The sequence below is a fragment of the Schistocerca americana genome, chromosome 8, assembly GCF_021461395.2.
Source record: "Schistocerca americana isolate TAMUIC-IGC-003095 chromosome 8, iqSchAmer2.1, whole genome shotgun sequence".
In the NCBI taxonomy this organism is placed as follows: Eukaryota; Metazoa; Arthropoda; class Insecta; order Orthoptera; family Acrididae; genus Schistocerca; species Schistocerca americana.
The window spans coordinates 231,331,532-231,453,510 of record NC_060126.1 but is presented as its reverse complement, the minus strand read 5'-3'; the positions used below and the strand labels follow the sequence as shown (position 1 = coordinate 231,453,510).

At 40.8% G+C, this 121,979-nt stretch overlaps 1 protein-coding gene and 1 pseudogene across 1 annotated transcript; both read right to left on the bottom strand.

Annotated features, from left to right (window-relative positions):
* Positions 1-37,967: 37,967 nt before the first annotated feature.
* Positions 37,968-91,087, bottom strand: LOC124545706 (annotated as a pseudogene).
* A 3,996-nt stretch (positions 91,088-95,083) lies between these two features.
* Positions 95,084-109,898, bottom strand: LOC124544920 (selenoprotein S-like). The gene is made up of 6 exons (XM_047123660.1): positions 109,731-109,898; positions 109,404-109,547; positions 109,072-109,178; positions 106,932-107,082; positions 105,217-105,305; positions 95,084-95,247 (listed from the first exon to the last, which is right to left on the bottom strand). The coding sequence occupies exons 1-5, from the start codon at positions 109,801-109,803 to the stop codon at positions 105,223-105,225; spliced, it is 558 nt and encodes a 185-aa protein (XP_046979616.1). The 5' UTR covers positions 109,804-109,898; the 3' UTR covers positions 95,084-95,247; positions 105,217-105,222.
* Between the last annotated feature and the right edge of the window lie 12,081 nt (positions 109,899-121,979).

Here is a 121,979-nt window from a genome sequence, read left to right as displayed (position 1 = left end):
GTATATTACAATACACCTTAACATTGTAAGGAGCATTAACTTCACTAGCAACATTCCTTGCCTGCCTCTCTGAACACCACGTGACCACTGACATAGATACGTTAAGTCTTACAGTATTAAGATGCTGTGCCATTTATTTTGGTGCAGTTGTCATAGCGTCTTACTTCTCTAGAGCTGGCATGGAGAAAAGCTGTCATATTCATCAGAAATTGCCATACATTACAGTACTGATATTAATAAAGTTTATTTACAGCGTCAACTGAAATAACATAGCACAGAAACAGACTTTCAGTACATCAGTCACCAGCAGGAAATAATCTATTCATAAATCGCCTTTAAACTCTATTGGCTCACATAACAGAAAAAAACCAAAGAAATAATGGTGGCTACCGATTTTAATATACATTGCTGCCCATCAGAATTGTGACACCATGGAGACGGCATGCAACAAACACCATATTAGCATGAAGTGCACCACTTGCTAGCATATACAAATGATTCGCATTTCAGCTTGGCCACCTACTTTCTGTATGTAAGGCAACATTAAGAGGCTCGTTTCTCATTCAGAAATCAGATCTGAATGACGGTCATTGATAAGACAGTTGCGTCATGCCTCGTGTAGCAAGGAGAAACGTCTACTATTACAGTCCCACAATACTGATGCTTCTGTTGGTCAGGATCCCATGATTGTCATGGAGATACGAAATCAATTCATTCAGGAGGGCGTACTCATTGTCATGCATGTACTCAATGGCCCTAAACGAGAGGACAGACAAAGTTAGTTAGTTACATGTCCAATAGATCATGTGAACGATTTTTTTAACGATACGATGTGGAACGAAACAATTTACAGCAGCCATTGACGACCTTTGGTGTTCCACGGGTCTGATTCAGATACTTACATATGCTCGCAGACTGCAAAATCACGAAGCGACAGCAACAGAGTCCGCTGCTTTAATGTTTATAGGATAACGCACCAATATAGCTGGCACTTTTTCCCGACATGGCACACCATGCAAAAAAATTATGCCTCAAAACTCGTGTTTTTGAGAAAACGTTCATTTTAGGTTCACTCGGAATTTCCTCTGTGGGCTGGATTGAAACCAATCGTGGGCTGGATGTGACCCACAGACTGATGATTGCTCACCAGTGGTTTGTGGATATGTACCCACTGATCAGCCAGAACATTATGACCACCTACCTAATAGCTGGGCCGGCCAAAGTGGCCGTGCGGTTCTAGGCGCTGCAGTTTGGAACCGCGAGACCACTACGGTCGCAGGTTCGAATCCTGCCTCGGGCATGGCTGTGTGTGATGTCTTTAGGTTAGTTAGGTTTAACTAGTTCTAAGTTCTAGGGGACTAATGACCTCAGTAGTTGAGTCCCATAGTGCTCTAGCCAGTCTAATAGCTGGTATGTTCACCTTTGGCACGGATAACTGCGGCAACGCAACGTGGCGTGGAAGCAATGAAGCCTTGGTAGGTCTCTAAAGAGAATTGGCACCACATCTGCACACAAGTCACCTAATTCCCGTAAATTCCGGGGAGGTGGGCGACGAGCTCAGATGTGTTCGACCGTGTCGAGATCTGGAGAGCTTGGGGGCCAGCACATCAACTGGAATCGCCACTGTGTTCCTCGAACCACTCTATCACACTCCTGGTCTTGTGACGTGGCGCTCTATCTTGTTGACAAATACCACTGCCGTTGGGAAACACGGTGGTCATAGAGGGGTTAAGCATAATGGAGCCACCGCTAGCTTGTCTCCATCCAGCAGTAAAAGTGTCAAGCAGCTGTTCCCCTGGAAGACGACGGATTCGAGCCCCTCTCATCGTTATAACGAAGAAGATATCGGGATTCGTCGGCCCTTGCAATGCTCTGCCTCTGCACCGACGTCGAGTACCGATGGTCGTGGTGTTAACATTGACACATTCATGGGTCGTCGGCTTTGGAGGTGTTCAGACACACTTGTAATCTGCCCAGCATTAAAGTCTGATGTTAGTTCCTCCACAGTTCGCTGCTTCTCAGCCTACAAGTCCGACGTCTGTAATGAGGGGTGGTTGCCCAAGCCCACGGCGTCTGGACGTAGTTTTTTCACCTTGCTTTCGCCACACGTTGAAGCCACTCACTACGGCATTCCTCGAACACCCGACAAGTCGTGCAGTTTTCAAAATACTCGGCCCATCACAGTCTGCCCTCAGTCAAACTCAGATACATCGCGCGCCTTTCCCATTCTACACACGGAGAGCACACTCGCTGATACCACATGCACCGTGTGTGTGCCTGACAGTCATTCCTCGCCAGGTGACTTTGCTTTCGCCAGGGTGGCTTTATGTCGATGGTGGGTCGATGGTTATAATGTTCTGGCTGGTCAGTGTACATTTCTGGTGTTAACATTAATGCACGCGTTATTTTTTAGACCTACTCGTGCAACTACAACAAAAAATAATGTTTTAGGCTTACAGTTTTTAAACACAAATTCGTCGATGGAATACAAAAAGTTGCCGCGAGAAAATATTTTTGGTTAGATTTAAAACTTGATTTTCTACCTGTCAGACACTTTATGGGCAAATGATCAAAAATTTTCGTTTCTGCGTACAGAACTCTTTTTTTGAGCCACTTACTGCTTTAATAACGGATGATAAGGTAATTTTTTCCTCTAGTGTTGTACATGTGGACGTAGCTATTCTTCTTAAATTGTGAAGTATTATTTATGACGAATTTCATTGACGATGCAGTTAAAATGCCAAACTCCTGGAAGAGATACCCAAATGGCGGCCACAGGTGAACACCACATACAATATTATTCTTACTGCTCGCTTTTGTGTAATCAGTACTTAGTGATGAGCTACACCTGAAAATGATTGCGTAAGTCATTATTCAATGGAAATACGCAAAATATGTCAGAAGCTCAATTCGTTTGTTTGGAAAATTAGCAGTTACATGAAGAGCAAAAGTGCCTGAACTTAATTGTCTGGGTATCTTAGTTATATGCTTCTTCTAGTTCAGCCTTTCGTCAATATGAAACCCAAAAATATGGAGAGCTCCACACTATTTAGGGACTCCTGTTCATGCGCTGTATCAGTCACTGATATGACTCTGTTTGTTGCACAGAACTGAAAATAGCATGTTTTTCCAAAATTAATGAAGACTCCATTTTCAGAGAACCAATCTCTTATGTTGTTTTCTCTCTAATGGGATCCACTGTAACACTAGTATCGTCCGCAAAAAGTGCCTATTATGCTTGTTGAATGTTAAGAGCAAGGTCATTCACATATACACGGTGGATTACCTAAAACTTGCACCATAAATATTACCGGAAATGGAAAGTACTATTGAAGTCCGGTTTTCAAGAATAGATTGGTAGTCAGGGGTCATATTGTTAGCCAATCAACAAATTGTAATAATACTTATAAAGTGTATTTTTTATGCTCTTAAATGGAACAATGCCTATTGACATTAACAGATCAAAAGTAGGGCAAATTAGAATGTCAGTGGTCTTTATTGCAGGATTATAGTGCAATTCTTTTATGAGATATCATCTTTTGATACGTTAGTTATGTTGATGCTGACCAATAATGGGATAGCTGACCATCACAGATTTGAGTTCAAAATGACCACCAGTAGCAGCAATACAAGCTTCCAGTCTGCTATGCAACAACTACTGCACATGTGCTGGTATTTCAGCGAATATGTCTGAGCAGGGTGCAGTAATACATCGTTGGATATAATTGGGTGTAGTTCTTATGTCCTTGTAGACGGCGTCTCTCAGCTTTTACCACAGAAAAAGTTTACAGGCGTCAAATCCAGGAAACGAACCCCCTGCATCAAATCCAATGATATGGAAACAATTCGTGAAGGCATGCTGTAGTACCTCATGTACTATGTGCTATACAGCCATCATGTTGGTACTATAGGTTCCTCCTAGTCTGGAGAGGAACGTCTTCCAGCACAGACAGGGCAGTGGCAAATCCAAAGAGTTCAAGGTGTACTATAAAAATTACAAAAACACATACAGGAGAGTTATCAAATGGGCTAAAAAAGCTCGTAATGATAAAACAATTAGGTGCTCTTCCAAAAATGTAAGACCATCTGGGGTATAGTAAATGAACGGACTGGTAGAAAGTTAAGGATAGAGGATAAAATCACACTAAATATAGAAGGACAAAAGACTGAAAATGCACATAAAACTGCCAATAAATTCAACAGATATTTTTCAGAAATTTACACAAATCTCCTAACCAACTCTTCGAATACTGTTCACTCTCCTCCCACAAATATCCTGACTAACTCTTCAAACACTGCACACTCTTGTCTCAAAAATAATACTCCTCTGAACTCCTACAACACCGTATGAAATTGAAGATATTATTAAAAAAAGAGTCAAAAAGATTTATTCTGCAGGGTATGATCTGATACCCTGCTTCTTACTTCATAAGTGTTCAAATTACATCAGTGGACCCCCGTCAAATATCATAAATACCTCATTTCTAGAGGGAACATTTCCAAACCAACTAAAACTTCCTAAAATTATACCTCTCTACAAGAAGGGAGAGAAAACGGACATGACAAACTATAGGCCAATTGCTATACTATCTGCCTTCTCAAAAATATTCGAATACTGTATGTTAAATAGATTAGAAACACGTTTAAATTCTAACAACATAATCACATCTTCCCAATACAGATTTAGGAAAAATAGGTCCACTATACATGCTCTGTATGCATTTCTAGAAAAGTGCTCAAGTTTCGTTGACCATAAACAACCTGCTGTGGGTATATTTCTTGATCAGTCCAAGGGCTTTGACATGGTCGGCCACAAGCTGCTGCTTATGAAACTCCGTAAGTATGAGTTTAGAGGTGTAGCCCACAATTGGTTCCATAGCCACCTTAGTCAAAGAAAGCAATATGTAGAAATAAGAAAATCAGAGACATTCAGGCACTGCAGGTCACATATACTACATACAACAAATGGCGTCCCTCAGGGATCTGTCCTTGGCCCTGTTCTTTTCATGTTGTTCATAAATGATCTCCCAGAACACATACCAAATGCCAGCTCCTTTCTGTATGCGGACGACACAAATACCTTGATAACCAGTAGAGGTGACACATTGCAAGATTCAGTTAATAAAACTACTTGTCATTTACAATTGTAGTTTGAAGCAGATAGACTACTCATAAATACTCAATAAACTGTAAGTATGAACTTCCATACTAGACAAAATCTAACCCCCTTCAATGCAGTTATAGTTATCAGCAAAGATGACATTACGAACAGGCAGAACACCAAATGTCTTGGACTTACCATCAGCAACACACTAAATTGGAAACCATATATTGAGGCATTGTCACAAAAGCTTAGTAAAACCTGCTATCTATTATGATCATTAAAAGACACAGCCAGTGTAGATACCTTGAAGCTGGTGTACCATGCCCTGTTTGAGTCTGTCTTGAACTATAGCCTAATCTTCTGGGGAAAGAGCTCTGATTCTCTCACAATTTTCAAGTTACAAAAACAAGTAGTAAGAATAATGAAATGTAAAAAAAGAACTGAACACTGTAAACCACTATTTCAGCAACTAAAAATCCTGCCACTGCCATGGCTCTATATATTGGAACTAGCTTGTTTTACAGTACAGCACTTGGACGCCCTCGACAGAAATTCAGACCGCCACACACATGACACCAGAAGCAAAACACAGTTACAAATTATAGCCCACAACACAAAATTATATGTGAATGGGATTAAATGTATGGGCATTAAAATATACAACCACCTCCCAACAGACATAAAAACAAGCAAAAACCCAAAAATAATGAGAATTATATTAAAGGAATTGCTACTAAATCAATGTTTCTACTCTGTACATGAATTTCTTGAAACAAAATTTTAAATACTTGCAATAAGCTGTGTATTTGTAGATGTTACTACTTAGTTTTTTTTTTTTTAAGTCCTCAGTCTACTGACTGGTTTGTTCATCTCAGAGTAGCACTTGCAACCTACGTCCTCAATTATTTGCTTGACGTGTTCCAATCTCTGTCTTCCTCTACAGTTTTTGCCCTCTACAGCTCCCTCTAGTACCATGGAAGTCATTCCCTCATGTCTTAGCAGATGTCCTATCATCCTCTCCCTTCTCCTTATCAGTGTTTTCAACATATTCCTTTCCTCTCCGATTCTGCGTAGAACCTCCTCATTCCTTACCTTATCAGTCTACCTAATTTTCAACATTCGTCTATAGCACCACATCTCAAATGCTTCGATTCTCTTCTGTTCCGGTTTTCCCACAGTCCATGTTTCACTACCATACAATGCTGTACTCCAGACGTACATCCTCAGGAATTTCTTCCTCAAATTAAGGCCGGTATTTGATATTAGTAGACTTCTCTTGGCCAGAAATGGCTTTTTTGCCGTAGCGAGTCTGCTTTTGATGTCCTCCTTGCTGCTCCATCCGTCATTGGTTATTTTACTGCCTAGGTAGCAGAATTCCTTAACTTCATTGACTTCGTGACCATCAATCCTGATGTTAAGTTTCTCGCTGTTCTCATTTCTACTACTTCTCATTACCTTCGTCTTTCTCCGATTTACTCTCAAACCATACTGTGTACTCATTAGACTGTTCATTCCGTTCAGCAGATCATTTAATTCTTCTTCACTTTCACTCAGGATAGCAATGTCATCAACGAATCGTATCATTGATATGCTTTCACCTTGTATTTTAATTCCACTCCTGAACCTTTCTTTTATTTCCATCATTGCTTCCTCGATGTACAGATTGCAGAGTAGGGGCCTTGTCTTACACCCTTCTTAATACGAGCACGTCGTTCTTGATCGTCCACTCTTATTATTCCCTCTTGGTTGTTGTACATGTTGTATATGACCCGTCTCTCCCTATAGCTTACCCCTACTTTTTTCAAAATCTCAAACAGCTTGCACCATTTTATATTGTCGAACGTTTTTTCCAGGTCGACAAATCCTATGAAAGTGCCTTGATTTTTCTTTAGCCTTGCTTCCATTACTAGCCGTAACGTCAGAATTGCCTCTCTCGTCACTTTACTTTTCCTAAAGCCAAACTGATCGTCACCTAGCGCATTTTCAATTTTCTTTTCCATTCTTCTGTATATTATTCTTGTAAGCAGCTTCGATGCATGAGCTGTTAAGCTGATTGTGCGATAATTCTCGCACTTGTCAGCTCTTGCCGTCTTCGGAATTGTGTGGATGATGCTTTTCCGAAAGTCAGATGGTATGTCGCCAGACTCATATATTCTACACACCAACGTGAATAGTCATTTTGTTGCCACTTCCCCCAATGATTTTAGAAATTCTGATGGAAAGTTATCTATCCCTTCTGCCTTATTTGGCCGCAAGTCCTCCAAAGCTCTTTTAAATTCTGATTCTAATACTGGATCCCCTATCTCTTCTAAATCGACTCCTCTTCACCCTCATAGAGGCTTTCAATGTATTCTTTCCGATACTTTCCACCTATCTGCTCTCTCCTCTGCATTTAACAGTGGAATTCCCGTTGCACTCTTAATGTTACCACCGTTGCTTTTAATGTCACCAAAGGTTGTTTTGACTTTCCTGTATGCTGAGTCTGTCCTTCCGACAATCCTATCTTTTTCGATGTCTTCACATTTTTCCTGCAGCCATTTCGTCTTAGCTTCCCTGCACTTCCTATTTATTTCATTCCTCAGCAACTTGTATTTCTGTATTCCTGATTTTCCTGGAACATGTTTGTACTTTCTCCTTTCATCAATCAACTGAAGTATTTCTTCTGTTACCCATGGTTTCTTGGCAGCTACCTTCTTTGTATCTATGTTTTCCTTCCCAACTTCTGTGATGGCCCTTTTTAGAGATGTCCATTCCTCTTCAACTGTACTGCCTACTGCACTATTCCTTATTGCAATATCTATAGCGTTAGAGAACTTCAAACGTATCTCGTCATTCCTTAGTACTTCCGTATCCCACTTCTTTGCGTATTGATTCTTCCTGACTAATGTCTTGAATTTCAGCCTACTCTTCATCACTACTATATTGTGATCAGAGTCTATATCTGCTCCTGGGTACGTCTTACAATCCAGTATCTGATTTTGGAATCCCTGTCTGACCATGATGTAATTTAATTGAAATCTTCCCGTATCTCCTGGCCTTTTCCAAGTATACCTCCTCCTCTTCTGATTCTTGAACTGGGTATTCGCTATTACTAGCTGAAACTTGTTACAGAACTCAATTAGTCTTTCTCCTCTTTCATTCCTTGTCCCAAGGTCATATTCTCCTGTAACCTTTTCTTCTACTCCTTCCCCTACAACTGCATTCCAGTCGCCCATGACTATTAGATTTTTGGCCCCTTTACATACTGCATTACCCTTTCAATATCCTCATACACTTTCTCTATCTGTTCATCTTCAGCTTGCGACGTTGGCATGTATACCTGAACTATCGTTGTCGGTGTTGGTCTGCTTTCGATTCTGATTAGAACAACCCGGTCACTGAACTGTTCACAGTAACACACCCTCTGCCCTACCTTCCAATTCATAACGAATCCTACACCTGTAATACCATTTTCTGCTGCTGTTGATATTACCCGATACTCATCTGACCAGAAATCCTTGTCTTCCTTCCACTTCACTTCACTGACCCCTACTATATCTAGATTGAGCCTTTGCATTTCCCTTTTCAGATTTTCTAGTTTCCCTACCACGTTCAAGCTTCTGACATTCCACGCCCCGACTCATAGAACGTTATTCTTTCATTGATTATTCAATCTTTTTCTGATGGTAACCTCCCCCTTGGCAGTCCCTTCCCAGAGATCCAAATGGGGGACTATTCCAGAATCTTTTGCCAATGGAGAGATCTGTCTGTATCTCATATATGTATTCTGCTATGTGAACTATGTACCACAATATTTTAATTACTTGTAATAAGCTGTATATTCACTTGTAGATATTACTACTTAGTAAGATAATTTAATTATTGTTTGTTACTCATATTCTGTCTGTATCTCTTATATGTATTCTGCTATGTGCAGTATGCACCACCGACATCTCTCATCACACACCACCTTTTTTATATTTTGTCTATATACCCTATATGTATTCTGCTATGTGAGTTATGTGCCATTACTGTCATCTCTCGTCATATACCATCTTACCACAATTTTTCAAATTGACTTGTCCTATATCATCATGTGCTTTGCTGTACAAATTGTATGATCTACAGGACCAATAATAAATCAAATCAAATCAAATCCATGGAAGATGGTCTGCTAATAGGCTGCGATACTTGTGCATTAGAACCTATTTTGATGGAGAACGCTTAAGACACTTTCCTGACTCATGCCACTGTGCAATTGCACAGGAGTTAATGTATCGATCAACTGCACCAGCAGCATGAACGTTAATCTACCCCTCTGCCACTTGTTTCGTTCTGTTACGTTGTCAGGGTGTTACAGTACCATTTTCATGTAACTGGTTGAAGAAAATGATAAAAAAACTGTGAGGTGGTTGATGTCTATTGGGATATGTCACTGCATACACTGTACAAGAGTGAACTACATTCTTCCGATACTCTCTCCATACACTATGTCGACTTTTACTGTATTGGTAAATCTCATTGTCCACTCATGACCTACTGCTTAGACTGTCACAAACTAACTGACTAGCAAGTCGCTATGCACTCAGGGAACACACACACACACACACACACACACACACACACACACACACACACACACTGTAAGCAAACAAAAAAGATCATACCTAAGAACTATGCAGGTTGAGTTGCACAAACAAGTGTCAGTGTGGGAATGTTTCAAAATACGATATATCATAACTGACTCATGCTAGAGTCATGTAACAAACATCACTGACATTCTAATTTATCATACTTTTAATTTCTTAGTATGAATATCAAGAGCTCAGATGAAAACCCTGTTCTAAGCAAAGAAGGGAAAGCAAAAAGGTGGAAGGAGTATATAGAGAGTCTATAGAAGGGCGATGTACTTGAGGACAATATTATGGAAATGGGAGAGGATGTAGATGAAGATGAAATGGGAGATATGATACTTCGTGAAGAGTTTGACAGAGCACTGAAAGACCTAAGTCGAAACAAGGCCCCGAGAGTAGACAACATTCCTTTAGAACTACTGACGGCCTTGGGAGAGCCAGTCCTGACAAAACTCTACCGTCTGGTGAGCAAGATGTATGAGACAGGCGAAATAACATCAGACTTCAAGAAGAATATAATAATTCCAATCCCAAATAAAGCAGGTGTTGACAGGTGTGAAAATTACTGAACTATCAGTTTAATAAGTCATGGCTGCAAAATACTAACGTGAATGGGAAACTGGTAGAAGCCAACCTTGGGGAAGATCAGTTTGGATTCCATAGAAACGTTGGAACATGTGAGGCAATACTGACCCTACGACTTATCTTAGAAAACAGATTAAGAAAAGGCAAACCTACGTTTATAGCATTTGTAGACGTAGAGAAAGCTTTTGACAATGTTGACTGAAATACTCTCTTTCAAATTCTGAAGATGGCAGGGGTAAAATACAGGGAGCGAAAGGCTATTTATAATTTGTACAGAAACCAGGTGGCAGTTATAAGAGTCGAGGAACATGAAAGGGAAGCAGTGGTTGGGAAAGGAGTGAGACAAGGTTGTAGCCTCTCCCCAATGTTATTCAATCTGTATACTGAGCAAGCAGTAAAGGAAACAAAAGAAAAATTTGGAGTAGGTATTAAAATCCATGGAGGAGAAACAAAAACTTTGAGATTCCCCGATGACATTATAATTCTGTCAGAGACAGCAAAGGACTAGGAAGAGCAGTTGAACGGAATGGACAGTGTCTTGAAAGGAGGATATAAGATGAACATCAACAAAAGCAAAATGATGATAATGGAATGTAGTCGAATTAAGTCAGATGATGCTGAAGGAATTAGATTAGGAAATGAGACACTTAAAGTAGTGAAGGAGGTTTGCTATTTGGGGAGCAAAATAACTGAGGATGGTCGAAGTAGAGAGGATATAAAATGTAGACTGCAATCACAAGGAAAGAGTTTCTCAAGAAGAGAAATTTGTTAACATCGAGCATAGATTTAAGTGTCAAGAAGTCATTTCTGAAAGTATTTGTATGGAGTGTAGCCATGTATGGAAGTGAAATGTGGACGATAAATAGTTTGGACAAGAAGAGAATAGAAGGTTTTGAAATGTGGAGCTGCAGAAGAATGTTGAAGATTGGATGGGTAGATCACATAACTAATGAGGTGTTGAATAGAATTGGGGAGAAGAGGAGTTTGTGGTACAACGTGACTAGAAGGGATCAGTTGGTAGGAAATGCTCTGAGGCATCAAGGGATCACCAATTTAGAATTGGAGGGCAGTGTGGAGGTAAAAATCGTAGAGGGAGACCAAGAGATGAATATACTAAGCAGATTCAGGAGGATGAAAGTTGCAGTAGGTAATGGGAGATGAAGAAGCTTGCACAGGATAGAGTAGCATGGAGAGCTGCATCAAACCAGTCTCAGGACTGAAGACCACAACAACAACAACAGTATCAACATCAATGTTCCATTAGAAAAGTTTATGTTTGAAAAAAAAGTACACTTCTTAAGCATTATTACAATCTGTTTATGTCTAATGGTACGAGCCCCTGACAACCAATCATTCTGTGGAAGCAGTACATTTATAGCACTTTCCATTTCCATTATTTCTGTGTTGCAAGTTTTAGTTGATTCACCTCACTTAAGGAATAGGAGTGGAACCATAACTCAACCCTGTAATTTCTTTTTATCTTTCCAACATTATTTGAATTATTCATCACAGCTTTCTGCATTATGTTTGTTAAGTTGTGTGTAAATCCATCAGTTCCATAGAACTTAAGTTTTCTAAGAGTGTTGTTTGCTAGACCATGCAGGATCATGCAGCCATATCACATACCTTGAGTCATGTAATGGGCTTATTTGCAGCAAGCCAAATATCAGTGAGGGCAATGCAATAACTTCTGAAGCACATGGACTGTCAGTGCTGCCACCAATGTGGTGGCTTCTCTTGACACAGCAGTAGAGGCAGGATTACAAACAGTGGTCCACCAGTCATAACAATGGATACAGCATTGGCAGCATGTCAGACGAGAGTTGGTTCTGTATACAGCATCATGACAGACATATCTGCATATGGAAGCTACAAGGAGAACAAAAATTGTCAGACTGCATTCACCTTAGTCAGACAGGCCCAGCATCTGGTATAATGTATGGGGTGCCACTGAGTAGCTACATGATCACCACTAGTTCGCACAGCCAGTAATCTGGACTGCAGTATTATGCATCTCACCTGTCAAGGCCAATGGTTGTGCCTTACATGTGAGGTCTTCATGACATTTTTCAACAAGATAACCCAATACCACATATTTCCATGCTGTCCTTGTCTACCTTGATACAGATGGTGCTCAACTGATGACCTGGCCAGCATTTTCTCCAGACCTCTTGCCCAGTAAAAACATCCAGGCATGTTTTACCAAGAGATTAGCATGCCACCATCCAATGGCCACTACGACTGAACAGTCCTTGCACAGAGCTGAAGCAGCACAGAATGATACACCTACATCTGTCATCCAAACTCAGTTTGATTCATCCAACTGCATTAGAGCCATTGTTCCTGCCAGAGGTGGCAGTTCTATGTACCGAATTTAACATCAGGCATGCCCCAAACCACATTCAAATCTAATGATGTATACTATGCTGTATATGCACAGTAAGTAAAATTTTATTATTTTTTATCTTTCCTGATATTGCACCTTTAAATGCCAGTAGTGTAGATTTTCTTAGAAGTTCTTTCAGCAAGCATTTTTTACAGTCTTTAATATCATCATTCAATTTAATTCATGTGGTAAATTTACCAACTAGTGCAGCTACATGTGTCAAAATAGCTATTGATGTTATCATTCCAAACAAATTTAATGCACATAACCATGTCATAAAACCAGTAGTCAATAGCCTCTCAAATTATTACATAAAGTTTAGTTTTCAATACTGAACAGGATAAAAAATCTACTAAATCTGGGATCAGAAGGGAGGAATGGGTCAAAAGTTGAATATTTTAGGAAACTACTCAATGAAATAAAATGAAAAGAAGTTTGTAGTGCTTATGATATGAATGTGCACTACTTCCCATTTATTGTCTATGTTTTCCTCTTATTTGAAAACCAGTTTTCCCCAAAGGTAATTCAGGTCAGATCAAAGTTTACAAAAAATGGACAAAGGTATCTGAGAAATAAAGATATGTTCTACAACAATAATGCAACTGTTCTGTAGGTCCGGAACAGCTCTGGTGTTCATACTGACCTCATAACAAGAACTACTGAAGACTGTCAAAGGAAGTAATCCATATATCAAAGTAAATGCACTATAAAAAAAGAGGCAACAAAATAAAGCCAATACAATATACGATGAAGGAAGGAACTGGATGAGATGGAGATGAAAAGGAACCTATAGCATTATAGCTTTATTTTGGAACAATAATAGGTATGATAGGTATGAAGTGTTGCCAAGCTCTTTAAGGAGGACACTATAATAATATCTGTAAAGTGGGTTTGTCATTGTATGTAAATTCTACCTCTGAATACCTGAGACCAACCTTTACAAATAAACTCCAGAACATTATTATGACACTAAACCAGAAGAAGTAATCACTAGCACAAACCTTTAAAACCAAAAAATGTAGTGTTGGTGAACAACGAAGTTAACTGACAGGGCTCTTATGACTTTAGTGACATCTTAAGTTATTCATGTAACCAACCATTTATCAGTGGAGTTTCTCCTGATTGGCTGAGATATACTTGAGTAAAAGTTATTGTGTAAGAAAGGAGACAAAAAAATATCATAAAACTCCTGACCATTATCACTTTTTTCCAGTATTTTCTGATATAAAAGGAAATTTACACATATATTGACTATGTGTTTACTTCATCTGACAATAAAATATAGGCTATAGTATGAATACATCATGTGATCAATCAGAGGCATTTGACTGTATGAATCACATAATTTCAGTTCTATTCCTCTCCCTGGAAAGGCAACATACATATATGTCCTTATGGTCATGATGACCTGGCTGGTATTTAGTGGCATAATACTAAAAAATTATTGAAAGTTATTATAATTTTAAATTTAGGTTATATTTGTCCCTATACAGTAACATTTGTGCCAGGGTTTTATAATTTTGAAACGTTTCCCCTCATTTTGCCCGCAGAATGCCTGTGGGTGCTGACATGTTATTTATTATTTGTGCTCTTTCCTTAGACTTGTCATGAAAGTGGAACACACATGAGATGCAGTGGAATTGTTTCTATGATTTTATGGCAGGAACAATGACTCTACCTGTTTCTGGAAGCAACAAATTCCTTGTTGATTCATCATACAATATCTACAGACCAGTCAGTGATAACAAACCAATATTAGCTCCAAGTGTAATTTGATCTCATTCTGTCCAGCTGTCACTGAAATGGGCCAGGCATTTCAGTATTTAGCTGATGATTTGCCACACAAATGTTCATTGGTGTGACTCAGGGTGATATACAATAATTTCTACTGTAAATCATATCTGTTACTCAATTTGCATTATTAGTACATCTGTTCAGCATATTAACAACAAATAAACATAGACAAACCACTGTAGATAGATCTTAACAATTTATTACAGCATCAAGATTCTGAAAACAACATACAGAGAGTTGATATGACTAAAATTGAACCAGGACTGAGCTAACTCTGCTATGGCTTTAAGCACATGCCTTATAGAAACTTGTAGTGCTACACTATGTGGAATGTACAAAGATGTGACCAGAGTTCAATATACCATACTCTTTATTTTCACTACAGCTGTACAAGTGAGATACAACTGCACACTCTGAAGCCATTAAGTGAACTGCCATTCAAAGATAGTGCACATGATCTGGGCTGATCACCAGCAGTGTTCTTTATTGTCATAGCGTTCCCACAGAAACGCCCACCCATAGTATGGAGTAATGTGAGGAGTGCATGGAGTGTGGGGCCTTGAGGCAATGTGGAGATGGAGTGGTCATCCAGGTGCCATGTGGATGCAGCAGGTGTCTTGTCATCAGCTGCAGAGTCGACACAGGGAGATGATGTGTGCCACAAGGCATACAGCTGATAATCATGGAGGCAGGCCAGCACATGGTGGGAGCGGCCAAAGCATGAGTGCACGGTAGGGTCAGAGAGGGAAGTTGGGACCATTGCCAGAGCCAGTTGGTGCCTGTGACGATGCGTCAACCAGAGGGAGCAGGTGTGAGGCTATAATGGTGAGGATACTGTCAGTGGAAAGTGGGAGGTAAGAAAGGTGCTATAAATGCTGTGTGGTAACTTAGCTGTTTTGTATAAGTGATAGGGAATGGAGCTGTCTGCAATCTGATGATCTGAGTGCTGTGCCTTGACAAAGAGGTTGTTGTCAATAAACTTCATGTTGAGGTTTTCAGGGAGGAAGTCATGGACATCAGTTTGCATCTCAAGAACTGGAGGTAAGTCACCAGCCATGAGAGTGTCATTGGAAGAAGAAGATGGAAGAGCTTGGCAGGAATTATTGTCCAACAAACCTTCTTGCAGAGTACATGCTGGCTTCAGACAGTCAAAAGACACTGTTGTAGGTTTCCCGTTTAACAATATATCAAAGGTACAGCCCTCCCTTCTAAGTACGTTGTGGGGAGCCAAGAATGGGGGATGTAAAGCTGGTTGTACTGTGACATCATGTAACATCATGAATTCACAAGCTCTTAGTGACTTGTGGAGGGAAACTTCAGATGACAAGCTCTGAGGAGGGTTAAGTACATGGAGGTGTCAAAGTAGTGGCTTGGATGCTTAATGCATTCAAAAGCAGATTGCACCTCTGATATCCATGTGAGTTTGCATTTTCTGGTTGTGTTCTTGTCAGTGAGGGGTTGAGGTGAGCAATGTGTCAGTTAACTTATAAAACCAGATCAAGCAAGTGTGGAAGTGTAACTGAAGGTTCTTGGAGCACAAAGTTTGCCATCTAGGATAGCACTTTACCATACAGAATTTTAGAGAATAAGACTCCAAGATCATGTTTATGGGGTGTATGGCCTCCCAGAAGTACCGACAGTAATGTCCCTATCCAGAGTCTGGCATGGTACATGAGAGGTGCAGTACCATTGCTCAGTGATGTACTGTCATTATGAATCACTGGGTCCAACCATATGGCACAGATCGAATAAGACAGTGCATCTGGACTGCCAACCCTGCACAATATGAAATAACAGAAGTGTGAAAACCAGATGTCAGTAAAGGCTTTGGCAGTAGACTCAGTCATTACATCCTTATGCTGTACAGCTTCTACCCATCAAGTGATGCAGTTGATTACCAAAAGCATGTACCAATAGCCATCAGAGTTGGGTAGTTGTCCCATGAGGTCAACATGTACATGCTGAATGCATCTTTTTACAATTTCAAAGAGACCCATGGATGGCTGAGCATAGAGTGAAACTTTGCTCTTTAGGCATGGGATGTAGTATGAGTCCGTAGTATACAATTCTCTTCACATTGGACCATATGAATCAGTTCATCACTAGGCATGTAGTTGAACATATGGCAGGATGTGGCAATTCACGTAACTGGTCAAAGAAGACAGAGCAGAATGGACAGGGAACAAGAGGGCATCATGGTTTTTGTGAAACATCACAGAGGACTCGACAGACCATCAATAAAGTGCTGCCATGTTTTAGCAGCATTCTTAAGTCAGTATGGCAGAAACATAAATTCAAACAAGCTGAAAGGTGAGATGATCACCATTTTGTGAATAACATCTGGGCAAGCAGGGATTTGCAGGTATGCTATCTTGCAGTCAGTGACACTATACAGTAAATCTGTTGGTAGTCTACATGGTCTGTATGCACCTGAGACTGAGTATAGTGATAATCTTATGAACTGTTCCATTTTTAATGGTGCACTACACAAACCAGTCTTGTGGAGAAGGGCCTAGAGACACAGTATGTGGTGAGTGGGGAAAGGCACAATATTGTTGGAAATGGTGCCATGGGTGTATCTATAGATGACGGAGAGGCTGCAAGGTTGACTTGGCGTGGAGAGACTGATGGGATAGCAGAATTCGATGATCTTCATATATGGTCAAGGTGCCATGGTGCTGCATGGAGTTCCTTATTGATGTCATGAATTCTGTGCTGGATAACATCATTGTCATGTTGCAGATGGTGGTTCATCACACCTGTGTCAAAGTAGAACTGTAGCACTTGCTAAATACAATCATTGGTGTGGAGGTAGTCCAAAAAGAACTGAAGGGTGTTAGGAATTTCCATGAGTGGCAGGAGTTGCTGCATAAAGTGGGCCATGCACTTGTGCTGGAGCACCATAACTATAGCCACTGGGTCCAGTTGTAAAGTGGCCACTAGCCATGTGGGTCAACATGCCACCATACAGTTCAAGAACTGAACAGAAGTGGTGGACGAAATATAGTATTGGTTCTCACACTTCCTTGATTATAAATGTCCATGTGAAAACATTGTGAAAACCCAAGTCCAGCATTCTGGTCTGAGATCTGTAGACTCTAATTATTGAGTTGTCAGTTACACAAATCTGGACGACTGAGCAGTCTGGCAGGGGGAATGATGGTAATGGTGGCAAAGTAGTGACTGTGGAGGCTGAGTTGACCAAGCAGTGTGGGCTGCTGGTGTGGCTTGTCAAGAGAGCAATGCAGGTAAGGGTTGACATTGTGGGTGGTGGTAGCTTAAGTTATGTTCTCTCTCCAGTTGGTTGCTAGGGTGACATTCATACAGCAAGAACAGCAGTGCAATTAGAATCTCCATAAGGCATGACCTGACACACAGTGGGTGGGATAGAAGACAATGTAGCCAGTTGTGTGAGGCCTGGAGTAATGATTTCATGTGCAGTGTGGAGGGTGCCCAATCAAAAGCAAACAAAAGCAAATTCGACTGACTGGACCGATGTGGCTTGGAAATAGCAAGTTTGTAAGCATAGCAGAGTTCATTGCAAAAAATCACAGAGTAGAATGTGTAATGCTCGCCATTATTCAGCACCATTGTTCACTATCACAGTACTTTCATGCAGAGTGTCATCAATTTTCATAACTTGAAATGCATAGCTGGCCGCTATGGCTGAGCGGTTCTAGGTGCTTCAGTCCGGAACCGCGCTGCTGCTACGGTCACAGGTTCGAATCCTGCCTTGGGCATGGATGTGTGTGATGTCCTTAGGTTAGTCAGGTTTAAGTAGTTCTAAGTCTAGGGGACTGATGACCTCAGATGTTAAGTCCCATAGTGCTTCGAGCTATTTGAACCATTTTGAGATGCATAGTGGGTGTCGTCCACAGGACCTCGTACTGTGCTCCCAGAACTGTTGTCTGAATGCATGACTTTCACAGCACCATGGGGTACAACCACACCTTTGTAGTTGTGCAATGAGTGTAAATGTGCAAATTAAGAGGAAACACAGTTGTTATAGTCACCAGTATAATCCTACACTGTGTGGACAATATGTGGGATGTATAGTAATATGACCTGAGTCTGATGTAGCACACTATTCGTTTTCACTAGAGCTGTGGTCTGAAACCCTTAAGTGAACTGCCAGTCAAAGATCATGCACGTTGTCTCAGTCAACCACCAGCAATGTTCTTTGTTGTTGGAGAGTTGCCACAAGCTTCTAAGACAGGAAGTTCAAGACATGCATTGTTGATTATCTAAATCTTATGGATTACAATTAATGTTTCACATATCTGGCAGTTTAGTGGGGAATTAAGTTTGCTTCTGATTCAAATTTCCACACAAATTCATAGTTTTACCAATTTACAAAGATTATCTCCTGCAAATGTAAAATTCCAATTGAGCAAACAATGTACTACATAAAAGTGTTAACTAGTTTTAAATTAAGCAGATTGAGGAGTTACTGACATATTTTTGACAATATTCTACATATACATCTTCATCTATACTCTGTAAACCACCATGAGGAGCATAGCAGAGGGTACATTACATTGGGCCAGTTATTAGGGTTTCTTTTTATTCCATTAATGTATGGAGCATGAGAAGAATGATTGCTTGAATGCCTCTGTGCATGCAGTAATTATTCTAATCTTATCCCCACAATCACTATGTGAGCAATATATAGGGAGTTGCACTATATTCCTACAGTAATCATTTAAAGCTGGTTCTTGAAGCTTCATTAATAGACTTTATCGGGATAGTTTATGCCTATCTACAAGAGTATTCCAGTTCAGTTTCTTCACTATCTCTGTGACACTCTCCCATGTATCAAAGAAACCTTTGACCATTTGTGGTGCCATTCTCTGTATACATTCAATATCCTCTGTTAATCCTATCTGGTATGGGTGCAACACACTTGAGCAAGCTGCATGATGGTTTGTAAGGAATCTCCTTTGCAGATTGATTGCCTTTCCCAGTATTCTACCTATAAACCAAAGTAATGTATTCAAGAGTAGCTTCACATATCTGTAGAAATGAAGTACTAACAAAATGTCAGTCCAGAAAGGTTTTACAACAGAAAATGCCATATATGCTTTCACCAGTCAAATTTTGAATGATCTGAATAACCGAACACCACCCATTGGGATTTTTTGTGATCTCTCAAAGGCTTTTGATTGTGTAAATCATGAAATTCTGCTAGACAAGCTCAAGTATTGTGGCATGAGTGGGACAGTGCACAAATGGTTTAATTCGTACCTAACTGGAAGAGTGCAGAAAGTTGAAATAAGTAGTTCTCGTAACATGCAAAGATCAGCACATTCCTCAAACTGGGGAACTATCAAGAATGGGGTTCCACAAGGGTCAGTCTTGGGTCCTTTGTTGTTCTTATTATATATTAATGACTTGCCATTCTATATTCATGAAGAGGCAAAGTTAGTTCTCTTCACTGATGATACAAGTATAGTAATCACACCTGAGAAACAAGAATTAACTGAGGAAATTGTCAATACTGTCTTTCAGAAAATTACTAAGTGGTTCCTTGTAAACGGACTCTCACTGAATTTTGATAAGACACAGTACATACAGTTCCGTACAGTGAATGGTATGACACCATTAATAAATATAGACCTTAATCAGAAGCATATAGCTAAGGTAGAATATTCCAAATTTTTAGGTATGTCCATTGATGAGAGATTAAATTGGAAGAAACACATTGATGATCTGCTGAAACGTTTGAGTTCAGCTACTTATGCAATAAGGGTCATTGCAAATTTTGGTGATAAACATCTTAGTAAATTAGCTTACTACGCCTATTTTCACTCATTGCTTTCATATGGCATCATATTTTGGGGTAATTCATCACTGAGGAATAAAGTATTTATTGCACAAAAGCGTGTAATCAGAATAATAGCTGGAGTCCACCCAAGATCATCCTGCAGACATTTATTTAAGGATCTAGGGATATTCACAGTAGCTTCTCAGTATATATACTCTCTTATGAAATTTGTTATTAACAACCAAACCCAATTCAAAAGTAATAGCAGTGTGCATAACTACAATACTAGGAGAAAGGACGATCTTCACTATTCAAGATTAAATCTAACTTTGGCACAGAAAGGGGTGAATTATACTGGCACTAAAGTCTTTGGTCACTTACCAAATAGTATCAAAAGTCTGACAGATAACCAACAAGTATTTAAGAAGAAATTAAAAGAATTTCTGAATGACAACTCCTTCTACTCCATAGAGGAATTTTTAGATATAAATTAAGAAAAAAAGAAAAAAAACAAAAACATTAAAAAAATAAAAAATAAAATAAAAAAACAAAAAAATAAAGAAAAACAAAAAACACAAAAAAATAAAGTTTTTATATTAACTTAAGTATGTTGTTAAATTAACCTAATTATGTCATGTATTGGAAAATTCGACTCGTTCCACATCATTACGAAATATCGTATTCATGATCCATGGAACTAGTATTAATCTAATCTAATCTAATCTAATCTACTACCACCTGCTTTACCCATGACTGAACTTATGTCATCACGCCATTTTATTTTCCTACAAATACCTACAGGTATTTGTAAGAGCTGGCCAGTTCCAATAGTGACTCATCAATATTATAGTCAAAGGATACTACTTTTTTGTGAAGTGCTCTATTTTACATTTCTGAACATTTACAGCAAATTTCCAGTCTCTGCACCACTTTCAAATCTAATCAAGATCTGACTGAATATTTATGCAGTACTTCATTATAGATAACTGCATCATCTACAAAAAGTGTGATTTTACTATTAATGTTGTTTGGAAGGTCATTAATATAAAACATGAACAGCAAAGATCCCAACACACTTCCCAGGGCACACCCGAAGTTACTTCTACATCTGACAATGACTCTCCATCCATGATAACATGCTGGTCCTCCCTACCAAAAAGTCCTCAATACAGTCACATATTTCACTTGATATCACATATGATCATACTTTTGACCATAAGTACAGGTGCGGTACTGAGTCAAATGGTTTTTGGAAGTCAAGAAATGCAGCATCTACCTGATTGCCTTGATCCAAAGATTTCAGTATGTCATGTGAGGAAAGTGCAAGTTGCATTTCATACGTTCAATGCTTTCGAAATCCATTCTGGTTGGGATTGAGGATGGCTTTCTCTTCAAGATATCTCATTATGTTTGATCTTAGAATATGTTCTGCGATTCTGCAACAATGATATTGGATGGTAGTTTTGTGGATCACTTCTATTACCCTATGCCTTTTTCCAAGAACAGGGCATTGTTTTTTCTTCAAGGGATCTAAAATGGATTATAGTCAGAAGAGTGGCTAACTCAGCCAGAAAATCAGTATACAATATGACAGAGGTTCCATTGAGCCCTGGAGCTTTGTTCAATTTTAATGATTTCAGCTGTTTCTCAACACCACTAAACTGATACTTACTTCATTCACCTTTTCAGAGGTACAAAGATTAAACTGGATCAATTCTCCTGGTTTTTTCTTTGTAAAGCAACATCTGAAAACAGAGTTAAGCATTTCACCTATTGCTTTATTACTCTCAGTTTCAGTTCCTGTCTCTTTCACTAGGAACATTTGTCAAAAAGTCAAAATGTTTGTGTATGTTTGTATTCCAAATATGGTGATGAGCTCTAACAAATAGTATGTGTTGAAATTAGGATGTAAATCACATATCTAAACTTCAAAGTGTTTGTTTTGTATGGAGAAACTGATATGTAAAATAGATAACTGATTGTAATGAACATACACAGTGACCAATGTGGCTAATGTAATTCACTATTGACATGGCATTGATGTATTCCAAATACTTTCTCCAATTCTGCCACATACTTCCCCAGAGTATTGCACACAAAACTAACATACGAGACTCTGCCCGATCATTCATGTAGCAAAACTCTGAGATTTGTTACAAAAATCTGAAGTTCAGGTGTTTCTGGTAGTGTGATTGTTGTTGTTGTGGTCTTCAGTCCTGAGACTGGTTTGATGCAGCTCTCCATGCTACTCTATCCTGTGCAAGCTTCTTCATCTCCCAGTACCCACTGCAACCTACATCCTTCTGAATCTGCTTAGTGTATTGATCTCTTGGTCTCCCTCTACAATTTTTACCCTCCACACTGCCCTCCAATGCTAAATTTGTGATCCCTTGATGCCTCAAAACATGTCCTACCAACCGATCCCTTCTTCTAGTCAAGTTGTGCCACAAACTTCTCTTCTCCCCAATCCTATTCAATACCTCCTCATTAGTTACGTGATCTACCCACCTCATCTTCAGCATTCTTCTGTAGCACCACATTTCGAAAGCTTCTATTCTCTTCTTGTCCAAACTGGTTATCGTCCATGTTTCACTTCCATACATGGCTACACTCCATACAAATACTTTCAGAAACGGCTTCCTGACACTTAAATCTATACTCGATGTTAACAAATTTCTCTTCTTCAGAAACGATTTCTTTGCTACTTCAACCATCATCAGTTACTTTGCTCCCTAAATAGCAAAACTCCTTTACTACTTTAAGTGTCTCATTTCCTAATCTAATCCCCTCAGCATCACCCGATTTAATTTGACTACATTCCATTATCCTCGTTTTGCTTTTGTTGATGTTCATCTTATATCCTCCTTTCAAGACACTGTTCATTCCGTTCAACTGCTCTTCCAAGTCCTTTGCTGTCTCTGACAGAATTACAATGTCATCGGCGAACCTCAAAGTTTTTACTTCTTCTCCATGAATTTTAATACCTACTCCGAATTTTTCTTTTGTTTCCTTTACTGCTTGCTCAATATACAGATTGAATAACATCGGGGAGAGGCTACAACCCTGTCTCATTCCTTTCCCAACCACTGCTTCCCTTTCATGCCCCTCGACTCTTATAACTGCCATCTCGTTTTTGTGCAAATTGTAAATAGCCTTTCGCTCCCTGTATTTTACCCCTGCCACCTTCAGAATTTGAAAGAGAGTATTCCAGTTAAAGTTGTCAAAAGCTTTCTCTAAGTCTACAAATTCTAGAAACGTAGGTTTGCCTTTTCTTAATCTTTCTTCTAAGATAAGTCGTAAGGTTAGTATTGCCTCACGTGTTCCAACATTTCTATGGAATCCAAACTGATCTTCCCCGAGGTCCGCTTCTACCAGTTTTTCCATTCGTCTGTAAAGAATTCACGTAGTGTGATTAATAGTGACAATTAGTAACCTAACTATCAAGTTATACACATCAAGAACAGGGTCAAGCATTACATATCAGTGTGAGGTTTTGAAGAAAAGTATTTTCATCTTAAATAATGTAAAACAAATTGAGTTGAATAAGAGTAATAAGTGTATATATCATGAACAAACTAAGACAAATATGATACTGCAATCAGTATTAATGAAATTTTATTATGAATATTAATCACTATACATACGTTGCTGTGTATGTGATTCAACAGTTTTTTAATAGTTATTGTAATACAACTTGGTATACGTTTTCATAAGTTAATCATTGCTTGGTTATAGCTATTTGTTTTAATACACAAAATGTTTTGTAAATGCTTCACAGATGCCCTCTTTTCATTGTGAAACTTTGCAATTACGTCCTAGGCTAAAATACCTGAAGGGTCACCATCTAGTGTCACTCTTATCACTAATTTAGACAGACACTTCATACCTCAACTCATCAGACATATGATATGTCTGCTTGTGTCTGTATATGTGTGGATGGATATGTGTGTGTGTGCGAGTGTATACCCATCCTTTTTTCCCCCTAAGGCAAGTCTTTCTGCTCCCGGGATTGGAATGACTCCTTACCCTCTCCCTTAAAACCCACATCCTTTCATCTTTCCCCTCTTTCCTGATGAGGCAACAGTTTGTTGCGAAAGCTTGAATTTTGTGTGTATGTTTGTGTTCGTTTGTGTGTCTGTCGACCTGCCAGCACTTTCATTTGGTGAGTCACATCATCTTTGTTCTTAGATATATTTTTCCTACGTGGAATGTTTCCCTCTATTACAACTAATATGTATACACATATATTTACAGACTTCTAGTTAGAGACAATCATTAGATTTACTCCTGGTATACAACACTTTTTTTACAAATAGGTTATTAAATAATGTAATGCCACACAGTTCACTCATGTCTCACTATCAGTCACTGCACACACTATACACACATTGTTTCATAACACTTCACTCACTATACACACACACACGCCAGTCAGGTGCATGTTTTACTCTGCTGGCAGGGGACACATGCTCTGATCCATGTGGTGCAATCTTTATGCACGCAAGCCACATGGAGCATTCCCTGACTATATGTACAGATGTTCATACACCAGGCTGTACAATATTTTGGGCTGAATCAAACGTTGGTTTGCAGAGAGGTGGTGGTATAACAGTCAAACCCGATTGTGGGACACGTTACAACAAACTGGTTTGATGGAGCCAGAGAAGGTATGTTGTTCCAGATTAAGGCCTGTGTCTGGTTCATGAAGCAGGTTTTGTAAGTCCTGGTCTGAATCTTGAACCTCAATGTTCTGGTCAGAAAGAGAGGTGATGCATAGCAGATATGCACCTGGGAGCAGAGTCCATAGATGGACTGCATATCACGTCAGCCATATGTAGTGGTCTGTTTAAATTGTAAGAGGTCTGTCACTTATTCTGCCTTGGAAGTAATGCGCAGATTCATAGACAGCAAGGTGTTCTCAGCCACAGGTTGACCATTTATGCTGTGTGTTTGACTTTATATGTGAAAAACTGTAGAGGCTGAGGATGCCAGCTGTCTCTTGTGTAGTACAGTGCTGATAGTGTGGTCGCTTGCATCCAATGTTATGGTAAGGTGAATGTTGAGAGATGGATGAGCAAGTGTATTTGCATGAGTAATTTGTCCTAGGCCTTATCAGAGGCATTTTGCAAGGATTGTATCCAATCGAGGTGATGTTTGCCTGATATATTCTTCCCACACAGAACCTGTGATGAGGGAAGGAGGGTCTCAGCTGTGTGTGGGATGTGTCCTCTGTAAAGGTTAATGACACCTAAAGACCTGTGCAATTCTTGATAATTAGTGGGTGGTGGCAAGAATCATATCTGGTCACTCTTTTCAGGTGTTGGGCAGATGCCTGAAGAATCTATGTGGTGGGTGATGAATGTCAATCATGTTTGTCATAATTAACATTTGCCTTCATTAATAACAGCCCCATGGGCAGCTAGTCTGTTGTGAACTTGTTGCAGATGTGAATCATGCTCTTCTACTGAAGGTGAGAAAATAATGACATCATCTAAATAGACATAACAAAATGGTAAACTGAACATGGCATTGTCAATAAAACATTACCATGTTTGTGTGGCATTTTTAATCCACTAGGCATGTACAAAAATTCAAAGAGTCTGAAAGGCGTAATGATTTCTGTCTTTGGTATGTGCTCTTCTCCATGGTAATCTGGAAATACATGTTTTTATAGTTTACTAAATTGAAAATTGTGGCACCTGCTACTATGTGTGAAAAGTTCTGTAGCTTGGAAATCGGATAATTGTCTATGATAGTTCAAGACTGAGAACTTGGTAGTTGCCACAAAGGTGCCATAAGCCATCTTTTTTTATCTAGTTTTATAGGTGATGCCCAAGTGCTGAAACATGAATGATCCCTGCTTTTAATAGTTTGTCCATAATGGCCATCACAACCCTCAGTTTGTTGGGGGAGGGGGGGATGTGTCGATGTCTGTGTCAAATGAGTGGGTCTGGTGCAGTAGTGACATGATGGACACTACCATCACAAATGGCACAAATCATGTGTGGCCTATCACTAGGGAGTACATCAGGTGCTCAGAGCACAGCACATTGCACTACAGTCAGACACAACCCTTCACTAATCTGTTAATAGTCCTTGCAGATGGGATTCAGTAATGTGTTGGCAGTGCCTGAGGTGGTGGATGAATGACAGAGCTGTTGTGAAAGTTATAGGACAGATATATGTTGCTTGTCTGCATGTAGTGTTGCAGCAGTGTCCACAATGCATTGCTTGGAGGTCTATGTTGTCATGTCTCGTAATGTTGTTTGCAGTGCATAGCAAGGAGTAGTCCAACATCATGAAGTGAAGTTCACTGAAGGGTGCAGGACACTTAAGGAGAAAGCCTAGTGGCGTATCTTCCAGTGATGATGATGTATGTGGCAGTGAAGCTTTCTCAGGGAGAACATCACTGATAACTATACCAATGGGATGCTGACCATCTTGGTGTAATAACAAACCTTGGGTGAGGTCAGGAAGTAGCTGGTAATGATGTAGGAAGCCCTCTTCCTGGACTGGCTTGACAGTGTCAGTGATGAGGAAGGTCCAAGGCAAGTGTTTTTCAGCCCCCAAGCCTAAGGTAGTGGACACAATGCTGGCGACAGCTATGACAGTGTCAGCTGCACGTAATTGAAGGGACAGAGTAGGTGGCACTTGAGATGGTGGAAAGTGCTTATGTCAGCTCCAATGTCAATGAGGAAATAAGTATGTTTGAGACAATCATAAAAATATAAGTGGGAGCCATCAGAGGGCCAATGAGAGGTGACAGAGCTGTGCAGGTGCAGTTGGTTAAGGTATCTTATGGTTGTAGAGCATCCTGGTGCACCTATGGCAGGCCACTGTGCATGTTTGGGTAAGCACAAGGCATCTTGCAGTTGCATGTCTCCTATCCCAATCTGCTATGGAATCAACGGTATTGCTTAGCTGCTGAAAGGGTGGAGACAAGCAATACTATGTATTATCATGGCGTTTGTTTTTAAGCAGTGCTGAAGGGTAGCAGACTGGGGAGGGGGGCAGGTTGGGGGCAAGTGTACTCACTGCAGCATTCAACATTTATTAGCTGTCTGTTAAGGAGACATGGGGAGGCAGCTGGTGGGAGCTCAGGCCAGCTCAGACGGAGTCAGCTATCTTTGATCAAACTGTAGCTGAGTGGGGCAATGGCCTTGATGACATCAGACTGGCTGTTAATGAGATGACAACAGCGCACCAGGGCATGGATTCAGTCTGCAAGGTGAAGTCTAGAATCAACGGCGCCTTCTATGAGATGCAGTATTGCAGTATGGATGTGTGTGGGAAGTTTAAGAAGCCAAAATATCCAGAGCATGTGATCAGCCGACAGCATAGGATTGATCTGCATGTGGCAGCAGCACCGGAGTGAGGAAGGCAAACTGTCTCTGAGAATTTCTTCATGTATAACCAGATGTAGCTACTCCTGCAGGGATTGTGAGAGGTGCTGGTGCAACAGGGCCTTGGCTGCCTCGTACTTATTGTGAGTGAGTGCTGCCAGGAAGAGGTCACTGATTCATCTGCTTTGTCACCAAGATGGCTGAGTTAAGTGACAAATCTCAGGTCATTGTTGATGGTGCCATGGGAGGGCAGACATCAGGCACTAATATAAAGTGAACTGTACTACTGGGAAATCAGTCTGGAATGGGGGCAGCTTAAAATGAGACATGGATGGAAGTGCGTGTCAGGCAGGAGCATGAAGGTGCATGATGCAGATGGTATGGATGTTACATCATGTGGAGTAAAGAGCTTGGCTGATGTACAATATTGCTGTGGCGTTAAGAGAAGTGTGGTGGAATGTGGCTCAAAGGCTCAAAAACCAGCATGGCAAGCAATTTGATGGATGCATCTCAGTTCTGTGGCTGGTGTATGAGAGGTCGAAGGTGTGGCATGGCTGGTGTGAATGTGACATTAGACATATGTTGGCCCTGCAGAGGCAAAACCTGAAGTGATGAGGGTTCCAACACCTCATCTTGTGTAGCATCTTTGCACTGTACACAGAATGCACCTGAGAGGCCTGAGATGTGAGGTGTGTGGTGATCATGAGGTTGAAAGCAATGGGTAGCACAAAAGGCACTGCTGGAATGAGGGTGATGTCATTGTTAGTTGCACCAGGAACACTTCTGAGCAGAATAGAAGATGTGGAAATATATACAATATGTGACTCAGACACCATGGAGAGATGAACAATCAGAATTTGCTGTCCATAAACTGAAGAGGTAGACAAGATAAAAGCAGGATTGTTTGACAGAGTCCATTGTTGATGTGTGGTAAAGGCAATATTAGGTGCATCCATATAGCAGTGTGGTCTGAGATTTTCACTCAAAAGTGACTGGAATGGTTTGGAAGGCCAAGAATAGACATGGGAGTTGATTCACTGGAAAACCTAGGAGTACAGTAGACGGCAATTGCAGGATAAACAGGGTGCCATTGTTTGTATGGTTCAAATTGCTCTGAGCACTATGGGACTTAACATCTGAGGTCATCAGTCCCCTAGAACTTAGAACCACTTAAACCTAACTAACGTAAGGACACCACACACATCCATGCCTGAGGCAGTATTCGAACCTGCGACCGTAGCGGTCGCGTGGTTCCAGACTGAAGTGCCTATAACCGCTCAGCCACACTGGCTGGCCATTGTTTGTAATTCCACTCAGCATTGTTCCTTTACAAATCATGGCACTGAATTTCACTTACTCCAGGTTGTAGGTTGTTTTGCAGAATGTCACACAGAATGTTCGTAAATACATCCACTTCCATGATGGCACCATGGAAGTGATCAAGTGAAATAGCAGGCAAAGGCAGAATTGTTGTATACACAACTGGCAAGGTAGATTTGCACAAAATCATGACACACCATGGTAGATGGGGTCACCAGTGTAGGAAATGTGGTACTGGTAGGTGCATATACAGAATAATATACACAGGTACTGAATAGGCAATTCCATACTTTATTAACACAATAGACAGTACACGATGATACTCAAGTCAGAAACACATCTACATCTACATCCACCATGAGGTGCATGGCAGTGGGTGCATCCCATTGTAACAGTTATTAGGCTCTCTTCCTGTTTCATTCTCGTATGGAGTGCAGGAAGAATGATTGTTTGAAAGCCTCTGTGTGTGCAGTAATTATTCTAATCTTATCCTCATGATCCTTATTTGAGCAATAAGTAGGGAGTTGTAGTATATTTCTGGAGTAATCATTTAAAACTGGTTCTTGAAACTTTGTTAATAGACTTTATCAGGATAGTTTATGTCTGTCTTCATGAGCCACCCAGTACAGTTTCTTCACTGTCTCTGTAACATTCTCCCATGGATTAAACAAACATGTCACCATTCATGGTGCATTATCTATATATGCTCAATATCCTGTGATAGTCCTATATGGTAGGAGTCCAATACATTTGAGCAGAATGAAATTTCCTTCTGCAACGGATTGTGCACCGATATGAAACTTCCTGGCAGATTAAAACTGTGTGCTGGACTGAGACTCAAACTCAGGACCTTTGCCTTTCATGGGCAAGTGCTCTACGAACTGAGCTACCCAAGCACAATTCACGACACATCCTCAGAGTACTTGCTCATGAAAGGCAAAGGTCCCAAGTTCGAGTCTCCATCCGGCACACAGTTTTCATCTGCCAGGAAGTTACATTTAAGCAATATTCTAGAATGGGCCACACGAGTGATTTGTAAGCAATCTGCTTTCTAGATTGATTGCACTTCCCTAGTATTCTACTAATAAACCAAAATATACCACCTGCTTTACCCATGACTGAACCTATGTGATTATTCAATTTCATATCCCTACAAAGTGTTACACCCATGTATTTCTATGAGTTGGCCTATCCAACAGTGACTCACTGATTTTATAGCCATAGGATAATCAATTGTTTTCGTTTTGTGATGAACTAGCTTTGCATCTTCATTAATATAGAGTGGCAAGTCATTAATATACAGGGTGAAGCAAAATTCATGCACTCTCACTTCACAGCACCACACCTCACATGCCAGCAATAAAAAAATGTCTGTCGCAAAAAAAATTACATCTGGCGAGTACATCTGGCAGAAAAAGGACACTAAAGAGTGGCAATCTGGCAACATTGTAACCACATGTATAGTAACTAGCTCTGTCAAAACATATAAGTTGTGCTGTACAAATGGTGCAGTGGATAGAGTTTTGGGTTAGCATGCAGGAGGTCAAGGGTTTGATCCTGGGTTGAAGAATATGTTTTTTATTTGTTAAAGTAGTCCAAGTGGTACGGTATCTGGCATCTTAATCATCAACAGTGATTCCAGCAGATCCTCTGGAAAACATTTGCACTTATAATACATATGACAATCACAGAAATGGAACATTGGTCAGCTCTTAAAGATGCCCTTTCTATGTCGTGGGCTCAAATTTATTCACACCATTTCCTCCACTAGAAGACAAACCTGTTTTCTTTGTACCCTCCTCTAATGATCACATAGATTAGTTCTAACTATTATTCTTGCAGCCAGCCGCAGTGGCCAAGCGGTTCTAGGTGCTTCAGTCCAGAACTGCGCTGCTGCTATGGTCACAGGTTTGAATCCTGCCTCGGGCATGGATGTGCATGATGTCCTTAGGTTAGTTAGGTTTATGTAGTTCTAAGTCTAGGGGACTGATGACCTCAGATGTTAAGTCCCATAATGCTCAGAGCCATTATTCTTGCCTTGTTCAGGTCCATTACATTTCACTAGGGCCTTATGTTACCAGTAGGACTAGTAATGTGCTTTGCAAATAATGTCCAAACCTGGTTACTATTTGTATGTGTTATCACCATGGTCCCATTAATTGTTTCAACTGTGTATTTCTTATTTGTCTAACAATGCATTTGTTGTGTTCAGCATTACAAAATGTTGTAAATTTAGGATGTGACATAAGAAATGGTGTATATTACAGTATAAAATGTCAGAATGAAATTAGCAAACAAAGAAAATGCACCCCCACCCGCGATTGAACCCTCAATCTCCTGCATGCCAACCCAAAACTCTATCCACTGTGCCAACTGTGCAGCATGATTAAAATATGCTGTCAGAGGTAGTTACCATATGTGTTGTTACAGTGTTGGCAGATTGGCACTCTTTAACGTCCTTTTTCTGCCAGGAATACTCGCTAGACGAAATTTTGTAAGAGACATTTGTTTATCAGTGGCATGGGAGGATTAGCACTGCGAAGCCCGAGTGCACAAATTTCGCTTCGCCCTGTGTATTAAGAACAACAAGGGACCCAAGACTGAACCCTGTGGGACACCATTCTTATATTCTGCAGACTACCTGTACTGTTAATTTCAACCTTCTGCATTCTTCCAATTAAATATGAATTAAACCATTTGTGCACTGTCCCACTAATTCCACAATACTTAAGCTTATCTAGAATGCCCTGTTTCAGTGAGCTACTAGATATGTGGCTGAGAATCCCATTTATTTGTTGGGAACAAGCTTTTAGTACTTTGTTGGAAATGCCATCAATCATAATTCATACAATCAAAAGCCTTTGAGAGATCACAAAATATCCCAATTGGTGATGTTCAGTTATTCAATGCATTTAATATTTGATCAGTGAAAGCATACATAATATTTTCTGTTGAAAAGCCTTTCTGAAAACCAAATTGACATTTTATTAGTACTTCATTTTTACAAATATGTGATGCTAGTCTTGGAAAAATGACCTTTTGAAGAACTTTGGATAAAGCTGTCAGAAGTGAGATTGGGTGTATTTGTTGGAATCAGACCTATCCGCTTTTTTACACAATTGTTTAACAATAGCATATTTCAGTCTATCTGTAAAAGTGCCTTGTTTCAGTGAGCTACCAGATATGCAGTTGAGAATCCTACTTATTTTTTGGGAACAAGCTTTTAGTATTCTATTGGAAATGCCATCAATTCCATGTTAGTTTTTACTTTTGAGTGAATTTAGTATTTTCCTAATTTCAGTGGAAGAGGCGGGTTGAATTTCAATTTTATCAAATTGCATAGGCATTGCCTCGTCTATATGATGCCTTGCAATTTCTAATGAGTAGTTGGATTGTGTTTTCTCTAGAACACTTAAAAATGATTATTAAAAATGTTTTCTACTTCTGACTTCTTGTTAACAAACATTTCATTGAGTTTTATAGAAGTACAATCTTCCTGTGCTCTCAGTTGCCCTTTTTCCCTTTTAATAATATTCCAAATTGTTTTTATTTTATTATAAAATGTGCTAATCTTAGACATAATGCACATACTTCTGGATTTCTTAATAACTTTTCTTAATACAGTGCAGTAGTTTTTATAATGTTTCACTGTTTTGGGATCATTACTCCTCCTAGTTATAAGATACATTTCTGTTTTCTGTTTACAAGATATTTTTATCCTTTTAGTAAGCCACGGCTTTTTACATGGTTTCTTACAATTATGATTCACTGTTTTCTTTGGGATACTGTTTCCAAATATACTCACAAAGGTATCATGAAATAAATTAAATTTTAAATTAGCATCACGTTCCCTGTGCACCTCATCCCACTCTAGGTATTGCAAGGTTTCTCTAAAATTTTCAGTTGCTGAATTGTTGGTAGAACCCACTATTTTGGAGGACTGTTTTGCATTACTGCATGGAGCAATATCATATGCTGTAACTAGTTGTGAATCATGATCAGACAGACCATTCTTAACAGGAAAAGTTTTTACTTGATTAAATTTATCTTGGTCTATAAAAACATTATCTATCAATGTGCTGCTTTACTATACCACCAAAGTAGGAAAATCAATAACTGATGTCAGATTGAAAGAACCAAGTAATACTTCAAGGTCAAGCTTTCTATCAGACTCTTTCAGAAAATCTGTGTTGAAATCCCCACAAACAATAATTTGCTTCCCTCTGTCTCACAAATAGCACAACAAAGAATCCAAGTTAAAAAAAAAAAATAGTTGAAAATTTCCCAATGGGTACCAATATGCAGCTACAATTATGAAAATGCTATTATTTAGTTTAAGCTCACATGCTCATGCTTCTATATGTTGCTCTACACAATTTTTTTTAGTTTCCAGATTTTTCACACTATGACAGATTTTTAACATATCAGGCAACTCCTCCTCTCTCCATAGTGTCTCTACATACATGCACTGAAAGCTTAAACCCACCTACATTTACCATTTCCATACCTGTGAGTATATGATGTTCAGACAGGCATAATACATCTATTCCACTCTCAGTTCCTAAATCTTCTAAACAAACAAGAAGCTCATCTACTTTGTTTCTTTATCTCCTGATATTCTGATGCAATATACTAACATTATTTTTCATGGTGCTTTTATGAGAATCTTGTGACATACTAACATTATTTTTTACTGTACTGTTATGAGAATCTTGTGAAATTTTAAAATCTCTAGTAGCTGCCTGTCTGAACTTCTCATTAAGCTTAATTTCAATAGATGTTGGATGATTAGACACTGATCTTAGCCTAAAAAAGAAGTACTTCCATGAGTTTCAGTGCTCCTCCTTAAAGATTTTGCGGTCATTCCAGCCAGTTTACCCTTCCCTTTTCTACTGAGATGCAGGCCATGTCTTGTGAATTCCCACCTACCAATACCATCAACAGGAACCAAACCTATGCCTGACAAAGTAGCTGCCCAAAGTAGCTGATCTAGCTCCATATTGATGCTCCTGACAGAGCTGTTCAATTGGGACCAATCATAATGCATGAAAGCAGGAACCTAACCAACATTTGTGTGGTTCATTGCAGATGCTATTTATATCAGGTCACACTCAATATTGTAGCCCTGATCCATATCAAAACTGTTTCCTGCTCCACCCACTAGCACAACATGACTTAAACTAATTTGCAGAATTTCCTGTGACACCAAAACATTCCTATTTTCTTAACCCTGCTGCCCTCATTGAGTCAGTATGACCTGGAAATGAGTTTGTTCTTCCATAACACTCTTGTATTTAAGCACTAGCACTCGAAAGTTAATGTCTTCATGGTAACATAATGACTATTTATCATCTCCGACTGTAAATATTAACATCACTGCCCTCGGCAGCAGGCAATAGTAGCATCTTTGACTCTTACTTTCAGTTCACTTTGTACAAAGCTCACAATTTGCAGCATTGTCCCCAGGATTGATCATGGCCCTTTGGTTCTGAGTCGAGTGGAATGACTGAACTAGAGACTTTGAAAGTTCCGTGACAAGCTAGGTTGTGATTTCCTGGACTTGCACCATAGGGTAGAGAACTGTAGGATCCCCCTAAATGGGTCGCATGAACTGTGCACATCAAAGGGTGCTGCTCAGATAGCTGACTGTGTGTGGGATGCACACAAGGTTCTTTTAGATTAAGGGACACTCTGTCCAATCCAGATAATGATAGCTGTAGGAAACCCAGAAGTGTCAGTGTAAGATTGAAAGAAATGCCTCCTGCAGGGGAGAGTATTAAAATGCTAATGGCAAACTGCCAAAGCATTCACAACAAAATGCCAGTGTTTGGAGTGCTCATGAAAGCAGTGAGGCTCACATAATACTAGATACAGAAAGCTGGTTGAAACATGAAATTGACAGCAGTGAGATTTTCTGGTAAGATTTAAGTGTATATAAAAAGGATAGGCAAATTGGAAACTGAAGTAGTGTATTTGTCACAGCAGACAAGAAACTAGAGTGGTCTGAGGTGCTGCAGTCATGGACTGTGCGGCTGGTCCCGGCGGAGGTTCGAGTCCTCCCTCGGGCATGTATGTGTGTGTGTGTGTGTGTGTGTGTGTGTGTGTGTGTGTGTGTGTGTGTGTGTCTTTAGGATAATTTAGGTTAAGTAGTGTGTAAGATTAGGGACTGATGCCTTAGCAGTTAAGTCCCATAAGATTTCACACACATTTGAACATTTTTTAACAAGAAACTAAAATCCACTGAGGTAGAAGTTGCAGCTGCACATGAGATTGGCTGGGCAACGCTCAGTATCACGGGTGGGCATAAAATGATAATTGGAGCCTTCTGTCATCAACCACACTCAGCTCCTGATGTAACCAAAAGCTTTAGGGAAAACCTTGGTTCACTTGTTGGTAAGTTCCCCAGTCATACCGTAATCACTGGTGGAGACATTAATCCTAAAACAACTAATAGGGGAAAATAACAGTTTTGTTAGTGGTGAGTGTGATAAAACATCCTATGAAACTTTACAAGATGCCTCCTCTGAAAACCCTTTAGAACAGATAGTTGGGAACACCACTCATGGTGGAAATATATTGGATCTAATGACAACAAATAGACCTGACCTTTTTGAGGATGTCCACATCAAAACTGGCATCAGTGACCATCATGTGATTGTGGCAACAATGAATGCCAAAGTACAAAGGATAACTAAAACAAGGAGAAATATATGTATGTTCAGTAAACTAGTTTAAAAAAATATCAGTAGAGTCATATCTCAATGGCTAACATGAAAAATTCAGAACAGGATCTCTGGCTCAAGTTTAAAAGAACAGTTACCCAGGCAATGAGCAGATAATGTACCCAGCAGAACAGTTCATAATGTGAGGGAACCTCCATGGTATACAGTCACAGTAATGAAACTTAGAAAATAGAGATTACTGCATAATAGGTGTAAAACAAAGCATAGGACTATCAACAGAGAGATGCTGAATGAAACACATTTGGCTCTCAAGAGAGCAATGTGTGATGCCCTCATTGACCACCATAGCAGAATACTGTAGTAATCTTTAACAGAATCCTAAGAAATTTTGGTCCTATGTGAATGCTGTTAGTGGCATCAAAGTTAGTGTTGAGTCCCTAGTGAATGAGACATGAACTGAACTTGAGGGTAGTAAAGCAAAAGCTGAAATGCTTAACTCTCATTTCAAATGTTCCTTTACAAAGTAAAACCCAGGAGAATCGCCCCATTTTAATCCTCATTCCACTGAAAAAATGAATGAAACAAGCATTAGTGTCAGTGGTGTTGAGAAATAGCTAAAATTGTTAAATTTGAAAAAAGCTCCAGGGTCTGATGGAATCCCAGTCAGACTATATACTGAATTTCTGCCTGAGATAGCTCCTCTTCTTACTATAATCTATCGTAGATCTCTTGAAGAAAAACTGGTGCACAGTTCTTGGAAAATGGAATAGGTCACACCTGTCTACAAGAAGTGTAATATAAGTAATCTACAAAACTAGCATACAATATCCATGACATCAATTTGTTTTAGAATCTTAGAACATATTCTGACCTCAAACATAATGAGGTATCTTGAACAGAATGACCTCCTCAATGCCAACCACCATGGATTTCAAAAACATCGATCATGTGAGATCCAGATCACACTTTTGTCACATGACACACTGAAAGCAATCAGGTAGATGCTGTATTTCTTAATTTTTGAAAGGCATTTGACTCAGTACCATACCTATACTTATTGTCAAAAGTATGATCTTATGGGGTATCAAGTGAAATTTGTGACTGAATTGAAGACTTTTTGGTAGTGAGGACACAGCATGTTGTCTCGGATGGAGAGTCACTGTCAGATGCACAAGTAACTTCAGGTGTGCCCAGGGATGTGTGTTGGGACCTTTGCTGTTCATGTTGTATATTAATGACCTTGCAGACAATATTAATAGTAAAATCAGGCTTTTTGGCAATGGTGCACTTATCTGTAATAAAATATTATCTGAAAGAAGCTGCATAAATATTCAGTCAGATCTTGATAAGATTTCAAAGTGGTGCAGAGATTCACAACTCGCTTTAAGTGTACAGAACTGTAATTTAATACAAGGATTGAAGACCAAATAACTGGACTTACAACAATAATGTGATCATATCTCATCTAACAAAAGGGAACAAGGCAAAATACATACAATTTACAAATTAATAATGTAGTGACTAATCTAGTATAATAACCAAAGCAATTACAATGCACAGTAATAAAGTTCTGGTCCATATCTGAACTAATCTAACACCATTTGGATGTCATCTCTAACGATTGCATATGTATTGCCCAACAGTACTGTCAGAGGGCAGCACTGGCAAGGCAGTGGTCCATAATGCAGCCACTTCCATCAGTAGTGACTATAGCTGTTGGTGGTCTTGGTTAACTGTGACCATGTGTGTTGTGGCACAGCTTGCACCCCCACACTGTTGAGAAGACTGTGGGTTGGGAATGTAATGGCAGTGACCCACTGTCCCTGAGCCAATGCCCTGCAAACTGCTTTCCAAGGCTGGTGCTGGCCTGTTGTAGCAATAGCTCCAGGTCCTACAGTCTCAGGGTGGACTGCCCTGACACAGAGCTGAGATGTGGTTCACAAACAGCATTCCAGACCATGACCAAGTGACACAGTATTGTTCAGAACATATAATCTGTGTGGAATGTTAACAAGAAGGGGAAGTTGCATCCTGGTTTCCATGTATTTTCAATTTAATGATGAGATCAATGAACATCTGCTAGGATGAACTAAGTCTCTTGTGTACTCCACTGATGCAGATGCAAAGTCAGTATTGTGGCCTGACTGATGACTGTGGAAGACAGCTGGAAGAAGCCATTAGGAAGTACAACCTACAAGTGTTGAATGCACATCGCAATCTGCCACCTATGAAGGGAGGGTCACAACAACATCAAATATAGTGGTAAATGCCATAAGCCTTTCTACTCTGGTGGTTTCTGAAATATTTAGCAAATGTGCTGCAAGAAAGCAAATCCCAAACAAGTGCAGCTTGGAAGTATATAAATACTTAGTCTTTTATACTAAAGTCACTATTGCTAGCATCACAGCTCTGTCACCACAGGGCTGTGTCACTTGGCCACCTTCTGGGACTGCAGTTTGTGGACCACAGTTCAACTCTGCATCAGGGCAGTCCACCTGGAGATTGTGGAACGTGGAGCCACTGCAACATATGGCCAGCACAAGCTCTAGGAAGCAGCTTACAGGCCACTGACACGTAGGCAGTGGGTGACTACCATTACATCGGCAGCCTGCTATAAGCTGTGAATCCAAACATGTGGTCACAGCTACACAAGGCCACACAAAGTTGGAGTTACCATTGACAGAAGCAGTTGTGTCATGGACCACTGTCCATCTGATGCTGTGATCTGCCAGCATTGTGGGGAGACAACACACAGGAGGCAGCTGAATGCCACTGCCAAGCTGCTGCTTCCTGTACTGAGCTACGGCAAGGTGCTGTGTTAAAGCATTTGGAACTACAGGCTGTTTAATTGATACTCCATGGCATTCTCCAACCCATCTCCACCAGCACACTTACACAGACAAAAATCATGTACTATGAACAAAAATATCAAAAATTGCAAGGACAATCTGGAGCATGAAATGTATAAGCTCATTAAAGGAAATCATTTAGCTTCTGGTAATAGTATCAGTCTGATAGGTATTAAATTCAAACCACTGCCAAATAAATTCACTGAATCATTTCTAACAGTTCCTGAAAACACAGAGAGAAAAACATCTTTCTTAGTGACCACAGATGTCATTAGTCCTGTAATCCTGCTGGACATATTGATTGATCACTCGACATAGTTATGCACATGTTCTGTGAGATCATTATGCACAGTGCAGAAAGGTGTATCTGCTGGTATCAGGTCGTTTGGAAAATGATCTGCAACAGATTTAAGGGCTACTTTGGACCACCATGGTCTCATTTATCATCCAGCCAATTTTTACAGCAAGCTTTCTGGTGTACTTATTGATGACAACCCTGTGCATTGCAGTTTTCTCCTGGACTGTTATTTGGACTTAGTTGTCACCTGCCAACAATGTTTGGCTAGGATATAGATTTGTCTGTCTATCTGATGGGTGTGCTAGAGGCATGGTTTACAATAAAGAGCTTCCCAGTTGATCCTACAACAGTGTTCTCCAGCAGAGCTGTGTGATTTATTCAACAAACATTAAAAGTACTGTTCTGACCATGAGGTATCTGCCTCCAGGCGTCTTTCACTTTGTGTATTTTCAGAAGGGTCAGGAACTATTACTTTCTGTGATTTTATTGTAAATAAGTTATGCTGAATAAAACGTGTGTTGTTGAAGAAGCAGACTTTGTCATAATTCAGCCACTAAAAAAAGTAAAATTCTGGTTATGACGAGATTTCAAGTAAATTGTGCTAGTTTGGAATTTCCCCTCCTTCTGCCAAGTTACCTTGGTAACCAGTTGATGAGTCAAGGATATTTCCTGAAGTATCCCTTTACAAATGCACTTGTAAAACTGGAGATAAGATACTGATCCATCTCCCTCACTCCTGTGATAAAAGAAAATTTGGAGAGGAAGCTTATAACAGAATATTAGACTAGCTTTCTAGCTCAGTTTGACTTCCACAATGGCCCTCTCTGTTAGCATTAATGATCTAAGAAAAACCAGTCCTGGTAGAAGAAAAAAAACAATGTTGGCATTTCCTGTGATCTTGTCAATGACTTTGATTGTATAGATAAAGAAATACTACTAGAGAAAGTAAAACAGTATGGCATTTAAGGCATGCCTCATGCCTCTTATTTAGATAGAGTATTAGCTCAACACTCTAAAACATTAGCAAATGATACAACATATGTAAAACTAAATTCAGAGAAAACCTCTGCCATGTGTTTCACAGTGGTTTGCAGAGTATAGATGTAGATGTAGATGTAGATGTGGGCACAACATTTTTTTTATGGTGAGGCTTGGCTACAGTAACTCAGAATTATTTTAAATGTGTTCTCATGTCTACATCGAACTGTTTATAGCAAGGTTTTATATTTAAATGGAATTGAAAAATGTATGATAGGAAAGAAATACACACATCAAAAAAGTTTTGCATCACTTCAGTTCTGAGAGTTCTGCAAGCTGTACAGAAAATTGGAATAGAGATCAGCATAAACATCATTTCTGACCTTTCTATTCTCCTGAAAACCACACATTGCATGTTGTACCATCACACAGTAAGACCTTCAGAGGTGGTGGTCCAGATTGCTGTACACACCGGTACCTCTAATACCCAGTAGTATGTCCTCTTGCATTGATGCATGCCTGTATTCATCGTGGCATACTATCCGCAAGATCATCAAGGCACTATTGGTCCAGATTGTCCCCCTCCTCAACAGCAATCTGGCATAGATCCCTCAGAGTGGTTGGTGGGTCATGTCATCCATGAACAGCCCTTTTCAATCCATCCCAGGCATGTTCAATAGGGTTCATGTCTGGAGAACATGCTGGCCACTCTAGTCGAGCGATGTTGTATTCTTGAAGGAACTCATTCACAAGATGTGCATGATGGGGGCATGAATTGTCATTCATGAAGATGAATGCCTCACCAATATGCTGCTGATATGGTTGCACTGTTGGTTGGAGGATGGCATTCATGTATCGTACAGGTGTTATGGCACCTTCCATGACCACCAGTAGCATATGTCAGCCCCACATAATGCCACCCCAAAACAGCAGGGAACCTCTACCTTGCTGCACTTGCTGGACAGTGTGTCTAAGGTGTTCAGTCTGACCAGGTTGCCTCCAAACACATCTCCGACGATTGTCTGCTTGAAGCCATATGCAACACTCATAAATGAAGAGAACGTGATGCCAATCCTGAGCAGTCCATTTGGCATGTTGTTGGGCCCATCTGTACCGCATTGCATGGTGCTGTGGTTCCTAAGATGGACCTCACCGAGGACATTGGTAGTGAAGTTGCGAATCATGCAGCATATTGCACAGTTTGTGTCATAACACGATGTCCTGTGGCTGCGTGAAAAGCATTATTCAACATGCTGGCATTGCTGTCAGGGTTCCTCTTAGCCACAATCCATAGGTAGCAGCCATCCATTGCAGTAGCAGACCTTGGGTGGCCTGAGCGAGGCATGTCGTCAACACTTCCTGTCTTCCTGTATCCCCTTCATGTCCGAACAACACCACTTTACCATTCTGGTTCACTCCAAGACACCTGGACCCTTCTCTTGTAGGGAGCCCTTCCAGGCACAAAGTAACAATTTGGACATGATCAAACTGTGGTGCTGACTGTCTAGGCATGGTTGAACTACAGACAACATGAGCTGTGTACCTTCTTCCTGGTGGAATGACTGGAACTGATCAACTATTAGACCCCCTCCATCTAATAGGCACTGTTCCTGCATTTACATCTTTGGGCAGTTTTAGTGACATCCCTGAACAGTCAAAGGGACTGTGTCTATGATACAATATCCACAGTCAACATCTGTCTTCAGGAGTCATTTAACCAGAAAAGAAGATAATTAAAGAATATGAAATGTGGTACTGTAGAAGGATGAAAATTAATAGACTGATAAGATGAGAAATGAGGAGGTTCTCCAACGGAGTGGGTGATGAAAGGAAGATATAAAAAACATTGGCATGGGGAAGGGAGAGGATGATACGACATATGTTAAGGCATGAAGGAACAAATTCCATGGTACTTGAGGGAGCTCTAGAGGGTAAAAACTGCAAGAGAAGACAGAAATTGTAAAACATCCAATGAATAATTTGGGACACTGAGTCAAAGTGCTACTCTGAGACAAAAAAGTTGGCACAGGGCAGGAAGTTGGAGTGGGCCACACCAAACCAGTCAGAGGCAACAGCTCCCTTTTTGCTGTCAGCACAGATCAGGGCTATACTTTAGCCTGACAGCCACAATTTTGTTCAAAGATCCATTGGTTACAGGACAGTCTCAGCTTCCATATTCTTCTTGCTACATTCCAGTGTACTCTCAGGAGGCTTCCTCTCCTATATTCTTCAAATCATTGTACTTTTGGCACTGAAATGTAGTTTTTGTTGTAATCTTCCATAACAAGAGTATACTGTATTTTGTTGTGACTTCTTCCATTGGTTCTCACTGGCTGTTATTGGTCCAGTTTATTCGTGTCCTACCCACCTCCAGTTGGATGCCACATGAAGACAGGTACAGGTGGCATCACCTGACGTAAACATGTGAATACAAATTTCCATGAGTTGACTGTGAGCTGAAGTGTTTACATTGCTTTTCTGCTGTGGTGAATGTGTTATTTTTTGTTGGGGAGTTAGGAAGCATGCTGCAGGCAATCTGGAACCATCTTCTCTGGTGAATTTTATTCCAGTAATGTAATTTTCTTGGTTTCTCTGTCTTTCCTCTTCTAAATGCTGGATTTACTTGCAGGTACTCATAGGTTATTAAATGTGACAACCTGTCCACATCATAATGATATACTGAGACTGGTAACCTTCTAAGTAATTGATAGTGGAGATCTGATTTCCCTATCTTGCCACCAATTTATATTACCTGCTCTAGGAAAGATATGATTCATTGTTCCTGGGGAGAATAGGAAACTCTCATTTTATAAGATAATGTAGCAGTGTAAAACATACAACAAAGGGAAGAATGACTCACAAAAACACTCAGACATTCGTGCAAATCATTTGGAAGAAGATTTTTGTGGATGAAATAGTATTATTTCAAACAAGGAAGATCCAGAGTGGAATGTAGCAATTATACTCACCAAAGAAGGGAGATGCTGAGATGCAGAAAAGCACAATGTGCATAACAGCTTCCCGCCATTCTGCAGTCATATTTGAAAGTTACTTACAGCATTCTTAATCTTGAATTTTCTCAGGTCCTGAATGAACTTTCAGATTCGGTGTTGAACTGTTCATTCACTCAGTATGATTCTTGTGCTTTAGTGTTTACCAAAAGAAACAGTTTGATAATATTTTTATTGTCTTTTAGTGTATTTAGTGATTAATATATTGAAAGTTTACATGTATACTGAATTTCCAATTGTTATTACATGGAACTGACTTTTGTTAACATACTAAACTAACACAAGCAGTGAATTGTTCACAGCAATGCATATTTTACATTTTGCTGTGAATATCTGCAATAGTGTCTTTTTTCTTGTCACACAAGTGAAGATTTGGCTTTCCTGCAGTGTTGTTTTGAATTTCTGCTAGGTGCACCTTCAGTCTAATTTTTTGTTCACGTATATCTGAAATCACCAATGCTCTTCGAGACCTCAACACATTATCGTGAAGTTAGAGATTCTTATAGTGAAATAAATCTAATACTTCTCATAATATTAATTGAGTTTCAAATACTTGGGGTTCCTTTTACTTTAGCATCAATACTTTATTTGACCACAAGTGGAAACTGGGGGCAGTTAGTGTCAGATAGTAAGTGGTGGGACACGCTATAAGAGCTATAGCAAATTATTTCACTGTATGGAATGTAATGGGCAAAACTCTGGGTAGGTCACTGAGGCTCTCTTTGAAACAGCAAAATATGCAGAAGGAACAAATTCATAGGCAGTTGTGCCAGAGAGAAGCCTCGAGATGATGTAGGAGTAGGAAAAGTGCAGCAAACACTGCCCATGAGTAGAACTGTTCCGCAGAGGGAGACTGCACAATAGTATATCCCTTAAACTGTTGGATGAATGACAAAATGACAGATATAAAAAATAAGTGATTTTTGGAGAGGAAAGCAACTGAAATCATGCAACAGAGAAAAAACCGCTAGAACTGACTGAATACAAGTATGATGCCATATAGAGTACATCAACAAACTTGTCCCTTTTCGAACAGCAGTGTACTGGTACTGTGCACCTCTGGAGAAGCAATGCATTCCTAATGACTGAAAAAAAATCACAGGTCATTTCCACCTTCAAGAAGGACAGTCAGACTGAAGTTACTTGTTTGAAACTTGCTTTACGGTTGGGTATTATGACATATGTGGAGACTGAAAATCTCCTCTGTAGGAACCAATACAGATACCAAACAACAACTGTGTGAAACGCAACACACTCTTTTTTGTCAGTGAGACCCAGAAAGAAATAGATGCAGGCACCCAAGTAGATGCCATATTCCTTGACTTCCAGAAGGCATTCAATACTCTTCTGCCCTGCTGCCTACTGGACAAAATATAAACGGACAGACTATCAGAGCAATTCTGTGACTGGATTGAAGAGTTTCTAGCAAACAGAACACATTATGTCCTTCTCAACAGAGAGAGCTATTCAGACATAATAGTCACTTCAGGTGCACCCCAAGGGAGTGTAATAGGGCCTTTACTTTTCACAAAACTTCAGAGAAAACCTAAGTTCACTTGTATATAAGTCAGTTGGTAGAGACTTCAATTATCCATCATTAATTTGGGAAAATAATTTTTTAATGGTGGGCATGACATCCTGTGAAACATCACTAAATGTCTTCTCTGAAAACTACTTATAAGAGATAGTTCATAACCCCCCTCATGATGGAAATATATTATATCTAATGATGAAAAATAGACCTGATCTCTTTGACTACATCAAAACTGGTATCAGTTACATGATGTGGTTGTGGAAAAAATGATTACCAAACTACAAAGGACAACTAAAACAAGCAGAAAGATATATATGTTCAGTAAACTAGTTAAAAAATCAACAGTGTCATGCCTCAATGACGAACTTGAAACTTTCAGAACAGGCTCAAGTTTAAAAGAACAGTTGACCATGCAATGGATAGATAAGTACCAAGTAGAACAGTTCATAATGGGGAGACCTTTCATGGTACACAATCACTGAAAATAAACTTCTAAAGAAATGGAAACTAGTGCATGACAGGTGTAAAACAAAACATAGGAATGCAGATAGATAGATGCTGAATAAAATGTGTTTGGCCGTCAAGAGAGCAATGTGTGATGCCCTCAGTGACCACCATAGCAGAATATTGTAGTGATCTTTCACAGAATCATAAGAAATCCTGGTCCTATGTGTATATTGTCAGTGGCACCAAAGTTAGTGTCCAGTCCCTGGCATATCAGACATGAACTGAAACTAAGGGTAGCAAAGCAAAAGCTGAAATGCTTAACTCTGTTTTCAAATTATTCTTTACAAAGAAAAATGCAGGAGCATTGCCTCAATTTAATCCTTATATTGCAGAAAAGGCGAGTTAAATAAGTATTAGTGTCAGTGATACTGAGAAACAGCTGAAATTGTTAAAAGTGAACAAATCTGTAGGTCCCGATGGGATCCATATCAGATTCTATCTGAATTGTGGCTCAGTTAGCCCCTCTTCTAACTCTTATCTATCATAGATCCCTTGGAAACAAAAATCATGCCCAGTAATTGAAAGAAAGCACAGGTCACCCCTCTCTACAAGAAGCATAGTAGAAGTGATACACAAAACTACCATCCAGTATCCTTGCCATTGATTTGTTGTAGAATCTTAGAATATACAATGAGGGACAAAAGTCATAGAATACGTCCTAATATCATGTTGGACCACCTTTTGACTTGTGTTGTGCATTAGTATGATGTGGCATGGGCTCAACAAGTCATTGGAAGTCTGCTCAACAAGTAATTGGAAGTCCCCTGCTGAAATACTAAGCCAACCTGCCTCCACACTCATCCAAAATTGCAGATGCAGGATTTTGTGCATCAACTGAGCTCTTGATTATGTCCCATAAATGTTCAATGGGACTCATGTCACCAGTCTGGTTGACCAAATTATTCACTCAAATTGTCCAGGATGTTCCTCAAACCAATCATGAACAATTGTGACCCTGTGACACGGTGTATTGTCATCCGTAAAAATACCATCGTTGTTTGGGAACATGAAGTCCATGAATCATTACAAATGGTCTCCAAGAATCTGAACATAAACAGAGGACCCATTACATTCCATGTAAACACACCCCACACCATTATGCAGCCACCACCAGCTTGCACAGTGCCTTGTTGGTAACTTGGGTCCATAGTTTTGTAGGGTCTGCACCACACTCAAACCCTACCATCAGCTCTTACCAACTGAAATTGAGGCTTATCTGATTAGGCCATGGTTTTCCAGTCATATAGTGTTCAACCAATATGGGAAGGAGCCTAGGGGAGGTGCTGGAGGTGAAGTGCTGTTAGCAGAGGCACTCACTTTGGTTGTCACTGCCACAGCCCACTAAGGCCAAATTTCACTGCACTGTCCTAACAAGTACATTTCTCCTAGGCCCCATATTTATTTCTGTGGTTATTTCATGCAGTGCTGCTTGTCTGTTAGCAATGAGAACTCTATGTAGGTACCACTGCTCTCAAAAATTAAATGAAGGCCGTCAGCCACAGCATCATCCAGTGTGAGATACAATGCCTGAAATTTGATATTCTCAGTTCACTCTTGACATTGTGGATCTTGGAATACTGAATTTCCTAATGATTTCTGGAATGTAATGTCTCTTGCAGCTAGCTCCAACTACCACTCCACGTTTGAAGTCTGTTAATTCCCACTGTGTGGCCATAATCACATCAGAAACCTTTTCACATGAATCACCTGAGTACAACTGACATCTCTACCAATGCACTGCCCTTTCATACCTAGTGTATGTGGTACCACCACAATCTGTATATTTGCACATTGCCATTCCAAAAAGTCTGTCACCTCACTATATTCTGAGTGTAACATAATGAGGTATCTCAAACACAGTTACCTCCTCCAGTCAGCCAGCATGGATTCTAGAAACATTGATCATGTGAAACCATATTCATATCTTTTTCACATGATAGACTGAAAGCTTTGTGTCAAGGCAGCCAGGCAGATGCACTACTTCCTCATTTCTAAAAAGCATTTGACTCAGTACCAAACCTACACTTATTGTCAAAATTATGATCTTATGGTGTGACCAGATTGAGGATTTGTTGGTGGAGAGAACACAGTGTATTATCTTAGATGGACAGTCATCATCATCAGATGCAGAAGCAATTTTGAGTGTTCCCCTGGGTAATGTGTTGGGACCCTTGCTGTCGTATATTACTGAATTTGCAGATAATATTAATAGTAACCTCAGACTTTTGCAGATGAAGCAGTTATCTATAATGAAGTACTGTCTGAAAGAAGATGCATAAATATTCTGGCTGACCTTGACAAGACTTCAAAGTGGTGCAAAGATTGGCAACTTTCTTTAAATGTTCATAAGGTAAAACTGTATGCTTCAAAAACTGAAAAAGCACTGTGAACTAAGACTATAATTTCAATTGGTCACAGTTGGCATCAGCCAACTCATACGAATACCTGGGTGTAACACTTTATAGAGACATGAAATGGAATGATAGCATAGCATCAGTTGTGGGTAAAGCAGGTGGTAGACTTCGGTTTATTGCTAAAATATTGGGAAAGTGTAGTCAGTCTACAAAGGAAATTGCTTGAAAATCACTCTTGTGTGTAGAACCAGTATCATACAGGTCCAACAGAGGATATTGAACATATACAGAGAAGAGCAGCACAAATGGTCACAGATTTGTTTGAGACATGGGAGAGTGTCACAGTGATGCTGAAGAAACTGGACACGTAGGCTCTAGAAAATCAATGTAAACCACCCAGAGAAAGTCTGCTAACAAAGTTTCAAGAACCAGCTTTAAATGATGGCTCTCAGAACATTCTAAAAACCCCTAAGTACTGCTCACATGGGGATCATGAGGACAAGATTAGAACAATTACAGCACATGCAGAGGCATTCAATCGATCATTGTTCCCACACTCCATATGTGAATGGAACAGGAAGAAACCCTAATAATTGGTACAGTGTAACATACCCTCTGCATGTATTTCACAGTGGTTTGCAGAGTATTGATGCAGATGTAGATATCTATAAATGTTCCAGAAAACAATGTTAGAAGTTCAATGAGGCTTCTCATGTATGATGCTGTTGCACACAGAAAAGTCACAATGCTATAAAATTGTAGCAAACTGTGAGAAGACGTGCAGAGGATCAACAGTTGGTAACATATTGCTTGTATATAGACAGAAAGATCCAGTGTTGTGTGATGACATGGTTTTAGAACAAGTACTGAAAACAGTTACTTCCATAGAAATGTCTAGAAGTTTGTGTCTGGAGTGATTTAAAGTGAAATGATCACATAAAACTAATTGCAGGTAAGGCACATGCCAGATTGATGTTCACTGGAAGAATCTCTAGGAAACATAGTCCATCAACAGAAAAAGCTTACAAAACACTTGTTTGGCCAATAATTGAATGTTGTTCATCAATATGGGATCCATATGAGGTAGGGCTAATAGAGGAATCACAGAAGATCTGCAGAAGAGCAGTATGTTTTACAGTTTCATTTAGTAAGCATAAAAGCACCATGGAGCTGCTTAGGCAACTCCGGTTGTAGACACTGCAAAAAAAGAGGTTCTGCATCACGGTGTGGCTACCATCGAAGTTCCAAGCGTTTGTGTTCCTAGAAGAGTCAAACAATATATTGCTTCACCATGTCATCTTTATGGTGAGTAGTAATCTACCTTTTCCTTACATTGTTGATATTCCAACCTAGAGTTTCCATTGTTTGATTTCACAAAAAGACTGTGTAGATAAAATCAGAGAGATTTGAGCCCACATGGAGGTTTATCAGCAAGTATTCTCCCCGTGAATTATTCATGACTGGGGTAGGAACAGGGGGAACTGACAGTATAACACAAAATACCTGCCACATATTCTGTAAGGTGACTTGCAGAGTACAGACATAGATGTAGACAAAGGTAGACAATAACACAAATGTTAGGAAGAACAGACGACTGCTCCTAGGTGGCAGTCATAGCAGAGGTGCAGTGGTATAGGCCTTCAGTTACAGGAGAAATTAGGGAGGGGGCATCAGGTCACCAGCATTTTCCAGTCAGGTGTCAGGCTGGTTGAGGGTACGGCACCTATGTGTAAGGATTATATGAAAGATGAGCTGATAATGACAGTGATGGTGGATGGGATAGAGAATGGCTTGGATAGGGGCGAGGTGCACATTACAAGTGACGATCTGAGCAAAATAGCTTCTCTGTCGAATGTGAGACTAGTCCATCTTTTCTGGCAGTGTGATTGGCCTCATATAGGCAGTGCTGTATGAGGGCTTAATGCAAAGCTGGAAATAGCTCTGATTATTGCTGACTAGTGTTCTGGTGCTAGTGGGAACTATTTGGAGATGGGGCTACACAAGGAATGGCCTGTGCCTCAACAGATCTGGGATGGTGTGACAAATTAGTTAGGTTCCTCCTATATCCCATGTGTTATGTTTTTCTGCACCCCCCCCCCCCCCCTGCAAAAAAAAATTCTTGCTAAAGTATACCTTTCTTTGACATATTTAATAGCGACAGGTAATACTTTCCTAAAAATCACAAGCTCTTAGTTAGACTCAGTTTCACTTAAATATATTATTCCAGTACTCATTTCAAGTTTTCTGTTCCCATTTATGTAATTAGTTTTCATTAGGGTACTATTAATTAGAAGTTATAGTTCATTACAGTTAGCACAATAGTCAACTACACTCCTGGAAATTGAAATAAGAACACCGTGAATTCATTGCCCAGGAAGGGGAAACTTTATTGACACATTCCTGGGGTCAGATACATCACATGATCACACTGACAGAACCACAGGCACATAGACACAGGCAACAGAGCATGCACAATGTCGGCACTAGTACAGTGTATATCCACCTTTCGCAGCAATGCAGGCTGCTATTCTCCCCTGGAGACGATCGTAGAGATGCTGGATGTAGTCCTGTGGAACGGCTTGCCATGCCATTTCCACCTGGCGCCTCAGTTGGACCAGCATTCGTGCTGGACGTGCAGACCGCGTGAGACGACGCTTCATCCAGTCCCAAACATGCTCAATGGGGGACAGATCCGGAGATCTTGCTGGCCAGGGTAGTTGACTTACACCTTCTAGAGCACGTTGGGTGGCACGGGATACATGCGGACGTGCATTGTCCTGTTGGAACAGCAAGTTCCCTTGCCGGTCTAGGAATGGTAGAACGATGGGTTCGATGACGGTTTGGATGTACCGTGCACTATTCAGTGTCCCCTCGACGATCACCAGTGGTGTACGGCCAGTGTAGGAGATCGCTCCCCACACCATGATGCCGGGTGTTGGCCCTGTGTGCCTCGGTCGTATGCAGTCCTGATTGTGGCGCTCACCTGCACGGCGCCAAACACGCATACGACCATCATTGGCACCAAGGCAGAAGCGACTCTCATCGCTGAAGACAACACGTCTCCATTCGTCCCTCCATTCACGCCTGTCGCGACACCACTGGAGGCGGGCTGCACGATGTTGGGGCGTGAGCGGAAGACGGCCTAACGGTGTGCGGGACCGTAGCCCAGCTTCATGGAGACGGTTGCGAATGGTCCTCGCCGATACCCCAGGAGCAACAGTGTCCCTAACTTGCTGGGAAGTGGCGGTGCGGTCCCCTACGGCACTGCGTAGGATCCTACGGTCTTGGCGTGCATCCGTGCGTCGCTGCGGTCCGGTCCCAGGTCGACGGGCACGTGCACCTTCCGCCGACCACTGGCGACAACATCGATGTACTGTGGAGACCTCACGCCCCACGTGTTGAGCAATTCGGCGGTACGTCCACCCGGCCTCCCGCATGCCCACTATACGCCCTCGCTCAAAGTCTGTCAACTGCACATACGGTTCACGTCCACGCTGTCGCGGCATGCTACCAGTGTTAAAGACTGCGATGGAGCTCCGTATGCCACGGCAAACTGGCTGACACTGACGGCGGCGGTGCACAAATGCTGCGCAGCTAGCGCCATTCGACGGCCAACACCGCGGTTCCTGGTGTGTCCGCTGTGCCGTGCGTGTGATCATTGCTTGTACAGCCCTCTCGCAGTGTCCGGAGCAAGTATGGTGGGTCTGACACTGGTGTCAATGTGTTCTTTTTTCCATTTCCAGGAGTGTATATACAAAAACTAATGAGCTAATCAGAACTCCATACAGTGACCTACACCATTTGAAAGTTAAGCATTCCAGCTTTCCTGTTATGTATTTTAAATTACCAAAAGTATTATCTTCTGCAATAATTAAATGAGGAGTACTGAAACAGTACCATCTTCCATCACAGATTTTGTCACAACCACCATTAGATTCCAGACTTTAATTGATTACTTTTGTTACCTTAATTCTTTTATACTGTCTGATATACAATATTCATTAATTACCTCACTAATTAATAATTTAATGTAATTTACTAAGTTTCACTGCATGGTGCTCATTTATATAAATGAGAGGATTCAAACTGGTGTAAGGATAACTGTTCTATGTAGCTCTTTAATTTGTATACAGTAACATTTTCTGTAATGCTAAATTATATTGAGCCTCATAGTTCATTAAAACCAGTAGATTCCAACCCAGCCAAATTTTAAAGCATTAAGTAATTTTAAAAGTAGTAATATGTTCCTATGGTAGTCTCTATAAGATCATATTAGACATGGAATTGCCAGCCCATAGTCTGAAACTGAACAAGTAACATTTATATAGATGCATACTCGTCATTGACTCAAGCCACAAATATTCACAATTTATAAGTGAAAATATGTGTTCTGACAAGCTAGAAACTCAATATAACTTTAATGTGTAATTATTTTCAAGTGATAACTGGAATCTAAATTAAGAGACATTTTTTAATTGAACTGTGTTGTGATCAACAAATATTATGAACTGCCATTGTCATTGGACTGAGATACTGTTACACTCGATCATTAATGTTCTGGAGTGTCTTAAATGAAACATTGAAGTATAGCAATCTTTAAGAAATGACTAAGGGACTGAGCCAATGAGAATTCTCTTTTTTAAACAAAGGTGAACTGTTAGTCTGTGTTGCAATAGAAAACTTTCCAATATGATTGTGCATGCTGGCCTGTAGATTTGTGCTACTGATTACTCAAATGTAAAAAACAGATCACCACAGCTAATAACTGAACTTTGCATGAATAAAATGTATGTTTTAAAATCATCAAAATATGGTGTCATGTACACCAGTAAACAAACACTATCCATACACAGTGTAATTGAAAGTGTATTGAGAGGAGACTACAAAATTCAGGCCAGTTCCCTCACAAAGGGGAGGTTGGCATAGTTTTATTCTCCCTTAAAAGTGTCTCATCATGTTTTGTCAATGTGTACATGGATGACAGAAAGTACCCCACAAGAGTGCACAGTCAACACAGAAATTTGCTAGGAATTATCTATTCCTCATCAAAATGTGTAGTCTATGAAACATGCAGCACTCCAGTTTGAAACAATCACAGTTTTATGAGGTGTTTGTAAAAGGTCTTGGCCTCTCTGATCATTACTGTAGATAATAAAGCTAACAACAAAACTGCTGGCCAATGAACAAAAAATTTATACTTTTTTCTAGGACATTGGCAAATCAAATACAAGATGAAGAGCACAAGGAAAACAATGTTGATGCTAAGTTCTCTAAATTCTGCACATTGTTTAAATTAATTGTTCAGGAGAATTTTGCAAAAGAAACCACTTTGATACAAGCAGCTAAGGAAAACAGGTGGATAGCTGTGGACATTTGATGGTCCTCCCAGATGCATAAATTTCTCAGTTCATTACAAAGGCACTACACTAATCCACAGTTCCTAGATTATTATCACAGATACAAAAAAGATGTGCAGGAGGGTTCAGGTTGCTGAGAAAAAAAACATTTAATGTTACCCTAGTATACAACACAGAAAATAAAAACAAAGTTATATTGAATTTCACCAAGCTGGAAAAGGCAAACACAAGTAAAACAAAACATACATCAAAGATGATGAAATGGAGAAGACAAGAATAATAAAAAATTCTCAATAACTGGAAAATTATGTAGATTACTCTTTCTCTGGTATTGTGCAGAAGTTGCAACAAAATTTCCCAAAAACACATGAAACTCAAGCAGTGAATTATGCAGCAATCACAATGATGATGTTTCCCAGAAGAAAGCTTAAAGTCAAGAGGATAACATAAATTAAAGACGGGAAAAATCAGCTGGCATAAATGGGGCTCCAGTTTCTATTTTCAAGGCATGCATTGACAGCATACAAATCCCATTAACAGACATAATAAATAGTTCATATCTTTATAAGCACACAGTAGTTGTGACCTTACTAAATACAGGTAATGCAGAGAGTATAAAAAACTGTAGGCCTTGTTTCATAATGGTCAGAATTCTCAAAAATAATTGAATCAATCATGAAAGACTAATGAGTTACAATAATAAATACAACCCTTTTAGCAAAATACAGTTTGGTTTTCAAAGTGGGAGAAGTACAATATTGGCCATTACAGATTTCACAGAAATGGTACTTGAAGCTCTCTGCAAGGATGGCTGTGTTAAAGGCACAACGTTTTCAAAAGTGGCGACCATAAAATACTACTACATGAGCTAGAAGCACTAAGAAACACCAAATGAATGGTTCCAGTCTTACCTAGAAAAGGAGGTGCAAAAAGCAAAGATAGTTCACATGCATGCTGATAACAAAATTTTATTAAAACATTTGTCAGACAAGAAACACTTTAACATACATGTGCCTCAGAGTAGTGCGTTAGGCCCAGTTCTGTTCTTAATATAGATGAATAATTTTCCAGATAGTATAAGACATCAAAAAGAGTTCTCTATGCTGATGACAGTCCTATCAGGGTGACTGATAAAATACCTGATCTCATATTAGAGAAAGCAAATGAAATCTTCAACAATGGTTACAACAGAGTAGTATGTAATGAATTAACATTGACCATAAATATAACAAAGTGGATTCACTTCAGCATAAAGGGAAGAAACAACTCTGTCACCTTAAGCATAGATGATATACCTGTAGGTTGTGTAACAAAGACAAAGTTTTTAAGGATAAATGTTGATTGTCAATTAATGTGGAATGAACACACTGGTGGCAAAGATACTGTAATCAGCACATTATGTTCTTAGGGTTTGATCCTCATCAGCTTGTAACAGACAATATCATATTGTGACACTATTCTTGCATACATTCATTTCTTAGCTATGGGATTATCTTCTGAGGATCAAAAGCACAAAGCATGGACACAATTTTCTAAATGCAGAAATGGGCTGTAAGAATAATAACTAGCTGGGATCATTGTATTGTATTTGTATTTGTATTTGTATTTCTTTATTGGTCCTGTAAATTGTGTTTAGGTACATATTTTGCACAAACGATGTAGGACAAGTCAGGTTGGTACAGTATATACATCATCATACACATTGTTATTTTGAAAGGACAAATAATTAAAAATTATTCAATACATGTTGAATATTGATGACAAATTTAATATAATAAAATAAAATGATAGACTTATTAAGAATATTTGAGCAATTACACTACACTTTTCTGGTACTCTAAAAACTCGGAAACAGAATAGAAACAGTGGTCAAGCAAGTACTCTTTCAGTTTCCCTTTAAACTTTTGTAAATTTTGCATATGTTTCAAATAGGATGTCATGTGAGTGTACAGCATTATGCCAGTATGATACACTCTTCTCTTACAAATGTTTGTACTTACTGTATTGACATGCAAGTAATGTTTCTGCCTAGTACCATGAGGGTGGTAATCAGTTATACTTGAAGATATTTCCACCTTTTAAAATACTTCATTTTGAGAAATTTAATATTTCATACATATATAAGCAAGGAAGAGGCAGTATACAGAGATTTTTAAATATTGGTGTACAGGAGTCTCTGTACTTAGCATTTTTCTGTAGCCTAAATGTTTTGTTTGTACCAGCGGAGTTCCCCCAAAAGATAATGCCGTACATCAGCAGTGACTGAATACTGCCATGGTACATTGTGATCACAGATCTTAGGTTTTGCTGTATATGTATACCTAAAAATTTTGTGTTGCTCACAGATGAGACAGTTTTTCCATCAATTTTAAAAATTGGTCTTGCATGATGTAGTTTCTGTGAATTGTGGAAATTGACTGTCACTGTTTTTTCATTATTTATTATTAGCTTGTATGCTCTGAACCATTGTGTCAAATTTTGTATTATACCTGTAGCTGTTTTTGCAGGCTTTCCTCATCACATGATTTGATTAGGATATTTGTGTCATATGTAAAAAATACTGTTGTCCCTTTAGTTATCTTTTCTGACAAATCATTAACATAAAGAATGAAAAGAATTGGCCCAAGGACTAACCTTTGAGGAACTACATATGTAATGTTTTGTGCATTACTGTAAAAATTACAAATTTTTTATGTTTTTACGTCTTTGTATTTTATTTGAGTGATCTGTTGACGGTCATGAAGGTAGGAATGTATCCACTTGTTTGGCAGGCCTCGTATTCCATAATTACCTAGCTTCTGCAACAGAGTATTATGATCAATTACATCGAAGGCTTTACTAAGGTCAAGAAATATGCCAGACACATGTTGCTTATTATCTACTGCAGTTAGAATTTCATTTAAGAAGGTATAACTAGCTGACTGTGTTGATCTGCCAGTTCTGTATCCGTGTTGTGCATCACTTATTATGTTTCCTTTATTTAGAAAGGCTGTCGGCCTTCTAAGAAATAGTTTTTCAAGAATTTTACCAAAGCCTGACAATACTGATACAGGTCTATAGTTTGCAGCTTCATGTTTGTCCCCTTCTTGTACAGTGGTGTCACTTTTGCCATTTTCAGATTTTTCGGGAATATACCACTCACGAATGATGAATTGAAAATATCCGTTAGTGGTTCTATGATAGATGTTACACTTGCTTTGATGATAATATCTGGTATTTCATCAGTACCTGCTGAATACTTATTGGGTAACCTTTTTATAATGACAGATAATTCCTCAGGTGTTGTTGGAGACATGAATAGGGTTCTTGTAAGAATTTTTGTATCTGACTGGAGTGTATTGCTGTCTGGTTGTGAGTTGTAATGTTTGGTAATCAGGTGGTGTGCAACATTAGAAAATTAGTTGTTAAATTTATTAGCCACTACTGTGGGGTTGATTATTTTATTGTTGTTTTCATGAAGTTCTATATTTTTGTGGGCTAATGATGTAGTACCTGTTTCTCTTTTTATGATACTCCAGGTTGTTTTAGTCTTATTCCTGGATTTTTTTATCTGTTTGTCATTTTCCATTTTCTTTGCTTTCGTTATAACTTGTCTAAGTATTTGTTTATATTGCTTAAAGTAGTTGATAAATACAGGATTTGTGGTTTGCTTTGAGTATTCATATAAGTTCCTTTTATTCTGGCATGATATTTTTATTCCTCTTGTGATCCATTTATTTGGTTTGTGCACAGAATTCATAAGTGACGTTTGTTTAGGAAAGGCTATTTCAAAGAAATGTTTGTATGTGGCCATAAATTTATCAAACTTGTCATCTTTGCTGTGTGAACTGTAAACATCAGTCCAGATTTCTCTTCTCAAGAGAGAACAAAAGTAATGTATGTTTTCATTATTAAACTTCCTCACAATAGTTCTAGTTTTCTGGTCTTTCATGTTTCCTGGAATAGTGATTGTTAGTATTTGGGCATTGTGATCACTAAAACCAGTGTTTGCAGTGTGTGTGTTGCAGATATATTTATCTGTGTTTACAAACACCTGATCTATGGTTGTTGCAGAAGTAGTGGTTATACGAGTTGGGTTGGTTATAGTTGGTTTTAGGTTAAAGGACTTCAGTAAGTCTTGAACTACACGAAAAACTGCTCATAGTGAGTACATCTACCAACCAGTTTTGCATATAATGGAAAAATTTACTAAGTATAGTAGTTCATTAATAGATCTATACACGATCAAGAAATATGAGTCTCTTTGGACTTAGGTGCACCAAAGAAAAACAAACAAAAGACTAAAAACAGAATTTTTCTATTAGGGAATAAAAATGTATAATAAATTCCCATGGAGATTAAAATGATTACTAATCTACAGTCTGGTATGTTAAAAAGGCAGCTAACACATACATAATAATTAATGCATAGGACACAGTTAAAATACTTAGAAGACTCAGAGCATCAGTTAATAATGAAAGAGGACAACTACAAAACCTTCCATAGTACAATAAATAATAATAAAGTAATGTTTTTTATGAGAAAATCATGTGTGAATTTCTATAGTGCATGCTAGTAATGCCTTGTCATTCTCCAAAGTTCATCATCTCACTCGTCATGGGAGGATGCTGACTCAGTGATAGGCTATAGAGACAACATAAAGTGCATGTGGCACAGTTGCTTGTTTAAGGGCCTAGAGTCAGTTTTTCTAATGGAATGGAGGAAGTGTAAGGGGCATAGCAGCATTCTGATGCTCCAGGAGTTACATGAAACTGTCCATAGGGTGTGCAGTGATAAGTTATGTATTATGAGTTATCTGATGTAAACTGTGTATGATCAAAAGAGCACTGTACAATATGAACCAACCAAATGAGGAGACACAGTTGTGTAAACTTTAATTATATAATCAAGAGGTGGCCCTCTAGGCCAGTGCAGCAAACAATTAGACACATTGTAGATAATGCCAACATTCTTTGGATGTTTAAAGCAAGGAGTCTCTGAACCTAGCATACTGAATGTCACCAATTCCTATGGGAAAAGGTGACAGACAAATGCCTCATAGGGGAAATTTCCTTCAAACCAGGGGTCAACATGCAAACAGCCAAATACAGCTGCTACTCTGATGAAACAGGAGGTGGCACTGCAATCTATATCAAGATGTCGCTGTGGCACCACCTAGTCAAGCTGCTAGAGCCAGAACACAGAATGGAATTTTCTCTTCATCAACACCACTGGGCATCACCTCATCCATACTATACATCAAAACCTCACTGTAAACCTGGTGCCATTAACCCAACCTTCTTCCCCAGTAAAGACTTGCTGCACATGCTTGACATTGCCTTCTGATGGGCATCAGGCAATTCATGTCGATCTCATAGCAAAACATCCTGTCATCTGACTATGCCCCTGTTATCTTCAACATGGTCATAATAGGTGCAGTGCTGCCAGACAACCATCTGAGATGCACAAAATTGGATGGTGAGTGCTACCAAATGTAAGTACTCAAGCTGCTTGAAGACAGACATAGTCTTGAAGAAGTGGAGGTTTATGCAGCACTGGACTTTCTCATCTGCAAAATACTCTGAGCAGCAGACACAGCCAGTCTGAGTTGGTCACAACAGCTGTGAGAATTCTTAAGTGCCAACTACAACCCTACATATGAGAGGCAACCACTGAGAAGAACTGGCTGTTTCATGAATGGCAACTGAACTGCCAACCAGACATGAAACACTGCATTACCCACATGAGATGAGAGATTAAGATGGCCACCAAGGAGCACAGGAACTAGGACTGGGCAGACCTAGTATCTACACTTAACATGATGACAGCAGCATCTGAGAATCACCAAAAATTTCCTTCATTACCAGCAACAAGGCCAACATGCTGGCTGATGCATTTGTGACCAACTTCATGCTGGTGACTGACATTGTGGATGAGATTCACATCTGCCAGGTCAAAGAGCACCTGCCCACCTTCCTGCCAGCCAGGGCAAAAGAAGACATCATTCTACTGATCAGTGAGGAAGAAGTCATAGGCAACTCCTTTCTACAAACTTCAAGAAGGCTGGGGGCAGCAATGAAGTTAACAACTACCCACTGACAAAACTTCCACTGTGGGTCCATTGGTCATTACCTGATATCTTCAACCAGATACTTCATTAGGGGGCCTATCCCTCTGCATAGAAACCTTTGGAAGTCATGGCAATTCCAAAAACTGACAAGAATTCATGTCAGTAAGCCAGCAACTGGCACATCAGCTTGTCCCATCCCTCTCAAAGGTGTTTGAGAGGCTGTATGCAAAAAGGCTGATGCAACTCATCACTCAAGAGAGTGTCAAACCAGAAAAAACTTTGTATTTCAGAGTGGTCACTCCACCTCTCACCATCTGCTGTGTCTGGAAACAAGAAAGTACCTTGGGCCAGTGCTTCTTGATGTATCCAGTGCCTTTCACTACCTGTAGCACGATGGCCACACATGCAAACTTTTTATGCTAAGAGATATTGATGTCAAACAGGGTCCTTGTTTGACCTACCTTGCTTGGAGGACCTTCAATGTGAGGGCAGATTATGTATTACCCACAGAGAGGCAGATACATGCAGGTGTGACACAGGGGTTGGTGCTCAACCAGCACCCCCTATAGAGGAAAGCCGGTGCGCCCGCTCAGTGATGTCACGCACGTAGTCTGGTGCCGGTGCCCGCAGTCCGTTTGGCCACAGCAATAGACTGTTACGGGAACCGCATGAGGAAAATTCGTAAAGAAATCTGATATACCTTTCTCATGAATTACAAGATTTCCTTTCTTAAATGACCCAGTTCTTTTGTCTGTAACTTACAGGGTTATTACAAATGATTGAAGCGATTTCACAGCTCTACAATAACTTTATTATTCGAGATATTTTCACAATGCTTTGCACACACATACAAAAACTCAAAAAGTTTTTTTAGGCATTCACAAATGTTCGATATGTGCCCCTTTAGTGATTCAGCAGACATCAAGCCGATAATCAAGTTCATCCCACACTCAGCGCAGCATGTCCCCATCAATGAGTTCGAAAGCATCGTTGATGCGAGCTCGCAGTTCTGCACGTTTCTTGGTAGAGGAGGTTTAAACACTGAATCTTTCACATAACCCCACAGAAAGAAATCGCATGGGGTTAAGTCAGGAGAGCGTGGAGGCCATGATATGAATTGCTGATCATGATCTCCACCAAGGCCGATCCATCGGTTTTCCAATCTCCTGTTTAAGAAATGCCGAACATCATGATGGAAGTGCGGTGGAGCACCATCCTGTTGAAAGACAAAGTCGGCACTGTCGGTCTCCAATTGTGGCATGAGCCAATTTTCCAGCATGTCCAGATACACGTGTCCTGTAACGTTTTTTTCGCAGAAGAAAAAGGGGCCGTAAACTTTAAACCGTGAGATTGCACAAAACACGTTAACTTTTGGCGAATTGCGAATTTGCTGCACGAATGCGTGAGGATTCTCTAGTGCCCAGATTCGCACATTGTGTCTGTTCACTTCACCATTAAGAAAAAATGTTGCTTTATCACTGAAAACAAGTTTCGCACTGAACGCATCCTCTTCCATGAGCTGTTGCAACTGTGCCGAAAATTCAAAGCGTTTGACTTTGTCATCGGGTGTCAGGGCTTGTAGCAATTGTAAACGGTAAGGCTTCTGCTTTAGCCTTTTCTGTAAGTTTTTCCAAACCGTCAGCTGTGGTACATTTAGCTCCCTGCTTGCTTTATTCGTCAACTTCCGCGGGCTACGCGTGAAACTTGCCCGCACGCGTTCAACCGTTTCTTCGCTCACTGCAGGCCGACTGGTTGATTTCCCCTTACAGAGGCATCCAGAAGCTTTAAACTGCACATACCATCGCCAAATGGAGTTATCTTTGTTGAACTTCATCCTGAAGTGTCGTTGCACTGTTATGACTGACTGATGTGAGTGCATTTCAAGCACGACATACGCTTTCTAGGCTCCTGTCGCCATTTTGTCTCACTGCGCTCTCGAGCGCTCTGGCAGCAGAAACCTGAAGTGCGGCTTCAGCTGAACAAAACTTTATGAGTTTTTCTACGTATCTGTAGTGTGTCGTGACCATATGTCAATGAATGGAGCTACAGTGAATTTATGAAATCGCTTCAATCATTTGTAATAGCCCTGTATTTCTGCATACCTTTTTGCCCCGACGTAAAAAGTGGCTGTAATAAATTTTACTATCTGAGGCATCAAAACCCTTAAATGGATAGACCCATTTCATTGTAGTTTATTTTAAAGTTGCTTTAATGGGGTTTGTCACGACTTGTTTGATGGCAGTCTGGTTAGCTATTCAAAGATCGTCAGCTACAGAAAGTGCAAGTGTTTGCCACCAGTGTGCTCTTTTCCAATACCATGTAGTATAAATTGTAAATCTCGAAAAGGCCAATCTAAATGTCTGCAACGGTATACATTTATCTTTTATGGCTGACCACCATTCACCATTCTTCTGTTTTGCAGTTCCTGTGTAAGAAGATTTTTAATGACAAAAATTTTGATTGAAAGCCACCCGCGAAAGATTCTCGCATGCTCTCGCGGACTTTCTATTAGGGTTTTTGTTTTTTAAGTTAAATATTGCATCACTTTCACGCAGGTCTAATAATGTGAACGGCACTTTGCAAAGTAGCACACTGGCAGCTAACATTTTATGGACACTGTTATTGCCGCTGTTTATTCCTTATGTAGCAAAATCCATTTTAAAAACTGATTGGATGATATACCTGTGAATTAAAATAAGAAACACAAAAATTGGGCAAATAGTATTCGAATTATAACACCCCCTATAGAGAGGCACTTGTAATAAGTAATTGTATGAGTCGTTTCAAAAACTAACACTGCCCTGAAAGACATGTTCTACATATGTTTTAGTCCACCATTTCAGCAACCTTGTATTCATGCTTTCTTTTAAATTTAAAGAAAATTCTCCTGTTAATAGTTTTTAAGTGAAATGCAGTTCTAATGAATGATATGATATCTCTTCTCAGTTTGTGCACCTTTCCCTAAGAAACTTTCTTTCCATTAAGAAAATCTAACTGACCTAAGATCAGTATGTAATGGTATTGCCATAACGTTTTGGTATGCCAATACAAATTTCAATGAATTCTCTTTTCTCAGTAAGTTAACTAAATTTCCATTATGTATTGAAATTACATGAGGTCTCAAAATACAGATTACCAGGTTGGAATTTTGCTGCTCTAAACTGAATACCTTTGGAGAAAGAATGTTTCTGTACTAAGAAATATATACTTTGAAACAAACTGTTTGCATGAATTGCACATAAATAAATTTCAACTACGAAGTAAACTTTCATTTCATCTGTTGAGAAGTTTTATGATGTGATGTGACCTGTAATGAAATAATTGTGAAAAATGAACTTACCTTCATTTGGCATCACATTTGGGCTGCACTCACCGGTGGCTTAGATACTTCATCCTTCCATAAGTTGGGGAAAATGGGTGGGGGTGGTGGTTTCAGCTCTATTTAGTTGCAGTACTTTAACAGATCATCATTCCAAAATATATATACTGGTAATTGTTTAGAAGTGGAACACAAGTTTCATCTACTGACCATGCTGATATGAATGAATGAAAATGAAGTAAAAAAATTCTGTGTATGAATGAATTTATTTATTTCTTTTATTCATCTTCCATACACTCTTGTCGATAATCACTAACACATGGAATGAGAAAAATTTTAGATTATAGTGGTTCACAATAGAAAATTATAGATGTACAGCATGAATACTATGTAGGGACAAAATAATTAAGACTTATGGACACCAAGGCCAAACATTAACAATAAGCACATTCTTGAGACTTAAGTTTCATAATTTTAGGAATAATAATGATAAATTTTGAACAACATTAATTATTAAATTGCTATTTTATAATCTCCAGGGTAGTAATGGAAGGTCTTTAAGTAAGTGGGACACTAAAAGAATGCAAATAAAACACTGCACCATAAAGTTTTGTGTAGGAAGAATGCATATGAAAGCATTGTAGTAGAAAAATGGTGATGCATATAGACATTATATTAGGCCACCCCGTAAATTGCAAGTAATTACCATCTGCAAGTGTATGTTATGTGGCAAAAATGCGTCAAGTGGTATTGGAATATGATCTGGTTACATTAATTAGATTAGGTGAGTGAAAAGCAATTGTGACAGGCTTAAGCTTTTTGAATATTCTTTTATAAACAAATATATTCAAAAAGCCAACAGAAGGGCGTACCCGAGAGTCCACCTCAGAAATTTTCCTCCTCAGCAAAGATGAGCTAACAAGAAGGCACTTTATGGCACAGAGCAAGCATCTATTTAAAGAGCTCAGTAATTAGTCAACCTGAGGATTAGTGGCACTCAATAGTGCTTGTAACAGAAGTGAGAGCTGTTCCACAATTACATTACTATTAGATGAGGAGACCTGCCAATCATTATACACAAAGAAGGCCATGAAAGTTCTGCAAAGCCCTCCCCCACCAGCTTCTCCATTTGTAATAGTAGTAAAATATACACAAACATGATCTACATAAGAAAATGTTGAGAGAACAACAGTTATAACAGCTGCAGAGAAAGTAGTAAACTCAGAAAAAGAGAGGCAATTGTCACAGCATGCACATCTGCACTCATAACAGTGACAGTAGTAGAAGACAGAGGAACACCACAAACACTACGTGAAATCGAAGTTTGTCTACCTAAATAATGCATAAATACTATAGTAGCTTTTTCAACAGTAACAAATAATGAATCATTACAAATTGGCAGATTTCTCACATGTATCACAAGCTAAAGTAATAACTTCAGTATACAAAGAAAAGTGTTGCAGAGAATGTAGAGAACTATAGAGCAATTTTGCTCTTGTCTTCCATTTATCACCAAAACAAACTAACGTTGTTTGCAAAAAAAAGTGGAGTCTGCTATAGCACAGTTTGTGGAAGTTTTTCTCAAAATAATAAAGGAAGGTGATCAAAATGGCATTGTCTTGTCTTTGTCAAAGGCATGTGCCATGTTGGGCCACATAACTTTATTACACAAATTAGAAATACTATGAATAAGGCGTGCAGCAAAGAAGTGGTTTAAGTCATACTCGGAAAAAAAGTGAATTGATTTTTAGGTTTCACATACTATAAAAAGATTACTACTGGTCCTCTCTGCCTGCCACACCCCCTCCCCTCCCTCCTGTATGTATCATTCACCACCCAACTTCAACTGAGGAAGAATTAGTGTAAGATTCTTTATATTAAAGATTAATTTCTTTGATAAAAATTTCAAGTTAGGCTATTAGTGTTGATAGCTGTTAGCAGCTGTATATTAAAATATTTATATAAACTCTCAGCCATAAGTTGCAATTTGGTAAGTTTGACTAGTTTCAGATTAACCTAATTAGTTCAGCTTAAGAGGTATTTGTTGATGTGGCAATATTACTGATGACAGGTTTTGTATTAATGATTTAAAAAGAATCTAAGATAAAGATTTCAAAATTATGTTGTAAGAGTTTGCAGTTTTCGCTGAGTGTTTTTGGAAAAAATTTTTCCATTAACCTTTTTACAGTAGTTGCTTAAAAATATATTGACAGCAACCCAAACAACACTTTTCATTATTGCCTGGGATGAATGTCCATTGCAATATACCCCATCAAACAATAGAAAGTCATTTTCGTGAAGAGTAACAAGTGCTACTGCACAGGCAATAGCACGTTGATTCGTACAGGCAGGAAAATCTCTTTCATGTTCTTTGAGAAGTTTGCTGATGACAATATAAGCATAGACAACCATATTTAAAATAGTGTCTGATGGGTATTTTAGTCCTCCATGATCAAGTCTCTGTGTCAAACTAAAATGTTCATTTATTGGCAACTCCTTTTCAATCACAATTTCATTAAGGCAACTCTCACATTTCAGCTTCTTAATCACTGCATGAGCACAGTAGCCTGCAATGAAAGTTAAAGACATTGCAATATCTTTCACTGAAAGAACATCGTCTACAGTTACACTGACTTCTATGTCTAACGTGTCTGTTTCTTCAACTTCAGAAAACATAAAATTTTTTATGGCCCCTACTGTGATATTGCCATAGGAAGGAGAACATAAAACTAAAGGCATTACACTCTGAATTCGAAGCTTCTTTTCAGCTTCATAGACTTGTGTCACTGAAACATTGTATTGGGAACCTGCAAGCTGTCTATACTTTCCAAAACGCCGCTCAAGCACATCTGTTTGTAGCTTGGCTGTCAGTAAATAGCTCATACCTAGCTCTTCAGTACAGTATCGAGCAATCTCTACAGCGGCATATGTTGTATGCTGAATAGAAAAAAATGTTTCTTTTGTGAGAAACCCATTTGACAAACTCTTTGCTTTCCACACATCAAGCCAGTCTAGAAATTCTAGCAAAAATTGCATAGAAACACTATCAGTTGTCAACAGATCGATATAAGGATTCTGTTTGTGTTTCCCTTCAAACACTGATTTCACATTCATGACATCAAACCATTTTGTTATTATTCAAATGTATTCCACTGTTGATGGTGCATTTCTCAAATCAAATTTATCACTAGCTACCTCAAGGCCCTCTGACACATGTCGATTGAATATCTGCAGCACTAGTTTCATGCTCTGTTTTTCTAATGATGTAGGACAAAGTGATTTGAGAGACAATGTGTGACAATATTTTACTAAAGAACTGGAAATGTCATAAATCTGTTTCAGTGTTTTAAAAGAAGCTACAGAAAACTTATTTTCTTCCACTTCTTTTCTAACTGGAAACTGTGGATAAAAGATATCTTTACCATCAGTTTTTTGGTTCAGCCACACATTTCTTATGCATTTAACAATGTGTATGGCATCAATTAAAAAGAAAAGTGGGCGATTAGGATCAGATGGATGTTTAAAAACTATATTAACAGCTCTATCCAGAGAAAACATGGACATGGTTTTGCAATTGATTTTGTTGTTGTCAGTTACCACACAAAAAACCCTATAGCCTATTAGTTCAAGGCCATTTATTATGGCCAGTAGCACATTGTATAATGCATTAGATGAAATGGCTTTCACCGGTAAAATGTGAACAACATCCCTGTACAAAGACTTCACACTCTGCAACATAAATACAAACGCTGAATTTGCAGCACATTCCGAGTTATATGACATGCCCAAAACACTACCCCCTTTATATTCCAAATAAGAATTTAGATGAATTTCATCTACACTCAAAACAACATTGACATCATTGCTGTTCAAGTATTGAAATTTCTGTCTTGCATAGGACAGGAAATTACTTCCCCCAAGCCTTTCGTGAGATGGATTCACATTAAATTTGCTGCAGATCCTACGCAAAGTGCTTGGATGTGGCATTTTCATTAATGAGCTGCTACGTAAAAAAATTGTAAGCATGAGATGAAATTGAAAATAGCAAACAACACAGTATCATAAATGTAGAACTAAACCTATGATTAAATTTCTTGACATTTATGAGACTAACTTGTTCATATATAAAGTCTACCATCTCCTTTCCACTCTCCTGTAAATTGTCTTTCAGCACTCCTAGACTGTCTTTCACTATCTCTACAATACTATCTATAGAAGTTTCTGAGTGCCCACAATCTGTGTCTGAAAACTCCTGCCGTACACTGACAATTTCATGGATATTGGTTACAATTACAGGAAAAGATCTTTTTCCTAATGTCTTAATTTGTACATCTTTCTTAAACAATGAAACATTTAAATTACTATCTATAATGACAGAATGTGTGATTAATGGTGCTGGATTTCCTATTATCTTTAAAAAACAAACAAAATCACTGTGTTTTTCAATCACACTCCACTTGTTGGGCAAATCCACTTCCTTCGTATGCAACATCAACTCTTCTAAAGAACTGAAGCTGAAAGTGTTTTCATAGTCCTTCTGTGATGCTAAACTATATTGTAAAGCTGCAGCTAACTGCTCATTTTCAAGCCTTTGCTTTTTCTCCTCTGGCCCTTCACATCTACTTTCTTCCTTTGAAAGGTAGGAAGGACAGTTTGGGAGTAGTGATGGAACTGCATCTGGTCTCAAACGTGGTTTGAGAAGGGGGGCTCTTAATAACTGACCAGTCCTTTCATCCACAATTTGTGTTTCCCAAATAACATCATCCTTGTGGAAGTGAACATGACATACCTGTAATTAAAAATGAATAAAAAATGAAAAAGGTGCTTACAACTGAATGTGATGACAATATCAATAGTGTGAAAACAATTTATGAATATAAAGTTAGTTTCTAGTCCTAAAATACAAATAGACTCCCAACTAAAATGCAGAAGAATACTCAAGTGATAAATGTGGCCATGGCACAGTAACTCTATACAACAGTAACACTACAATATCAAAACACATGCAGTTACATGTCATGGCAACAAGCTCTTAAAGAGATGGTGAAATGAAGAAAGTACTTGCCCCATCAATAATTACAAACATTGACTAATGTTTGTAGCATAATTCAATAACAGTGATAATTTTTTTTTTATAATTTAGCCTTGAAGCTCGTATGTACACTATAGGGGTGGGATTTTTGCTTAATGTCTTGCTCTATTGCCCCCCCCCCCCACACACACGCACACCTCGGACACAAGAAAGCGTGATGACACCAAACTCACACAGGTGTAATCCATAGAAGCAACTGTGAAACAGTAACAGAATAATACAAAGTAATTGTCACACTGTGTAACCTTTAGAACTATGAAATACTTAAGGGTAGTGCTTTTTATCAGATAGACACTGTTTTGCTTTTGTATTTCAGCTACTATTTCCTAATCAATATATCAGTTCATAACTTACATAAAAACTGACAATATGATGAACTAATACATTGCCACTTATGTGCTACCTATTAGGCTAAACATGAGCACACAATTGCTTTGAAGTACTTTAGCTGTGTATCTATAAGACAGCTGTGTAGGCCACTGGCATGTATCTGAAATTCCAGACCCAGAAAGTAAGAATTTGTAAAATCCACAAGTATTTTTTATTTTTTACATGTTTTCACAGTTTCTCCCTTTGCATTTTGTGATGGCCTGTTAATCCATTCATGTACTCATTCATTTTTCCTGTCTATGGTTCACTGTAAAGTCTAAAGCCTACTATATTCCCTAATAGTAACATTCCTTGCATTGACTTCAAATTCCCACCAATAATTTATTAAAAACAAGCGACTGAGACACTGTTTTTACTTCATATTCAATTTCCAGGTTCACCACATTACTTGTTTTTGAACAGGCAACTTCCTAAAGACTTTTACAGTGAAAAGAAACACTAAATACAGAAGCAGAATACATCAAAAGTAGTCTGTATCTTAAGTGCATGTACTTAATTATAAACTGGCTTTTATTCCTAACAGCAGGCAGCATAAACAGTAAGTATGAAAATATACTGAGATATTTAACTACGTAAGTATGACTGTGCTTAGGCTATACTGGTTGAACTTGCAGAATACAGAATTCATATAACCTATACCAGCTAAACTGTAGAATTGCCAGGGCAAGAAAATGAAACATTATTTTCTTCAGCACTTATGCAGTTTAGATCTGATATATTAGTCAAAATGTCGCTGACCTTCCTTACTGCATAAGTCCCTATTCTTTGTTAGCACACTTAACCTCTTTTAAGAAATAAATACTGACTCTTGAACTTGAAGAAGGAGTGAAGTTATCTCTGCGAATACTTGACAACCATTTCTTCCTCGTTGCTGCATCCTCTGGAAATTTAAACATGGTTACTTTTGGTCCACCGTTGTAATTTCCTCTACAATTCGACACACAACAATAATACGGCATTTTGCAGGCAACGAAATTTTCACAGGCAAGAAAAACAGATCACCAGTTTAGTGCACAGAAACTAAACAACCAAATCACATATACTAATGCAGAAACGCCATTCACTATAATAGTAAACTGACGCAAAACTCGCCAAACGACTATTCACAAGCACTGTTCCGTGAAACTGTTGAAGAAGGGACTATGTGTGTAGCCATCTTGTGACGTCACGCACTACGTAGACAGGCTTTCTTTTACAGAGGTGCTGGCTCAACTGGTTGCTGTACTCCCTGTACACTGTCAACACACTATGGGTGGTGCATGTTGAGTTGATTGGCTCTTTCCACTGATGACACAGCACTCTTCATCTGCAGCATGAGTGTCCAGTCAACAACATGCCACCTCCAACTCAAGTGTAACTTCCTGGGCTGTGGTCGATGAAGTGGCACCTCAGGTTCAATGCAACTAATAGCCAGGCAGTAGTCTCCACCTACTGGATGCTGTCACCAGATCTGACCTATGTCAATATCCTGGGAGGCCCCATCCCATGTACAAAGACTGTAAAATACTTCAGAATGACCCTCGATCAGCAGCTAACGTGGGCACCACATAAACGTGATGTCAGAAGCACAGCAGTGGGATGCCTCCAAGCCTGGTATCCATTGCTTAATCCTCAGGCATTGCTGCCTCTGCACCACAGCACAGGGTGTATCAAAAAGAATGATCTGAATTGGCATGCCTATATTTATGAAACTAATAAATATATACAATGAATTTTGTTTTTTGATGAATGGGAAACTCAGAATTTTTTTTCGTAACTTTTCACAGGTGTTCAATATGCCACCCTTCAGATACACAGTATATGTCAATGCGGTATTCAAATTGTTCTCACACTGCAGTCAGCATGTCTTGAGTCACAGCTTCCACAGCTGCTGTTATGTGATGTCTCAGTTCATTCATTGTTGTTGGTAATGGAAGTACATAAACAGAGTCTTTTATAAATCCCCACAAGAAATAATCATGTACAGTCAGGTCCTGTGACCTTGGAGGCCAGTAATGTAAGGCTGAATCATTAATCCTTTGATTTAAAAATTCCCACACTTCCAGATGCCAGTGCCCCATCCCATTGATAAATGAAGTTGTTTGAATCAGTCTCCAACTGTGTGAAAAGAAAGTTCTCAAGCATATGGAGATATCTGCTTCCTTTAACAGTGTCCTTGGTAAATAAAAATGGACCATACACCTATACACCTTTTTCCATGAAACTGAACAAAGCACATTAAATTTTGCAGAGTCTCTCTCTTGTTGTACAACTTCAAAAATGGTTCAAATGGCTCTGAGCACTATGCGACTTAACTGCTGTGGTCAGCAGTCGCCTAGAACTTAGAACTAAGTAAACCTAACTAACCTAAGGACATCACACACATCCATGCCCAAGGCAGGATTCGAACCTGCAACCGTAGCAGTCGCTCAGCTCCAGACTGTAGCGCCTAGAACCGCACGGCCACTCCGGCCGGCTGTTGTACAACTTCATGTGGTTGTTCTGTACCTCATATTCTCACATTATGACAATTCATCTTTCCAATTAATGGAATGTTGCCTTGTCACTAAACACTAAGTGTGAAAGAAAACTGTCATCCTCCATCTTGCCAAGAAGGAAATTACAGAACTCCACACATTGTTGTTTGTCACCTTGCAGTAGCTAAATTTTGTATCGTTCCATGTGTAAATGTCAATGTAACACATGCCAGATAAACATCGGGGCATTTTGAGCTGTCGAGTTGCATGGTGAATAGATTTCTGCAGACTCCTTGTGAAACTATAGTGGATGCATTTGATGTCTGTGTCAGACACTCAGGGGTGGGCCCTGTGATTTGCGTCCAAACAAACAACCTTATCTCAGAATTGTTCATGCCATCATCTAATGCTCTGTGCTGTAGGGGGATCCATACAACACCTAGTGTGAAAGTCAGTTGTTACTGACCCACACTGAGCAAAACATAGAACACAAAGCTCTTTCTGTTGTCCCAACACCATTTTCACTAGAACTGAAGTGGATAACCATGTAAAACTCGAGAGTTTGCTTTTTCCAATAGTGTGTTGTTCATGCACATATCTCAAATAACATAATAGTTATGATTTTTTAAAACTGGATGATTCTTTTTGATACACCATCTATTAGACTGTACTTAACCCTGGACAGACCCGTGTTGAAGTACACCACCATGGTGTGGGGAAAAACTGCCAACACATGCATCATAGCACTGCAAAGGCTGCAGAATCAGGCTCTAATGCTCACTCTATGCCTCCCAAGGCTGTATTCAACAGGTTTTCTGCACAAAGATACAGGATCCTGTTGTCATGAAACAGATTCCAGCAGAAACTACTCATGTTTTGTATGACAAGGTGGATCATTCCCACAACTGGCTCACCTTGGAGTGGGGCCACCAACAACGCAGCAGGCTAACAACACGTTGGCAGGACCTGCTGCTCCACAGCAGCATGAGCCTGAGGAGAACTCATCTTCACATCACCTGAGGCCAAAGCAAGTCAGGTATCATATTCCACACCAAGAGGAGCAGTAGGAATAACATACCCACGTTTAACCCACACACATGCTGAGGAAGGACACACAAGAAATGCTGCACAAATTAGCATCAATGAGGACGGAGTTTTCTCTGCAGGCCGTCCTGATTTATTTTTTCCATGGTTTTCTTAAATCAGTTCAGGCAAATGCCAGTATAGTTCCTTCAATAAAATCACAGATGATTATTGCCCCATCCTCATACAAGCATACTTATTTATTCTATGCATTTTTACATTTTGAGCGATGTCTTTCCACCAAACCATAATGACAATTCCTGTATCATAGTGAGATGATCCTTGGATGAATCAATAACTAGTATCGAGTCCATCAAACTCCCAGATTCAATGGCAAACATCTGCTACCATCATTTCACATATTATCATCCATTTTAACATGTACATCATATATGAATGGATACAAAAGTTCAGTAAACTGACAATCCTGTCATTTGACAGGGCACAGTTTCTCCCACTTTTAAAGTCAAAATCACATACATTAACATGCTTGAAGGTCTTTATTGTGTAGTGAAGGGCATGTAGTTTCCAAAATAACTGTGGCATCTCTGGCATTAAGTGCCATATCTTTGGACTCGATCATTTTTTATTTATCTACCTGTACATTATAAAGCTAGGCAACTTAATGCTTCCAAACCATTCAGGATTTATTGGCTTCCGGTGTGCTCCGACCATCAGACAGCAACTGGTCTTCACATATCCAAATTGTTACTAAGAAGGATGGCTCCTTAAGCATGTGTGGGGACTCCAGGTTGCTTAATTCTCTGATAATTATTGATAACTATCCAATTCCTCATATCCAGGATTTCATGCAACTACTGCATCGCTCAAAGTTATTCTCAGTCTTAGATTGTTCAAAGGCATATCACCAAATTCCTATGCATCCACTGGATATTCCAAAGATGACCATCATCACACCCTTCGAACTATTTGAATACTGTTACACGCTTATGGCTTGAAAAATTCTGCACATACGTGGCAAAGGTTCATTGATTCCATTTTGCTACCTCTGCCTTTCACTTTTGCTTATTTGGATGACATTCTGACTTTTTTCCTCCTCTGCCAAGGAACGCCCGTTTCACCTTGATGCAGTTCATTCGGCTCTTGTGGCCAATGGTGTGGAGATCAACCGTGATAAATCTCAACTCTGCTCTACATCAGTTACATTCGTAGGCCATACTGTCTCAGCCAGCGGTCTTCAACCAATGGATTCTCGTTTCAAAACCATTCTCGCACTGCCTCTTCCTGAAGATTATGCTCAACTCCATCATTTTCTGGGTATGGTAAACTTTTTTTGATGCCCCATCCCTTGAGCTGCCTCCATCCAATTGGCTCTTACCAATGCCCTCTCCAGTAAAAATACCACAGGGAAACAAAAGTTGGACTGGACCAAACCCATGCTCGACACATTTGATAATCTCAAAACTGCAATCGCGAAAGCTGTCACTCTTGCCCACCTTGATCCAGAGGCCCATGGTTCTATTACAACTGATGCAAGTGAGTCAGCTGTGGGCGGTGCTTTACAATAGCCCAGCGCTGACTCCACTCAGCTGCTCTGCTTCTTTTCAAAAAAACTAACCAGGAGTCAGTGTAAGTGGTCAGCTTTTGACCGCAAGCTTCTCGCAGTTTATGAGGCAATCAAACTCTTCGTAAGCAACCTCGAGTGTGCCCTTTCACTATCTACTTGGACCACAGGCCTCTCATGGAAGCAACACGCAACCCGACGAAGGATCTTCTGTCATGATGTTTCTGGCATATGGACTATATATGCCAACATTCCTCAGATGCTTGCTACATCCACGGTGCAGAAAATGTTATAGCTGACTATCTATCTTGTACCTCGGTGCTGACCTCACCTGACTCCAGATGAAAGACATCGATCCACAGCGATTAGTTTCAGACGGCAAGTTATCACTCGCTATCCAACCTCTTGTCCTGCATGGGTTGACGACCTCGGTCCTTTGGACATTTCTACAGGCTCCCCACACCTCTTGGTACCATCTGCTCTTCAGTGTGGGATCTTTGATGCTTTACATAACTTGACCCACTGCGGAACATGGGCAATGACTAATCACGGAACGCTTTGTCTGGCCTGGCGTGCAGCGTGATTGCTGCACTTGGACCCACGCGTGTGTCCCATGCCAATGTAGTAAAGTCAGCAGACACACGCAGCCTCCATAGGCAAGTTTGACATCCCACGCGGTCGCCTTCAGCATGTCAACATTGACGTAGTCAGTCCGCTCCCCCTTCTGAGGGGTACAAATACACTGACCATGTAACCCACTGGGTCGAGGCAGTCTCTCTCATCAACATAACAGCAGAGTCCATAGCCTGCGCTTTCTTATCTGCGTGGGTTGCAAGGTTTGCCTGTGTGGCAACATGGGCAACAACTAGTCAGTGAACGCTTTGTCTGGCCTGGTGTGTGACGTGATTGCCGTACTTGGACCCACGCATGTGCCCCATGCCAACATAGTGAAGTTGGCAGACATGCGCAGCTTCCTTAGGCAAGTTCGACATCCCAAGAGGTCACCTTCGGCATGTCCATATTGGCATGGTCAGACTGCTCCCCCCTTTCCAAGGGGTACAAATACATTGACCACGTAACTCGTTGGGTTGAGGCAGTGTCTCTTGTCAACATAACAGCAGAGTCCTTAGCTTGCACTTTCTTATCCGTGTGGGTTGCAAGGTTTGTCTGCCCTCTTTCACTCATTACTGATCAGGGATGACAATTCGAGTCCATGCTTTTTGCTTGACTGTACGAGCTGTGTGATGTTGCAAAATTCCACACTATGGCCTATCACCCACCTGGTTGAACAATGGCATCGAATTCCAAGAGCTGTGCTCATGTGCCACGGCGGGTTGTGGTCGGAGGCCCTCCCTTGGGTCTTACTTGGTATTTGTTCTGCACATAAGGAGAACCTGAATGCATCACTGGCAGAGATCCTATATGGAGAACCCCTCCTTGTGTCTGCAGAATTTGTGGAGGGTGCACCGCCAACTGATGCCATCGACCTCGCGGCCCTTGTGGAACAGGTGTGTGCTCATGTTGCTCACCTACGCCCCACCCCGCTTCGCCCTCACACCACGCTGCCGGTGTTTGTCCACAAGGACATGGAATTGTGTGAATTCATGATGCTGTGTGACAACTCCATGCGTGTGGCATTGAAATGGCATTATTTGGGCCCGCACCGATTCTTATATCGTGACATGAATACTTTCCTAATACATCTCAAGGGATGACCACAAACAGTTTCCGTTAACCACTTAAAACCAGTGTGGTCCCTCTCTGAACTGCATTCTGACACTTCTGATCTGCCTGCCTTCACACCACTCCTGCTGATGCTAGTGATGTGACCTCGAGTGATGTTCCGCCACCTATGCACAGTCCAACGCATGTGACTCTGTCGCTGCGGTTTCCGACGCGCCCACTTCTCGCGGTGGATGCCATCTTCAACTGCCATGCTGGCACGAAAATTTTGTGTTCAAGTGAGAAATCTTCCCTCCGCACTGGTGGGGGGCGGGGGAGGGGGGGGGGCCTCTTTTGTGCCTCTAGCATAAAGTGCCATGTCTTTGGACTCAATCATCTTTGATTTATCTATGTCTATGTTCTCTCAGCGCACTATGTTTTTACTGCCATGTTGTATTTGCTTACTTCTGTGCTAAATAAATGTATATTCGATGTCTAAAGTGTGTTATTACTACCCTACAACATTTAACAGCCACACAGCCATTTGTTGTATGAATTCAAGCTGCTGGACGGTGGCAACTGTTGATTTAGTATGCAAATAAATGAAAGCATGGCTTTTTATTACAAATGATGGAATTTTTCATGAATTGGAGGAAGATTTTGTTAATAGTGACAGTGAGGATGATATCAATGATTCAGGAGGCAAGAAGAATTGCTTCAAATTTCAAGTAAGTATTTCTCATTTTGATTTTGTGAAATGTTTGTTGTGTTGTTGCATTATTTTCTGAGGTTTGTTTGTTTTCTGAACCATGAAACATTTTTTTCTTTGTTATAGCCAAAGAAGAAAGGCTGTGAGAAAAGATGCTACATACCAATGCAGAGGGTGCAAAATAACTCAATGCCAAGAGCCTTATTTCAAAGTGTATACTGAAAAAAATGTGTAACAATTTATAATTATGGTTTCAACTTGTAAGATTTCAACTACTGAAAGTAGAATAGTGGACTAGAATGGTAAACAAAAACTATTTTGGGTTTGGTAAACTTTTATATTGTTTGCAAAACCTAACACACTTTGAAAATACAAGGAAAAAATCTAAACATTCAAAGAAGCTGGAAATATGTAACCCAGAAAAAGTAAATAACATTTTGTATTTGTGGGGATTCACGGCCTCCAGATGTTTAATAAATGTAAACATGGTCTGTAGTAGGCTGTAATGTGATTTTTATTTAATTGTGTGATTACCTAATCGCATAATTAAATAAAAAGTGCACCTCTGTCCACATTAAACCCACCAACCACCAACAGTACCTGTATTTTGACAGCTGTCATCCCTTATACACTAAAATTCCCTCCCATATAGCCTGGCTACCTGAGGACAGTGTATCTGCAGTGACAAAAAGTCCTTTGCTCAGCACGCTGAGCGTCTCACCAAGGTCTTCACAGACGGGCACTATCCCGCAGATCTAGTCCACAAACAGATCTCCATTGCCTTTTCCCTTCACACTTCCAATCCTCTCACCACTACCAAGAACCAGCCACAAAGGAGTGTCCCCTTCATCACACAGTACTACCCCAGACTAGAACAACTGAACCATGTCCTTCACCAGGGGTTTGATTACCCATCACTGTGCCCTGAAATGAGGGACATCCTACTCAAGATACTTCCCACCCATCCTAAAGTGGTGTTCCACTGCCCACCCAACCTCCACAACACCCTAGTCCATTTCTACACCACTCCCAATCCCAACTCCTTGCCACAAGGATCATATCCCTGCGGAAGACTCAGGTGCTAAATCTGCCAATAAGCACCCAGCACCTCCTATTCCAGCCCTGTAACAGGTTTATCCTATCCCATCATGGGCCAGGCCACCTGTGAAAGCAGCTATGTCATTTATCATCCCCTGCTGCAATCATTTCACTGCTTTTTATACTGATATGACTACCAACCGGCTGTTCACCAGGATGAACGGCCACCACCAAACAGTGGCCAGGAGCAAAGTGGACCACACAGTGGCACAGTATGCAGCTGAACACAACACACTTGATTTTAATGGCTGCTTTACTATCCAAACCATCTGGATCATTCTCTCCACTACCAGCTTTTCTGAACTGTGCAGATGGGAGTTATCCTTACAACACATTTTCGGAATCCGTAATTATCCCGGCCTCAACCCACAGTGATATACTGTCCCTACACCTTACACCCAACAGTTTCCACCCCCTCTGCCCTATCATCTATCATCTCCTCCCAATTCTACCTCTCACCCTGCACCCTATTTATTTGTTGCCCTCTGCAGAGAGAGAGAGTGCCTGTCTGCAACTTGATGTGCCTTATTTAGAAAGTAGCTATGTCTTTTCCTACATTGTTGATACTCCTACGTGGGGTTTCCATTATTTGATATTAACAAGAAGAAGTAGTTTCAGGTTTTGATACAAGATTAGTATCCCTGTTATGTATTTGTTAGTTTCATATCATAATTGAGTTTTAAGATTAAATTATTTCATTCTTACATCTACACTGGTAAATCTACACTGGAATACTTTCCAGAAGGAATAAGTGAAGCCATAATACCAATACAAATTATTTATAAAAAGAAAAATTGAAATTAACTTGAAATTTTTGAAGAACTGAACAAAACTGGAAGAGACTGAAGGAATTAAAAACTACTCTCAGTATAATGTAAACAAGACTATTTGGATAAAAATTCCTGTAATTAAGAAAGAGGCTAGTATAAGTAGATATGTCTAATGAGGATGTCACCTCTCCCCTTATTTATTTAATTTGTCTGTTACAAAAGTCAGAAGCAACAAAAAGAATCACAACATTTGGCTAAAACATGTGGTAAACAGATATACTGCATTAGATCTTCAGATGAGTTTGCAATAGGACTTACATAAGCCTACATACTGATAATTTTAACTGGCACCATGGACAACTATAAACTAAAGATAAACACAAATAATGTCAGAGTAATTCTTGCCATCATACTGTAATGTCCCAAACAGAAGAACTACAAATGCACTAAAATGTAACATGTTCTTGAACTTGATTTTTATAAGGAACCAAATTGAAAGGAACAACTGCAAATGTTGGAGCTGCATAAAACTCATTAAGTTACAGCATTTTTTCTATTTATGGTGTCAATAAGAGGGAATGTGTCTTACCTTTGATCCTAGCACTGAAATTGTAGATGTATTTGGAAAAACAAGAGTTTATGCTCCCCAAAGGATGCAACTTAAAAAAATGAAAAAAGATGAAACATAAACAGGAGGAACAAAGATCTTCTTCTTCTTCATTCCCCTCTATCCAACATCTGGTCTAGAGGTATCAATAGTACGCCACTTTACTCAGTCTTTCCACCATTCTTCTTCCACAATTTGGTTCCATAGCAGGTTTCTGCTCCTTAAACTCATCTTTATGGTATCAATCCATCTTGTTCTCAGCCTTCCTCTTGGCCTCTTGCCCTCAATCTTGAACTCCATGATTATTCATGGTATTCTTCCCTCTCCCACCCTCTTCACATGCCCAAACCATTTTTATCCACTCTTTTCAATTTTCTCAGTCAACTTCTCCACTCCAGTTTCCCTTCTAACATCATTTTTCACTCTGTCTCTCCTCGTCTTCCCTAGCACACTTCTCAGAAACTTCATTTCTCTGGATTATATCCTACTCTCCTCTCTTCCACTCATACTCCAAGTCTCTGAGCCGTAAATTAGTATGGGTGTGAAGTAAGTCTTGCATAGCACCAGCCTGCACCTCATTGACACTTTCCTTCCCCACACCAAGCCCCTCACACACTGGTAAAATGCTCTACTCTCTTGTATTCTTCTGCTAATTTCTGTCTCCAAACAAGCATTCCCCATTAATACACTTCCCAAAAATTTAAAGTTGTCCACTATTTCAATACCCCATCCCTTTATATGAATTTGTCCCTTGCTCTCTCTATCCCTTCTGGTTACCAACATGGACTTGCTTTTCTCCACAGTAAATTTCATCCCATATTTCTCGAACTTATCATTTAGGATGTCTATTTGTTTTTGTACTTCGTTACTGCTTGTTCCCTACACCACAATATCATCAGCAAATAGTAACAGCTTCATCTCCCTTCCTCTACGGGCTTCTTTTGTCTGACTATTTCATCCATCACCATTATAAATAGTAGTGGTGATATCACACTTCCTTGTCTTAGTCCCATAACATTCTTAAACCATTCAGTTCTTGCAACTGGTGTCTGCACACAACTAGACCTTTTTTTCATACATTGCCTGGATGACTTCAAGTGTTTGCTTCTCAACTCCCTTTCTCTTCAAGGTTTCCCATACCTTTTCCCTGGGAACACTGTCATATGCTTTCACTAGGTCAAGAAATGTCATCACCAGATCTTTCCCACACTCCCAATGTCTTTCCATCAACTGTCTCATACTAAAGATTGGGTCCATTATCAATCTATCATGACGAAAGCTATACTGCTCCTCTTCTAACTGCCCTTCCACTTTTTCTCTCACTCTTGTTTCCAGTATCCTCTCCATTATTATATAGCCACTGCAGTCCAACTGGTCCAGCTGCCTTTGTCATTTCGACAGTAATTTCATCTATCCCAGGTGCCTTCCCTGTTATAATTTTTCTCAGAGCTAGTTCCACTTGTAACATCGTTATATCCTCCTCTTCTTCCAGACCCCTGCCCCCCCCCCCCCCCTCCCCCATACATCTATTCCTTTCCATTGCTGTTCTTCATATTTAGTAATTTATCAAAGTACTCTTTCCATCTTTTCCTTATCTCTTCTGGTTGCATTAATAGCTCTCCACTTTCCCCTTTTACTAGCTTTATGTATGTTTTTTCCTTCCTCACACTCTCTGGAATTCCATATATCATCCTCTTACCACTAGTAACATCTTTTTCCAACTCTCAGGTGAAGTTCTCCCAGCTTTACTCTTTTCTTCTGCTAGCATTTTCTTACACTTATTTTTACTATCCTGGTATTTCCTTTAACTTTCAGCTGTTCAGTCTCTGTTCCATTCATGTCAGGCTTTCTTCTTTTATTTTACTGCCTCCTTCACCCTCTCATTCCACCATGGTGTCTCCTTTTCCTTTACCCTTTCAGACACTCTGCTGAAGGCTTTTCAGCAGAACTTACAAATGCTCCTTTGAACTTACCCCATTCACCTTCCACATTGCCATACTCAGTGTTAGGGATTTTATGCTTAAGTAACTCCTTAATCTTTTCTTGTACCATGCCATCCTTTAGTTTCCACACTTTTATTTTCCTTTCCATTTCCTCCTTTATGTCTTTCAATTCATTGAATCTCATCTTTGCCACCACCACTCAATGATCTCCATCAAAAGCCTCTTCTGGGAGGGCAGTTACATCTGTCAACTGTCTCCGATATTTCTTTTCCACCAGAAAGTAACCGATGACCATCTTTGTCCGTCTACCACCCCATTCATGTCTCATTATCTTTTAGCTATTCTTTTTACAGAACCATGTGTTGCCCACAATCAGCCCACTTCTTTTACAGAACTCAATCACTTTCTCTCCTTCCTCATTTTTCCTCCCATACCCACATGGGCCAACTATCTCCTCCTTCCCTTGGATGAAGTCCTTCACTACATTCCTTGTCAGCCGAATCGTCAGCACTCTATCACTTGTGGATCATCACATTAATGATACCCACCTTCACTGTGTTGGTGCCCAGGCACCCACTTCTCACAGTTGCCCTAGCACCCCAATAACTGCACGTTACCTTTTCCGAGGCTGGTTTTGAAGTACCATTTCAGATATAGGCTATTATTATGATGGGGTCACCACTCCCAAAGGCATTTTAGAGTTGCTGCCAGCATATGTTTAGGCTGCTACTAACATGGTGCACAGCCGCCGTTTGTAGCTGCCCCTCTGGAGTACAGACACTATGGGAAGTAAGATACGAAGACAGTTCTGCTTTTCCATCATTGGGACTTGTAAAATCCTGGGAGGAACAGAAATACCTGTTTAAAAATCAGGATATATGAAAAGTGAAGAAATTGTAAAAGAAACAGAGAAATAGATAAATATTGAGAAGCATCCATTTCATTAAATTCTTTAAGAGCATGGTGGTGGAAATGTGAAGAAGACGAAAACAAGAAAATAAAGATTGGATCGACTATGAAGGAAGAAAAATCCTCAGTGACAACAGCTGTAAGAGAAAGAAATAACCAATACTATTGTTGTTAAAAGAGTTGTTGTAGGTAAAAAGCACTGCACATGAGAAAGGGAATAGGGATGCCCCAGGAAAAGTATAATAAAAAAGCAGTTCTTTGAATAACCGGGTGAAGAGAGGAAAATGAATGTTGTTTGAAATGATCTGCTGGGAAGAAGGAAAAACTCATAACTTGTGCAAAAAGTGTGGATTCTAGGAACAAACCTGACTAAGAAGACGAGGAATTTAGAATTTTCACTTGATAGACTAATCAGTATCAGGGATAACCAATAATCATGTGCAATCATATGATTTTCTATTCGAGGGCGTAACAGTAAATATAATCAGGTGAAAGAGAAAAAAAATCTTAGATGTAAATGATAACATTTGAACTTTTGAGACGAGTCAGAACTATGGTCCAGACTGGGATCCAAACTGGGCTTCTTGCCATGTGTGTACAGTTCACCACCAACTGCAGTATTCAAGTGTGCCTCAGAAACTGACTCCAAGCTTCAACTTGCCACTAGTTCCTTCCCATTCTTACAAACACTACAGACATTTTTTCATTGTGCTTCAGTAATAGTATCACAGAGAAAAAGAATACTGACAGTAGTTAGATTTAACACAAGCTTCAGAAACATCAACGAATTAACATTTTCCTACTCTTGAGTGGGATCTGTTTGGCAAGGTAAACTTGTTTAAGCTCAAACAATGCAACTGGAAGCAATGTATACTCCTCAGAAGAGAAAACAGTGCTATAATTACAATGTTTGCTGATGATCCAGGGCCCAAACTCAGCTGTACTCAACACAAAACAGGTAATAAATGAGTAACCGTTGCAGTACAAAATATCACTTTGGTTTAAGATGATATCTTATACCTTGATCTTACAATCCAACAAAAATATGTTCACCATTTTTAAAGCGAATTTTCTTGTTAGTTTAGTGTGTTCATTGAATTTTTGGTATTCTCTGTTCATACACTGTTATGATGGAGCATATCTGTGAAGGGGGCAGTGGACAGCAATATTATAGAGTATTGTTAACTAGTTAGTTATATTTCATAGATTATTTGAACTGTTACTGCCTACCAGTTTTTAAGTAGAAATTTGTCAATGGAGTAGAAGGAGTTACCCAGGAGAAATTATTTTAAATTAAATTTAAAACTTGCTTCATTACACCAGACAAATGGCTCTGAGCACTATTTACACCAGACATTTTATGTCATTGAGCAAATGGTGAAAAAGTTTTGTTGTTGCATATGGAACTCCTTTCTGATGCACTTACAACTTTAACTGTGGGTAATAATGGCCATTTTTCTCTCTACTGTTGTAGGTATGGACATCACTGTTTTTCTCAGATTGTGATGGATCATTTATGACAAATTTCATTATTGAAAACCTATAATGTAATTGGAAAAACAAAAAATTCACTCACTGAGCAGTGTCAGGAGAACACACATACAAAAAGGTACCAAAATTTGCAAGCTTTCAGAGCCAGTGGCTCCTTTTTGCTGGCAGAAGGGTTGAAAAGGAAGGAAGAGGGGTGAAGGAAGAAGACTGGTGGGGTTTATGATATGGGGAGCATTCAGAAACGTTACTGAGAACCACGGTTCAGGGGAGACTTACTGAATGGGATGAGATGGAAAGATTGATTGTTGGTGCCTGTATCTTATGAGATTTGAAAACATGAGAGCTTGAAGGTGGAAGATAGGGTAAGAAGCAAAACAGAGCTTATTGAATAAACGCCATAGAAAAGTTAATAAGAGCAGAAATCTAAGTGCATTGTATGTGAAAATAAAAGATGTAAAAAACTAAAAGCAAATGGATAAAGGTATAGTTACTGAGAAGAAATGCTGAGGCAGGAGAAATTAATGTAAATCAAGGCAGGTTGGTGGCGAGAACCAAGGAAATGTTGTAACACCAGTTTACACCTGCAGAGTTCTGAGAAACTGATGACTGGGGGAAGAATCCAGATGCAAGGTTTGATGAAACTGGCAACAAGGTCACAACTATCATGTTGCAGAACATGCTCTACAACAGAATATTTTGTGTTGTCACCATACATTCTCTGCCTATGCCCATTCACCCTACCTGATAATCTGATGGTAGACATGCCAATGCAGAAGGCCGAATAGTGTTTACAGCTGGTACATGAGATGTGTCATTTCACAGGCGGTTCTTCTTTTGATGGTATATGTTTTCCCAGTTGCAGGGCTGGTAGAAATCGCAGTAGGTGGGCACATATGGTAAATGAATTTTATCCATAGTGGATGCTGTCAAACTCCGTGACTGTTCCTTTATGGGGTTGTAGAAAAATATCCGTCATGACGAATAAACAACCTTTTATTGTGACTGGTAGTGGATATTTTTCTACAACACCACATACAGTAAGTCTTCCAGCAGGTATGGTCATAGGGGTAGGAGTCATAGGGTAGGGAGGTGAGTGCAGAAGCAGAGTAGGGTCTGACAAGGATATTGCAGACACTGGAAGGTGACAGAGAGCTATTCTCAGTGCGGTGGGCAAAATCTCAGACAGAATGGAGCTCATTTCAGGGCATGGTTTTAGGAAGTCATAGCCTTATTGCTGTAGCTGATTAACTCATTCAAGGTCTGGATAATACTGAGTGACAAGAGGCATACTCCGAAGTTGAGATCAGTAGCACCAGGATTGAATGTAATGACCTGGGAAATCTGCTTACGAATTGGGCTAGTGCGATAATTGTGTCCAGTGAAGGATGAGGTGGGAATGGTGGTGTATCGCTGTAAAAGATCTGCATCTGAACAAATACATTTGAATCTGATGCCAAGGATATAGGGGAGGGAACTTTTGATATGGAAAGGATGAAAACTGTCAAAATGTAAGTACACTTGTTTGTTAGGAGGTTTAATGTGAACAAAAGTGTGTAGCTGACCTACGATGAGGACGAGGTAACATTAATGAAATTGGCTTGGGTTTTGGAATAATAACTTGTGAAATTTAACTAATGTATTTAGAGATTCCAAGAATTCTAACAGGTCATTTAACTATTGCAGAACTTGTTTCAGCAAACAATTACTCCATGCCTTTGACAACCCACCTAGGAGATACATTACAGTCCATGGAATACCCATGAGTTGGAGACTTTGCTATTGACATCTCTATTAAGTGAAGTCAGTTGCTGCTTGGCAACTCTGGTGAACATGATATGTTGCAATGGCTCAAGGTGTTTAACTTGAAGTTGTAAGCAACTGTTAAATGCAGTGTCCACATTGTTACTGGTGTTTAATACACATACTGCTAACAAGAAGAGTTTGAGATCATTGAGTAGTAGTTTGTTTTCTAAGTAACTTTTCAGGCTGACACAAGCATCACAACAAATGAAAAGAACTCTGAATCCAAAATATCTGGGCAATGGTTACTTCTGCAGCTGGTTTCAAGTGCAAGAAGGTGAAATTGATACTCCACAGATGATACAGGTGTATGTCACATCACACCCTGCAACTGCTTCACAGCAAAGAGTCTTTAATATTAATTTCAGAATATTTCAAATAAACTATATTACTGTCCTTGGCACACAGCTGAAAAATAGTTAATTAGAGAGACAAATACATCAAACAAACTCCAGGAGGTAACAGAGAAGAGGGACATGCCCCATACTGGGGATCAAAGGAGTCATCGAAGGAAGAGGCATTGGACACATGGCCATGCATGGCAGAAAAACAGCATGCATATCTGCTGAAGAAAAAGTCACGGCAGTATGACAGCTGTAGTTTGGCAGCTCTGCTTACAGACTACCAACCAGACTAGTGTAAAAGGCACCAGTGTCTAAACAGTTGCCATGATGGTGGATAGTATTGAGGCAGTGTAAAGAGGGACAGATGTGCAGATACACCATTAGTCTATTTTTGAACGGACAAGGGACCAGTACAAATGGGGTAGGGTGGTCCAATCTGCTCCCCAGGAAGTATCACTAAGGACATGTGGGACATCAAGGGACTGCATACAGTGAGTGGCCAGGAAAGACATAAGGGAGGGCCAAGAAAGTTTCCTATCGAGCATGAACCCCAGGAATTTTGTAGTTTCAATGAATGGAGGAGCAACAGGCCCATGATGTAAAGGTGGTGGAAGAAATCAATATCACAGCCAGAAATTCATACAAATGGTTTTGTCAGTAGTAAAGTGAAACCCATTGTCGATGCTCTATGAGTAAGGACAATTGAGACATCACTGAAGAAGCTGCTCAAGGAGACAAGTCCATGGAGAACTGAAATAGATCGCAAAATCATCAATAGAAAGGGAGTCGGAGATGCCCAGTGGCAGACAGGCCATAACAGGATTAATGGCAATAGCAAAGAGGATGATGCTCAGGACAGAACCTTCAGGCACACTGTTTTCCTGGATAAAGGTGTCCGAGAAGACAGAACCCACATGTACATTGAAAGCTCTGTATTTTAAAAATTCCTGAATGAAATGAGGCATGCGTACACAGAAGCCCCACGTGTAGAGATTGCAGAGGATACCAGTCCTCCAACAGGTGTCATAGGATTTCTCCAAATTGAAAAACATGACCACAGTATGATATTTCCGCAGAAAACCAAAGAAAGACAAAGCGACAAGGTGGTCAACTGCAGAACAGCGTGCTCAAAATCCACACCGCACAACGGTTAGTAAATTGTGAGACTTGAGCCACCATATCTGCCGTGCATGAACAATACATCCATCACCTTGCAAACAAAGCAGGTGAGAGAAACGAGAAAGGAAGCCATCTGTCCTTACCGGGCTTTGGTATGGGTATGACAGTGGCTTCACACCATCCTTCTGGGAAAAGTGTTCACTGCCCAGATGCAATTGTACATAAGAAGAGAAAGTGCTTGTCCTGAAGCAAAAGATTCTGCAACATCTGAATGTAAACATCATCCAGCCCTGGGGCGGAGGATAGGGATGAAGAGAGAGTATGATCTAGGTCCCTCATAGTAAAAGCAGCATTGTAGCACTCATGATTCTGAGGAGAGAAGATTATTACCCAAGCCTCAGCTACTTGTTTACGATGGAGGAAGGCAGGGTGTTAGGGGGTGGAGCTCGAAATCTCCACAAAATAGCAGCCCAAGAAGTTGCAGACAGCAATAGAGTCCATTATGAATCATCTGCTTCTGTCAGGCTGGAAATTGGGGAATGGATTTTGGTCCCAGACAGCTGTCAGAGGTTGGCCCACATGACGGAAGAGGGAGTGGAACTGTTAAAAGAAATAGTAAAGGAAATCCATCTAGCTTTTTTGCAATCCCAAAAAACACAATGACATTGTGTGTACAACTGTTTATATTGAATGCAGTTTGCCACTGTAAGATGATGGTTAAAAACACAGAGAGCATGTCTCCATGCGAGAATTGCATCACGGCACACCTCAGTCTGTCAAAGGACCGGGACACTATGTGGTGAAGACGAAGTGTGAGGAGCAGAACATTCTGCAGCAGTAAGGATAACATTTGTAAGATATTCTACCTGATCATCACAACTGGGGAAATGTTGTCCAATGAACGTTGCCAGGGAGGAGTAAAGCCTCTAGTCAGCTTTAGAAAGCTGCCATTTGGGAGTACATGTAGGTGGGGTAGGAGTTAGCAAATGGATAGCACACGAGTAATGGTCGCTCATGTATGTGTCAGAGGGAAAGAATCACTCGAGACAATGGGCAAGCTGGGCAGTGCAGAAGAAGAGGTCCAGTGCGGGTGCTCCCATGTTAAGGCAGATGAGGTGAGGTTGATTGAGAAGGTCAGCCAAGAGGGCATTTCTCAGACAAGTTCTGGGGGAAACCAAAAGGGTATAAGGTGCATTAAAGTCACTGAGCATCAGAAATGGGTGAGGGAGTTGCCCAGTAAGCTGGAGGAAGTCTGCCCTAGTGAAACCGGATGATGGAGGGATGTAAATGGTACAAAAGGAAAAGGCCAAGAGAGGAAGGAAAATGTGGCCTGCAAAAACTTGAAGCTGGGTAGTCAGAGAGATGGGTTGACTATGATCATCATCTCGGATGAGCAGCATGACCCCCCATGGGTTGGAATGCCATCCTCGGTGGGAAGATCAAAGTGGACTGCTGGGAAGAAATGTGAGAGTTCAATAGGGTTGTGAGGATGCAATTTTATTTCCTGGAGGTAGATAACAAGTGGATGCTGCAATTCCAAGATGAGCTGTAAGTCCTCTTTCTTGGATCGAAGGCTGCAAATATTCTATTGGAGGAGAGTCATGATGAGGAAAGGGGACGTGGGAAAAAATGAAGGGGTGTCACCTTGGTGTCTGCTGAGTGCCAGCCTTCAAAGACTCACTGGTACAGGGCACAAAAACTGGAGGATCCTGCACTAACAAATCTACAGATGCGTCAACATACTCCTTCTGTAGGTCTCTGAAGACCAGGGCAGAAAAATCGTAGGTGGTGCTCACTGGTGACATGGAGGTCAGCCAGGCAAGGGTATCATGTGGCAACACCATGGAAAAGGATCTCTGAGCCAGTGAAAGAGAAGACTGTTTGCTTTGTTTGATTTCTTGCAGCCTTTCTGGTTGGCAGAGGAAGATCAGATGTTAGTATGCTGGAGGGGCACAAGAAGCCTTTGTGGGAGTATTCCTTCTGTCCTTTCCGCAATGCCAGTTGTGTAGCATGTGACTTCGCCCCATGAGGTGAAAAACTGTTTGCTTGTTGCACAGCAGGAGGAGGAGATAGGAATGCTACAATGATACTGGGTGATTTTACAATGGCGGTGCTGAATTTGCGGTCTCATGTCTGGGTGGTCATGTCTTTCATGGAGCGAGATGTAGCAAGAACAGTACCATAAGTGGCGGAAGGTAGAATGCATGATTTCCAACTATACAACAACTTGTGAGTGATTGGGTAAGACACTTTTTCCCTCATCCAGATGTCCTGGACACCCCGCTTGGCAGGAGGTGGCATGGTCAACATTGCAATTCATACAGCACGGAGGAGGAGTTGGACAGTTGCCCTCATGAGCATCCCTACCGCTTGTTACACATTTGGCTGGGTGTCGACAGGACATTCGAGTGTGGCTGTAACAATGACACTGGTAGCAGTGCCTCATGTTCAGAATCAAAAGTGAGAAAAATAGTGTGTGTGGGCACGAAGGATGGATCTACTTTTTTCATCATGCAATGGACTGCAACAACATCCTGATCAGAGAGGTATTTGCGGATTTCTGCCTCGGTCAGACCATCAAGCACCCTGGTGTAAAGAACACCATGTGAAGAATTCAGTGTTTGATAGGCCTCAACACAAACTGAATAGCCGTGGAGGAGCAGAGCTGCAAGCAGTTCTTGTGCTTGAGAATCAGAAGGAGTCTCCAAAAGCAAAGTGCTGTTGCATAAATGAGAGCAAGATTTCATAGGACCAGCAGTTGCATCAATATATTTCTGAATAATAAATGGATTTACCATATCAAAGGACTGACTATTTTCAGTACGTGAAACCACAAGGAACCGTGGTGTAGCTGGGAGTGTCTTCGAATTGTTAGCCTCATTCCATTTACATTTAGTAGACATTGACTGTGAAGATGATGACTGGCTCCTCGGAGGGGGGATGCATCTGCCTTATGTGATTGTTCACAGCTCTTGTCACATCTCCCAAACATCTTACAGCGGGACCAATCAGCAATTTGGGAAGGTAGCAGCTCAGGCAATCATCCCTCCCTGGGCCTGGCCTGTGCCAGGGATACATGCAAACCATACCTGTTGACCCAGGGGTGGGAACTATGTGTTACCCAGTCATCTGTTACCATCAGAGATGTAGGCCGGCCCTCAGGAGTGCACAGGGAGGAAGAAGAAAAAGAGAAACCTCAAATGCCTAAGTGGAGGAAGGATGGGAGAAGGGGAATGAAGAAAGGGAAAAGGAACAAGAAACAGTGGAGAAACTGTTCTGATATCAGCTGCTGAAAATGCAGAACACATTTCCAAAAACATCCCAGATATGTTCACCAAGGGAGGGGAAAAAGAACAGCACAAAGACAGACATCCGGCACAGATGGGAAAAGATGCTGTAAAGGCTGGGGCCCCATGGTAGCCAAGCACAAACCTGCCAAAGAGCAGTGAGCTCCCTGGAGGGACCACTGCCACTTGCCACTGAAGGCGGACCAGTGGCCAGACATGGTGAGTAGTATCTTTCCTTTTCATAATATTGTCATTAATCCATCTTGCATTTTTCATTGCTTGTTCTAACACCCTTTGAAATTCATTTTACTGGAAACCCAAACACAATCATCTGCATTACTTCTGGTAGTTATTGTCATCACCACATGTAGAAAATACCATATCATGTTTTAGTACGAATATGGCATCAACACCATAAAATATAATTGTTCATTAAGGTGCTGCACTCACATTTCATTAACAGATTGGTGGCAGTTAGTATCTTTGAGCACTAACTTCTACTGGACTGGTGATGGGTAGCTTCAATGAAACCTTTAAAATTTCTTTCTTCTGTGTAAATCAACATTTCAGAGTTATGTGGAACAGCTCTGGAGATACAATGGATAACTTAACAAGACAACAACAATAGGCTAACCCCACATTATCACTTATTCACTGTTACTTGTTACTTCCATTAACTACTGACTTTTTGCTATAAATAGCTGACATGAAAATTATACTTCTCATACCTTAGTCATTCTTTTCTACTGTAAGATTATAGTTTGCACATCCATAAGGTTGACACATAAACTTGAGAGTGGGTGGAGGTGGTGAGGGAGGGCGGAGGGGGGAGAGAGGGCAGAGGGGGGGAGAGAGGGCAGAGGGGGGGAGAGAGGGCAGAGGGGGGGAGAGAGGGCAGAGGGGGGGAGAGAGGGCGGAGGGGGGGAGAGAGGGCGGAGGGGGGGAGAGAGGGCGGAGGGGGGAGAGAGGGCGGAGGGGGGGAGAGAGGGCGGAGGGGGGAGAGAGGGCGGAGGGGGGGAGAGAGGGCGGAGGGGGGGGGAGAGAGGGCGGAGGGGGGGGAGAGAGGGCGGAGGGGGGGAGAGAGGGCGGAGGGGGGAGAGAGGGCGGAGGGGGGGAGAGAGGGCGGAGGGGGGGAGAGAGGGCGGAGGGGGGGAGAGAGGGCGGAGGGGGGGAGAGAGGGCGGAGGGGGGGAGAGAGGGCGGAGGGGGGGAGAGAGGGCGGAGGGGGGGGGAGAGGGCGGAGGGGGGGGGAGAGAGGGCGGAGGGGGGGGGAGAGGGCGGAGGGGGGGGAGAGGGCGGAGGGGGGGGGAGAGGGCGGAGGGGGGGGGGAGAGGGCGGAGGGGGGGGGGGAGAGAGGGCGGGGGGGGGAGAGGGCGGAGGGGGGGGGAGAGAGGGCGGAGGGGGGGGAGAGAGGGCGGAGGGGGGGGAGAGAGGGCGGAGGGGGGGGGGAGAGGGCGGAGGGGGGGGAGAGGGCGGAGGGGGGGGGGAGAGGACAGGGGGGAGAGAGGGCGGAGGGGGGGAGAGAGGGCGGAGGGGGGGAGAGAGGGCAGGGGGGGGAGAGAGGGCGGAGGGGGGGAGAGAGGGCGGAGGGGGGAGAGAGGGCGGAGGGGGGGAGAGAGGGCGGAGGGGGGGAGAGAGGGCGGAGGGGGGGAGAGAGGGCGGAGGGGGGGAGAGAGGGCGGAGGGGGGGAGAGAGGGCGGAGGGGGGGAGAGAGGGCGGAGGGGGGAGAGAGGGCGGAGGGGGGGAGAGAGGGCGGAGGGGGGGAGAGAGGGCGGAGGGGGGGAGAGAGGGCGGAGGGGGGGGAGAGAGGGCGGAGGGGGGGAGAGAGGGCGGAGGGGGGGGAGAGAGGGCGGAGGGGGGGAGAGAGGGCGGAGGGGGGGAGAGAGGGCGGAGGGGGGGAGAGAGGGCGGAGGGGGGGAGAGAGGGCGGAGGGGGGGAGAGAGGGCGGAGGGGGGGGGGGAGAGAGGGCGGAGGGGGGGAGAGAGGGCGGAGGGGGGGGGGAGAGGGCGGAGGGGGGGGGGAGAGGGGGCGGAGGGGGGGAGAGGGGGCGGAGGGGGGGGGAGAGGGGGCGGAGGGGGGGAGAGGGGGCGGAGGGGGGGAGAGGGGGCGGAGGGGGGGGGAGAGGGGGCGGAGGGGGGGAGAGGGGGCGGAGGGGGGGAGAGGGCGGAGGCAGGGGGAGAGAGGGCGGAGGGGGGGGAGAGGGCGGAGGGGGGGGAGAGGGCGGAGGGGGGGGAGAGAGGGCGGAGGGGGGGAGAGAGGGCGGAGGGGGGGGAGAGGGCGGAGGGGGTGAGAGAGGGCGGAGGGGGGGGGGGAGAGAGGGCGGAGGGGGGGGAGAGAGGGCGGAGGGGGGGGGGAGAGAGGGCGGAGGGGGTGGGGAGAGAGGGCGGAGGGGGGGGGAGAGGGCGGAGGGAGGGGGGAGAGGGCGGAGGGAGGGGGGAGAGGGCGGAGGGAGGGGGGAGAGGGCGGAGGGAGGGGGGAGAGGGCGGAGGGAGGGGGGAGATGGCGGAGGGAGGGGTGGAGAGGGCGGAGGGAGGGGTGGAGAGGGCGGAGGGAGGGGTGGAGAGGGCGGAGGGAGGGGTGGAGAGGGCGGAGGGAGGGGTGGAGAGGGCGGAGGGAGGGGTGGAGGGAGGGCGGAGGGAGGGGCGGAGGGAGGGGCGGAGAGGGCGGAGGGAGGGGCGGAGAGGGCGGAGGGAGGGGCGGAGAGGGCGGAGGGAGGGGCGGAGAGGGCGGAGGGAGGGGCGGAGAGGGCGGAGGGAGGGGCGGAGAGGGCGGAGGGAGGGGCGGAGAGGGCGGAGGGAGGGGCGGAGAGGGCGGAGGGAGGGGCGGAGAGGGCGGAGGGAGGGGCGGAGAGGGCGGAGGGTGGGGCGGAGGGGGCGGAGGGTGGGGCGGAGGGGGCGGAGGGAGGGGCGGAGGGGGCGGAGGGAGGGGCGGAGGGAGGGATGCAGGGGGCGGAGGGAGGGGGAGAGGGCGGAGGGAGGGGGGAGAGGGCGGAGGGAGGGGGGAGAGGGCGGAGGGAGGGGGGAGAGGGCGGAGGGAGGGGGGAGAGGGCGGAAGGAGGGGGGAGAGGGCGGAAGGAGGGGGGAGAGGGCGGAAGGAGGGGGGAGAGGGCGGAAGGAGGGGGGAGAGGGCGGAAGGAGGGGGGAGAGGGCGGAAGGAGGGGGGAGAGGGCGGAAGGAGGGGGAGAGGGCGGAAGGAGGGGGGAGAGGGCGGAAGGAGGGGGGAGAGGGCGGAGGGAGGGCGGAAGGAGGGGGGAGAGGGCGGAAGGAGGGGGGAGAGGGCGGAAGGAGGGGGAGAGGGCGGAAGGAGGGGGAGAGGGCGGAAGGAGGGGGAAGAGGGCGGAGGGAGGGGGGAGAGGGCGGATGGAGGGGGGAGAGGGCGGAGGGAGGGGGGAGAGGGCGGAGGGAGGGGGGAGAGGGCGGAGGGAGGGGGGAGAGGTCGGAGGGAGGGGGGAGAGGGCGGAGGGAGGGGGGAGAGGGCGGAGGGAGGGGGGAGAGGGCGGAGGGAGAGAGTGGAGGGAGGGGGGAGAGGGCGGAGGGAGGGGGGAGAGGGCGGAGGGAGGTAGGGGGAGAGAGGTAGGGGAGTGGTTAGCGCAGAGTGGTGAGGGGGAGCGGAGAGTGGAGGGGGGAGGGGGAGAGGGAGGGAGAGAGAGGGAGTGATATAGGCGTCAAGGGGGGGGGGGTGTGGCATTGATGATACAAAGAACACATAACTGGAAAAAACCTCCACTTTATTGGAGTCTGGTGTTTATGAAATTACCACATTTGTAGAGTCCAAGGTTGTTGATTTACAATCTTTCATTGTTAAATCTGTGTTAACTTTTTTTATAAAATAAAATGTAAATGACAGATCAAAAGTTAATTAAACGTCACACAATGGCTAAGAACCTCCCTTTAATATTTCTCAGTTTCAGCAATAATCAGGGAACTGCTTTGTTCCCAATATGAAAAAATAGTTCAAACTGGCATATAAGTCACCAGTTACTAGCTAACAAAATTATTGCTAACCTTGCTACTGCAGTTTCCCAAGCAGAAAATAAATCTCGCAATGATCTCCTCCTGAAATGTACAGAAAAGCATTCACTTTGTATTTATCATACTTATGTTATTTAGATACTTCTTCACTGGCAGTCACTTTTGCGTTTCCTTTTTCTGTCAGCATTTCATTGGTGGGGGGGGGGGGGGGAATGATCGTATGGCACTGTTGGCCGGGAGGCCCCATGCAGGGGAGTTCGGCCACCGTATTGCAAGTCCACTTTGAGTTGCTGCCATTTGTGTCTTGCGGGTCAATGACGATGAAAATAATGATGAGGGGCACACAACATCCAGACCCCTGCCGGGAATCGAACCTCAGCCCCTTGCGTGGTAGGCAGAAACGCTGCCACTACAATATGCAAGCAAAGCATAGAATCCTTAGCAGACTGCTTGCACAATGAGGCGACCTATGCACATGAGAACACTCAAATGCGCATGTGATCTTTCCACAATTTTTTGTGAATGCTCTCTTACTCCCGCACAGCTGGGACTGCATGTGAGGAAACAAGCATTTTGTGGACATAAATTTATGGGTGTAGTCAGGGAGGATAAGATTCTAAGAGAGTTGCTCTGCTAAATTGTGCTTAAACTTGGACTTCATCTCTTGGGCATTATGTTCAGTACATAGGAGATAATGCTTTAATAGGACATGCTTACAGCCGGAAGGTAAAAGTTTATCTTCTTATACCCCTCAACATATCTCCTCATGTACTAATTGCCCATGTAAACAATTCTCGACCCCCAAAACAGAACCACGCACATTTCAAACACAGTCTCCTCAATGACTGGAAAATTTAGAGATGTATTGCAACTCTCTTGCTTCTTTCCAATAGGTATGTAGAAATGACAGCACCCATTTTCTGAACAATACAGTTTGTATGTATGCTTGGCAAATCTAGCTCTCTCCGACTGGCAGTAGTGAACATACAAAAGTTCGCCCCTAATTTTCTACAGACTTTCGTCGATGAACATAAAAGATACAAGGAATAAAGGGTAAATTAATTTCATACACTTTTACAGGAGACCAGCTGGAATTCTTTTCTGAATTAGACCACAATGTTTCAACTCCTAAGAAAGTTTTTCTTGCAGTTAGTTCACAAAAATTGTCAGAGATTCTTTCACAACTAAGTTTTGTAGGATTCTGTCCCAGTTGTATGAGAATTATAGCTTCTGTTTCAGTTACCACAGAGCAAACACCTCTTTTTGCCCTCAAATCCTTTACCTTACAATAGTGCACACTACACTTTGTTGATTCACCAATCCATATTTCATGTCTCTGCCTGCTTTGTTGTGTTCATTCTGCTTTCCATCATGTTACACACTACAGCTTTTTGTCACTTTCTGATGTACTATAAAATCTGAATCACTGAAGTAACTTTTACAAAATATTCGAATTCTCATGGCTTCTTGTCCTATTATTATTATTATTATTATTATTATTAGTCATGCCTGGGGCTAGTCACAATCTCTTGAAATGGAAGACTAAGTTTCTGTGCGCTCTGATTCTGGGTTCAATTTATCAAATACACTACTAATGCAATCTACAGTATGCTCACAGTACAACTGCAGAAATCTTATAATTCTAGACAAAACGGTGACACACATACAACAATGTGATGACTGACATCTTACTGCGATAACAGAATCGCTATGACAATTTTATCTATCACCGTGTGCTGGTTGGTTGGTTGGTTGGTTTGGGGAAGGAGACCAGACAGCGTGGTCATCGGTCTCATCGGATTAGGGAAGGATGGGGAAGGAAGTCGGCCGTGCCCTTTCAGAGGAACCGTCCCGGCATTTGCCTGGAGTGATTTAGGGAAATCACGGAAAACCCAAATCAGGATGGCCGGACGCGGGATTGAACCGTCGTCCTCCCGAATGCGAGTCCAGTGTCTAACCACTGCGCCACCTCGCTCGGTCACTGTGTGCCAAGGAGTTAAAGAAGATCTGCTTATAGTTGATAACGTAATTCTAACACAGTGCAATAATTTCATATAACATGAGTGGACAGAAAATAGTAATAAATGGAATGTCAGTTACATTTGCTAGCCATATGTAAAGGAAGTGACTGTCATCCATTAAAAGCATCAACTGCATCCCCAGCATGAAGTTACCACCAACTATACAGCAGCAGTGTTACAATGGCCTATTTTTTCAAGTTGTTTAAATGTGAACTTCTTATCTAGACTTGTTGAAAACTTGCACACATGAATTTTTTACATTGAAATGCATTTGATACAAAAGCATTTTAAGGAATTGTACTGTACATACTAGCAACATTTCAAAAGTATGTGCATGAATGTGTGTAAAAGTATATACAGTAAGTAGTGGTGGAGCAAAGGTTGTTGGCTACAATGCAAAAGACAGCGAAAGCATTCAAAATGCAGTTAATGAAATGTCAGCAAATATGAAACTGACTCATGTCAAATTTAGATTGCTGAAAAGCCACAATGAGTTTTCGCATAAATTAAGTTTAAAAAACCTTTTTGTTTGTTATATTCTTTCAATTGTACTTTATATACATCAATACAGAATCATTTGTACAGAACGTATGTTAAGGATGGAGTGGAGGGCAAGAGGGAGCATATAAGATGAACACTGGCTGTTGCCACAGTTGCAAAATGCCCTGTGGTGTTGGTTGGTTGGCTGGTTTGTTAGGGGGAAGGGAACCAAACAGTGAACTCATCAGAGTCACTGGATCAGGGGAGGATGAGGAAGGAAATTGGACGTGTTCTTTCGAAGGAACCATCCTGGTATTTGCCTGAAATGATTTAGGGAAATCATGGAAAACCTAAAGCAGGATGGCGGGACATGGGTTTGAACCGTCATCCTTCCGAATGAGAGTCCAGTGTGTTAACCACTGAGCCACCTCACTTGGTGCCCTGTGGTATTCTCCACTGTAGAAATGAAAAGCAGAAGATGACTTGTGTTACATATTTCTGTAAGTATTTATTTACATTCATTTATTATTAACAAGTATGCTGATAAATAAGACATCCACAAATTATCACAGACTTTCAAATTATCAACACACAGCTTTCAAGAGCTCAGTTGCACTTGCTACAGTTCCCACTCAGTGCCATCCTGGAACAAATGCAAAGAAAAATATGTTCACAATTTATACGCTTGACTGAGTGATAACAACTAACAGATATAAAACAGCATATAGAAAACAGGCAAGACACAAAAATAAATAAATGATGACAATGTGTGGAATCGAACTAAATTAACGCCACAGCCAAAACAACATCAAGTTTGCTATAACAATTTATGTGTGTTACCGCTTAACGGTCCTAGTCACTTTTGTACATTTCATATTGAATTTGTCACTTCCATGTGAAGTTTTAACTTCTTACATTAAACTTTGAGATAATGTTCATCTAATGTTACACTGCATAAACAAATACAACATATCAAGGTCTGAAACAAAAACAGAATACCTGCAACAACAAAAAAAAAATTTTGATGCCTCATATTTACTTTATGTAACTGGAGCAGTAGCTAATTTATTGTATTTATTATTGACACATGTAGACTTTAGTACATTGGTTATAATGTAGATGAAACTAAGTTAAAAGGCAAAGCTGTCAGCAAAGTGCATTACTGGGAATGGTAGTAACTGAAATGGTATGTCTTGCATTCCTCAGACCTCTGCACTGAGTTACCCAGTCAGTTACCGGGGGGACTTACTGTTCAACATGAACACAGCATTTTCATATTAATTATCAGTGCCAGAGGCAAAAAAGTGTAAAATTACAGATTAGATGCTAGAACTAACCAGAGAATGAACCCCAGACCTTTAGATCTGTAGTCTGGCACTTAATCACAGAGCCATCAAGCTGTGGTGTTAACGGAAACTAACTGCAATAAGTGTGCAGAAGGTGCATAACTCTCCAGATGCAACTATGGAAGAAATACAGAAACTGCTTTACTATGTATACCACCTACATCAACTTTTCTTTGATGCATGCTTTACATTCTTCAATACTCACTACATGATCACCTGGACAGCCCTCCAAAAACTTGGCACTATATGTGATATTCAGGCATCATGTAGGTTGACAATATTTTCAATGGGAAACCTGTATCTTGCGATTGTGGTATGCCCACAGTTGCAACACAAAATAGCCTCCGACTTTGACAATGTGAGGTCTTGCTTGAGACAAATGAAACAAGCTACTTTGTGATTGGGCAAAGACAGTGACAAATTTCAATACAAATGTGGCCTGCACTTGAGTTTGCCACTGACCCATATATTTTGAACATCTGGTACATTTTTATCTTTACTCTTTATAAAGCTTTTGAAGTCTCTATCATATTAAGTCCTGGATAACAATTACAGAGTTTTGTTTTAATTTCAGAATGCCTGCAAAGCACTACAGGAATGCTCCATAGGGCCTTTTTGCAGATGGAAGACTGTTTTTCCCCCACAACCACTCTGCTCCTTTAACATTCAGGAAGACATGATCAGAAACACTTTTGTTACAGCTAAGACAATACTTCTAGGGTAAAGTGCTTTGCAAATTATCTAAAGCCATCTTAGTTGTGCGGGTATTACTACTTACACATGCCATACCCTTTCCATTGGAGGTATCTTATTTGAAGAATTTGAAACCTTGGTACAAATATGACCAACTAGGGAAATAAAGTCAGATCTTCAAGACTGATCCAGTTATTTAGAAAAACTAACACCGCTGAGGCACACCCAGAACTTTTAGACTAATAACAGTGTCAGCTCAAAACTGACACCATGCAGCACATCCTGAGGTTGAAGGAATTTCTTTTTACTCCACTCTTCCTGTAGCTCAACGTTCAACATACCACACCCCATGAAGACACTGCAGTATGCCTACAGCTCACAGATATAGAAGAGTGACAGAATATACAAGTTCCCACTCAATAACTAAGTTTACTAGCCCCTCATCCAGACAAATAGTAGTTTCCTTAAGTGCTTGCTGAAAAGTAATGCCTCCACCTTCATAACTCTTCAACTGTTGGCAGCATTGGTATGCAGCAGGTACTGGCTTGTACTGTAGCTTTTTCTCTTGAGCTCCAGTTGGCAGAAAGCCTAAGCACTGAACGGTTGTGTTGTTACAGTATAAAGTATGGAACCCTGCACACACGGTCAGTCACTGAGATTTAAGCAATGTGCAGTCATTGAATTCTTGACAGCAGAAGGTGTCACCCCAAAGGAGATTCATCGGAGAAAGAACTCAGTTTACGGCGATCGTGCTGATGTCAGTACTGTGCGTCGCTGGGACCAAAAGGAAAAGGAAAATGTTTTCCTGCAGCATGACAATGCCAAACCACACACTTCATGTGCCACCACAGCAGAACTTCAGAGACTGAATCTCACCATTGTACGGCATCGTCCACACAGTCCACATTTAGCACTGTCTGACTTCCATCTGTTTCCGATAAAGAAAGACAATCTGCAGGGAAATCATTATGCTTCTGATGAAGACCTTGAGAAAACTGCAAGTCTGTGGTTCCGGAAACAGAGTGTCAGAGTGTCCACTTCTTCCACGATGGCTTCAGAAAACTCGTTCATCATTGGCAGAAATGTTTCCAATTGGCTGGTGATTATGTGGAAATTGAATAATGGCAATTAAAGATCACATTCTAAGGATTATTTCTGCATTTGATTTATTAAAATATTCCCATCCAAACCCAATTAACAAAGGTGGAGGCATTACTTTTCATTCAACCCTCGTAAATTTAAAATGAGTATAGGACTGCCTATTCACTTGAGAATTTTTTTGTATTTCATATTATGCAGCCCATCAGTCCAAGGTGTTTCAAGATTCGATCAATAAAAGTGAAGAAGAGTCAAGATGGTGGTTTTAATGCTTCATGTGTTCTACATAGAATGCCCCACTTAAATACAGTGTACTAAATGATCATACATGCATGCATGTGAAACTGTCAGAATTCATTCTTTGGGATACAGGTAAATGTATGAGCTACACTGGCTACATGTCAGTTATGTCATCAAAGTATTGCCCCATCACGTGAATTTGTGCACTTCATCATTTTATGCTATGTTCGTACTGACGACATTAAGTCTCATTACCCATGATGTAATGGTTCCAGAAATCATTCTTGAGTAGTTAATTCAAGTATCAGTTTGTTATTAACAACTCTGCACACAAGCTGGAGCACAATACTCCACAACATAGAAGATCAAAGCAATGAACAGTATGTGTCATCTACACTATGAGGCACGAAGAGTTTCTTAATTTTGTTCTTATACCTCAATCTTGAGTTGGTGGTTGCATTACGAAAGAGAAGGAGTACTAACAGCAGTTCCCCAGGATTCTCATAGTTTGACCACACTTTTTTCTCTTTGACTAATTGTCAGAACAAAAGTTTAGAGGCTTCACTTTTGTTGGTAATCAGTAATCTTTTGAACAAGTTGCTCAGAGTGGCCGCAGCTTGAAGAAGCTGCTGCTCTTTGTACCTGGGGGGGGGGGGGGAGTGATATACCGGAGTACATATGGGGGAGGGGGGGGGCATTCACTGAATTTCCCTGAATTTCCTGGTTAAAAATATACTTTTTCTAGGTGAAATTGCATTTTTTTCCATGTGAAAATACACTATACCTCGGTGAAAGTACATTTTTTTCCAAGTTAAGTGACAATATACTTTCCCCTCGTGGCTATGAAACATATCAATACTCTGAATGGTAAAGGCTTTATACACTGGTGTCAAACTGCCTGGTACTCACAGCAAAAAACAAAACATTTTAGAAAGGCCTCTAATGCACGGCACCACACACGCTGCATATTTTTGTATTACAAAAGTATAAATATGAATTCACCAAATACAGCACAGTAGTTTCGGAACACTGAACAGCAAAGTGTAAGAAGTGTGATGCCAATGCTACAATACAAAAACAGAGATCATAGTAGCGCTCCGAGCGGTTTTGCAGTAAACTTCAAATTCTGGAAAATATGCCAGGATAATATATATTCTTGCTTTGCAGAATATAACTACTAGATGACATTTTCATCAAGAAAAGTTGAGCTTTCACATATAATACTGGTTTGGGGGGGGGGGGGGGGGGGGGGAGAAAAACTGAATGTATGGATGTATGGTTAGGCAGGATCCTAAGAGCAGAACTTAAACTGCAGCAGGAGAATATTTCTGACAAGTATGATTTTAGAGTTCACTGCTATGTACCAAACTTCTTGTTGGTCACCTGGCTGAATACACGTTCTATTGAGCACTTCGACTTTTCCATAGAAAAGCAGATTATGTGTCAAATTGCTCAAGAACTCACCCTGCCCATTTTGTAAAAAGTCAGTTATACTTTTTTATCATTATTATTAACTTTTAAGGTTAGTCTTTTGGCTGTGTTATCCATTAAGGTATATCAAAACATGGACCTGGCAGTAACATTTTTAATGTCATAAATGGTTGGTCTTCTGTGCCTGAAACATTTCTAAGTGTCTGATCCTCCAAGCATTAAGTTTTGTAAGAGTTACACACAATATAATTTAAGAAATTAATCACACACTCTCACATATAACATTATTTGTCTTGCATAAAAGGAAATTTACTTTGAAGAGAATGGTTCTCAAACATTCACAATATTTTCCTGTGAGCTGTTAGAAATGTAATTGAGATGTCACATTCATTGAAAGCAGTTTGCTGTTATGAAGAATTGCATAGTTTTCACTATAAAGCCCTTGACACATTTTGCTATCAGCACACACTTGTATGTGCACTGTGTTGTGTTGTTAACAGAACTTTTTCTTTGCTACTAAAGTCTTATTGTGGTGCTATCTCTTGTTTATGTTCTACTGCTGCAGTATTACTCTGGAGTAACAGACTAAAGTCAAACACTTTAACAAAACATGAGTTCTTACCAGTCAAAATTACAGAAATAAACGGTATTTACTCGAATCTAAGCCGCACCTGAAAAATGATACTCAAAATCAAGAAAAAAATTTTCCCGAATCTAAGCCGCACCTGAAATTTGAGACTCTAAATTCAAGGAGAGAGAAAAGTTTTAGACCGCACTTCCAAATCGATACAAAGTTGGTCCATTGTAACAAGAGAGACAATTTAGGTAGAATGGATAAAGATACAGCTACAGTAGTTTGGTTCGACTCGTAAGCTTAACAGTTAAGCTTTACCAAGTAGCCATTGCTATGTGTCAGGCGCTCTGTCCGTATTTATACGGGTACCCTTCCTTTTTCACGTGCTTCGTCTGGTTTGAATCGATTGCTTATTTTGCTTTGATCTGATAAGTGCCGTCCTCTTTGTTATAGGTGTTTACGTCACTCTAAGCTCAAAATGCATTATTGTACTGTGTCATGCATTGTTTGTCGCATTCTTATAAAGGGCATTTACGACCTGTTGCCGCTCGCGGCATGGCTTGCTTTTGTGCGCGCTTCCGCGGCTTACAATATAAAAAAAATAGAGGAATTGTCTCATTAGCGAAACAATGGCAAGAGACTGATATTTTTTGTTACTTACACTGCTGCTTTCTTTGATAATGATCAACAAGAACCAAATAAACGGCGTATGATAGATGATGTTCTGAACGAGAGTTAAGCGAAAATTTTTCTCCGTTTGAAAATCTTTGCAGATGCCTCCTTACTACATTACAATCTGCACAGAAATTAGTCATCTTAGATTTAAAAATCTAGTCAGTTGCCGTGCTTCACTTCTGACTGTATCACTACTCAGCGTAACAATAATACGAATATAAACATGACATGATATGATATGTACATTCTTCCGCATTTGCTGTTGTCTCACTCTAGTTTCGTAGTTTATTAGGCAGACAGGATTTAAATGAGATAGCAGCAAACACGAAAGAATACATGGCATAATATTTACATTTTTCTACCTTTTCTTTTAATTTATTTACTGACGCAGAGGTTTTAATGCCAGTATTTGTTTGTGCCTGCAAAGCATGCCTGTGTAGCGCTACATATATTCTACGGCAGAAGTTAGTTGTGGTGGCACCTACCAACATTTTTCAGAACTAATGCTTTGCACTCAATTCTAAGCCGCAGGCTTTTTTTTAATTACAAAAACCAGAAAAAAGTGTGGCTTAGATTCGAGTAAATACGGTAACTGAAAAATAAAATAACGAAAAATTCCCAGAACCCTAAAAAAAATTCCTGGGCGTTTCCTGGATGAAAAACTTCCCACATCTTTTCCGGATTTCCTGGAGCATATGCACCCTGTATACAGTTTCCAGAAAGTGATCAAGAAACAACCAACTAGGCCCTCAGGCATATCAGTTAGTGTTGCAATCAAGGCAGATGGACCCTGCATAGGTAGAACCAACAGAAGTGGCTTGAGAACTTTGATGTTGATATTTACTTGCATTTTCTCTACAATGATTATTATTGTTCAAATATCTCATGCATATAAATCTATGTTATAATTATTTCAACATGTGTTAATATGCTTGTTCCTTATAAAATAAACAACATATTCCATCCAAATAAATAAAGCTACAAAAATACCTCTACTACTCTCACTAGCTATACTCAGTATAGAAAGGTGTAAAAAGTTACTTTCTTCAAACACACTTCCTATGTAAATACCAAAAAATTAATCACAGTTAGAAGTTTTGATTTCTGTCGGAATGTTATTGGAGTCAGTTCTTACAATCACCAACTGTGAGCAAGAAACATTTTAAATTAATATTCATATGCAACTATGGTACCCGTGGTCTAGGGGTAGCGTCTTTGATTCTTAATCAAAAACGTCTTTGGTCCCGGGTTCGATCCCCGCCACTGCCTAAATTTTGATAAATAATCAGCATTGGCGGCCGAAGACTACCGGCATAAGAAGTCAGCCTCTGCTAACGGCCTTGTCAAAGAGGGCGGAGGAGCGGATAGAGGTTCAGGGTACTCTCTTGTCCTAGGGGTGGCAAATTGTCCCTTAAGGCGGAAGAATCAGCAATGATGAACGACATGAGGATGCAGAAGGCAATGGAAACCACTGCATTAAAGACACGTAACGTGTATCCACAGGACATGTGGCCTGTAATTGAAGAAGTGTCATGATGATCTCTCCATTGGCAAAAGATTTCGGAATAGTCCCCCATTCGGATCTCAGGGAGGGGACTGCCAAAGGGGAGGTTACCATGAGAAAAAGATTGAATAATCAACGAAAGGATAACATTCTACGAGTCGGGGCGTGGAATGTCAGAAGCTTGAATGTGGTAGGGAAAATAGAAAATCTGAAAAGGGAAATGCAAAGGCTCAATCTAGATGTAGTAGGGGTCAGTGAAGTGAAGTGGAAGGAAGACAAGGATTTCTGGTCAGATGAGTATCGGGTAATATCAACAGCAGCAGAAAATGGTATAACAGGTGTAGGATTCATTATGAATAGGAAGGTAGGGCAGAGGGTGTGTTACTGTGAACAGTTCAGTGACCGGGTTGTTCTAGTCAGAATCGATAGCAGACCAACACCGACAACAATAGTTCAGGTATACATGGCGACGTCGCAAGCTAAAGATGAACAGACAGAGAAAGTGTATGAGGATATTGAGAGGGTAATGCAGTATGTAAAGGGGAACGAAAATCTAATAGTCATGGGCGAGTGGAATGCAGTTGTAGGGGAAGGAGTAGAAGAAAAGGTTACAGGAGAATATGAGCTTGGGACAAGGAATGAAAGAGGAGAAAGACTAATTGAGTTCTGCAACAAGTTTCAGCTAGTAATAGCGAATACCCTGTTCAAGAATCACAAGAGGAGGAGGTATACTTGGAAAAGGCCGGGAGATACGGGAAGATTTCAATTAGATTACATCATGGTCAGACAGAGATTCCGAAATCAGATACTGGATTGTAAGGCGTACCCAGGAGCAGATATAGACTCAGATCACAATATAGTAGTGATGAAGAGTAGGCTGAAGTTAAAGACATTAGTCAGGAAGAATCAATACGCAAAGAAGTGGGATACAGAACTACTAAGGAATGATGAGATACGTTTGAAGTTCTCTAACGCTATAGATACAGCAATAAGGAATAGCGCAGTAGGCAGTACAGTTGAAGAGGAATGGACACCTCTAAAAAGGGCCATCACAGAAGTTGGGAAGGAAAACATAGGTACAAAGAAGGTAGCTGCGAAGAAACCATGGGTAACAGAAGAAATACTTCAGTTGATTGATGAAAGGAGGAAGTACAAACATGTTCCGGGAAAATCAGGAATACAGAAATACAAGTCGCTGAGGACTGAAATAAATAGGAAGTGCAGGGAAGCTAAGACGAAATGGCTGCAGGAAAAATGTGAAGACATCGAAAAAGATACGATTGTCAGAAGGACACACTCAGCATACAGGAAAGTCAAAACAACCTTTGGTGACATTAAAAGCAATGGTGGTAACATTAAGAGTGCAACGGGAATTCCACTGTTAAATGCAGAGGAGAGAGCAGATAGGTGGAAAGAATACATTGAAAGCCTCTATGAGGGTGAAGATTTGTCTGATGTGATAGAAGAAGAAACAGGAGTCGATTTAGAAGAGATAGGGGATCCAGTATTAGAATCAGAATTTAAAAGAGCTATGGAGGACTTACGGTCAAATAAGGCAGAAGGGATTGATAACATTCCATCAGAATTTCTAAAATCATTGGGGGAAGTGGCAACAAAACGACTATTCACGTTGGTGTCTAGAATATATGAGTCTGGCGATATATCATCTGACTTTCGGAAAAGCATCATCCACACAATTCCGAAGACAGCAAGAGCTGACAAGTGCAAGAATTATCGCACAATCAGCTTAACAGCTCATGCATCGAAGCTGCTTACAAGAATAATATACAGAAGAATGGAAAAGAAAATTGAGAATGCGCTAGGCGACGATCAGTTTGGCTTTAGGAAAAGTAAAGGGACGAGAGAGGCAATTCTGACGTTACGGCTAATAAGGGAAGCAAGGCTAAAGAAAAATCAAGACACTTTCATAGGATTTGTCGACCTGGAAAAAGCATTCAACAATATAAAATGGTGCAAGCTGTTTGAGATTCTGAAAAAAGTAGGGATAAGCTATAGGGAGAGACGGGTCATATACAATATGTACAACAACCAAGAGGGAACAATAAGAGTGGACAATCAAGAACGAAGTGCTCGTATTAAGAAGGGTGTAAGACAAGGCCTTTCGCCCCTACTCTTCAATCTGTACGTCAAGGAAGCAATGATGGAAATAAAAGAAAGGTTCAGGAGTGGAATTAAAATACAAGGTGAAAGGATATCAATGATACGATTCGCTGATGGCCTTGCTATCCTGAGTGAAAGTGAAGAAAAATTAAATGATCTGCTGAATGGAATAAACAGTCTAATGAGTACACAGTATGGTTTGAGAGCAAATCGGAGAAAGATGAAGGTAATGAGAAGTAGTAGAAATGAGAACAGCGAGAAACTTAGCATCAGGATTGATGGTCACGAAGCCAATGAAGTTAAGGAATTCTGCTACCTAGGTAGTAAAATAACCAATGACGGACGGAGCAGCAAGGAGGACATCAAAAGCAGACTCCCTATGGCAAAAAAGCCATTTCTGGCCAAGAGAAGTCTACTAATATCAAATACCGGCCTTAATTTGAGGAAGAAATTTCTGAGGATGTACGTCTGGAGTACAGCATTGTATGGTAGTGAAACATGGACTGTGGGAAAACCGGAACAGAAGAGAATCGAAGCATTTGAGATGTGGTGCTATAGACGAATGTTGAAAATTAGGTGGACTGATAAGGTAAGGAATGAGGAGGTTCTATGCAGAATCGGAGAGGAAAGGAATATGTGGAAAACACTGATAAGGAGAAGGGACAGGATGATAGGACATCTGCTAAGACATGAAGGAATGACTTCCATGGTACTAGAGGGAGCTGTAGAGGGCAAAAACTGCAGAGGAAGACTAAGATTGGAATACGTCAAGCAAATAATTGAGGACGTAGGTTGCAAGTGCTACTCTGAGATGAAGAGGTTAGCACAGGAAAGGAATTCGTGGCGGGCCGCATCAAACCAGCCAGTAGACTGATGGAAAAAAAAAAAAATTGCAACTATATGGCATCATGACAAAATACCTTAACTTACCACTATTCATCCACAACCACCAGAGGGACAGCATGAACGTCTTGGTGGGCGATAGCCTCTGGATCCACCGCCCATTAGAGGATTATAATCTGAAAAATTGTGTCCCGTCATTCATGTAATTTTACTTGTTAATATTTATTTTGCTTAGTTTACAAAACAAACTATTTAGTGTAGGATATATAGCCTTAACAATCATTACAAGTTTGCAACAAAGTGCTAATATCTTACTTTCTAAAACCAAACTAATCAAAATAGTGGCATGAACAAAACAAACAAGTTTCTGGAACAAAAACAAATTATTTAAGATTTTCAGTTTACATCAAATTAAACCAGACAGTTAACACAGTTAAAACTACTGACAAAATTACAATCAATTTTACTAAGTATGGGCATGAAACTTGCCATTTAATAGTAAGTACAACTTTATTAAGGCATTTCAGTATGCTGCAGAGTAAGCATTTTCCATTCAACGACCTCCTTTCCTGCATGAGAGACAATGCCTCTCTGTAGAAGGCACATTTTTAGGAAACAGATGGGAAGAATTTCTAAAGCCTGTCAAAAGGTAACAGATACCTTACAAGTTGGCACAAGGGAAACTAATTGCTGTTATTAACAAAATGATACCATACACTCACTGCTTGGGTCCATTCTTCACCTCCAGTTGCCAATCACGTCTCACATACATAAAGTATCTAGCACTTTCCAATAAGGCAGCTAGTTCTCAGAAAATGCACAGTTACGGAACAACATTTATAACTCCTGTGCAGTAAACAATTACCTAATATTTAAAAATTCATGGAGTAGGGGCCAGGGGATGGGCAAGGAATTTCTAGTACCAAAGCAATTGAAATGACCTTTAATAATTTGCTTGTGGAGAGGTAATGTAGCACAAGAAAATGAAAGCTGGCAGATTTATCAAGAATTCAAATTATTTTAATACAATGGTTAAAGAAAATTAGAGTTAGATTAATTTCACCATTTTAATGGGCTATTAATTCAAACACAGGGTATATAAATCGTGAAGCAAGGGGGAGGGGATTAAAAAATTGTCAGAAAAAAAGAATCTTATACTTTATGAAGACATCAACTTGTCTTCATGATGGGTTCCGGTAAAAATATATGTTAGAATAACATCTGTAAAAAAAAAAAAAAACCATTGTTTTGGTAGTTCTTAAACCAATCACCCTTTCAGCACTGAAGAGGAGGAGGAAAAATAGTGGGACTTACAGCAACAAATAAATTGCTTCCATTTAATACGCGTCATCTGGTGAAGGGAGCACAATGGAATGAAAGGTTTGCAAAGCACTATGTAGTTTCTACTGTTGTCAGGTCATTTGTCATGGTTCTCTCTCTCTCTCTCTCTCTCTCTCTCTTCACTGTCACAATTTGTGGATAATGGGTACCACAATCAAAAATCCGATAGCGAAACGAAGGATTACACCGTTTTCTTGTTTCATAAAATGTGGAATACAAGTAAGTTATTCTAGTTCATCTCTTTTCATTTCTGTTAATTTGGTTGAAGAAAGACAATAGAGCTAGCATCAAACTCACATAACAGGAAGGCTAACCTCCAGAAAATGTGTTTCAAAAGATGAATTGGAATATGAAGACGAACACTTGGGCATTGTCACTGTAAACTTTTTCTTTTCATTTTGTTCATGATACTCTTGCCAGTGTACCGAATGCTTTACAGTACTCTGAATGAAATAAGTTACCTGATCTCAGTCCTGTTGGCTTCTTCCTGCTGGCATTTTCATCAGTGCCATTATTATGAGAATCTTGATCCGGTCTCTCATTTAGTCGGTGGCCTGGATGCGATGTTCCTTCCTGTCGTCGCAACCATTCTTGTCTTTTTTTCTCTTCTAACTATAAGAAATTATAGAAGGATCAAACACCATTTACAAAAGTTAAGAAAACAAGAAGAAAGTAAAGGAATACAAACTGCATGTACACAGTCAATTTGTTGGAAAGTTTATGTATAATTATGAATCTCCCACAACTGAGTGCAGCTAATATCAGTCTTGTGCACAGATAAGAGTGTAGAGTGGAAGATGGGGCATACTGAGACAATGTAGTGGTTGTGGAAAACAAATAAGAGAAGTACACATGCCTTGTGTTCAAAGCAGTTTTCCAGATACTTTGAAAGAAACTATATAAAAAAGGCAACAAGTGGGAAAAGTGAATAAAAAACATTAATAAGAAAGAAAAGAATAGAGGCACAGTGGTATGAAAGTATAGAAGAAGTGGGCTGAACAACAGAACACATACAGCTTTAAAGACAATAACTACACAATCATATGGTGAACAAAATGAATAGTTGTCATTTGAGAAATTTTGGGGAGCTGGTTTTGTGACAGACTAGTACCTGTACAGCACAGCCATCAAACACATGGCGAAATCAATGGAGCTAACGTGAGTACTGCTGAAGTGTTTGGGTTGCCTACTAGAACAGATTACACATACACAATGAACCAATTCAAAGGTCTGCTGCTACATTCTTCATCAGTAGGCTTAGTCAACATGAAAGTTTTATGAAGCTGCTACATGAAAAATGGAAATACCTGGAGGGGAGACGATATTCCTTTTGCGAAACACTAAGGAGAAAATATAGAGATCCAGCAACTGCAGTTAACTGCAGAATGATTCCGCTGCCATCAAAATACATTTTGCATAATGACCACAAAATAGACAAATTAGGGCTCTTACAGAAGGCTAATACGTAGTCATTTTTCCCTCAATCCATTTGTGACTGGAACAGGAGGGGGAATGGTTGTTAGTGGCACACGGTATCCTTTGTCAGGCACTGTACGATGGTTTGTTGAGTATGTATGCAGACAGACAGTTAACAAATGATGAAAGTTGATGAGTAAAAAAACATTGAAAGCAAAACTTCTGCAAAGGGACAAGGAGATTACAATTAGTGACTTTCAATTAGTGACAGCACAGAGGCAAAAGAAGAGAGGAAGTGAAAGAAGTAAGAGAATTTTCTCCAAAGCCATCCACACAACAGTAATCACGGCATTCTGCACATTAAGTTCCCACCTGCGACATACCATTTCTTTGAGGAAAATCCAGATCATGTGAACCTACAAAAAAAGTTGTAAAATTGCATAATGAATATACCACTCAACAGTGTTAACAGTATATTCCAGTGGACAAATGGTAATATGAACTAACTCAGAATATAGTAACATTGGCCAAAATAATCTCCTAAAACTGTACAAGTTCTACATTTCTATCCTAGCATTATCTATTCCAAGACAGCAACAATGTAGAACTGAGGAAATGAAATTTTGAGCAAAACAATAGACATACAATACAAATGTATTCAGATAGCCTAAATAGCTGCTGAAATTTTTGAAGTTTACAAGAGTTTCACCAGAACAATCATAATACCTCCCTCCCCTGAAACATTGAGTGTGGAGACAGTCTGATCTGTAGTACAGCTCAAGGTCTACAAAATACAGGTATCACTACTATCTTAACTGTGCAGACAGTTACCTAGCATTTATGAGAACATAATATTTGTTAATTTCCAAACTGACAACCACATTGTCATACTTCATCTCAGCCCTCTGGCTACACTATAACTCGGTGTATTTTTATTTCAGAGAATGACAGTTTTCTAGAACAGATATATGCCAGTATCACAGGCAATCATATCAAGGCAAACACATGGAAATTGTGTGTACGATACTTCAAATATTTTCTTTCACAGAATACCCTGAGGAATAGTGCTTGCAGTAATAGTAATATTCACTTCAGAACCAGAGATGATATAAATTTCGACAACAGCTTTACACGGCTACATTTCAGTGTTGGTCCAAATTGCTGAAATCCTAGTTACAAACATACCTCTTTCCTCTTCTCTGCAGCCTTGGCAGCTTCTGCCGCATATTTCTCCTCCAGGCGACGTCTGGCAGTCTCGATAGCATCCTGTCTCTTATAGATGAGGTCTGGGTCTGAAAGTCATTCTTAAATTCTTTCACATGAAAGAGTGGAGTGATGACTAGTTATTAGTTTGGAAAGGAAGACGGTGCTTTTGCTTAAAGTTTAGTTTCGTGAAGCATTTATATTACGGAAACATAGTTGGAGTATTTGTTACTCTAACACATTTCTACAAAATTATAGTAAGATTTACTTTCGTGCATACTTTTAGTAGCTCCCTGTTTTCCCAATGAACTAACCTTTGTGGTACTTAGCAGCAAACTGCCTGTCTTCCCTGTCTTTCAACCATTTATACACGTGGGGTTTGATTTTGCTCCATGCATACAGGCACAGTAAACTTGCACCAAGGATATACCATCCATAGTTTTGAAGGATATCAACACCTGATAACATACATCAATTTCTTTTAAATACATTGGTGGGAAAATGCACACAGCATTATATTGTAAAATAACTGACGTTTCACATGTATTCAAAACGCAAATAAAAACAAGCGAATTGCGACATTAAGAATGACATTTACGAACATTATTTTCGTAACACACAAATTAGTAACAGATACCAACCTGCAGATATGTAAGATAACAAAAATGTTGGCATTGTTTGTTCTAACGTTTCCTGATGAACAGCGCCTTCCATACTTCAACACGGAAAACTTCCAAGGGGAATTATCCACAAATGATGTTGCACATTGTGACGAAATGATGTTGACACATGCAAAAACAAATGACATGAACACTGCTGGCTTGAACTGCCATCTGTAGGCATGAATGGTAACTGTGACACGACAGCGAAATTTGAAAGACGTAATGGCTGTGTCATCGACAGTCCGTGAACTATTGCAGTAATTTCATCGCTTATCAACTTACTGAGATAACAAACATATTCTATTCTGTTAAGGTTACTTGCATACATACACAACACATTATACAAACCTACCTACTCAAACACAAAAGCTACCCTATCCAGAATTTCAATTCTACCTTTGTGCACTATCAAATCCGGAACAGCATACAGGGTTAATCTCAACCCACCTAAATCCCAAGCGGCGCTGGTTGGTCATTCTAGGCTCATTAGCCCGAAATATCGAGACTCCCTACCGCGCCGTCTTTGATCCTATATGAGACACACATCAACCTCTCTCCGTCAGCAAGAGTATCTAGGAAACAATAGATGAAAATCTAAACGGGACTGAGCACGTAACTGCAATTTGCAACAAGCGCTATCTCGATGCCGTACAAAAATTTAACTCTCCCCTTCTGATCTGAAAAAAAATTCATGGAAACACTTATACTTCCAATTTTTGACTACAGCAATGTTACAATGCAAGACCATTCTCAGGGAAGCTCACGGCCCCTGGAACTGGTTATGAACGCCTGTGTATAATACAGTATATCTGTGACGTTCAACTGGCCTTTTCAGTAGCAGGAAACCCACAATGGAGTATCATTCCTAATTATATTAGAGAACTGAATAACATCTCCAGTCTCAAAAGAAAGTTAATGACAAGTCTACTGAAGCAACAATAATGACCGCCTTTGTCCTGTACGCACTCGCTACCCCTTTACATCCTTCTTTCCAACAAAATCTTCATCATTTACCAGTGTTCTTAGCTTGTGCAGTCTCCTTGAATTTTCCTTCCCCAGCACTCGCTGTACCAGAAAATATCTATTTTGTAAAAATACAAATTCTTTTTGTATCTGCCATTATTACTGTTACTGCCATTATTATTACACTGAACAGCCAAAGAAAGTGGTACACCTGTCTAACGCCGTGCAGGGCCACCGTGACCACGCAGAAGTGCCGCAACACGCTGTGCCATGGACTCGACTAATGTCCGAAGTAGTGCTGGAGGGAACTGACATCATGAATCCTGCAGGACTGTCCATAAATCCGTAAGAGTACGAGAAGGCGGAGATGTCTTCTGAACAGTGCGTTGCAAGGCATCTCAGGTATGCTCAATAATGTTCATGTCAGGGGAGTTTGGTGGGCAGGGTAAGTGTTTAAATTCAGAAGAGTTTTCCTGGAGTCATTCTGTAGCAACTCTGGACGTGTGGGGAGTCGCATTGTCCTGCTGGAATTGCTCAATGCACAATGGACATGAATGGATGCAGGTGACCTGAAAGGATGCTTACGTACGTGTCACCAGTCTGACTCGCATCTAGATGTATCAGGGGTCCGAACTACACACGCTCCACAACATTAAAGAGCCTCCACCAGCTTGAACAGTCCCATACTGACATGCAGTGTCCATGTATTCGTGAGGTTGTCTCCATACCCGTACGCGTCAATCCGCTCGATACAGTTTCAAATGAGACTCGTCCGACTTGGCAATATGTTTCCGTTCATCAACTGTCCTATGTCGGTGTTGACGGACCCAGGCTAGACGTAAAGCTTTCTGTCGTGCAGTCATCAAGGATACACAAGTGGGCCTTCGACTCCGAAAGCCCGTATCGATTATGTTTCGTTGAATGGTTCGCACGCTTGTTGACGGCTCAGCATTGAAATCTGCAGCAATATGCGGAGGAGTTGGACTTCTGTTACACTTAAAGATTCTCTTGAGTCGTCGTTGGTCCCGGTCTTGTAGGAACTTTTTCCGGCCGCAGCGATGTCGGACATTTGATGTTTCACCGAATTCCTGATACTCACGGAACACTCGTGGAAAATCATTACAACCTCCAATTGTAGCAGCAGTAACCGATGTAACAACTGCGCCAGACACTTGTCTTACATAGGCGTTGCCGACCGCAGCGCAGTATTCTACCTGTTTACATATCTCTGTATTTGGATACGCATGTTTATATTAGTTTCTTTGTCGCTTCAGTGTATTAATATTATCATTATTACTGACAGCAGTACTAGTAGAAGTACTGCCGGTATTAAAGTGATTAGTTCTTAGTCAGTGTTGTTTATTCATATTGTGTCTACGGACACTCAAATAATTTTATTACTATTTCTCACAAAAATTATTGTTATTTCTTACGTAACTATTATGTAAAAAACACTCTCTGTGTGAAATCCTGATTAGATGTAAGAGAGGGCCTGAAGACGCTAATCTTATCAGGTTAAACAAATCAATAACCTGCCCAAAAATGTTGAGAAATAGTACGAGTAAAACACAGAAACAATAAGGTGCGGATGCTGCATCTTATATTTACATCCCATGGCATAAAAAGTCGAAGTCGATGTCATGTACAACACATTCAGTTATAACAGTTGTCCTATATGATTGTTAATTATATTTATTACTCGTTTACAAATTTTGCTCAATACGTCCCATCATTAAACAGACGTTTGATGTACGAGGGTAATTTGATAAGTCCGGTAAAAAAGCAAGAAAAAATGTTTATTTCGTAAACAACTCACCTTGCTTCTCGACATTCTCTCCTTTGAGGGATATACACTTGGTCCAACGATCCTCCAACTGTTTCATCCCATCGTAAAAACAGGTAATGTCAAACTCTGCAAAATACTCGTAGACTGCCTCTATCACTTCTTTATTTGATGATAAGCCGGCCGGTGTGGCCGAGCCGTTCTAGGCGCTTCGGTCTGGAACTGCTTGTGATGTCCTTAGGTTAGTTAGGTTTAAGTAGTTCTAAGTTCTAGGGGACTGATGACCTCAGATGTTAAGTCTCATAGTGATCAGAGCCATTTGAACCATTTGATGATAATTTCTTCCCAGCAAGCCAAAGTTTCTAAGTTAGGGAAAAGGAAAAAGTTACTTGAGGTTCAGTCTGGTGAACACAGTGGATAAAGCACTAACTCAAAGCCTAATTCATGTACTTTCGAAATTGTTATCGCTGTTGCGATTGGCTGGAGAATTATCCTGACAAAGAGCACTTTTTTGTGTGCGAACCTTGGTCATTTTTGAGCTATCGCAAGTTTCAAACGATCTGACAATGAAGCACTATAGGGTCCAGTTGTAGTTCTACCTTTTTCCAAGTAGTCTATGAGGATTATTCATTGGAAATCCTAACAGTTGCCATCACCTTACCAGCTGACAAAATAATCTTTGCCTTCCTCGATGCCCTTTCGCCACCCTTTGTCCAAGGCTCTGACTGCCGTTTCGACTCTGGTGAGCAATGGCACACCCAGGTTTCATCAATTGTCACAGATAGGCGCAAAAGTCTTGCGGATTGCTATCAAGCATAGCCACACATTATTCTGAAATGTTGTGTTGGATGCGCTTTTGGTAGACTGAGCAATCACGACACTCACCTCACACTAGGGTTGCCATTTTCTTCACAAAAAAGGAAGATTTTTCATGGACATATTTTTTAATGGCTAGTGCATTCATAGTTTTATTAAATGCCATTTTCAATCAAAAATAGCTTTCATTTACATCTTAAGCCCTATTCCTTCACATCACTATATGGTATTTTGAAACTGATTTAGCTTTATTTAGGAATGTACTGTCATTCTTTAGCTGGTTAAGAAAATCTTTGCAGGACATGTCTAAATTTATTACTATTTGAAGCTCTGATTTTATAAGTTCTGGTGAACACCTGTTCCTAACATCAGTCCACTTGTCCTTCATCATCGAAAACACTCGTTCCACATATGCATTTGAACCTGTTATACTTAGTATAAAACACATGAGCCGAGAGATATTTGTCACTTTTTGTTTAGGCACTAGTGTGAAGAATTTTACCCACTTAGGCGCAACATCACCATCTTTAGTGATACATTAGTAAAGTTATCTTTCACTTCACAAAATTCTTCATATGGCTGAATCAGGTTGATCTAATCTTGTAGATTAAGTGTTTCCACTGCAAGTTCAAAATCACAATATTGTAATTCTCCATTCAAAGAAAGAGATTCCAACCTTGCATACTTACGGGGTGCATTCAAGTTCTAAGGCCCCCGATTTTTTTTCTCCAGACTGGAAAGAGATAGAAACATGCACATTGTTTTAAAATGAGGCCGCGTTCATTGTCAATACGTCGCAGAGATGGCAGCACCATACGGCAGATGGAATTTTACCGCCAGCGGCGAGAATGAGAACTGTTTTAAATACTTAAAATGGCGACGTTTTCCTTACTTGAACAGTGTGCAATCATTCATTTCCTGAATTTGCGTGGTGTGAAACCAATTGAAATTCATCGACAGTTGAAGGAGACATGTGGTGATTGAGTTATGGATGTGTCGAAAGTGCGTTCGTGGGTGCGACAGTTTAATGAAGGCAGAACATCATGTGACAACAAACCGAAACAACCTCTGGCTTGCACAAGCCGGTCTGACGACATGATTGAGAAAGTGGAGAGAATTGTTTTGGGGGATTGTCGAATGACTGTTGAACAGATCGCCTCCAGAGTTAGCATTTCTGTGGGTTCTGTGCACACAATCCTGCATGACGACCTCAAAATGTGAACAGTGTCATCCAGGTGGGTGCCACGAATGCTGACGGACGACCACATGGCTGCCCATGTGGCATTTTGCCAAGCAATGTTGACGCACAACGACAGCATGAATGGGACTTTCTTTTCGTCGGTTGTGACAATGGATGAGACATGGATGCCATTTTTCAATCCAGAAACAAAGGGCCAGTCAGTTCAATGGAAGCACACACATTCACCGCCACCAAAAAAATTTCGGGTAACCGCCAGTGCTGAAAAAATGATGGTGTCCATGTTCTGGGACAGCGAGGGCGTAATCCTTGCCCATTGCATTCCAAAGGGCACTACGGTAACAAGTGCATCCTACGAAAATGTTTTGAAGAACAAATTCCTTCCTGCACTGCAACAAAAACGTCCGGGAAGGGCTGAGCGTGTGCTGTTTCACCAAGACAATGCACCCGCACATCGAGCTAACGTTACACAACAGTTTCTTCGTGATAACAACTTTGAAGTGATTCCTCATGCTCCCTACTCACCTGACCTGTCTCCTAGTGACTTTTGGCTTTTTCCAACAATGAAAGACACTCTCCGTGGCTGCACATTCACCAGCTGTGCTGCTATTGCCTCAGCAATTTTCCAGTGGTCAAAACAGACTCCTAAAGAAGCCTTCGCCGCTGCCATGGAATCATGGCGTCAGCATTGTGAAAAATGTGTACGTCTGCAGGGCGATTACGTCGAGAAGTAACGCCAGTTTCATCGATTTCGGGTGAGTAGTTAATTAGAAAAAAAATCGGAGGCCTTAGAACTTGAATGCACCTCATATTACTAGCTGAGAAGTCATAATGGTTTTCAAGATATTTCAACAATGTGTCATGGAAATAATCAAATTCACATGAAATCTTATTAAGAGATGTTGATGAAATCTCTCCCATTAATTTCTTGGTTTCACTCCCATAGAATTTATCCTTCTTTCTTTGTCTAATCTTCTTATACATCATGCACAGACTGTTATGTGATTCAATGACGCTTAGCTCCCTTTTCTCCAGGTATTTGGATACTGTTTGCATTTGGCCTCCTATATTTGACAAAAAATGCAAGTAAATTTCAGGAATAATTCCTTTCACTGGGTCTTCAGCTAAAAATACTGATGCAAGTTGCTTTGGACAGGCATCAACGCTCCTGAAATAGCACTTTATAGCTGGCCAGCACTCAATCAATCTGTTAATGGCGGAAGTTAAGGACAGCCATCTTGTGGGCACATGCCTTAATATCTCAGACCACTCAAAATCCATAAATTCAAAAAGTAGTTTCAGTTCCTCACGCCTTTTAGCTGATACTGAGAAATGATTATAGAGCTTCAAAACAAGATTCTCTACATCCATTTCCAGCTCTTCCATAGCATGCTTCATCGCATTATGAACCATGTGGTTTGAACAACTGGCTTTCTGCATGTTGGAATTTATGGAAAGCAGTAATTGATAAACAGGTTGTTTCCTGCCAAAATTCACACTAACATTGTGAGCACTATATGCAGTTAAATTATTAATATTTAGTGAATGGCTCTCCAGACTATCAACAATTAACTTTGCCACTGCATTTGGAGTTTCATCAGGCTGTTCAATAAATGTTAACAACTCGTTCTGTAGGCCTCCGCCTACTAAAGGTTCAAAGTATCTTATACAAATTGGGACCATCTTTCTGTTGCCTCTATTCGAAGCGTCTGTTGCTACTGAGAAAAACATACTACTTTCAGGAGCTTTTAGAATATTAACAACATCACTGACACTATTAGGTGCTAATACGTTTTTCACCAACATTTCTGCCGTCGTCTTGCCACAGGAAAGTTTTACAGCGGTTTCTGAATCTGTGAATATACATGACGTCAATTTATTGCTACAATCCAAACTTGAACAACTTAGGTTGTGTTTGGCTGTGTGATACAAAGTCCTAACTCACAAGCTATGAAAACGTTGGCTTCAGATTTCTTAGAGTTCACAAAATATTTGGAAACTTTCGTGGTTTGACTACTTGCTTTCTCCTTTAACTGATGTTCTTTGTACTGAGCGTGTTGCTTGAGATCAAACTGTCCACCATGAGAAACGCTGAATTCCTTCCTGCACAACGTACAAAAAGCATGTTTATCAGAAGTTAAGCCATGCCTAACCCAGGCGAAAGTATCTTCCCATTTCTTTAAGTACACTTGACTGTATTGCTGTTGCTTGCCACGTTTCTTCTTCACTGGCGTACTCATTACAATTCTTGAACAAAAGTAAAATAAGAAAACTAGACTTTCCACTGTATGGATTCGAGAAATTATCACTGCAACGAAGTTTATTAGTTTACAAACATCTGTAGTTGTACACATCAGAATCGGAAATAAGTATATCGACAACATTATCGATTATGCGATCGAGTGATCGTCGGAAGTACCAATTTAAACGTAAACCAGCCTAAAATCTATATCTGAACGGTAATAATAACAAATATAACCAAATTAATGTGAATTTTTGTTATATGTATATTAAGGGGAAGAATTGTGTTGGGATCTGCGATAGTTTAGCGCCAAATATTAAAAAAACGGAAGAAAGTGCTGTACTGGGAAATAAAAAACGTAAGGCGAAATTAACAGTAAAAAAAAAACATAAGAATACGGGAAAAACGTACAACCTGGCAACCCTACCTCACACACAACTTTTTCAAAGCCACTTCTCAGTGCAGGATATTATGCACTCGCTCAGTTGAGATGCCTACAGTCTCAGCTATCTTATGAATTTTTATTCAGCGGTCTTGCATTACTTTATCACGGGTTTTGTCATTGGTTTCCATTGTGGTGATCTCAGTTGGACTCCTCCTCAACCCATTTTTAAGGCAGATCTAAAAATATTTTACTTGTGCGTATGTGTCTATAACATACCATATTATTCCTCGAAAGCATTGTCATTGGTATCCTTCGTGGTGACCTCAGTTGCACGCCTCCCTCCTCAGTCCAAATTCCCATTTATACCTGAGTCCCCCTTTGGCATTACCCCTTAACTCGAACAGAACTGTAGAGGACCTCCAACTGTATTGAAGCACATCAGCATCGAACGAGGTGGGGAATATTACCTGAAACCCAAACGCAAGTGCTTCAATCAAATGAAACTATGTGCTTCCAGGGACCTTTTCAAGTTTGAAACATCTATGATGTATATACATAGACTGAAACGATGGGAAATTTGCACCAAGACCAGGATACGAACCCAGGTCTGCTGCTCACTAGGTAGATGTTCTAACCACTACACCACCCAGGCACAGTGGCTTTGCACTACTGTATTAACTATTCTAGAACACCTCCCTCCTCACTCAATTTTTAAGGTCTTTTTACAGGCAGCAGTTCTAAAAAAAGGTTATATTTCTATATTCGCATCTACAACATACAGCACGTCATTCCTCAAAACCACTGTAATTGGTTTCCTTCTTTGGTGCTTGTCCGACCATGTTTAAATTTTTTAATCGAAAAGTAAATAATCTTCAATGATGGTGCAGACTCCACGTGAACTTCGTCCAGTTCTGCTTTGTTTTCTGCGGCAGTAAAGCACTTAAAATGAAAAGAAACAATAGCAGGATGAAGCCGATTTTTCTCCACTTTCAGTCTCAGTCGGCGGACTGACCAATGCAGACGGCTGTCAACAATGAGCTGTATACTGTATAGTGTTGAACTTCTTTATACGGTCCTCGGAACAGTCAAACTTACGAACCACGAAAGTGCGACAAAACTATTCAATTCCGTTGTGAAATTTACCAAACTTATCTAACCACTCTTGTACGTGGAATAAATCACATTGACGTTAACGTAGAATTGGATGTTGTAAGCCACCTTTAAGTAATTTATTTGTAATTAACAGTCCTAAAGATGACCTTACACCCAATATTTTTGCCTAAAGAGACAAGAAATACACATCATTTACAATCAGAAAGAAAGTAGCACATTGAAGAAAAATCAGAGGCTACTCCTATCATGCTGCTTTTTATATATTTCTCCTAGATCAACATTGACATGACTACCAGGGGCGCAATGAGAGTCATTTGGTCGCGGGACAAGTGTACAAAATGCAATCCCCTCTCCCTCCTCCGTTCCTAATCCCATCCTACCACTGGTGAGTTTATATATCTTCATATATGCTCTGCGAATCACTATAAACCGCGTGATAGAGGTTATTTTTTATTGAAACATAAATTGAAGTCGGACCCTGTTCCATCTGCGGATGGGACGTGTGAAGAACGAATGCTTCTGTGCCTGTGTGTGTGCTGCTGTATCTATAACTTTATCTACACTTCTACAGCGGGATAGATACTGATGTAGGGGGTTGAAGAATATTCGTGGGTTCTGAGCTGAAAGTTGGATCTCGGAGTCTAGTCCTTTTTTTTTAATTTCCTATGGGACCAAACTGCGAGGTCATCGATCCCTAGGCTTATACACTACTTAATCGAGCTTAAACTAACTTACGCTAAGGACAACACACAAAGCCATGCCCGAGGGAGGACTCGAACCTCCGACGGGGAGAGCTGCGCGAACCGTGACAAGGCGCCCAAGACCGAAGTCCTCAGAGCACGTTCTTGAGAGATGTACGAGGCACTGCTTTGAGTTCTGGAGGTTAAAATTTCTCATCATTTATGGCACGCTTCCTGTTAGTCTGTGACCACTTGCAGCAACTTTTACCCTAATGATCATATTTCCAAACCAGAAAGCCCATCCAAGTAACGATGCGCTGCACTACACTACCACTTTCCGGCTGTGAAGTGGATTTTAATGAAACATTTCAAGATTTTCACGTAACCAATATCTGAAATTTTGCTCATTAACGAAGCCTGGCAATAAGAACTGGCCTCATCGCTCATGAACAGATAGTCTCACCGGCGTGGGTTGTCGTTCATGGCTTCCAGCGATTCCCTGCAAAAGCGTAGTGTCTTTGGAAGGTCGTCCGCATTCAGTTTTTGCACTGTCTGAATTTCATATGGGTGATACTGCACTTCCCTGAGCAATATTGGCTGTACACAGCGATCCAATATGTCAAGTTCCAGCGCCATCGATTGAAGGATTCTTCTACTGTTGCAACATTCTGTTTTGCACACACGCGTTTTGCGCTTCCATCCCTCTTTCACACCGTTATCACCCGTTTCCTCAAAGTTCTGTGCCCACACTTCGATAGCTTGTGACGACGGACCTGGCGCATGACGTGCGAGATTGTAATGAGTGCGAAATACACGCTACGCGGCCACGTAGCCGTCGTTGTTTTTGTAAAACATCTTCACGGCAACAGAGTGTTGTTGAGCGGTTCACGACTCCATCTCGATTGAATATCGGTATCAGCGTCAATGGCAAACGTTTGTTGTCCAGATGGCACCAGCGTCAGTCCATGTTTGTCGTTCCTAGCGTAATGTGCTGTTTTCAGGGTAACCAAACCGCCCGTTTCCACTGCCGCACCTGTCACGTAAGGACAGGTTTAAAGAAAATTAATATCAACATTATCCATACTGGAAACAGAAGATAAATGTCACTGAAAAATTTCATTTTTGGGAAATGAAACTATGTAGTTCCAGAGACTTTTTCAAATCTGAAACATTTATGATATATGTATGTCGACTAAAGTGACGAATGAAAATTTGTTCCAAGACCAGGACTCAATACCAGGTCTCCTGTCCACTAGACAGATGCGCTAACCACTACATCACCCTGACACAGTGGTTTTGCACAACTGCATGGGCTGCCCTAGCACGCTTCCCTCCTCAATCCAAATTTCTATTTACACCTCAGCCTCCTTGGTATTACCCCTTAACTCAAACAGAATTGCAGAGGCTCTCAAACTGTATTGGAGCACATCAGCAACAAAAGAAATGGGGAATCTTGCCTGAAACTCAAATGCAGCTGTTTTAATCAAATGAAACTATATGGTTCCAGAAAACTTTTAAAGTTTGAAACATCAGTGATATATATATACACAGACTGAAGGAAAGGAGGAAAATTTATACCAAGACCAAGATTTGAACCTGGATCTGCTGCTCACTAGGCAGATGTGCTAACCACTACATCATCCAGGCACAGTGGCTTTGTGCTGGCGTGAGCTGTCACCAGCACACCAGTTGGCAAAGATGTTGCAAAAAGATCGGTAGTAGGTAGGCTCTGGGTCAAGCACTCCTATCAAGAGAGAGGCAAAGACACACTTGCAAGCAACGTGCCGCCAACGCCTTTCGAACGCAAGTATTGAGATGGCCGCCGCTGACCAGACGGCACTGTCCCAGTCTCATTCCCAGTCACGAGTGCAGTCTCAGCCACTAGCTCAGTCACTGGCGCACCAACTCACATCCCAGTTTGGCGTCAGTGATTCATCACATAGTGGGACTTGTACTTCACCAGTAATGAGGATAACACGAACTATTATGGAACAGCTTTTACCATTACACAGGGACTTTAAGTAGCAGCTATCTGTTCAAGTAATAAAGAACCCTGTTAATATATGTGTGCAGTTGTGTTGTAGAAAGACGGTACCGGTACCTCTGCCTTGATTCCTATGGTACAAGAATACTACAGTGTTGACGAGCACACAAAAGGCTTTGCTCAACTGCATTGACCACCCTAGCACACCTCCACCCTCAATCCATTTTTAAGGCATTCGTTGCAGGCAGCATTTCTAAAAAAAAGTTATACTTCTATACGTGCGTCCATAACATATACTGTATCATTCCTCAAAGCCAGGTATTTAATTGCGGATAAATGTTGCCAATAATTGTATAATAAAGTGTTGCTATAAGTTCAAGTTCAAATTGTAAATAGCCTTTCGCTCCCTGTATTTGGCCCATGAGACATTCAGGATTTGAAAGAGAATATTCCAGTCAACATTGTCAAAAGCTTTCTGTAAGTCTAAAAATGCTAGAAACGTAGGTTTTGTTAGTCTCTCTCTTTGTAAAGTTCGTCGAAATGTTTCTCTGTTGTTTTAATTCCTTTGTAGGCAATTTACATTCGTTGCCCCTTCTTTCATAGACGTTAAATTATTGTCAAGCAGTTTATAGTGTGACATTTATCAAATTCCGACAGCAAACGAGCGTGGTGTCGCCGTAGTAACACGCTGGATAGCATTCCGGGGGACAGCAATTCAAATCCTCCTGTAGACATCCAGTTTGAGGTTTTCTGTGCCCCCCCCCCCTCCCTAAAAAATGAAATATTTGACGCAAATGCTAGTATGGTTTCTTTGAAAAGAACAGGGCAAATTTATTTACTCATACTTCTTCTACCAGAGTTTGTGTTCCTTTTTTAACGATCTCGTCGTTGTCGGGATGTTAAAACTTAATCACCCTTCCTATATTTCTCGTAGCGCCATTCTTAAGAGGTCACTCGCTGCTGCGACGTCCATAGTCTCTGATTATAAAGCACTAGCTGGTATATTATTTCTTTCCAGTAGGTTTACATTGAATCTTAACCTGTTAAGATTACATTTTTTAAGA

Bases quoted from the DNA above. Each gene is read 5' to 3' on its own strand.
- LOC124544920 (XM_047123660.1), bottom strand. From the start codon at position 109,803: ATGGAAGGCGCTGTTCATCAGGAAACGTTAGAACAAACAATGCCAACA. The intron at 109,548-109,730 runs GTTGGTATCTGT...GTATGTTATCAG, and splicing joins GTTATCTTACATATCTGCAG to GTGTTGATATCCTTCAAAAC. The intron at 109,179-109,403 runs GTTAGTTCATTG...AATGACTTTCAG, and splicing joins TGCTGCTAAGTACCACAAAG to ACCCAGACCTCATCTATAAG.